At 42.1% G+C, this 144,179-nt stretch overlaps 1 protein-coding gene across 2 annotated transcripts; it reads right to left on the reverse strand.

Moving 5' to 3' along the window:
• Positions 1–11,021: 11,021 nt before the first annotated feature.
• Positions 11,022–118,791, reverse strand: MBOAT1 (membrane bound glycerophospholipid O-acyltransferase 1). 2 transcript variants are annotated; one of them, XM_007973581.3, is made up of 13 exons: positions 118,491–118,791; positions 62,263–62,408; positions 60,821–60,898; positions 55,371–55,466; positions 42,221–42,276; positions 39,758–39,812; positions 37,570–37,753; positions 35,466–35,658; positions 29,480–29,583; positions 26,313–26,377; positions 23,805–23,937; positions 20,745–20,896; positions 11,022–12,454 (listed from the first exon to the last, which is right to left on the reverse strand). In XM_007973581.3, exons 1-13 carry the CDS (start codon positions 118,587–118,589, stop codon positions 12,328–12,330), a joined length of 1,488 nt encoding a protein of 495 aa, XP_007971772.3. In that variant the 5' UTR covers positions 118,590–118,791; the 3' UTR covers positions 11,022–12,327. The 2 variants fall into 2 exon arrangements, with proteins under 2 accessions (XP_007971772.3, XP_072861786.1); XM_073005685.1 differs by lacking the exon at positions 118,491–118,791 and adding an exon at positions 106,406–106,590.
• Positions 118,792–144,179: the final 25,388 nt, after the last annotated feature.

Raw genomic sequence — 144,179 nt, forward strand, 5'->3', positions numbered from 1 at the left:
TGGCCCCAAGTGATCCGTCTGCCTCTGCCTCCCAAAGTGCTGGTACTACAGGTGTGAGGCACCGTGCCCTGCCAATATAATTCTTGAAATGAACTTGGGCAGTTTGGTGACGCCTGACCTAAATCCAAGGGGAAAGCCCACGGTTTCGATTCTGTTGCCATCACTCGCTGGAGGTGTGTCCATGGGAAACTCATTCAACTTCCTCAGGCCTCAGGTTCCTAATTTTAAAATGGATGGTAATATCTGGTTCCACTACCTTTGGATTGTTGGTTTGGGAAACAAAGGAGAGAATGTAAGATAAAAGGCTTTATAAATTGAATTACAAACAAAACGTGGGATGAAAAAGAGTGTCACCTCTTTTCACAAGGTTCTGAAACTAGTCTTGCAGTATTAGGAAAACTAATCACAAGAAAGAGAGAAAAAGAAGGAGGGAAGGAAAGAAGAATAGACTTGCCTAAAAGATAGGTTGTTTTAGAATATTTTCCCCCATGACGGTAAGACATAAACTCAATCTGTGAATTTTATCCAGGTCTCAGGTTTTGTTGAGAAACAAGTGATCTGGGAAGGAAGAACTAGAAAGAAAGATTAATTCACTGCATTGCTTGGCCTAGTAGCCATGGGCCAGAAGAGAACCTATGCCTACTTCACACTTCCGTGTGTGAACAAAGCATGTTATTTATTGTGCCTTCTAGCCACAGAGTGAAGACTTAAATATTTGCCACGATGTTTGTGCTTCTTTCTAAATTCAGAAACTTGCCTAAATGGCCAGACGCAGTGGCTCAGGCCTGTAATCCCAGCAGTTTGGGAGACTGAGGTGGGTGGATCACCTGAGGTCAGGAGTTCGAGACCACCCTGGCCAACATGGCAAAACTCTGTCTCTACTAAAAATACTGGTCGTGGTGGCACATTCCTGTAATCCCAGCTACTTGGGAGGCTGAGGCAGGAGAATCGCTTCAACCCCAGGAGGTGGAGGTTGCAGTGAGTCGAGATCACACCACTGCACTCCAGCATGGGCAACAGAGCAAGACTCTGTCCCCCGACCCCCCAACAAAAAAACAAAACAAAAAAAACAACAAAAAAGAAACTTGCCTAACTGCTCCAACCATAAACTGAAATGTCAGTGGTGGAAGATAACGTATAAAACACCTATATTTTCCTTTAAGTCATTCAGAACTTACTACCCAGGAAACAAAATACTTACTACAAAGTTATAGGCCAAAAAATAGGTGTTGAGAAGCTCACTACTGGAAACAAAGAGGTTCAGAAGAGTGTAAAGAAAAACATCAAATTATGGAATGTTAGAAACAGAAGCAACCTTGCTGGTCAGCTTATTTAATACCCACATTTTACAAACAGGAAACTTCATCTCCAAAAAACTTATATGGCCCCTTATCACAATGACCTGACTATTTCCACCATATCATCATTTGAGAATTCTGTCAACTTCATAACTCACGTTATGGTTTAACTCATTTAATCCCCACAGTTCTGAAGGGTAATTATAATTGCTAGTATTCCTCCTAAGAAGAAAAGTATTCAGAGCGGGTTGCTCACTTTTTTTTATGGTCACACACATGTAGAGGCAGAAATTTGCCTTAAATGAAGCTATTTTGCCTTCAGCATCTCTGCTGCCTTGAGTTTACACACCCTCCGGTGTGCTTTTTTCCTATAGTGGAGAGAGGACAGGGCAGGGAAACAATTATTTGACCCTATAGCAAAAGGATCATTAAAATCTGACCTTTACTCCAAAAGATTATCATGTACTATTCAAAAGAAACACCAGACAGTGACTCACACCTGTAATCCAGCACTTTGAGAGGCCGAGGTGGGCAGATCACGAGGTCAGGAGTTCAAGACCAGCCTGGCCAATACAGTGAAACCCCCATCTCTACTAAAAAATACAAAAATTAGCCAGGCGTGGTGGCACATGCCTGTAGTCCCAGCTACTCGGGAGGCTGAGGCAGAAGAATCGCTTGAACCCAGGAGGCGGAGGTTGCAGTGAGCCGAGATCATGCCACTGTACTCCTGTCTGGGTGACAGAGCAAGACTCTGTCTCCAAAAAAAAAAAAAAAAAAAACACCAGAGAGGTTAAAGTGGCAATTGCTAAGCATTCTAACCATTCAGAGTGTGAATGAATGAATGAACAAATGAATGCTTGACTTTCTAATTCAACATGGAAATCACCAGAAATTACCTCACATGGCCACAAGATGTCACTACTTCACACCACTTCAGAAAAACCACATTCCAAGTCAAGAATTTTAGATCCTTTGGATGGAGGGAATTTCTTGTTCATCATCGAGAAAGGCTTAGTTATTTTGCATGTGTTTTGGGACTGCTTCCTTGTTTTCTCTTAAATCTATCTACCTCAAGAGATACTGCAAAACGTAGACTTTAAATGAAGCCTGAGGCTGAATGCTCTAAAGCTGGGAAGCATTAATCAAGAAGTCAATCACTCACCTGTTTCCAGGGACTTCTCAGCAAAAAACAAAGGCAGGATTGACACTTTGACTACTCCGTTACCCTGCTCTGTTTGCAAAGCTTTCTCTCAGCACTTTCTTGTAATTCAACCTCTCTCACTGCTTCAGATTCACAAAAAAAACAGTGATTCAGCAACATCCAAAAGGCAGCACACTGGGGTTTTAAATAGTGCTTTCTTCTTGAAACGTTTGCCTCACACCTTCCTTACTGGGAATAAGGTTTAAATTACTGTAGGTAGTTTACGTAAGCTATTAATGCATTTAATTATTCATTTCAGGGCTGTCCTAGGCTTATTGGTATTTTTCTTTAAGTATCATTAGAATCCAGTTTGCAAATCATCATTTCAAGTTCTTACAAGTTTTTAAACACCAAAATGATGTTAACCAAGCTTGCTATTTCAACTTCAGCTATATTTAACATTGATAAAATAAAGTTCAAATTTATTTTGCGTGAAATAGTTTATTCATATGAGATCAACTGATGCTTGTAGATTGACTTTTAACAGTCCTAGAAAGTTTTGGAGTTTGATGTATTTTATTGGCATTCTCTATTAGATTCCCCTTCCTAACATTTCTTATTAGAATTGTTGATAAATAATCTTCATTAATTAGCAATTTAAGTTTGATGAGCCTGAGAAGGAAGGAAGCTTCATAAAAAGAAGCTGTTTGGTGGGTTTGGGGATCATTCAATGTTATAGGCCAAAAAAGCTGTTTTGCCTTAAAAGTTCATATTTCCTGAACAAATACATCCTACTTAGTAAGAGGCTAAACGAACAGTCACTTGCCAGGCTAAGGGTTAAATGGTTCAGAGAAGGAGGCCTCAATCTCCACATTGTGGTGAACTATACAATATGTAAAAGTAATTTGTTACTAGCAATAGTTTAAAGAGTTAAGGTTTGCAAGTGATTTACCACTTAAAATTAAATAAATTACCTAACTGCATTCAAGTGAACCCTCATTACAACTTCACTTGTTTTCATTCCTTGCTATGCTCATTAGAGCAGAAGAGAAAGAGATGGGAGATTTCATGGCATGGGGACATTCTCATCCTGTAAAGTTAAATGGAAAATTAAAATTCCGAACTCTATAGGAAGCATTAGACTTTTCTAAAGATAAATGCCGATACCAAAGAACAACCAGAAATATAAAACAACAAAATAAAACAAGCCTTCAACAGGAAAACTAGAAATAAAATGCCAACAGGGGCTGGGATTATAGATGCCTTATTCCTTTTCTGTATTTTCAAATTTTTCTAAAAGGAATATATTTTCTAAATAAAGTAGCAGAAACCAAATGCTCAACAATTAGGGGAATGCTTTTCAAAATTATGGCACATTTATTTACAGACTATTATGCAGCCATCAAAAACAACTTTTAGGAAGCTTCTGCAATAATATGAAGAAATGCTTATGATACGAAACATACGAAATGTTTGCAACAAGTTGAAAAGCTCGATGCAGGGCACAGAATTTCTCTGAAAGGCCACATAAGAAGATAACACTGGCTGTATCCAGAGGATGAAACCAAAGAGCTGAGGGCAGGCCTAGGAGGGAGAACTACATTTTTTTTTTTTTTTTTTTTTTTTTTTTTTGAGACGAGTCCCACTCTGTCACCCAAGCTGGAGTGCAGTGGCATGATCTCAGCTCACTGCAACCTCTGACTCCCAGGTTCAAGCAATTCTCCTGCCTCAGCCTGCTGAGTAGCTGGGATTATAGGTGTGCACCACCATGCCCGGCTAATTTTTGTATTTTTAGTAGAAATGGGGTTTCATCATGTTGGTCAGGCTGGTCTTGAACTCCTGACCTCGTTATCCGCCTACCTTGGCCTCCCAAAGTTCTGGGAGTACAGGCATGAGCCAATGCGCCCGGCCTGAGTAGTACATTTCTCTGTACATTTTTTTTCTCACTGATCCAATTGAGAAAACATAAGAGTCTGCTAATACGAAGTACTGATGAGAATGTGGACAAAGAAAAACTGTTACACATTTTGGCGAAAGAAAAAATGCATACAACCAGCTGGAGAACAAGAGCACCCGGGTAAGCTGAGAGTGCATTTCTTCACACTAAGATCCTGCAATGCCACTTCATGATGTCCACCCTGTCACCAGAGAAATACAAAAGAATGTTCACCGGCCAGGCGCAGTGGCTCATGCCTGTAATCCCAGCACTTTGGGAGGCTGAGGCGGGAGGATCACAAGGTCAGGAGATCGAGACCATCCTGGCTAACACAGTGAAACTTCGTCTCTCCTAAAAAATACAAAAATGTAGCTGGGCGTGGTGGCGGGCGCCTGTAGTCCCAGCTACTCGGGAGGCTGAGGCAGGAGAATGGCGTGAACCCAAGAGGTGGAGCTTGCAGTGAGCCAAGATTGCACCACTGCACTCCAGCCTGGGCGACAGAGCAAGACTCTGCCTCAAAAAAAAAGAATGTTCACCACAGCATGATTGACTACCACAGAAACAGCAAGAACCACTAACGGTCTGTATGGGTTGAACTGCATCCTTCCTGAAGTCCTAATCCCCAAGACTTCAGAATGTGAATGGATTTGGATACAAGGTCTCTGAAAAGGTAAATAAGTTAAAATGAGTTCATTAGGGTGGGCCTTAATCCAATATGACTGGAGACCTTATAAGAAGACGAGATGGTCAAGCATGGTGGCTCATGCCTGTAATCCTAGCACTTTGTGAGGCCAAGGTAGGCAGATCACCTAAGGTCAGGAGTTCAAGACCAGCCTGGCCAACATGGCGAAACCCTCTCTCTACTAAAATTACAAAAATTAGCTGGGCATGATAGCGAGCGCCTGTAAGCACAGCTCCCTGGAAGGCTGAGGCAAGAGAATCCCTTGAACCCAGGAGGCAGAGATTGCAGTGAGCCAAGATTGCACCACTTCACTGCAGCCTGGGCAACATAGCGAGACTCCATCTCAAAAAAAAAAAAAAGAGAAAAGAAAAAGGAGATTAGGACAAGACACACAGCGGGAAGACCATGGGAGGACACAGTGGGGAGACAGCAGCCACAAGCCAAGAGGAGAGGCCTCAAAAGAAACCAAACTTGCTGACACCTTGATCTCAGACTTCTAACCTCCAGAACCATGAGACAATATGCTTCTGTTGTTTAAGCCATGCGGCCTGTGGTACTTGGTTATGGCAGGGCTAGCCAGTTCATCGGGAGAAGCATAGATGAATACATTCTTGGTTATACAGACAATGAAACACTACATAGTCTCTAATGGAACCACTAACTACCAAAAGCTGTAAAAGATGAAAGTCCAGTATGGACTCCCAGGAAATAGAGAACTCTTAGGAACTTCGTTCCAACATGCTGGACTTACCCAACCCGAATCCTAGCCAGAGAGCTTGATGGAGCACCACAGTGAAGGGAAAGCCCGGATTTTAAGGGACTAGGAAATAGAGAGCCATTAGCTCATTTTTACTAGGGCCATTTCTAGTCCTGGTCAGTAAATGCAGGGGCCAGAACACCAAACTCAACCCACCTGTCCAAGACGGCCCCTTTTCATTATCCCAGAGAAAATCCTGCCGTGGCTAATGGAATTCATTTGTTCAACTAACATTGATCCAATACCCTTTTGAGTCAGAGCCTTGCCAGGTGTGAAGAAATGAGTTGTCAGGCACCTGGCAGTCTGGTTGGGGAAGGACAAATGACGCCAAGCTAATCACAACACAAGGTATTATTGGGGATCTATGAGCAGAAGCTAGAAGTGAGAAGGACTTCAGAGAGAAAATAGCATCTTGTACTGCACATTTTCTCTGTCTAAAAGGCCTTCTGCCCTTTTTGCTTTGGGAAGTGCCTATTCAAAAAATGTTGTTCTTTTAGGCAGCAGAACGTAAAGGTACAAAGGCGCCGAGTCACAAACTCTGGCTGCACATGGAACAGCTGCCCGCCTGAAAGGAGGGCCGGGAACCCAGGTTGGTGAGGGTGGAAGGGAAGGGCATGGGTTTTATGGTGTAGACAGCAGGAGCCGGCAGGAATTTTGATCAAGAGTGGCATCCTGAAGGGCTCACCAGGAAGAGTCCCAGGCAGCAGCGTGAAGGACTGGAGGGAAGAGGTTACCAGTGACCATGCAGAAAACTTGTACCAGCATCTGGTGGCTTTTCCAGGCCAGCGGACACAGAGACAGTTGCGACCTGGGACTGCAGCTGGAAATGCTGAAAGGTCATTTTGCCTGTCAAGCAGACAATAGACCGAAAGAAGGCCAAGGATGAATGGACGATTGATTGTAGCCAGCAACTGCTTAGACAGTGTAAATTTTAATGCCAAAAGTGCTTATCCCGTATGAATTTTCTTTGTTTGAGAACAAAAGGGGCCATTGGATCCTGAGGGCCATGTGGATACAGAAAGGCTTTTTTCTAGAAAATTGTTCCCAATCTGCCTCCACAGGTTGGATCAGCAGTGACAATAAAACTGTCTGTGAGGCTGCGTAAGATCGGAGGCCAACCCACACTCAGAGAGTGCAGACTTACAGGTCCCTAGGACACATCCGCCTCACCTGGACCATCATTTTCAGGCCTAAGGAGGGTGTTCTCATCTGAGAAAATGTCCCAGGAAAGACAGAGGGCTCCTCTGAGACCCACTGTGCTGGGTGTTTTTTAGAAAACGCATGTCTATTTGTGGGAAGTACACCCTAGTGGGTCAAGAGAAGGCGCTTCCACCCTCATCTCTGCTACAGAAGTGATCTCTGATGCCTGGGGCAAGACATTAAACCACCCACCCACCTTGAGCCTGTTTCCTCAAATGTAAGGAATAAAATGAAGCCAGTACTTCCCAAACCCGGCTGTACATCAGAATTTGTGGGAAACTCGTTAGGAATACTGATTCCCGGGCATGGCTTCGGACCGACTGAATCCAAGTATCTGGGGAGTGGGATCCAGGAGTCTGTTTGTAATCAAGTATCTGTGAAGGCATCTGTTACCTGCATATCCCTAAGGTCTACTGCTTTATAAGATGCCCTTGGATTTAGAAATTCAAATAACGGAGAACATAGCTCTATTCCCCAACTCCACGGCTAGTATTTTGTATTTCTGGAGATTGATTCTTGAGGGAGGCTTAGGTTACTGCTAGGCATATCTTAGTCTGTTCTCTTCTCTCCTCCCAATGCCAGCCTAAACTGGAAACAGGTTTTGTTCTCTTTTTAAAGATGAAATGTGTCTCTAGCTATGGTAGTAGAGGAGAACATTACCTAAGAGTCCAGGAATTCTCCACCTTCCTATTCTTAAAGATCTCCCTGACCAGGCCACCCGCTGGGAATTTCCTTTCTCCTCAGGCCCCAATTTTCTGCCATCTCTTTATTCCACTGAGTAGTCTCTGCCCAATTTCCCCAAAGTTTACGCACACCAGCTACTTAAAATCTAGGCCAAACTTTGCATATCTCAAAATGCATTAAAACAACCACGTTAAAAGGTCTTTTAGGAACACAAAGCAATCACAGATGTTCCAAAATACCTTCTTTTTGAAGTAAACAATCTAGCTAGGCTCTCACCTCCCCATTCCACCAGGATATAATCACCCTTAACCACTGGGAAGAAGGTTATGGTAACACGACCATTATCCCACGTTGATATCAATCACACCGTTCCCCTGAGAAAAGGGAATGGTGATCATCAGCAACTTAACAGCAAATCTATCTCCCCACTCCTTGCGTGTTTAGCAAGCTCCCCAAGCGACAAGGCCAGCTGGTCTGCGTAAGGAAACCACTAGACCAGGTGAGAGCTGGAGTTACTTCCAGCTTTAAAACTCCGTCTCTTTGAAAACGAACGTGCTCTGCACCAGGCGGTGAGATGGACTCTGGAGTCAGCCAAACCAGGATTCCAACCTCAGCTCCTCCACTAACTAGCTGGGTGACTGTCGGCAAGTTACTTGCTACTTGCTTTCCACATTTGCAAATGAGAATACTGCCAAGTTCACAGACTGTGTTAGGAATGCATGTGAAAGTAGCTGTCAATAACTGTTAGTTTTCTTTGTCTTAGCACAAAGTAAGTAGCGTCAGATAATTTTAGGGCATTAGACAAAGCTCATGTGGGCTGCACCTTCTCTAAGCAAATACCTTCCCTCTGAAGCTTCATGAAGTCTTTCACTGAGCCTGCAAACTTCACTAAAGGTCCCTCCGGAGGGGGACTGGCCACCCTACTACCCCTATGGGCAACCATGAGAGTTCAGTCTGCTCCATTGGGTAGCTACCGCATTGATTGGCATTGACATGTTGCAAGCTCAATACCCAGTTTCAGGACAAGGGCAAGTTTTACTTCACCTGGACATGAGGCTAGGCAGCAGTGATGCTGCTGTCCTGGGTAATTCTCAACACTGTAAAATGAGATCACTCTAAGAAAACAAGGATCAGGAAATAGATCACTTTATAACTTCTGAATGCTGGAATTCTCCTGGGCACTCCTACTGCGCACTCCTCTGGATCATGTCTTTCTGGGCATACTGTGAACTCTCCAAGAGCAGAGAATGGGGGTTTTCAGCATCTTTTACCTGCAGTGCCTCACAGAGTGCCAGGCCCACACCAGACATGACACATTTGATAAATAAGTGAATGCATTAATTAATGGATGGGTGGACCAGAGGGGTTCAGACTATGTAAACTGGCTGTCTGAGTGATTATATTACATAATGTGCTTTCAGAATTCCCCAAAAACACAAGCCTTTATTTCAGAAACTAATTCTGAAAAGCAGAAACGATGTTTCCCAGTGTAAAAGTGACTCAATCAAAACTGTCAAGTGCAATGATGCATTAAACTAATCCATTCAATCCCTCATTCATTCAACAAACACTTAGTGAATCTTCATTACAGGACAGGCACTATGCCAAATGCCAGAGACAAGAAGAGAAAAAACATGTGGTCCCTGGAGAAACCAGGCATCAATCACTTTCTTTAAGCTTCCTGTGTGGTTCCAATGTGCAGTGGGAGTTGAGAAGGACCACCTGGGAGCCTGCAGAGTAACGGAAGGACACACACCGCACCAGTTCTGGGGGCCACCTGACTCCTCTGTTCTTCCAGTTTTCTCCTCCTGCCTTTTTCTCTCTTAGACAGTCAGAATCTCAGACTGAATTATTTATTGCTTTTTGCAACCACTGAATAATATCTGAATAATATTCTTGCTCCATATAGTTACCTTCAAAGTATGAAAAAAAATAGAATATTTTAGATTTGGCTTTTTCAAAAACAAAACCAGAAAGTGTATTTATTTTCAACTGAAAACTCACAATCCAATAAGTATTTATTAAATGCATCTCATATTTAGGACAACTTGGAAATCTAAGGTAATAAAAACAGTCCCAACCTTCTGTCTAAATGTTGGTCCTCAATTGAAATCTTTTTCTATGGGTAAGTGGTTTTCAGAAGGAGGAGGATGCTAATCAGTCTTCTATGTGTTGTTCTTTTTATACAGAATAAAGCCTCATGTTTGTGTCCCAGAGCCTACCACCAAGTCTAACATATAGCATCCACAAGCTCAACTCCTAGAGGTTTGACTTCTCATTCCATAAGGAGTAATCAATTCTGGGCAGTCACTAGTGGGACCAATGGCCTCAGTTTGCCCAGGACTGAAGGCTTGAGAGAGTCCTTGGTAAGCTGGTCACTGAAGCAGACACCCCTCCTCTCATTACCAAGGGCAGGGCAGCTGGTCACTGAAGCAGACACCCCTCCTCTCATTACCAAGTTCTTCTTTCAGACATGAAGATACTTACATTACATACAGTGAAACCTGGTCATCAATCACATTGTAAATTCAAAGACTTCACTGTAATATGAATATTCTACATGTTCATATTATTACTACACACCAGTGGTAATATTTACCATTTTTGCTAGTTTATAAGATGCACATTTTTCTTGGTCTTGTACCTCAAGCTATTCCTGGTGGAGACAACCTCTGATAGATTTTAGGTACCTACAACCACTTCCCCTACCCACTATCTAAGAATCTTCCTGAGACAGGAAGCTTGTACCTCAAGCTATTCCTGGTGGAGACAAACTGATAGATTTTAGGTACCTACAGCCCCTTCCCCTACCCACTATCTAAGATTCTTCCTGAGATAGCAAAGTTGGGTTGCCCCAAGATTTCCTTGTTAAAGTAGGGTGAGACTCATGCACTAGCTCCGATCTACTACTTCTTAACTTTCACTATCCCAAATAAGGACTAGAGTTTGGGTTCTAGTACTCGCCCCCAGCACCAGGACTGTATGCATGCTTAAGAGGGACAGGCACATCACATTCACATTTCACTATCCTAAGAGAAGCACCAGTAGGACACCTTATGGAAAGACTCACAGCTGGTGGTCTTCATAGGACCATCTGGGACACAAATCTCAGCTCTACCACTAATGCTGTGATCTTACGGCAGTTGGCAAAAGTCTCTCTGATTCTCAGTACCCTCATCTGTGAAAGGGGGTAAAATCCCACCTGCAAAGTTGGGAATAAAGATCTGAAATTATACCAAAACACAAGACACCCAAGGGCCTGAAATATACAGTAAAACCTTAAGTTGGTGCACATTTGTTAAAACACACACACACACACAGGCTTCTGAACATCAAGTCTCTATTCACAGACAAAAAGCAATTCTTCCCATCAGAAACATTTCCTTTATATGGGAACATACTGTTTATTCAATAAGAAACTAATGTTTTATCATTGGATTTGAATAAATTTTCTCCTCCCAAGCAACCTGATTGAGAGTACACCATTGCAGCATATATTGTATTATTATCATCATTATTTTTCACAACATTTAATATCGTGTTTCCTTCTCTCACATAGAATATTACCCAATAGAAGTCTCCAAAAGGGGGCCATAGCACATTCGTAACAAAGATAGAAAAGACAAATTTCAACATCTGCTTTCCAATATGATGATTCAACTAGAACAAAGCTGAATTTCTCAGCCATGAAACTGAAAAAATGAAAATCAGCCCATGCGTACATCACGGCCAGCCACGATCATTAACACCTCCATGAAATGAGGGGAGAACAGAGAAACAACTGCTTCTTCTTACCAAACTTCTACATAACTTTAAATTACTTTTTAAAAATTTCCTAAAAGGCATTCTGCTGCCTCATAAACATTTGGGTGTTTCTCAAGGCCATCCCCGGGCAGGCAGGCGGCGCCTGTGAACTGGAAAACATTCGGGAAACAGCAACCCCTCTTCAGCTCCACGTACAGGAAACGTTCTGATTTTCAGTCTTGGCTCAGGTCAGAAGAAAAAGGGGAAAGGTTACATTCCTGGGAAAAAAAAAATGCAGCCTATTTGAGGGCATGTCTGACTTTCAGTCCATGCACTAGTCCTCTTGACTCGTAGAGTTTTCAGGGTCCTGAAACCATGATCCCTCCGCCTCCATGGTCCTCTGAGTGTAGTTATTATGTCTGCAAACCAGTAATGTCACAAGTCAAAGGATCTGGGGCTTCCCAGGGAACCACCATGTCTGAGTATATTCTGATTTGAGAAAACTGTGTCAAGTCTTCTCAGCACTCGCCTTCTAATTTTTGGAGCCAATGCCTGGGTTCCAGCATCCAGGTCACAGTAGCTGGAAATCATGCTGGAAGGGCAAAAAGCCAGCATCCCAGAATGGACTGTCTCTGTAGCTCTGGCACATTCTCCACACACTGCCGCACCACTCAAATGTCCTATAAAATATTAAAACCAATAACCTGGACATGGCTGATTTATCTGTACAAAAAGTCTTTATAAAAATACTCCCTGCACTTTAAAAAAGAACAAAATAAAGATGCATGTAAACATCGCCTCTAAGTCACCGGAGGAACCCTTGAGCCTTGTCATCTCATCTTTCGAACGTTCTGTAGTTCTGCTTGTCCGCTTCTCTTGGAGGTATCAATCTGTTTTTCTCTTATTGATAGAGTTCACAGTCTGAGGCCACCTTTGCATATGAGCTTGTGGTTTCATTGGCAGAAATAGTATTATCAGGAGACTTATGATGTGCAAATAAAAGTACATGGACCTGGGTATAAAAATACACAAAAATTATATTTGAAATAAGGATGTAGACGAGAAACATCACCTAATTACATCAACTACATTATGGCAAGTGAGAGCACCGCTTTTGGCAGTAGGAAACCTGTCTGCACTCAGGGTTCCCTTGATTCACTCCACAGATAACTCCCTGTGGTAGGTGAGTGGGTCACGGATAGACCGAAACCACAAAACTGGGCAGGGCAAACCAACTGACTCATCTGTGGATATATATGGTACCGTCCCATTGACATAACAGGCCAACCAAGAGAATTAACCCCACGACAGCTGGACACCCCCAATATTCAAAGTTTAAGGACTCCTAAGACCAAATTCAAACCCAGTATTGTCATATGATACTTAATGACATTTCAGCCAATGATGGACCACATTAATGATGACAGCCCCGTAAGATTATAACAGAACTGAAAAATTCCTATCACCTAGTGACGTCGTAGCCATTGCAACGTCATAGGCAACGCATTGCTCACGTGTTTGTGGTGATGCTGGTGTAAACAGTACTACGCTGCCTGTTGAATAAAAGTCTAGCACATACTATCACATACAATACATAGTACTTGATAATGACAATGAATGATTATGTAACTGGTTTATATATTTACAATACTATACTTTCCCTTGTTATTTTGGAGTATACTCCTTCTACTTATTAAGAAATAAAGTTAACTGTAAAACAGCCTCAAGCAGGTTCTTTAGGAGGGATTCTAAAGGCACTGTTATCACAGGAGATGACAGCTCCATGTGTGTTACTGCCTCTGAAGACCTCCCGCAATGAGACAAGATGTGGAGGTGGACCACAATGATACTGATGATCCTGATCTTGTGTAGCCTAGGCTGATGTGTGTTTGTGTCTTAATTTTTAACAAAAAAGGTTTCAAAAGTAAAAAAAAATAGAAAATAGTTTACAAAAAACATAAAGAAAAATGTTTGTACACCTGTACCATGTTTGTTGTTGTTGTTGTTTCGTTTTTTTGGTTGTTTTTGAGATGGAGTTTTGCTCTTGTTTGCCCACATTGGAGTGCAATAGCATGATCTCAGTTCACCACAATCTCCAACTCCCAGGTTCAAACGATTCTCCTGCCTCAGCCTCCCAAGTAGCTGGGACTACATGCGCCACCACGCCCGGCCAATTTTGTATTCTTAATAGAGACAGGGTTTCTCCATGTTGGTCAGGCTGGTTTCAAACTCCCAACCTCAGGTAATGCACCTACCTCGGCCTCCCAAACTGCTAGGATTGCAGGCATGAGCCACCATGCCCGGCCACCATGTTTGTTTTAACCAAGGTGTTTTATTACAAAAGAGTCTGTTTTTAAAACGTTTAAAGTTTATAAAGTTAAAAAAGTGACAGTAAGCTAAGGTTACTTCATTATTGAGGAAAAGTTTTCTTAATAAATTTAGTACAGACTAAGTATAAGGTGTTTCTAAAGTCTACAGTAGTGTACACTGATGTCCTAGGCCTTCACACTCACTCACCACTCACTGACTCACCCAGAGCAACTTCCAGTCCTGCAAGCTCCATTCATGGTAATACAGGTGTATCCTTTTTTATCTTTGCCAGATTTTTACTGTACCTTCTCTATGTTTAGATACACAAATACTTATCATTGTGTTTAAACTGCCTACAGTATTCAGTACGGTAACACACTGCACCAGTTTGCAGCCTATGAACAATAGGCTATCCCATATAACCTCAGTGTATAGTAGACTATACTACCTAGGTTTGTGCAGGTACACTCTATGCTGTTCAAACAATTAAATTGCCTAACGATGCATTTCGCAGAACATATCCCTGTCGGTAAGCAACATATGACTGTATCCTATTCCCTAAACACAATGCAACTAACACTTTAACACATTGCTCTACTCAAGTGTAAAAGGTTCTTCTTTTGTGTCTTATGAGCTAGAAGAATCCCGATTTTGAAAATCCAGTCCATAACCCTAAAAATAACTGTCATCTAAACTAATAAAAAAACAAGTTTTGCTTTTGATGTTTGTGGATTTCTATTGTGAAGTGTAGTATTCAGCAGTATGCACAACGTAGATATGCAATAAATATCGGGCATATCAATACGTGCAAGTAATTAGAAACAGCTGCATTGGCACAACTGTTCTAGATCCATTTGGAAAGGTTCAACTTATATTTTCCCTAATGCTTTTTGAAGAAAGGAAAATAACGCTGGGGAAGGAGGAAAGCATAATTGATTTATGCATCATTCCCCAACTTCTGTGATTATAAGGTCAGGCACATTAGAATCAGAAAACTCACATATGCCCCTAAACTTCTCCATCCTTTAGCAGGAGGAATGCCTCCTCGACAATATTCACAGAATAGTGAAGAGCTTGAACAGAGGCGAATATACACGCGTTCATTTATTCTTTCAATAAGCATTTACTGCTTAGGATATGCAAAACAATAAACTGGATCTACAAAAAGGCACCAGCCTCCACCCCTTCCCATGTGGGAATGGAAACAAGACAAGTACATGATTAACAGCTGTTTAACCAGGGAAGGGGTAAGCAGCCACAGCAAGTGATCACCTAATTTATTGTCTAAACCAAGACATTACTGAGAGTGGAAAAAGTGCTCCACAGATAAACACGGTGGTTTAACAGGTATAGACTGGGATTCTCATGGGCACACCTTAGCCACAGATAACTCCAGCTTTCAAAATCTGCACATCCAAAATATGTTATACTTTGTTCTTGAGCTTTGCCTTAATATTTCATATGTGGCCAAATCTACACTGGGACAATTATGTTAGGTAAAATCCAGCTACTTTGAGTATCAAGTGGAAAACACCTAGTGAGGTTTAGTAACCTCTTCTGACATTTCATATTTCTCTAAAATTTGAAGGAATATTTCATCTTTCTATTATAGAAAGACTAAACTAACATTTATTGATCATGTCAGGTACTGACCTAAGGACCCAGATGTAAAGATGAATTAGGCGGGGTTCCTGCTCTCAAAGAGTTTGCCATCTATGAAAGTTTCTATGCAAATTCTAATGTTCTGGCCAGGTGCAGTGGCTCAGGCCTGTAATCCCAGCACTTTGGAGGCCAAGGTGGGTAGAATGCTTGAGCCCAGGAGTTTGAGAACAGCCTGGGCAACATGGCAAAACCCCATCTCTACAAAAATAAAAAATATTAGGCAGGTACGGTGGCACATGACTGTAATCCCAGCTACTCAGGAGGCTGAGGTGGGAGGCTGAGGTGGGAGGATCACCTGAACCAGGAGGCAGAGGCGGAAGCAAGCTGAGATCGCAATCACGCCACTGCACTCCAGCCTCGGCAACAGAGGAGAACCCCAACTCAAAAAACAAAAAGAGAAACAAATTCTAACGTTATTACCCACTGAATTTAAGAAAGAGTTATCCAATTAAAGACAAAGTGATGTATGTGAATTTGCTTTTCAAAATGATTTCATAGAAAGGTTCTTTCATAATATATTTGAGTATTCACTTGGGCTCATTTACATTCACTTGGGCTCATAAAGAAGTTAGACTGAGCGCTCTGAGGCTGAGATCTGAAGCCACTCTCGACTGAACACTGACTAGACCTAACAATGAAGTACAAGTGAAATTTCAACGTTAAGCAATGAGGATCTACTGAGAAAAGGGTTTGCAAACATCTGTGGTTTACTGCTGGCTACTGAATTTAGCCAAAGGGGAGGAACAGATCTGGAACACAACCAGGCCTGCCTTCACTAAAAAACTATGCAATTTTCTTTCTTGTCCAAATTCAGGGATTTTCTTAAAAGATTATGAAAACACTGTTTGGGGTGTAATCAATCTGGAATAGCCGCTGGCAACATGTGGCTGTTAAAATTCTAATTAATTAAAATTCAATAAAATTGAAAATTCAGTTCCTCCGTACAACTAGCTGCATTTCAAATGCTCACTGGCCACACATGTTGGGTGGCCAGCATCTCAGACGGCACAGATGTAGAGTATTTCTGTCATCATAGAAACTACTTCTTCTTCTTCTTTTTTTTTTTTTTTGAGATGGAGTCTCACTCTGTCGCTCAGGTTGGAGTGCAGTGGTGTGATCTCAGCTCACTGCAATATCCACCTGCCGGGTTCAAGCAATTCTCCTGCCTCAGCCTCCTTAGTAGATGGGACTACAGGCACATGCCAACATGCCCGGCTAATTTTTTGTATAATTAGTAGAGACGAGATTTCACCATGCTGGCCAGGCTGGTCTCAAACTCCTGACCTCATGATCCGCCCGCCTTGGCCTCCCAAAGTGCTGGGATTACAGACGTGAGCCACCAGGCCCAGCCATCATAGAAACTTCTATTGGACAGAGCTGATCTAGACAGGAAACTTAAATTATATAAATAACTAGAAACCAGAAAATACACTAGGCTGGATCATTTAAAATAGGCCTACTTGACCCAAAAAATGTCAACTCCTGTTTCATCCTAAACAAAGATGTTTAAAAAAAAATATTCTGGGTTGTTTTTAAAAATAAGTGAAAAGCTACTTGATAATTTAATTCTGCCCTTTGAGTTCCTGCCTAAGCCCAGGAATTGTTGTTTTAGTTGGTTAAACGCAATATTGTCACTAACAAATCACTTATTATGATCCCCAAGCAGTAGTTTGTATCCAAAATAACTTCTCCTAAAGAAATTTTTAGTAACTCCATTACTGATATTGCTATTAAGGGAACGCTGAGTCTGAAACTCGGGTTCAACATTTAGCTGCTGTGTAAATTTTGTTACTCACCTTCTCTGAGCCTCTACTTCCTCATGTGATAAACAGGGACACTGATACCTACCCCCTGCTCTCCTCAGCTCAGCTCACCTCCCTCCACCTTGGATTCTATGTTCTGCCCACATTCACGTTTCCCTGGTCTTCAGTGCATGGAGCGTCATGCTACACTATGGGAGGCTACATGACAGGGCTTTTCCAGGCTATTTTCAAGTCTGGAGCACTGCCCACAATGCTCACACACACTGAGCCTGCTTCACTCCCACTGCACAACCTCCAGGACTGAGCTCAAAAAGATGTCCCCAGTGCCTAGGCTGAGGCAGATTCCTGTTACATACTCTCTTAAAACTCTATACCATTCACTAAAAGTACGATCTCAGCATGTATTTATACATTTGTCAATTACTACCTGTCTTTCTCATCAAGCTATCACCCCAGTGAGAGCAGAAATGATTTCTATATTTTGCTTTCCATTCTAACCCCAGATTCTAGCACAATGCCTAGCACACTATAGCTATTACATGATACTGAGTGGAATACAGGCGCTTCTGCTATAACATGATCAATCTATTCCTTAAAAATCTCTTATGAGGCAATATCAGGGGCTTAGAATACCAGGGCTTACAGGAAAAAAAAAAATCATGTTAGAAATACATAACTCAAAACCTAGGAGGACTCTGTAACAAAAACAGAGCTCTAAAGGAAACAATTTGGACAGCCCCTGCAGACAGTTCAATGGTGCCAAAGGCTGCTTCTGGGCATGTTAAAAATGCAGAAGACAAAAGGGCAAATGTTGGCTTGAGGGCACTGACAAATGGGAATGAAATTGGAGCTGGAAGCACGTGGGGCGGCCCTAGGTGGGCACAAGGAGGCAGAAGCAGTCAGAATGCCAGCTTGGGGGTGCGCCTCTCTGAGGAGGGAGTCCCAGTGAAGGGGGCTCCTGTTTGAGGTGTCATCAATCTGGAATAGCCGCTGGCAACACGCGACTGTTAAAATTCTAATTAATTACAATTCAATAAAATTGAAAATTCGGTTCCTCTGTGCCACTAGCTGCATTTCAAATGCTCAATGGCCACATATGTTGGGTTTCTCAGTTCCATTTTCTTCATCCAGGACTGAAATGACTCCTACCTCTCTAGTAGCTGAACTGATGGCTTCTTTTTGACAGAAGCTTATAATTCTCTTCCCACTCTTCTGACACCCCTTTGCATAGAAAAATTTGGGTATAAACCAGTACAGCTTCCATGTTATATTGACATAAGTTCTTATCACCTAACTAGAAGTATAAAAGCATATATTGTAACAGCATGGACGTCATTGATCAGTGCTGTATGGTTCCCTCAACCTTCTCTTTCTATAGCCTCAAATAAATCATCCCACTTATAGATACTTATACTGAGTAGTAAAAACTTCTTCAATCCCTTCATGACCCCTCCATCGGCTATAGGGAATTCCCAACTTAAGAAGAAGGTGTGTTTGCACTGTTTATTTCTTTTTTTTTAATTTTTTTTTATTTATTATTATTATTATACTTTAAGTTCTAGGGTACATGTGCATAATGTGCAGGTTTGTTACATATGGATACTTGTGCCATGTTGGTGTGCTGCACCCATCAACTCGTCAGCACCCATCAACTCGTCATTTACATCAGGTATAACTCCCAATGCAATCCCTCCCCCCTCCCCCCCTCCCCATGATAGGCCCCGGTGTGTGATGTTCCCCTTCCCGAGTCTAAGTGATCTCATTGTTCAGTTCCCACCTATGAGTGAGAACATGCGGTGTTTGGTTTTCTGTTCTTGTGATAGTTTGCTAAGAATGATGGTTTCCAGCTGCATCCATGTCCCTACAAAGGACACAAACTCATCCTTTTTTATAGCTGCATAGTATTCCATGGTGTATATGTGCCACATTTTCTTAATCCAGTCTGTCACTGATGGACATTTGGGTTGATTCCAAGTCTTTGCTATTGTGAATAGTGCCGCAATAAACATACATGTGCATGTGTCTTTATAGCAGCATGATTTATAATTCTTTGGGTATATACCCAGTAATGGGATGGCTGGGTCATATGGTACATCTAGTTCTAGATCCTTGAGGAATCGCCATACTGTTTTCCATAATGGTTGAACTAGTTTACAATCCCACCAACAGTGTAAAAGTGTTCCTATTTCTCCACATCCTCTCCAGCACCTGTTGTTTCCTGACTTTTTAATGATCGCCATTCTAACTGGTGTGAGATGGTATCTCATTGTGGTTTTGATTTGCATTTCTCTGATGGCCAGTGATGATGAGCATTTTTTCATGTGTCTGTTGGCTGTATGAATGTCTTCTTTGGCTGGAGTGCGGTGGCACAATCTCGGCTCACTACAAGCTCCGCCTCCCGGGTTCACACCATTCTCCTGCCTCAGCCTCCCGAGTAGCTGGGACTACAGGCGCCTGCCACCACGCCCAGCTAATTTTTCATATTTTTAGTAGAGACGGGGTTTCACCATGTTAGCCTGGATGGTCTCGATCTCCTGACCTCGTGATCTGCTCACCTCGGCCTCCCAAAGTGCTGGGATTACAGGCATGAGCCACCACACCCGGCCTCTAAGTCACCTTTTAAAAACTGATACGATGTTCCAAAATTAACCTAGAAAAGCCCGCGCAACTCATTAAATCATGCAAGATAGCATTTATTAGGTACAGATTATATGCCAGATACTGGCCTGAGTCCTCTGCACATTTACCTCATTAATTCTAACACCCAGCACTAACGATGGTGCTCTCAGGTGAATTGTCTTCTCAGCCTCATTTTCCAGTTGAGAAAACACAGGTAAAAGAGGTTAACAACTTGCCACAGGTCACACACCATCAGTTCACAAGAGCATGTGCTCAACCACTTCACAACCGTGGAGAAACACAACTCATTACACATAACTGTGCAAGAATGAAAGTCAGTAATTAGAGGCTTGCAGTTCACCTGGAGCACAGGTGTTTGATTATAAGGGTTGGTCTGTGGCGCGAGCCTCCTCCTCCTCCAGCCTCAATTCCACATACGCCCCTCCAACACATGCAACTGGCCGCATAAATCCCCCACCAGCCTCACCAGGGAGCCCCTCTGCACACCACTCGATCAGGCAATGCCAGCCTCAGCCGCACCCCAACTCCTGCCTCCATTTCTGTCCTGCTCTCAGACACCTCATAGTCCCCAATACAGCCTACCTCCCAATCCCCAGGAGGAAGAGCTAAGGGCAGCAGATTCACCCTCTGAGTTTTTTTTTTTAATCAGGGTCCATCCCTTCAAAATATACCGCCATGAGAGGGCCCCTGAGTGACATTCTGAATGGCTTAACGGATTCCTGTCAAAAGTGCTCGTATGTATTGGAATTTGTACACTGGCGTCTCCAGGACAGCCACTTCCTTTTAAAGCTTCTATGGACATTTCCTACACTGAAGCCCCCGTTAGAAGTGTTTAGGACTGCTTCATTCAATGTACTGCCTCCTAAGTCAAACACAGTGAAAATAGAGTCATTTACCAGATGGCAACTGAGAACAATGGAAACTTACCTGTATAAGCTGATGGTCGGTTCAACTGCCAACATCACGAAGGGCGCTACCGTGTAAGAGACAGCCAGCTGAGTGACGGCCCAGGTGCCTGCATCATACACAGCCTTGAGAGCTCCTGAAGAAAGGAAGTAATGTCTGTAGTTGTTCCTGACCTGCAAGCCAACACAGGCAACCGTAGTGAGGAGCGGGTAAAAAACAAATGACAACTTCCACTCTGCACATGCAGGTAGTATGCCACAGCAACACAGGCTACAGAAGACAACCAACATCTGAGTTGTATTCTCAGCTACAAATACCATCAGGACTCCTTGTTTTTATTTTTATTTATTTATTTATTTATTTTTAAGACAGAGTCTTGCTCTGTCACCCAGGCTGAAGTGCAACGATACAATCATAGCTAACTGCAGCTTCAAACTCCTGGGCTCAAATGATCCTCCCACCTCAGCCTCCCAAGTAGCTGAGACTGCAGGCACATGCCACCGTGCCCAGCTAGTTTTAAAAAAAAAAAAAATTGCAGAGATGTGGGTCTCGCTTTGCTGCCTAGGCTGGTCTTGAACGCCTGGGCTCAAGCAATCCTCCTGCCTCAGCCTCCCAAAGTGCTGGGATTACAGGCGTGAGCCACTGTGCCTGGCCAACTTTTCTTATTAAAATAATAATAATAATAATAATAATACGTGTTCACTATAGAAAAATTGTCAAACAACTAAGCAAACAAAAAAAAATTTTCTTTCTCTTTTAACACCTCCCAAAGGAAAGCATCACTTAAAAACTTGGCGCAGAGCCATCCAAGCTTTTTCTATTCATATGCATCCATGTTAATATTGTTACTGGCACCAATATAATTTCTAGCTCATTTTTTCATTTAGTAATATATCATACACTTTTTTCCGTGTCAGTAAATATTAATCTCTAATATAACTTTAAGTTAATCTGGAAGAGTTAGCTTGTCTTTCCATCCCATTTTGCTATTATAAACAATTCTGTGATGCATATCCTTGTAAATAAAGCTCTGCCCTGTTTCCTAGTTACTTCCTTCAGGTAATGATAACACAAATAATATTACTATTACTAATAATACAAGCAGCTACCATTTACTGAGTGCTTACTCTGTGCCAAGCCTGTGTTAATGCTTTGCATGACTCATCTCCGGTTGATTCTCCCATCAAGCTTAATATGTTAGCATCATGATTCTCATTTTACAGATAAACTGAGACTTAGGTAAAGAGATAATTCTTTGAAATGGAAAATGCTAGGTCAAAGGATACACTCCTTTGTAGGTCTTCTGACACATGTGACTAGATCTGGCTCTAGAAAGACCCCCAGTTTCCAGATTCAGGTCAAAGGCAGAGCTGGAAACAATGGCTGGGCGATAGGCAAGTCAGCCTCAAAAGAGAAGACGCATCAGTGCCCAAGGCTGCCTCTCAGCCCTAAGTTCCTCAGGACAGAGACCAGGGTCCATCCATCGAGCAATGCTGCACATTAGGTATGAGATTTTACTGGGTAACTTCTAGGGCCCAAAGACACTTCATGACTGTTGAGTTCAATCTCCTTCTAGACAAAATAAAAACACTGTTCTATCAACTCTCTCTTCTCTATCCCCTACATAATTTGTTTGCGAATAGTGTTTCCAGGCCATCCAAAAGAAAAGCTCTACACAAATCTGAGCCTTTACGCCAGTTGAGCTCATAGAGTAAAAGACACCTGAGGGAATAATCCTCTGGATATATTAGCAAACAGAATTCTGAGTTTTATTTCTTAATTTGGCCTGACCACTTGTTCTTTTCTTTTATAATCTAAATAGTTACATGAACAGGAGAGAAGAAAATGTCTCCCCTGTTTTCTATGTACAAATATGTATAATATGCACTTAATTTCAAAAGTATACTAGCCAGCATGAACAGTAATTCACTTTGTTCATATATATATATGTATAAAAATGAGAGGACCCAAATAAAAAATAAAATAGAAATTCAAATATATATATATTTATATATATATATTTATAAATATATATTCAAATATATATATATTTCAAATATATAAATATAAATTCAAATATATATATATTCCAGCACACCTGTGTCTGACTAAAACAAGAGACCCTCAGGGGAGGGACTCTTGTCTTGTTCACTGCAGTAGCCCAGCACCTAAATCACTGACTAGCACATAGTAGGGCTCCTGAAACCTTCACAGGATAAAATGAATTAAACGGTGAGTGGATAGCTATGTGGGGGTTCCTGAATTCACATCCAAAATATGGCTCAACCAATGTCAATAAAAACTCTTGGCATCAGAAATAAGGAGGGCCACAATCATAATCAAAGATTAAAATAAAATTAAATACAAAACTCCTGTATTTGGCAACGAAAGCACTGAACCACAATTACTTCTATGCATGCTTGTCTTCTTCTTGGAGGAAAGTTTTATTCTTTATTATCGTGCTGTACAACAAGCAAATTGCAGAACAATCTAGAGAAACTACAGGCTCCTGAAAAAACCTAGAGAAGCAAATTTACAAAATTCACAAACACAAACTAAGCTAACTGCGTTGGGCATGTGAACACATGAGGTTAGATTAATCTCCGACAGACTCACTTCCTGTGGCCGCTACCTCATTGACTGCTCAAGAGACTTTGTGAGTTATTTCTAGGCTCAGAGTAATGAAATGAGAAATTAAGCAAAGTATAAGCAAATTGAAGTCCTATGGTGCCTACGTTAATTAATCATCATCATCATCTGTACTTACTAGACTGTATATGTTCACAGACTTTAACAATTAAAAATGTTTTCATCTCTTAGGGTACTAAACATTGTCCCTACAATGCCTTTTGTTTCACAAACTACGAACATAAAATGGTTAACCATTTTTGTAATGATTCCAGATTCCTACATATTCAAGTATTTCTCTAACAGGAAGACTCTTGTATACTGGACTGATTTTTCAAAACATCGCTCCCATGTTCACATCCCACCCCCAACCCTACTTAGGACCCAACAGATAACAAACATGCAGGCATCAGATTGCTGAGGGGAAAGACCCTAGGCCTAAAGGATGCTTACCGCTCTAGCTGCTAATGTGACAAGAATTCCAGTTAAGAAGGTAAAATAGTATCCGGGGTAGACACCATGCCACAAAGCAGAGAGGATGAAGGTTAGCACCGTGGGGTACCAAGGAACCCGTTCATAGCACACGCTGCAAAGACAGGAAGGAACAAGACACAGGTGAAACATACCAGAAACTTCTAACTACAGCTGTTGTTTCTTGGATAAGACTATGCAGAAATCATTTGGTCCATTACTGATGCGATGCCTCCCTAACCGTCTTCAGGGACTTGCAGTGCAATCCAAGCAGCCTGGACTACCCTGATTTCCTTAAGCATTACCAGATAGGTAATTCACAGCTCAGCCTTTTGAAGGGATGTTATACATTTTTAATTTCCATAGACTAAATGATCTGGACCCATCACACTACATCTGTTACATCTGTTATAGGTCTGAGTGATCACTTTCCACCCAGCAGGAGTTCCTGCCTTACAGATGCTTACTCCACCAATGGCCTCATTTACTGGGGGTGCTTAGTAAGTGCCATTGTCAGTAACAATTTTGGAATCAGGGTCTTTAGAAATGAATATCCTTATTTAGTAAAAATTAATTTACCTTTCCCACCAGGCTCCTATGCCATCTAACCTAATCAGCACCATCACCCTATTCATCTCTTTTGGCAATGACTCCATTACAAAAGCAATATGTCGGTTATGTGACCTCTTCAGGTCTCCCAGTGTCTATCAGACTTCAATCCATGAATCTGCCTTAAAGAGTGATACTGTGACAATCTAGCAAATGTCAGCAAATACCCTGAAGGTTTTTGGCTTTCTGATTGTTTATTTGAAAAAAAAGCGATAGGGAATTTCCCCCCAAAACTCAGTCTATGAATTGCCAATGGCACTCTAAGGAAGCCACCACCTCATTTGCTAAATGAGAGGACCCAAATAAAAAATAAAATAGAAATTCAAACAGTTAACACCAACACAGCACTGTATGGGTGGTCAACAGCAACCAATTTAAACACAAACTAAGCATGATGGCTCCCTCTTCATAGGAAGAAAAAGAATGCATTTGGAGAGATGAACACAGGACTGAGAGCAGATTTGGACATTGGATGACTCAGCACATTGGGAGTACTCAGTATGTAGAAACAGAAGTTTATACTAAAATCATTTCAAAATTAATTAATAGCAATAATGTCGAGGCCAAAATTTCAAGATGACTATGTTCAGATCAATTGTCAGAAAATACTGCATGAGTTTACTTTGGAGGAATTACTACACACTCTGTCTCTTCTCTTACCCCAGTGTTTTGACCCATGAAAGATGCTGCTTATCAAAACAGTAGAATCTCCTTTAAAGCTTAATATTTTTACATACTCCCTGTATTAATTATGATAGGCCTATCACTAGGTAACAGAGCTTGCTGCTTCAAGGACGGCATATTATTATTTCTGTAGTAAATAACGTTTTTAATTTTGGAACATGTAGGAAAACAAAAGGATAGGGAAATATCAACAAAAATATAAATTTTAAAAGCATAAACATCTGGGATACCATAAAGCGTTTACTGCTAGGGGTGAACACTGCAGTCATCGGTGATTTGATGCAGGCATTAACCTTCCTTGACATCTGAGCAATAGACTCTCCCTCAAGGTAAGAGGCAGCACAGCAGAGAGGGCAAGAATCTAATTCTGGGCCGGGTGCGGTGGCTCCCGCCTGTAATCCCAGCACTTTGGGAGGCTGAGGCAAGTGGATCACCTGAGGTCAGGAGTTTGAGATCAGCCTAGCCCACATGGTGAAACCTCATCACTACTAAAAATACAAAAAATTTGCTAGGCTTGGTGGTGGACACCTGTAATCCCAGCTACTCGGGAGGCTGAGGCAGGAGAATCACTTGAACCCAGGAGGTAGAGGTTGCAGTGAGCCAAGATCGCACCATTGCACTCTAATTTGAGTGACAGAGTGAAACTCCTTCTCAAAAAAAAAAAAGAAAAAAGAAGAAGAAGAAGAGGAAGAAGAAGAATAAGGAGAAGGAAGAGAAGAAGAAGAAGAAGAAGAAGAAGAAGAAGAAGAAGAAGAAGAAGAAGAAGAAGAAGAAGAAGAAGAAGAAGAAGAAGAAGAAGAATCATCATCATCTAATTCTGAAAGCAGACCATTTGTACTTGTATCTGTCCCTTAGCTGGGTGACTTTGGGCAAGTGACATAACCTCTCTGGGTCTCACTTTTCCTCACCTGTAAAATGGGGGTAATGACTCACAACATCTCATGGGATTGATGGAGGATAAAACCAGGACCTGGTATACAGGAATGGCAGCATTCAGGGATATAAAATAAATATGCTACATTATGACCTTCTCAAATCACTGTATTTCTACTTTTTCATTTATGGGGCACAGATGTTAATACAAAACAAGAGTGTCAGATGACATTGCCACAGGCAGACTCCCACTGTTCAGCTACTGACTCCCCTCCAAACATATCCCAGTGCCCTAAGTAAGGAGGTCGTTTTTGTTTTTCTTACCGCTTTAGCCAAGTAGCTGTCTGAATATTCCAGTTTTCCAAGTACATTTTGAAACTTGTGGCAGTCTGGAAAGAAGAAAATAACACCTATCATTAACTTTAAAAATACCCCAAGTAATGGGAAGTTCTCCCCAGTTTCCCTGGCAGCAGGTTAGAGACGGTATTTCAATAGTGACTACTCACAGTCAAGAGCAAATCAGCTGTTCCTTCCTACACAGGACAATTTTCTGCTGTTTATAAGATCCACTTTGCAACTAAAACTTGGCTTGCAAGATCTCAATTTTTTTTCAAAATGTATTTTCAAATTACAGGAAAACTGAAGGAACGTTTTGTGGGTTTCCCTTCCACTCTGGTTAAAATTTTTTAAGCCATCTGAATTTTATAATTAAATATTCTAAAAAGGAATTTGCCCCAGGAAAAGTTTAATCATGGGAATTTGGTGCCTTTATGGAGACAGCTTAAATGTAATTGTCATCTTTTCACTGTGTAACCCTCTAAAACTAGGTCAGTCTTGTGCAGTTAACTCTATAGATAGCTACTCAGGTTCCAACATTTCCAGTTGTTTCTGGAATACTAAGAGATTTTATGCACGAAGGGATCAAAACACAGGAAAGGAAACAAATATCACCCAACTGGCAGTGACGCAAGCAAATCAACTACTGAGAAGGGACATCCCCACGATAACCCATTACCTGGGTTTTCTCTGTAGAAAAAACAAACAAACAAAAAAGGTCTTATCCAAGTCTAGTGATAAAAAGCACGATGCAGCTGGGCGTGGTATCTCATGCCTGTAATCCCAGCACTTTGGGAAGCCGAGGTGGGCGGATCCCCTGAGGTCAGGAGTTCAAGACCAGCCTGGCCAACATGGCAAAACCCCATCTCTACTACAAATACAAAAATTAGCTGGGCATGGTGGCGGGCACCCGTAACCCCAGCTACTCAGAAGGCTGAGGCAAGACAATTGCTTGAACCTGGGAGGCAGAGGTTGCAGTGAGCTGAGATCGCACCACCGCACTCCAGCCTGGGCGACAGAACAAGATGCCATCTCAAAAATAAATAAATAAATAAAATAATATAAAATAAAAAGCATGATGCAAACATACAAGGATCAGAATTCCTAAAGAAGGTAGAAAATCTAAGTGCCACTTTTTTCTGAAGTGTTTTCAACGATAAGAAAATCATATACAGGCCACACATTGGCCTAATGTAGTATGTCTGTAAGGGACAGAAGGAAGGAGGAAGGGAGAGAAAAGAGGGAGGAAGGAAGATAGATGGAAAATAGATCTTTTTATTGTGAGTTTTTATTTCAAAACCTCAAGGAGTTTTATTTATCTATTTCTTCTATGGCTAATAAAATGCTATAAGCCCAGCCTTGGGGTGTCTTAACTAATCAGACTTCCTTGTTTTTCTTTACCTCCTTATTCTATATCAAATGTATGATGACAATGTAAACTTTCTCCTTCTGGTTTTCTTTTATAAGAAATACATACTTCATGACTTAGCCCTTTACCCTGAAGACATGTCCACCGTGGAAGGATTCTGTGTTTTGGCGCACAGCTAGGGGGACTAGTAGGCAGCCGAAGGTCAAGGGGGACCACCCTAAAGGACATTTACCCAACAAAACTCCAAGGCAGCCAGTCCATGAGTTTTGAGGGAGAGAAGAATGTTAGTGAGAAAAAGTCGTAACACACTTGAACTCTCTCTGACATCATCTATGTAAAAAAGAGAAGCTTACGGATCACCTATACTGCTTTTCCAAAACTGAGATAGGTCATTCTGAAAGCTGGACCTTGTGCACTTACATTGTGGCCCATCGTGACCGGGGACTGCTTCTTGCCTCACGTGCAGCGACCAATAGTAAAAGCATTATTTGTTCATTCAGAACTGATGCTGGACCTTGGCCATGCTCTTACAGCATCTGCCAAGGTCTTCCACCCACAGGAGACCCCAGATCCTCTAGGACTATACAAAAATGAATGTTTTGCCCACAGTAGGCCCTCAATTAATATCTGTTGAATCTGATTGACCAGAGTAACCAAATAGCATGATGAGTTTAGGTTGAACATATGATGTAATTTACTTAGATAACAGTGGCATGCTTCTATTTCTTTCTGCTTGTCTGTCTTTTGAAGTAGCGCTGTCTCAATGCTAAAAAAAAAAAAAAGAAAAGTAAAAATATAATGCTCCCTATAAATTCCACCATGTTTTGTAGTTAAAATGCAGATCACTTTCCCTCTGGAGGCCATCCACATGCAAAAAGCCTCAGGCAAAAGATGTTGGGGGTTTCCCCCATGCCTCCTTCTGGCCTACTTTCCACCCAATGTGGGTGGCAGGTGGTCAGTTTCCATCTATCTCTGACTTCTTGCTCTATACACACAATCCCTCCCGACCAAACTCTGCAGTGGGCTCTGTCTGCCCTGTGGCAGGTGGAAAACCAAAACCAACAGCAAACATGAGTCACCTGGCTAGGAACCCAATGCTTCTGCATGTTGAGAATCACGCCCATTCAGCTAAAGGGGGGAAAGGGTCTGAGACTTGGCATTCCTGTCTAATCCAAGAGCTATCAATGCAAAGAAAACCCAGAATGATGTGGCCCCAAGGAGACCACCTCTGATAATGACAGCAGACCAAAAATTGTGGTGCAAGAATGAAGACAGAAAAACCACACTATTCTAGTGACCTAAAAGTTGTACATTATGACAATTCTTCTTAAAAGTGAATGCATTATAAATGCCTCCAAAGGGACCACACAGAATGTTTGCAATATTGAAATCAAAATACAGGAGCTTCCAGTCTGCATTCATCACTGAAATAGGTAGAAAGAGAAGAGAGAGCGATCACACATTGGGACCTTCTAGTTGAAAGAACAGGAATATAAACAACAAAAAGATTTTCCTGGCTCTTTTTCAGATGTTTTTGTGTCACTCTTCCTTGAACCATTAAAACTGTCAAGAAAGTAGATATCTTTAAAAAAAAAAAAAAAAAAAAAGAGAGAGAGAAAAACAATTCTGAGGTTCAAAATGTCCAGGAGGCTGCTGAGCCTGGCAATCCCCTGAGAGCAGCTTTTCTTCAGACACATGGATGAAGCATTGTGGGGATACGACACTCAAAGCAAACCATTTGCTTTCTTCACTATGGAAGTTGGACTTAAAAGCATCATATACTCACCTCAATTTTCCAGATGTTTAGGTTCGAAAGCAGATCCCAACAGAAATTCCCATTCTTATCCACTCCGCTGAACCCAAAGCCAGCTGCATTATTCACTGCATCAGCTATGGTTTTTAAAGTAACACATTAGGATATGGAACAAAAGTCACATGGCTGCTTTTAAAAGACACTAAATATCTGTCTAGCTTCAAGATGGAGAAATATGCAGTAGTGTCCTTGGAAAAGGAACCCCAAAATGTAAAGGATCTGCTAACATTCTGAAGCAGAAAAATATGTATTGGCTGTTTGGTAACCTTGAGTTTTAGGCATTCATTCCCCTGCATTTAGGGAACACCAGCTAAGGTAAGAAGAAAGCAGCTAGATGTCCGTAGAATGCAAAAATGAGAATAAACAAGAAACGAAGAACCAAAATGAATAAATAAACAGGAGAATTTAGTGACCAACTTGACAGGAGGGGAGAAAAGAAAGGAGGTAAAAATAGATCTGAGTTCAAATACAAAGACCAGAAGAAACAGGGGACCCAGAAGAGGTCTCAGAGCTGTCACTAAAGACAGCAGGGCATTACCTAAGAGGTAGTGCTAAATCAGGAGGAGAACCAGCTCCGCAAGAGCGATTGGAGCTCCGTCTGGACATGTTAAGCATGACCTGCCGGTAGTGTATCAGTTGGAGCTGCCGAGATGGGGTTAAAAAAAGTTTAGGTCCCAAGACAAAGGACAGAGCTAGAGGTGTGACTCTGGGGCCAGCTGCAATGGAGGCCATGTGTGGACAAAATCATCCAAGTCAGCCACCCATAAGTCCCTTTAAAACTCCTGTTTCCATCTTTATCTTATGTCACTGAACTATAAGAGAATGTCCTCCTGCTGGAATATCTCATCTCCATTCAATTCCTTAATGAACTCAACACACTTTTATTATGATGACCAAGAGTCTAATTATCTCTTTCTGCTTATTTAAAAATCTGTTAGAATATTTTCTAAGAAAAAACTAAAATGAACTAATCAAAATAATTAAGAGATAGCACTATGAAATCTTTTTTTTTTTTTTTTTTTTTTTTTTTGAGACGGAGTCTCGCTCTGTCACCCAGGCTGGGGTGCGGTGGCATGATCTCGGCTCACTGCAAGCTCTGCCTCCCGGGTTCACTCCATTCTCCTGCCTCAGCCTCCCGTGTAGCTGGGACTATAGGCGCCCGCCACTGCACTCGGCTAATTTTTTGTATTTTTAGTAGAGACGGGGTTTCACTGTGTTAGCCAGGATGGTCTCGATCTCCTGACCTCGTGATCTGCCCATCTCGGCCTCCAAAAGTGCTGGGATTACAGGCGTGAGCCACCGCGCCTGGCCAGCACTATGAAATCTTAGATCTGGAGATCTTAGAGAAATCTTTCTTTTTCTATAAAAGTCCAACTCTAGATGGCCTTCTGAAGAGCTGCCTTAAAGAAAAACAACCTGTCCTAAGTCTGTCTCATTTACATTTGGCAGAGATAATGATTTAACACTGCTTCTCTTATACTTGGCTTCACTGTAAGATGATCTGGTTTCTTTTAGAAGGAAGCATGAAAGAGACCAAGTCCTTCTATGTCATTCTCCCCTCGCCAACTGGATGGGAACCCAGTGGAGAAAAAAAGACAAACAAAGTGAGGGTGTGCCTGTAAGAAACTGATGGTTTTAAACGTGTGGGAACTAATTCGTGAGTGACAGAGATCAATGACACTAAGGGCCTTGAGGTCTGTGTTGAGAACTAAAACCAGAGCCAGGCTGACCGTCACTGGAACCAGTATAACCACTTCTAAATTCCTTCTTCCATCTCCAGCCTCATTTCTGGCACAGCTGGTTAGACCTAAGAGAAGAGAATAATGGAACTATCTTCTCTCTCTCTCTCTCTCTCTCTCTCTGTGTGTGTGTGTGTGTGTGTGTATGTGTGTGTGTGTATTTTCAGCGCTTATTATCTTTCCAGGACTCTATATAATAATTTACAGGCAGTTCCTTATTTAATCTTCATAATAGTATTGAGACAGAAGGTTAAGGATGGGCTCCAGGGGGAAATTGGACAGGTTTCTACCTCCACTTGGCAGCATACTACTACATGGGCCTGGGAGAAGAATCATCTAACTTCTAGAAACTTATTCCCTTGAGCATAAAATGGATATAATAATGGTACTCATTTTAAAGGGCTGTTGAAAGGATTAAACAAAATTAAATATGTGTGCAGTAGATAGCTCAGTGCTGGCCCAAGTTAACACTCAAGAAAGGTTAGCTCCTATTATTATTATTATGCTATTAAGGGGACTGAGGCTAGAGATATTAGGTAACCTTTAAGATCATGTAACCTCTGGGAGGTCAAAGCAGGCAGATCACCTGAGGTCAGCAGTTCGAGACTAGCCTGGCCAATATGGTGAAACCCCATCTCTACTAAAAATACAAAAATTAGCTGGGTGTGGTGGTGGGCACTTGTAATCCCAGCTACTCCAGAGGCTAAGGCAGGAGAATCGCTTGAACCCAGGACACAGAGGTGACAATGAGCCGAGATCGCGCCATTGCACTCCAGCTGGGCGACGAGAACAAAACTCCATCTCAAAAAAAAAAAAAAAAAAAAAAAAAAAATGTAATTTGTCAACAATGCCAGAATCTCAATCCTAGAACTTGATTCCACAACCTGAGTAGGTACGAGCCACCCTGAAAGAGGAAAATGGTGAAAGGTTCCCAAGTACTGACTCTCAGAACCACACTGAGCTGATGTTGGAATCCTGACTCCGCCTAGTGATCCCACAGTCATTTATCCAAGCCTGGTTTTTGTCTCAGAGCAGTGACAGGCTCTAAGTTCACCAGTCCAAAAGTGGTTTTACTTGTACTGTGCATGTCTCCAATCTATTATTACAGATAGATTAATTTGTATGCCCATCTGTTGGACTATGTGGTCCTCAGAAAACAGCCCAGACTAAAGTCTCACTAACTAGTACTAGCACTAAGTAGTAGGGGGAAAACAGCCAGGACCATACACTAAGTCCAAAAGAAATAGTTTGATTATTTGAATATAAACGGTATCTAGAGCTAGGCTAACACAGTGAAGCTCAGCGGAGATTCATCAAGAGGCCAGCTTTAAGGATTAAATTTATAATCATGTGCAATTAGTCCATCAATTATATGTAAATGGTGTTTTAAAGAGAGCTGGAGAAAACAATTATTCGGTTAAGCAGTTTAAATATTCCCTGATACACTATTCATTGCTTCTTTATTCATAAATAAGACAAAGGTTAATTTCCAACCAGCCCATGCAATCTAAACTGTAACAAACTTCAAATTGAGGCCATACAAATTAATGAAGTGTTTCTACTGAAGCTACCCCCAAAAAAAAAAGAAAGAAAAGGGAAGCATGGGGGGAGAAAAAGAGCTAAGTCCACATGGAAAGCTCTCCGCAGGAAGGGGTACCTCTCCACTGTACTCCAGATGTCCGGGGAACTCCCCAAAGGGTAGAAAGGTGCAGGTGCTCCCTGTTCCCATGACACTTCCCAGTCCAGGTCCCTCCTTGTCTCGGACTTTCCCTATGGAAAGGAATGGCCTTTCTTTCCTCCTGAGATCAGGAGCTGATTTAGTCCAGAAGCCAGCCCTTAAGCTCTGAGATACAGAAAATGGGAGCAGGAGGATAGGAAGAGAAAAGAGAAAAGGAAGGTGGATGAGGCAGCAGAAGATAGTAGGAGGGAATTATATATATTCTCTCTGTCTCTCTCAGTCCCCTACACACACACAGTCATTCAGATTAGAGGAAATTAAAACTATTAATTATTTAGCCAGCAACAGTGGCTCACCCCTGTAATCCCAGCACTTTGGGAGGCTGACGCGGGTGAATTACCTGAGGTCAGGAGTTCGAGACCAGCCTGGCCAACATGGTGAAACCCCATCTCTACTAAAAATACAAAAATCAGCTGGGCGTGGTGGTAGGCCTCTGTAATCCCAGCTACTTGGGAGGCTGAGGCAGGAGAATCGCTTGAACCCGGGAGGTGGAGGTTGCAGTGAGCCGAGACCGTACCATTGCACTCCAGCCTGGGTGACAAGAGCAAAACTCCATCTCAAAAAAAAAAAAAATTAACATAGAAAAAATAAGCTCAATGTTCTAAGTAGGGTTCTAACCGTAGCAGGTCTGATGCCTGCCCGCTACAGAAGTCACCATTTGTAACTGCAGAACAAGAAATACGATAAAAGACTACTGAACCTTCCCCAATGACTAGTCTGTATTCATCCTTTTCTCTTTATTCCTCCCACTAGGATGGCACTTGAAGAGTATTGCCTGGTGGTTGTATGTCTGTGTTCCCAACCATGCAGCAATCCTGAGGGAGAGTCAATGTCCTACCTTTCGATTCCTCCTAGCACAGAATCTGGTACTCAACAAAAACTCCTTGAATTAAATTGAAAGCGTACAGAAACAAAATTTCCCTCATTGTAAATTTTACAAAAGCTCTAAGTCAGATCTCTCCGGCTAAATGTTACATAAATACAGCATTGGACTGAACTTATGCAGGAACATTTTGGCCCTTAAAAATAATTTGGACTGGGGGAGGAAGGAATGGGGAGTTATTTTTTACTGGGTACAGAGTTTCTGTTGGGGTGATGAAAAAGATCTAGAGATAGACGGTGGTGATAGTGGCATAGTATTGTGAATGAACTTCATACTACTGAAGTGTACCCTCAAAAATGATTAAAATGGTAAATTTTACATGTATTTTGCCACAATGAAAAAAAATTTTTTTTTTTTTTGAGTCAGAGTCTTGCTCCATCACCCAGGCTGGAGTTCAGTGGCGTGATCTCAGCTTATAGCAACCTCCACCTCCCCGAGTCAAGCGATTCTCATGCCTCAGCCTCCTGAGTAGCTGAGATTACAGTACTTGGGATTATTCCACTAATTTTTTGTATTTTTAATAGAGATGGGGTTTTGCCATGTTGGGCAGGCTGGTCTTGAACTCCTGACCTGAAGTGATTTGCCAGCCTCAGCCTCCCAAAGTGCTGGGATAATAGTCATGAGCCATTAAACCGAGCCAAAAAATAATAATTTTTTAAAAAAGTAATTTGGTACCTGCAAACTTTAATTGAAACTTAAAACTTGAAGGATGAACTGAGAGGGAAGAGGAACTCAAGCGATTAAGTGCTACTCCCTCATTCGTGAGATGTGGGCTGAACCCTCGGAAATCAAGTTTAATAATCTATTTTATTTAATAAGCCAAGTCACTGCTCTCTGACATCAAGTGCAGGTCACCTGCAGCTAAGATGTCCAACTCCCATCCCTGAAAGGGTTCCAGTGTGATACAGACAGGGCCTCCATGCTTCATCAACACCCTTTCCCAGTCTCTAAGTACACTGACAGGTTTATAGCTCATGTTAGCAAAGCTTTATGCAACTGCACTCTAAAATTGTTTGAAAGGAAAGAGATAAAAGCTTAATATGAACCAAGTTATCCCACAGGAAAAAAAAAAAAGTGTGATAAAACCAAATGAAGTTGAACTTTCTACCAAAAAAAAAAAATCACTTGAAGTCAGCTTCTTTCTAAGACATAAAAACCTAACCAACAGTTCCTTAAAGAAGTGTAACCTAAATTAGCATATGTGTTGGTCAGATTAATTCAAGGTGCATCCTATATTATATAAAACCCAGAAAAATGACAAGAAAACCAAATCATTCCGGAATTTCCCCTCAACTTTCCACTGCTTTACATGGCCAGCTTTGATTGGTAGAAGGAGAAGCTTCCAAGTTTTGACATCTGTTAATAACATTCGGTTTAAATAACGGCCAGGATGTTTTTCTCCGTATCGTGGAGAACTGAGCTTATGGAGGGTGGGAGAGAGGAGTGCTATGTTGGAATGTTAAAACTGACCCTGGCTCCGCTGCCTCCCATTACATGTTGAGCTTCTTTGATTAACTGATCCAAAATGTCGTTCTGGCTAAGCCATCCAAGGAGTAGCGTTTTTCCCTCATTCATTTGCAGCTACTCCATCAAACTTACCTAAAGTCCATGCAAAGTAATACTTGGGCTTTGAGGCTTGCATGACAACATATAAGTAGCAGAGTCGAGCTGGAAAGCTTGCTTTATGGACAAACCAGTCATCCACAAGGCAGGTGACAGGAAAGGTCTTCGTGAGCGTCAAAAACAAAAGGAGAGACACCAAGGTGATGCCCAACTTGTGTATCACAGCTCCCTGAAAATGGGGAAAAATCAGTGTCACCGTGCAGAAGGCTCAGGTGTGAAGAAAACAGCTTTGGCATGGGCCTGCTAAGGATAACATTGCTCCAACAGCTGCTTGGCATTATTCCCCAGAAGGAGTGGCAACAGGCATTCTTTCTCATGAGATAAATCTGACAATGGAGATTAGGTGCTATATTTAGATACAGAACATGCCTCTGACACTTGAGGGTTGAATGTATCTAGACTGGAAGAAAATCTCCATCAGCATATTCAACGAACAAAATGCAAGTACTTATATTATCCAAAACACAAGAGAAATGGATAACAGGGTGGCAAGTTTCCATTGAGAAAAACGAAAAACGTTTGCACTTTTGCCTTCTATTCCTGTGACCAGCAGAGCCCAGGAAATGTCCTTGAGTCACCAGCAGAGAAGACAGAGGCTCAGGTATGAAGGATTCTGAGCAAGTAATTGAACACCTGGGCCAGCCAGGACATAGGCAGATAATGGGGAGCTCTAGACAGCCTTCCAGGATGGTTTAGAGGTAGCCTACTCTGGGTTAATTGTGTGCTGACTTTTTAATTCCTCTGGACAGAGTAACTTTGCCCAATTTTCCTGACATTTCAGGGAAAGTCCTTCAACATTCAACAGAACTCCAGTCTCTGACTTCATAAGAAAAAAAAAAAAAAAAAGACTTTTATTGGTAATAGGGGCATAGCAATAGCACCTCCCTCAGAGGGCACGTTGGGGTTTAAGTGAATGAGTGTTTGCAAGGTCCTGTGAACAGTGCCTGGATCCCAGTTAAGTGCTTAGCACGCCCAGCCACAATTACAGCTATATCACTGATAGCCCCGCTCATGGATCCCAGCCCTTTCCCAGCTGTATGTCTTGAACTAAAACGCAACCTCACCACTTCACCTTATCTGTGCACAGAAATGCAAGCGTTTCCTTGGAGAGTGGCAGAAAGACTCTCTGATGACATTATTTTATAAATAAAAGCGCAAGAAGCATGAAAACACTAAGGTGACAGATACTGCCTAGAAACATGGTCACTTTGGTGTCTCTCACAGCCATGGTGACTTCACTCCTAGATCGTTTTGGTAAAGCAGATGAACTTGAGATACTTGACCAGTCATAAGTGCTGAGAACCAAATGATGTCAAAAAACTCTAAAAACTCATACCTAATTAATAAATCCCTTACATTTTCAAATACTTAACTCATATTCTTTGCCAAGGCTTCAGCACTTTCAAAATATTTAACTCGAAATATCCTCATTTCCTTCCTTTCCCAATTTTCACCACTCCTTTCATTAATTACAAATGTCCCTTAAATACAGGATATTTGATCTGAATAAATTCAGCATATTTGTAAAGTTCAGTGAGTTATCCTAATATTGACTAATTTGAGATGGATCAGGTTAAATTTTAAAATATTATTTCAAAAAGTCATCTTAAATTCTCTCAAGGTCAATATAAGCAAGCTTTGGGCATGCCAAGGTAAAACTGGTTTCTCTTGCAGTAAGTGGGCTCTACAAGAAAAACACATTAATTCCAGTTCCGTGGTCCCCCCACGTTCTATGATATATTATCTTTTGGCTATACTTGAATTTCAACTCATAAAGGCAAAACACCCATAGTACTCAAACATGTTAACTTAACAGTGCTGGGCACATTGTATGCACTAAATATTGACTGATGAACTTATTGCTTTCATTTTCCTAGCCGATGAGCTTCTCAGTAAAATAAACACCCACTGCTCCAACATAGAACTGCTGCAAATAAGTAACTACACTGGTATTTTAAATAAATGAGAAAAGTTATTGGCCAAGCTTTCTGGTAAACTGTTTCGTTTCTTAATTAGAACCATTATTAGACAGAGTCAATCCTGGCAGCAAAACCCTATTCTCTAGACACTAAAAACTTACTGTGGGAGAAGGTTCTGGCAAACTGTGGAAACCTTTTTGCTTCCGGTTCACCTCCAGCAACTTCATGTGTATATGCTTCCCCTCAATGAAGGCTACGTAGTCCTTGAAATTGTTACAAGGACCAGCTATGACACTCATGAAATTGAGAAGGTAACTTAAGTATTCCAAAAAAGAGGGTTTCACTCTGTGAAAATAAAGTAAATAAATTGAAAAGTCTTCGGTCTTTGCTTTTTCTTCAGAATCTGTAAATAAGCAAACACAAATGTTATCTCTGTAGATTCGATATATGACATGACCTTTCCTTGTTTTGTTTCTATAAAGTCGGCCGAGGAGAAATCTTGTGGAAAGGAAAGGTTAAAGAAGCAGGTGGCTCACAGCAGGCGCAGAGCTCCATGCCGCCCTCTGCTGGCCAGATACAGCTGTAAGCACTCAGAGGTGGGCGAGGGCAAGTGCAACTCAGGCCGCGAAATGTCCTTTTCTCATCAACCTTCCCTGTCTACAGGACAAAACGAAGGTAATAAACACAAAGCAGGGCGGAGCCTGACCTAATGTTAGCTGATCGAGATGCTTCCAAATGGGAAAACTCCCTCCCGATTGCCAACATAAATACTAAACAAATGATGGGTGGAACCAGTTTCCACTGGAGGAGGCCACACAGAAGAACCGCAGTAGCAGCCTCTTGTCTGCTTTGGCAACCAGGCCTGAGTTCCTGAGCAACAGACCAGCGTAGTGGCAGGAAAAAAGTCTGTAGAGAACAGTTCTGTGTGGTGCTTTAATGGCATTTTGGAAGACCTGTTCTAGCAAGATAGAATAAAGGCTCCCTGAAATGCCATTGCTAACCAGTTACTGGAATTATCCCCTATAGCAGGGGTCCCCAACCCCTGAGGCCACTGGTATTGGTCTGTGGCCTGTTAGGAACTGGGCCAACAGCAGCAGGTGAGCGGCATGTGAGCAAACGAAGCTTCATCTGTATTTACAGCCTCTCCCCATCACTCACATTACCACCTGAGCTCCACCTAATGTCAGATCAGCAGTGGCATTAGATTCTCAGAGGAGTGCGAACCCTATGGTGAACCGTGCATGCCAGGGATGTAGGCTGCCACTCCTTATGAGAATCTAATGCCTGACGATCTGTCACTGTCCCCCATCACCCCCAGATTGGACCACCTCGTTGCAGGAAACAAGCTCAGGGATCCCACGGATTCTACATTATGGTGAGTTGTATAATTTTTTATTTCATTATATATCACAATGTAATAACAATATAAAGTGCACAATAAATGAAAGGCCCTCCTGAAACCATCCCCCCCACCACCACCTGCAACCCTGGGTCAGTGGAAAAACTGCTTTCCACTAAACTGATCCCAAACAGGTTGGGGACTGCTGCCCTATAGCATTTACACCCCCACTGTGCTTAGGAAAGGGCTGATTCATTAGAATCTTTCAAGAGTGCTCCACTGCTTCCAAGTCCCAATTCCTTAATGCAGGAATGAAGACGTCAACCTCCTCTACCACCTGGGACCTTCCTCACTTCTTCCAGTTGTCCCTGATTCTGTCTAGCAGGAACCCCCCGCCCCTCCACCATGGCTGCACCCGATGTGCTACCCCACATGCCATCTTTATTCTCAGATCAAAGTTATTCCCTCCCCTCCCACTTCTTCTCCAACACTCCCCCTTCCTACTTCACATCAACACTGGCAAAGCCAGCTGTAGCCCTCCTCCTGTATTTAACTCAGCTATACTCACCTCTCCTGCCCTACTTCCTATCTTTTTTCACAGTGGCATTTAATCATACTGACACTGATCATTCACTATTCTTTAGGACCCCCAAGACACATGCCCAATAAGAATACTTCTGGAGTAAACATAACCACCCCAGGGAAGGAGAGCCTTGCAGATGTACAGTTCTATTTACTCTTTGACCCAACAGATTCTACTTCTGAGACTCTATGCTATAGTTCTACCCTAACACATTTCAAAATGACCTAATACAAGGTTATTCATCACTTAATCATTTGTAAAAGTCAAAGACCGGTAACAATGCACATGTTCATCAATAGCAGATTCATAAAATAAATGATATTAAATCCATAGAACAGAATTAATGTGCAGGTATTTTTTAAATGAGGAAAATCTCTAGATACTGATATGCAAAGGGCTCGTTAATATATCATTACACTTCACTTACTTGATAGCAAGTCGATGTTGTTCAGCAGAAAGGTCTTCAGCTCTTCGACCTAATCCTATGAAAAAGAAAAGAATTTAGAAATAAGATGCTTGAAGTGAATTCGATGACAAATTATAAAAGGCTCTTATCAAAGTCATTTGAACCAAGTAATCTTTGTTTGCTTCATAAATCATAAAGAGTTCCTGTTTTCGTTTTTTTTTTAAATGCCCCGGACCAAAAGAGCTACCCATAAGTACATGTGTGAGAAGCAAAGTCTCTGTAGGTTCACATGGAGAGGGAAGGATTCAAAGTTTTCTCCTACTTAATCCGCACAGTATGACATGGACCCAGAGAACCCTTCCCATCTGGTACACCTGGGAGTTCCTTGCCACTTTGTATATGTCTTCCCTGATACATCAGAGAGAGCATCTTGCCTTTTACAGGCTGCCACAGCTTAAATACCTCCCTGGTTGCACTAGGTGCAGACACCTACTACCAGCTGAGAGCTTGGTTGTGGGACATAATGGAAAAAGAAACAGGAGACTTTCCTCTTCCAAAAAAAGGCCGGGGGAGCGGGGAATGTAATCTTGAGTGTGAGAAAATTACAAAGGAATTATCAACGTTTTCTTCTTTTTATCATTTGTTTGTATCAGAAAAACTCCCAACCAAGTCACATCTGTGCTTTCTGTGAAACGTACACATTAACATAGAGTCAAAGAAACTGAAGTATTATCTTAAAAGCAATATGTCAACTGTAAAACTGTATATTCAGCTAAGGCTGAGTACGGTCACCAACCATGAAGGCAATTCAAAACCATGCCTAAGAGGAGGTAGAGTATTTCTGGAATTTACTTGTTCCTCCCACACACGAGAAAAAAGAAAAAGGCAAGTAAACATTTTGCTGCATTTAAGGGATGTTCCAGGAAATATGGTAAACTGAGAATGCTTTAAAAAGTAAATTTAGGCAACAAGGCTGCTTAAAAAGTAAAAAAGAAGCAGTGTTTTTAAAAACTCATTTTTATAAGATCTCATCAAATAGTAATCTCTGGCAATCCTAGAAATTAAACTGATTTTAGCTATTGATTTCAGTTGCTAATGTCTATAATGTCCACTACCAAGGGGACTTTCCAACTGCAAGTAGAGTGACTAACTCACCCTGCTTTGCTCAGGACTCTCTGATTCTGGCACTGAAAGTCACATCTTCTGAAACCTTTTAGTACTGGGCAAACCAGGACGGTTGTTTACCCTAGAAAGACTCCATCCTTGGTATAAAACTACCCGGTTCTCTACAGAATGACTAAGTCACCAAGTATGAACTAGGGATACACTAGGTCAAATGAAATTATATCAGTTCACAAGCTTTAAGGAAAAATAAGGAAACTAGCTGTCAGAGATAAATTTCAACCTGTCAACATATATTTAAAAAAATGTTAACAGTCAAAAAGTGCTTGTTAGAGCAGTACAAATCCACAGAATATACTTTTACTAACTGTTCCTGGCCTCTCTAAAGCCCATATTGAAATCTTCCACCCAGCTGAAATAATCTTCCTCCCTTTCTTGGAACCCAGTCTGAACAAAGTAAATCACACTTTCTGGCCATTTTTAGGCGGTGCCTGAGTGAAGAAAATGTTCAGCTTTATACAAACAGAAGATTCTTCCTTTTCCCAGCTTTGTTGTTGTTGTCGTTGCTGTTGTTGTTGTTGTTGTTGTTGAGTCTCGCTCTGTCACCCAGGCTGGAGTGCAGTGGCGCGATCTCGGCTCACTGAAATCTCTGCCTCCTGGGTTCAAGTGATTCTCCTGCCTCAGCCTCCTAAGTAGCTGGGATTACATGTGGGTGGCACATGACACCACGCCTGGCTAATTTTTGTATTTTTAGTAGAGACAGGGTTTCATCACGTTGGTCAGGCTTGTCTCAAACTCCTGACCTCGTGATCCACCTACCTCGGCCTCCCAAAGTGTTGGGATTACAGGTGTGAGCCACCGTGCCTGGCCCTTTTCCCAGTTTTTTATAGGGAATTGTCATTAGATAATTTTCCAAGCCAAACAAACAAACGAAAACAAAAACAAAAACAACCTAGCATTTAAAAATGATTAACCAGCCAATACTATTTAATCTTTCATTAGCTTGCGAGCTTCTCAGAGATTAAACCAAAGGGAAAAGGATGTCACTTCTTTTCAACAGATTTGAAAACAAAGGGCAGAGAGTATCACAAATTAACTTAAAACATTGTAAGGATAAACAGAAAACACAGAGTTCTCAGTACAAATACGTCAGCAAATCTAGACTGCCGATTCCGCAGGAAAATGGTGAATCATGGCTGGAAAAGTGAAAGGCTATGATTGACGAGGCCTGGAAATTTTGAACAAGATAAAGCAAGATCTGCCAGCATTTGTCCAAACTTTGGACTGTGTACACAGTATAAAAAGATGAGCTCTGCATGTCAGGCTCACTCTGAGAACTAAAAGGACGGTTGCTATTCTCACCATCATGAACTTGGAATGCCAAGGTTGTGATCTTCTGAGTGACAATCATCAGAGGCCTGGAAGGAAGACAGAAAATAATTAAGATTGGCAAGAAGGCCATTGATGTGCTCTGGCTGTGCTTCCACCCAAATCTCATCTTGAATTGTAGTTCCCATAATTCCCACGTGTTGTGGGCGGGGCCCAGTGGGAGGTCATTGAATGATGGGAGCAGTTACCTCCATGCTGTTCTTGCGATACTAAGTGAGTTCTCGCAAGACCTGATGGTTTTATAAGGAGCTTCCCCTTCTCCCTTCACTCTGCAGTTCTCTTTGCTGCTGCCATGGGAAGAAAGCCATGTTTGCGTCTCCTTCCGCCATGATTGTTAAGTTTCCAGAGCCTCCCCAGCCATGAGGAACTGTGATTCAATTAAACCTCTTTCTTTATAAATTACCCAGTCTTGGGTATGTCTTATTAGCAGCGTGAGAACGGACTAATACAGCCATTGGAAAGAAACTTTTATTCTATTTCTCTGGGTGGTGGTTTTTTTCATCTCGAAGTTTATTAAATAAAATACAAAAATAATGAATTTGAAATAAACCATTTTTATTTCCCTTCGAAATCACTTTACATAGGTAGATATAACAACAGTGAATAACAAGCTCACATTAGACACTCTTGTGCCGTTACTTGGTGTGGCCCCTGGACCAGCACCATCAGCATGCCCAGGAGCTAGCTGGAAATGCGAACTCCATTCCAGAACTAGAAAATGAGAATCTGATTTTTTTTTAAACTCTGTTGCCCAGCGGGGAGTGCAGTGGCATAAACATGGCTCACTGTGGCCTCAACCTCCTGGGCCCAAGCAATCCTCCCACCTCAGCCTCCCAAACAGTTGGGATTACAGTTATGTACCATCGCACCTGGCTAATTTTTGTAATTTTTTGTAGAGACTGGGTCTTACTGTGTTGCCCAGTCTGGTCTCGAACGCGAGCTCAAGGGATCTTCCCACATGAGCCTCCGAAAGTGCTGGGATTACAGATGTGAGCAACCATGCCCACCTGAAAATCTGCATTTTAACAAGATTGCCAGGGAATTCACTCATTAAAATGTGAGAAGAGCTTGTTTGGAAGATACCTAATCCAGTGCACTGATGCCACCTGGATAGACAGATACACAGGCTCCTTCATCTAAAAGTGTTCTACTATGCTTTGTTCTATAAAAGGCAATTCTTCCATACACATGAAGTAGAAGACACATTTGTAAAATGCAGCTGCCTGTAAATAAACCATTTATTGGACAACAATAACACCAACTTTAATTTGGAAAAAGCCATCAAATAAAAACTTGCCTGAGAAGTGACATCGATGTCAACAAGGCTGCCAAGATATCTTAATGAGGGGAAAAGGAGTCTTTTTTAACAAATGGTATTGGGACAATGAGATGTATACAGGAAAGAACACAAAAATCAATTGAAAATGTATCAAAGACCTAGATCTAAGAGCTAAAACAAGAGAACCCTTAGAAGAAAACATAAGTATAAATCTTTGCGACCTCAGGTTAGCCACTGGTTTCCAAAAGCACAAACAATAAAAGAAAAAAATAGATTAAATGAATATCATTAGAATTTAAATGTTTGTGCTTCAAAGGACACATACCACCCAAGAAAGTGAAAAGATGTTTCATGGAATGCAAGAAAATATCTGCAAACCAGGTATCTGATAAGGGACTTTATTAGACTATATTAAAAAAAAAACTCTTACAACTCAATAATATAAACCACTTTTAGGCCACATCTGATGTTGTCAATGACACTCATCCACTTCTCTGTGAATCTATTTTCTTGTCTCATTACTCTCATCCTAATTCCCATTTTCCATCTCTTGAAAATAATGAAGATATATTGTAAACTATAAATATATGTAAATAAGATAAACTATTTTAAAGAAAGTACCAACAAATACCCTTTGAAATCTTACCACTATTACCCAAATTTATATCTTATTTGCAATATATTTACATCTTAAAGCCCAATGGCCAGTGTTCATTATTTGAAACAAAATTGCTAATGTTGTACACGAGGCTGAGAGAGGGAAAGAGAGCTTGGCTGTGAAAGAAGAGAAGGAAGGTCATTTGCTCCACCAGATCTGGTGAGGCAAGTGTAGCAAGATGTATTCACAGAAGACAGCCACTTACACCATGCTCTTTTACATTGAAAACAAAATTGCTCTCGTAGAAGCATGAGGTTTTGGTCCTAGTAATAAGGGCTACATTAAAGCTTTTTTAGACTAGACCGTAGCTCACCCTCCTGACAACAAGACTTCTGACCCATAACACGTAACAGATGACAAGGGCTATTTTTCTTGAAAGAGATTCACTCTAAGCATCACATTCAAGGTGGTTTCCAAACATGGCCTTCAAAGCACAAGAGGTTTCTTTCCAAAGCCTGTTTGTCTTATTTTGCTCTTTCCGAAAGACAAAAAAAAAACAAACAAACAAACCCTCCAGGAACCAGCCTTCCTTCTACAAAGCCCAGTGTGCCAACCATGCTATTTGCAAACCAAGTAAGTTCCTACGTTCAACTGATAAAGAGATAAGATATGTCATGGTATTAGCCTACCTTTCTGTCTCTGTAGAAAGAGAACATTTGTTTTCCTCTATATTGGCTTAGACCTAATGTATTCCGTGATTGGGTGGTACACGTTAAGCAAAACATTTAGTAGCCTGATATTCACATGCGCTGTGGCCATGAGAATGCACCTCTCAGATCTGGTTCTGTGCGAGTGAGCTGGCCCCATTGCTGCGATTTTACCCATGATCACACTGAGGCCATGCCTCCCTCGGGCTGCTCCCAGCTCTGACTGAGTGCAGCAGGGATACTTAGGCAGGCCCCTCCCTACAAACTGTGATTCTCATCTGTCCAGGAATTTTATCTCACTCAAGGACTCTCTACTGAATTTGCCAAAACTGTCTTAGAACTGCACTCCAATCCAGGACCTCTCTTCCTTCCTTTCCTTTTTCCTTCTCAGGCGTCAAACCTGCATTTCAATCTGTTGGCTTTTCCAGCCTCATCCATTTCCCTCTCCAATTTCCCTAGCAGGCATTTCACCAAACAAATCTCTTATATGCCTGTTTCCAGCTTGGCATCTGCTTTTCAGAGAACCCAGACTAATGCAGTACATAATACTGAATAGCTAGAGCAAAGTCAATAAATACTAATTATTCAATATAAAATCTGTACCATTGGGTCTATGTAAAAGCCATACTGTCATTCCTCAGAAAAGATGTTTTTATAGAAAAAAAATTAGAAGCTATGGGTCAAATGTTGTCACACATCATCTAGACCATACTTTCAACAATATATTGCTTCCATTTTAGATAGCTAAAGAAGTTAATTTAAATATTTAAATTTAACTAAAAAACAAATAAAAAGAAACAACTAAATAAAAGAAACAACTAAATAAAAAGAAACAACTCACATACTCACATGACAGTGAGTTTATAAAACACGATGAACTAGTAACTTGTAAAAATGCTGATCTAAAAGCAACTAAAAGGAAAAAGAGTTTAGAATCTTCCTACGTGCTTACTTTTGTGCAGTGCAAGGAAAAGCACCATACTGTCTTTCTCAAAACAAGTTCTCTCTGAATACTTTTTAATTTGATGAATTTATTTAAACTTACAGAGAGATCTGATATGAAAATTTACTTTGCCCAAGTTACTAAGACTCGAGAATCAAATCCTTAGAGTTACTGACTTAAGATAAAACTTAAGTCATCTATGTCATACTTCAATCAAATCATAAAACAATCCAGGACACATTTATTGATTTATTATTGGAATTCATGTTCTTTTTCTTTTTCTTTTTCTTTTTTCTTTTTTTTTTTTTTTTTTTTGCCAAAAAATACAAAACTCAGTACAGAAGAACATACTAAAAGCACAGGAAGGACAAAAAAAGGAGGAGATCCATAAATGGCTCGTTGATGCAGCCCAACAATTTCCTTAGGATTATGAGGCCTCCGAACTTGAGCTTTCCTCAGATTTTCACTTCTCCAACTTTGGATTTAAACACACTTGTCAATTATAGGATCCAAGGAAACCATCTGACCAGCCTGGAGTTGGACAGACTCCAGCATGGATGAAGTAAGGCTATTTTCCTTTTGTCCTATTAATTATTTTCATCATTTAAAAAAGCCAAAGAAAAATCTTATGTTTCTTCTCGAAACTAAGATAATTAGTCAAGACTAGAAAATGAAATATAATAGAATAGGAAAAATTAAGAGAAAACAAGTAGCTGAAGATATGTTTGAAGTAAAAAGGAAGCTAGAACAATGCCAGTGCCCCCCATTATTGCCTTCTGATACGGACTCCAGGCAATTCACTAGATGTGGTACCCATTCATTCATTCCCAACATCAACTTCTAACCAAAAATAACTTATCTTTAAAACATTAAACAAAATCTTAGATTTGAGCAATATTTCAATAAAACCTACCTATTTTACCTTAATCTTTGGACCTAAAGTGGTAGAGTTCTGATGTCCCAGTAAAGGTAGGATGGGACAATGAGATAACCCAGCCATTGGTTACTGGTGTCGGAAGAGCCAACCAATCACACATCTGGCTGGCCAGCATCAAGATGAACTGACATTCAAGACTCTGATATTGTCCTAACAGGTAATTTTAGAACCAAAAGGCTCTACTTCATATCTTTATTACTTCCTTTGCTTATAATAAAAATCCACTTGTGGTACTTAGATAGTAGAAAAGCAGGAAGTCAGGCAAGTAAGAAGTTTGGCAGGGTAAGAGAATACAAGTTCAACAAACTTCCACTCAACAGCAACCTAGACCTCTACTGCCATCTTGCACAACTCCAGTGGGTGCCAAGATACAATGAGACTTGTACAACCTGTAGCTCAAACCCAGTAGCAAGGGACAGAGAAAGCTCAAGCAGCATTTCTTCACCTCCCTATTGCTTCTGCCTCTCCTATACCCTCCCCACACTCCCTGAATGACTGCAGAGGAGGAGGATGATATTACAGCTTCAGTGAAATGCTCCCAATTCCTATCAATTATGCCAGCATGAAGGGAGAAAAGACGCAACTCCAGAAGTTGCAGCAAAGGAAGTACATAGTTCTACCGGGCTTGCTAGGGATGCAAATAAAGGCAGAGATCACTCCTCTGGACTCATTTCAGAGTTCACTGGTATCTATTCAGAACCATCCAGGGGTCAACTAGAGTAGGAAAGCTTTTACTCTTTTAATTTCTTCAAAAATTTAACTTCTATATTTTGGCACTCAACAGCAAAATCACCAATTCTCTATTTGAGCAAGAACTCATCGAATATACTTGGTATAACTTACATCTGCAGAACTGAATTCCAAGTGACTGCACTAGTTATGGAAAAGCTGGCAGCAGCATGAAAAAGAAGCCTGAAATAAACAAATCTTGAAATCTCTTTGCAAATATCCTCTTTTTTCCTTATTTTAGAACCCAATTATTTGAACTTACTGGCCAGGTCAGATGGAGTGACCAAGATGTCACAAACCAACAGAGCAAAACATTGTGCATGGAACAACAGGACAAATGATCTTCATCACTAGCAAGAGGTACAGGCAAGTAATATTTCTATTACACCCAGTTAAGGCAACTGCCAAACACAAATGGCAGTTTTTCCAATTCTGTTAGCTTCAGTGTACCATAACCTTTTAACACGCATGTAAATGCAAATATATTTAAATAAAATTTCAGGATTTTCTCTCATTATTATAGTAATATAAAACAGTAGAATGAGTATCAAAATCACCAATACTGTTTTTGCATTTTCAATATTTCCTTTCACTCTTTTTCTATATATGTCCACATTAAAAAGAAAAATGCAATCTTGGGACATGTATTTGTCTTGCGGTTTTTATAGTCTTTGAACATATCATTTTCAATGGAGGCATATTAGCACCATAATTTAATCATTCACCTCTTTTAGACCATTTAGGATGTTTCTGGTTTATCACCATTATTGACAACAGCTGAACATCTTTATGAACAAATTTTGATTTCCTTGTGGTAATTTAACTCCTAGGAATTTATCCTATCATAGGACATGAACTTTAAAAAAAAAAAAAATCTTGCTTGAAATGGATGGTGAAACTGCCTTCCAGAAGAGTTATGGCAGTTTACACTCCCCCTAGCAGGACATAAGAGTTCTCATCTCACAGTGTTTGCAACAACACGTGGGCAAATCAACCTGCCATCGTGATGGGAGAGCAATTATCTGCCTGAATCTGGCCTACCATGGCAAAAGGAAATAAGAGCTCTTGCTGGGGCCCTCCAAAGAAAACTCGATTTGCACCCTTCTGTGAGCAAAAAGGAAGAACCAGTTCGCTCTCACACACCTAAAAGGAACCAAGTACCAGCCTTATTACAAGCAATCATTGAGCTTCCCCCAGGAGAAAAGGAAGTACTCTAGTGCTTTTAACAGCCCACATTCACAGAGAAAACATACAGGACATTCACCACCACATGTATTAATATGAATTGTATCAGCAGCACCAATAAAAGTGTGTCTTGTTTGTTTCCCTTACCATTAATTCCAGTCCAGTCCATGAAAACTTGATTACTCTTAGAATGATAAATACAATTTCAAGTCCCAGAATAAGCTAAAGTACAAGTTTATGTGTTCTCCAAAATTACACACACAGACACACACACACACACACATATATATATATGTTTTTTGACACAAACACCTCATCTGATCCCATTCAATTCCTATCTGTGCCCTTATTCTGAAGGCATAATAAAGTATGCTAAATATTTAGATTTGCATGCATGCTCAAAAGAGAATGGCTATACATTAGGTTGCTTTAAAACACCAGGTTCAACTTCAAAATACTACTTTATCTCTTGACAAAATCCTAAACAAGATATTTCAACTGCAATAATAGAGTTAAATCAATTCCATTCTGATGAACTCGTGGTTTGCTTGCATGCCTGTAATGAGAATAAACACTGGTAAAGAACCTCTCTGATTGGCAATTTGTGATTTAAAACATTTTGTCAATTTCAGGTTGGTATGTACTCTCCATGGGTGTTAACTGACATTACCCAGGAAGAGGGATTTATGGTAGTGAGGCAGTGTGCCTTTATGGTGGTAGGGAAAAATAATGCTGCTTAATAATGATAAAAAGAAAAAAAGACAACATACCCTTCGAGAACTAGATAGTAGGGCCACTCAGTAATTAGAGAACTGAATCACGTGCAATTTTCAAGCAGATTTTTATTCTGTATTATTTCCCTAACAACAGTGTCCTTTCTAGTTCAAACATTTTGTAGTTTTGTGGGTAACATCAGAGATTTCTTAATACAAGGAGATCCAAAAAATGCCAGAGAATAAACAACTCTCGAGGACATTTATCAAGACTACGTGGCTGGAAGCGAGGTTGACAGGAACTGATTTCCATCCTCCTCTGGTGTCAGACCCCCAAATCCACAACATTCAGAAACACGTGACTGTTTTCCACAAATGCCCTTTATTTTTTTCCCTTTGGTAACTTCAGAACTCTGATTACACCCAAAATGATGTAGAAATTATTCAAGAGTTTATGGTTTTAATAAAACAAATGGAGATGTGACAAGAACAGCAAGAGATGCAGACGGTAGAGGCATCCTTATCCCGTACGATCAGGATCAGGGGATGGTTGTTAATTCATCAAAAGGTGGGGATCATAAAACAATGCGCATGAGCTTCCTAGGGCGGCTGTGAGAAATTACAAGCTGGGTGGCTTACAACCACAGAAATGCTTTCTCTCACAGTTCTTGAGGTTAAAAGTCCAAAATCAAGATATCTGCAGGACTGGTTCCTTCTGGAGGCACTGAGAGAGAATCTGCTCCATTCTCCTTCCTCGCTTCCGGTGGCTGACGGCGACCCTTGAGCCCCTGGGCTTGCAGCTGCAGTACTCCAGTGTTGGCCTCCGTCTTCACACGGCCGTCTTCCTCTATGCGTGTCTGTGAGTCTGTCCCTCATGGCTTTCTTACCAGGACATAGTCATACTGGATCTAGGGCCCACTCTAATCCAGTGTGCCCTCATCTGTTTGTTTTGTTTGTTTGTTTGTTTTGAGACCAGGTCTCACCCCGTCGCCCAGGCTGGAGTGCAGTGACGTGGTCTCGGCTCCCTACAACTTCCATCTCATGGGTTCAAGTGATTCCCCTGCCTCAGCCTCCCAAGTAGCTGGGGGACTACAGGCGTGTGCCACCACACCCCGCTAATTTTTGTATTTTTTTGCAGAGATGGGGTTTCACCATGTTGGCCAGGCTGGTGTCAATCTCCCAGTCTCCCAAAGTCCCAAAGTGCTGAGACGACAACTGTGAGCCATGGCCCAATGTGACCTCATCTTATCTTAACTAACTGCATCTCCAAAGATTATTTCCAAATAAGAACATATTCTGAGGTACTGGGTGGACATGAATTTTGGGATACTATTCAACCCAGTACACAATGATACACTCATATTTTAACCTTTTTTTTTTTTTTTCTGAGACAGGGTCTTGCTCTGTTGCCCAGGTGGAGTACAGTAGCATTATCACAGCTCACTGCAGCCTTGACCTCCTGGGCTCAAGCAATCCTTCTACCTCAGCCTCCTGAATAGCCAGGACTACAGGTACACACCACCACACCCAGCTGAGTGTTTAATTTTTTTGTAGACATGGGGTCTCACTATGTTGCCCAGGCTGGTCTCAAACTCCTGGACTCAAGTGATCCTCCCACCTCAGCCTACCAAAGTGCTGAGATTACAAGCATGAGCCACTGTGCCCAGCCTTAACTTTCTATACAAACTTAAACTATGTAACTAGACATTCATTCTGCAGTCTTTGCTCGCTTCTGTCTCCTATCACCGGGCCTGGTGATAGGACACCAGGGTTCCCCAGTCACTGCCTCCTGAATAATGAACTAAAGGAGCTTTCGACACAGGACCGAAGTGTTTCCTTGGAGTGCAGAGCTGCTGAAGGATGGCATCTCTCTCACACAAACCCCAGCCACTATCTCCAGAGTCATTCCCTCTAGCACAGGCTGAGAAGGTAAAAGAAAGTAAAGATGCTTGCAAAAGCCATCTGAGTGAAGAATCCTTCATGTTTATACTTCCTTCTCCCAACCCCCAATCCTTTCAGCATTCTCACTCACATTTAATTCAATGGCAATTATTTTTAATAGACTAAACTTATTTTGGTGGCTTTCCAAGAGACCCAACCTAGATTTAGAGAAACTATTCTCTCTCCTTTCACATTCATATATAATCAGCTTACATGTAAGTTGTGATGGTCAATTTTGTGTGTCAACTTGACTGGGCTCAGGGATGCTCAGATAGCTGGTAGAACATTGTTTCTTGGTGTGTCTATGAGGGTTTGCAAAAGAGATTAGCATTTGAATCCATGGACTGAGCAAGGAAGATCCACCCTTGTCAGTGTGGAAGACCATCATCCAGTCCTTAGAGGGCAGGAACAGAAAGGCGAAAGGAAGGACTCATTCTCTTTCTCCTTGAGCTGAGACATCATCTTCTCCTGCCCTCAGGTATCGGAGCTCCTGGTTTGCAGGCCTTTGGACTCTGGGACTTACACCGCTAGTTCTCAGGCCTTCAGCCTCAGACTGAAACATACCACCAGCTTTTCTGGATCTCTAGCTCACGGATGGCAGATGGTGGGACTTCTTGGCCTCCATAATCACATAAGCCAATTCCCATAATAAATCCCCTCACATAAAAATCCTATTGGTTCTGTGTCTCTAGAGAATCCTGATACTGATACATACATACAATGGCAATAAACAAGTTTGGGAATAAACACATAAAACGCTAGCTAAGTGTATGACACAATGGATGAGGGCCACCAGCTACAAACACTCTGTGCACCAGGGACAAGATATGACTGACAGGCAATAGTAGCACCAACCCTTCAGAGCCAGGCAAGAGACCTCCTGCTACCTGAGATCCAAATGCACAACTCTGGGGTGCAGGGAGCCAGGGGGAGGGAGGGGATGAGGACCAGGGAAGCTTTTTAAGGAAAGTGATCTTTGAGTTGAGTTTCTAAAAATAAAGTAAGAGATTTCCAGGTTAACAAAGATAGGAAGGGCTTTCTATCAGGGGAATGAGCAAGGCACAGGCACAGAGGCAGGAACTAACCCAGCGTGTGTGCAGACCACAAACTCTTCTGCATTGTACAGTGGGAGCAGATGGCAGGAGATGAAGACTTAGCAGGTCCAGAGCATCATCAGCTTTGTATTTTAGAACCTCATTCTCATTTTTTCTTTTCTTTTCTTTTTTTTTTTTTTTTTTGGACACAGTGTCTTGCTCTGTTGCCCAGGCTAGAGTGCAATGGCACAATCATAGCTCATTGCAGCCTCAATCTCTTGGGTTCAAGAGATTTTCCCACCTCTACTTCCTGAGTAGCTGGGACTACAGGCACGTACCACCACACCCAGCTAATTTGTTTTTTTGTTTTTTTGTTTTAATTTTTAGTAGAGATGTGGTCTCATTATGTTGCCCAGGCTGGTCTCAAACTCCTGAGCGCAAATGGTCCTCCTCCTCCTCTTGCTACCTTGGCATCTCAAAGTGCTGAGATGATAGGTGTGAGCCACTGTGCCTGGTCTAGAATCTCATTCTGATGAGTGTAGAGAGCAAAGACTGGAGAAGGACAGAAGGAAGGACAGCCAGTCAGGAAGGCGTTGTAGGCTTGGGGTGGTCCAGGGTGGTGGCAGTGGGCATGAAGGGCAGTGGGCAGATTCTAGTGATAGACAGGCTGTCGCACTGAGAGGACCTGGTGACACAAGGTCGCAGGTGGTAAAGGAAAGGCTCTCCCGTACCTCCACAGGCACCTGTCTTGAATTTCTGTGCTCTTGCAAAGCCCTCCCTTCTGCCTGGAATATCCTTCCTCCTGCCTAGAATCCACAGTGTCTCTGGAACCTGGCATTTACCTAACATATTGGCCACTCAAAAGTTGTCGCAGAAATGAATAGATGCTTCCTGCCTTAAAAAGAGAAGAAGATATATATGAGCCATAGGTATTAATGTCATTTCAGCCAGTCAGCGATTTTTATTTAATATCCCAACCAATATGGATGTTTAATAATGAGTCTCCTGGAAACCTTAAAGAAAAGAATAGTAAATACTAGAGTATTTAAAGCATTCATTTCTTGACCACCTATTAAGTGTCAATAACTTTTCTAACTTATAGAGGGGCTCTGGGGTGAAACCAAAAAGGTGGTTTGTTGATGGAATGCTATGGAGAGCTGCAATCCCCGTTTAGAGATTCCTTTTGCTACTACACCTGCCTGGCTATTTTGTTATCATTGTTGTCCCCATGTTTTCCGTATTTTACTAGCAAGGCATGTTGGGCTTTTTATTTCTTTTGTTTTCTGTTTTTTTAAGACAGGGTCTCGCTCTGCCACCCAGGCTGGAGTGCAGTGGCGTGATCTCAGCTCACTATAACCTCCGCCTCCCAGGTTAAAGTGATTCTCGTGCCTCAGTCTCCTGAGCAGCTGAGAGGAGGTGCCTGCCACGACATCCAGCTAATTTTTCTATTTTTAGTAGAGACAGGGTTTCACCATGTTGGTCAGGCTGGTCTCAAACTCCTGATCACCTCAAGTGATCCAGCCACCTCAGCTTCCCAAAGTGCTTGAATTACAGGCATGAGCCACCACGCCCGGCCTGCATATTGTTAAAAAACAAAGTCTGTGAATTTCTTTCTGAAAGACTGAGAAAGCACGCTCTACAATGTGGGGGAGAAGGCACACCACTGGAAGAAAAACAGGTAAAATCCCAGAGGCCTGAGGGTAAGAAGAACTTATGCATGAAAAACCAGTCTGAGACAAAACCATGGTCATAAAGATTTAAATGCAACAATCTCTGTCCCAAAACAACACTCTTTGCCTTCCTGAGCCCTTTCAAGGTGGGATAGTTGAGTTGCACAACTTGCAAAGTTAATGAGCCATGAGCAGTCACTCCCTCATTTCACTGCCTGGTCGCCAACAACTCACTGATGGAGGTACAGTCCAACCTGAGTGGGGAGCTTGAGTTCTCCCTGCCCTCAGGCTGCCTGCAGAGAACACAACCAAACTCCCAGAAAGTAATGTGGATAACAGATCATGCATCACCAGGAACAGCTCTGCTGTAATGTTCATTCCTCAAGATTCACAAACAGTTGTTCCTGAACTAACCTCAACAGGGCACAGAATTCTCAGTGTTCTATCCACAGTCTTTACCATGTGACCAATCGGAATGGGGTGGCCCAGCAGATTAAGACCATGGTGATAGACAAAATGTTTACAAATTATCCTTCTAGTTGCTGAAGGTCAAGGAGGCCTGGGGGCCGGGGCAAGGGCAGCCAGGAACACTCAAAGCGGTCAGGGTAGTAGGTATTTATCAGCTAGTATGAAAGAATTTCTATATTAACTAGTGAGAGATGAAAACCCTAACACAGGGATAGAAAACCAAATACTGCATGTTCTCACTTCTAAATGATGAGAATATGTGGATACATAGAAAGAACCACAGACACTGGAGCTTCTCAGGAGGTGGGGGATTGGTGGAACGAGAGGATCAGGAAGAATAACCAACAGGTACTAGGCTTAATACCTGGGTGATGAAATAATCTGTACAACAAACCCCCATGACACAGGTTTGCCTATGTAACAAACCTGCACAGGTACCCCTGAATTTTAAAAAAAAGAGTTTAAAAAAAGAGAGAGATGAAAACCACCCTTGAGTTCAGAACCTCAGAATAGGGGTTGACAAACTTTTTCTGTAAAGAACCAAATGGTAAATATTCTAGGCTTTGCAGGCCACGTGGTTTTGCACAACTACTCACCTCTGCCACTGTAGTGTAAAAGCAGTCATAGACAATACATAAATGAGTAAGTGCCTGGTTGTGTTCCACTGTAACTGTAAAAGACAGGCAGCAGGACAGATATGGCCCCCAGGCTATAGTTTGTGATTCCTGTCTTACAGCATAGCAGAGCTAATAGTCCTACCAATCAATCAAGTCTCAAGCCTCAATCTCATTAGCAGTATCTTACCAACTGATCTAACCAAGCACCAATGATTCTTTTGTGCATGCTTGATGTTTACAGACCCCAAGAGACCAAGTCAGAGTCAGCAGTCAAACCCCTCTCCCTAAAGTAAGATACTCACCCAGAAAAATCTGTAGTGAGAATTCCATAGTGGAAGATGTATATTCGGCTGATGTGGCATATTGTAAGATATCCCATGGCTACAAAAAAGGAATATCTGGAAGCAAAAACATAGATGATCAGGTTAATATGCATAGCAATAACGCAGTTAATGTTCCCCTCTTTCTCTCTTTCACCCTCCACATGCAATTGGTCTCAATGTCCTATCTGGTCCAGCGACATCCCAGTCCACCTTTCCACCCATTACTCTAGCTGAGCCCTTCATCTCTTCTCACCTGGACCACTACAGTGGCTGTCAGCCTTAGCTGCATAATGGAATGGAGCTTTGCAAACCACAGATCCCTGGGACCTGCTCCCAGCTACTCCTGTTTAATTCCTGCCACACCTGGCAGGCGTAATGGAAGTGCGCAGCCAGGGCTGGGAATCACTACCTGTAAGGTCTCACACTCAAGATTCTCCTCTTCACAGCCCTCACGTTTACATGATGATTTTTGTAAAGTACAAATCATCACCATACTGCTGGCCACTTCCTCTTTAAACACTTTATTCTCTTGGCTTCCATTCTCCTGTTTTCTTCCCACCTCTCTGGTTAATTCCTCCAAGGCTCCTTGCTCAGCTTTCCTTCCTCCACCTACCCCTCAAGTGTTGGCATTTCCAAGCTCAGCTTGGGAACCTACCCATCCATGCCTCAGGCTTCAATTACCACCTGCTCATGAGCGCCCCCTGGCTTCCTTCAGAGATATGTTCCTGACCACCTTATAGTATACACTAGCAATATACACACAAGCCACACAAACACATACATCCACATATAAGTATTGTCAAATGTGTAATTATAAATGTAGGTGATAAGCTGTGCAATGAATGTTTATGTCTCCCCAGAATTCCTATGTTTAAGTCTTAACCCTCAACATTAGGAGGTGGGTCCTTTGGGAGGTGACTAGGTTATGAGGGCAAAGCCTTCATAAATGGGATTAGCCCTCTTACAAAAGAGACTCCCGAGAGCGCTCACTCTTTGAGCTATGTGAGGATACAAGAAGACGGCAGTCTGTAACCCAGAAGAGAGTCCTCACCAGAACACGCTGGAACCCTGAACTCAGATTTCCAGCCTCCAGAACTGAGAACTATTAATACATTTCTGTTGTTTATAAGCCACCCACTCTACATACAGTACTTTGTTATAGCAGTCCCAGCTAAGACAATCTGATTAACACCCATCTCCTTGACCAACCTGTAAGCTCCATGAGGGCAAAGATGGTCACCTGTGCTTTGTTCACCATATCCACCTACTGTGTGTCAAACGAATAAACAACTATGTGACTGCTACTCTTCTTAAAAGTCTCCAGTGGATCCCACTATCTAGCGAAATTGCAACCCCTGAACACAGCATGCAAGCGCTTCACACGCTAAGCTCTACCTCGCCTTTCTGGACTCATCTCCAGCCATGCTCCATGTTTACCTTACTCTCAAATGACACTGCACTGCTCATGTTCCACAATGAAACTCTGTATTTTCAGGCAAGATGTCTTTCTGCATGCTCCTTCTTCTGCCTGCAATTCGCCTCTCCATCCAACAGTCTATCTGGAACCTGCCTAATTTTCAGATGAGGCTCAGCTCCAAAGTCACCTCTTCGATGTTCCTTGGCTTGGTCTTACTCCATGCATCCCACCACATCTCCTGTTCCCCACCCCCAGCACAATTCATTGCTCCACTGCCTGTATGTCTCTAGTACTACATGCTAACATACATAATTACAATATTAGAATTATTTATGTCGGTGTCTGTTTCCCCAACTCATTGTGACCTTGAACATCCCTACCCTTGACCTGACACGTGGGAGGGGTTCAGTTACTGTTAGTTGAAATGAACTGAAATGAATACATTACATATTTGAAGTGATTCAGGAGCCCATCAGATATAGACATAAATTCTGAAGGTATAACTTTTAAATATGTGCCATAAAACAGGGAAGAGGTGTATTCTGATATTAAATTATATTGAAATCACATATTCACATTAAAATAACTCATGAAGACTAGATCAGCCTAAGGAACAGTAAAGTAGGGATAATAAAAATTCATTTGGTAGCAAGGGATAGCCAGACTTTAAACAGTGTGAAGGAGTTCTGTAAACTCTAAATCACTATATAACTTTTAAGTGCTATTCACCATTATTTGCAAACGAAGTGGTTACTATGCAGAAAATATTTTTTCTCTACCGTGGGTTCATCCTAAACCACTTCCAAACCAGGAAGATGGTCAACAATGCAAATGACTAAGAGAAAATAACTCCCTTAGGAGCTGAAGCAGAAGTGGAATGGAGTTAGGCCTTGTCGCCTCCAGCAACTGTTCCCTTTCTCCAGCCAATTCATGAAGCTCAAGGCAGAAACACAAAGCTGACTCAAAAGATAGATTCTTCCAGAACCAATTCCAACGCAGCCATGCCTGCTGCTTCCCCTTTGTCCTCAACAGGAGTTAGACCTGTACCTTCCCCTGGCCCACAGGAGAAAGAAAGCAAGTTCAACTCAATTGTTGTAAGACCCCGCCTGAGGACGGCGCCAAGTGCTGAGTCCCAATACAACAAGGCAACGCATTCGTGCCCTGGCCAAACCTAAAACATCTAAGAAATCAAGAAGTGGTAGCAAGAACACGTATTCTACAGACTGACTGTAGATATAGTTTTGCTGTGTCCCCACCCAAATCTTATCTTAAATTTAGTTCCCAAATTCCCACGTGTTGTGGGAGGGACCCAATGGGAAGTAATTGAATCATGGGGACGAGTCTTTCCTATGCTGTTCTCGTGATAGTGAATAAGTCCCACAAGGTCTGATGGTTTTATAAAGGGGATTTCCCCTACACAAGTTCTCTCTTGCCTGCTGCCATGTAAGACATGCCTTTTGCCTTCCACCATGATTGTGAGGCCTCCCCAGCCACGTGGAACTGTGAGTCCACTAAACTACTTTTTCTATACAAATTACCCAGTCTCAGGTATGTCCTTATCAGCAGTGTGAAAACAGACAAATACACAGACCAGTATGAGCTCAAATCCCAGCACTGGCAGAAGTAATCCCTGGTGGGAGAAGTTGGCAAAGCAGTTATTCTAGGAAGGAGAGGTGTGGTAGAGATTGGCACATGAGGCCGGGTGCAGTGGCTCACAACTGTTATCCCAACACTTTGGGAGGCCAAGGCAGGCGCAAGTTCAAGACCAGCCTGACCAACATGGAGAAACCCTGTCTCTACTAAAAATACAAAATTAGCCAGGCATGGTGGTGCATGCCTATAATCCCAGCCTCTTGGGAGGATGAAGCACGAGAATCACTTGAACCCAGGAGGCAGAGGTTGCAGTGAGCCAAGATCGCACCATTGCACTCCAGCTTGGGCAACAAGAGTGAAACTCTGTCTCAAAAAAAAAAAAAAAAAAAAAGAGATTGGCACATCAGACACAGTGGTTACATGGGTGTGTTCACTTTGTGGAAATTCATCAAACTGTTTACTTATTTATCTCTCTGAGCTTTTGTCTCATCTCCAGGGGAAAAAAAATACTATATTCCATAGTGTTGTCCTAGAGTTAATGTATTTGAAATAATGAAATATTAAATAACAAATTAAATGATATGTTAGATAATAGTTTATATGTTAAAAATGAAATAAAGTATATTAAAAAGAGCTTGGCTTAAGACTTGGCACAAAGCATGGACTCCAGCATTGATAACTGCATCACCAAGTTCTCACGCTAGGCCCTCTGCCCCAGGAGACATAAGCCATGTTTCTGCTCCAGGTGGTTCACATAGGGCAAACTGATGCCTGTGACTTCTGCCCGAAACAGTGGCTTGGGAAGGAAACATGGGGGTATCCCTGAAACTTTCTAAACAAATGCTGTATAACAGTCCAGAAATGGCTTAGTTTTGGCCAGGCGTGGTGGCTTACGCTTATAATCCCAGCACTTCGGAAAGCCAAGGCAGGCAAATCACCTAAGGTCAGTTCAAGACCATCCTGGCCAACATGGTGAAACCCCGTCTCTACTAAAATTATAAAAATTAGCTGGGTGTAGTGGTGGGTGCCTGTAATCTCAGCTACTCGGGAGGCTGAGGCAGGAGGATAACTTGAACCGGGGAGGAAGAGGTTGCAGAAGAGCTGAGACCATGCTGTTGCACTACAGCCTGGGCAACAGAGTGAGGTTCCATCTCAAAAAAAACAGATTAGTTTCATATGGCAGCAAATACTAATCTTTCCCTCCTCTTCTCAGCCACGTAGCAGAACTCTTATCACTGATTCAGTGAAGCAAAGAGGAGAGCAATTCACACAGAATCATGACATCATGGTACTGAAGAGAACTTGCATTCAAACTGCTGCAAACCCAGCATTTTGCAGGTGGGAAACCTGACATATGTAGAAGCTGCGCGACCGGTCCAAATTCACACTGCTAGGAGGACCTTGATTTCCTGACTCTAGCCTAGAGCTCTTTCCATAAACAGGAAACAACGTTGAGACTTTTAAAAAATTTACATTGAGTTCATCCAAGGGGAATTGTGAAACAATTTCCACTTCAGCAATATTGGCAACCACAAGAGCAAACCAAGAGGAGCATCAGCCAGGCATGGTGGCTCACACCTGTAATCCCAGCACTTTGGGAGTCTGAGGTAGGCAGATCACGAGGTCAAGAGATCGAGACCATCCTGGCCAACATGGTGAAACCCCATCTCTACTAAAAATACAAAAATTAGTTAGGTGTGGTGGCGCGTGCCTGTGGTCCCAGCTACTCAGGAAGCTGAGGCAGGAAAATCACTTGCACCCGAGAGGCAGAGGTTGCAGTGAGCAGAAATTGCACCACTGCGCTCCAGCCTGGGCAACAGAGTGAGACTCTGTCTCAAAAAAAAAAAAAGGAGCATCTTGTGCTGGCCTCTTTCCTTCTTGGTCTGATGGCAGAGCCCCCTGCTACCACAATAATACCGTAGTGGCACCATCATACCCTGTCTGTAACTGGGTATGATGTATCTGTGACTCCGCCAAGGCCAGAGTATTCCATTCTTAGACACTGGAATGGAACTCTGTGAACCTGAACACAGTGAAACAGGCCCAATATGAAGCAACTGTGCATGTCAAGCTCCTGACCCTCTGAAAAGTGGACCACACCCCATCAGCATCACACAAGTGTGAGAAGAGCTGACAAGTTACAATGTGTAAGGAAGTTGGGAATGCGCTATACAGTTGCACCAACATTATTATTAATCATTTACTATGTAATTGCTTCCAAAACCAAGTTTTGGAAAAGCCAAGCCTTTTCATCTTCTAGTTAAAAAATAAAAGCTTTTATAATCATTTTGTCATCATATGAAACATTTCCAAAACCCATTCTTTCCAAATTAGAAAAATGGATTTCCTATTTCCTTTCTAGAAGATCACACACACACACACAAATCTCACCTTGCGTTGTTCATTCCCAGTATCTTACCTGTGAATATTGGATACACTGGCAGTGAGCATGATTGCATAGCACATTAACACCAGCACAAAAAGATGCACAGAGTACCTTTAAGACATAATAGGTAGGGGGAGGAGTGATGAATATATTTCATATTAACACACCTTTTGGTCACCCAAAATGTGAATCCATCACTATCCCCGCCAAAAACACAAATGATCAATGATCAGTAACTCGTGTTTATATGAGAGAAAATAAACCAAATATTTTTCTTCCATGTAATTAAGATGCTGTATCTTAAAATGACACAGGGAACTCATGACACAGTTTGCCAACTGCAGGGCTAATCATGTCAGGAATCCATAAATGGAATGCTTACACTTTTTTCACATATGCAATTGAGAGTCCAGAGAGATGGGTTCTTTCTTTAAGACTTCATTTTTTAAACTGGGCTTCCCCAGATACCAAGACTTCTACCTGGTGGCTGATTTAAAATACTCATCCTTTCTCAGATATTTGTTGAAGGAATAGGGGCAGAATTCTAGTATAGTACCCTGAACAAATGCACAAAATTCCTGACAGTGTACTTCTCAATATGTTGGTCTCCAAAGCTTCTTCCCTAACACCTTTCAGGGTATTTGCCCAACTTACTAGTAGAGGAAAGTACAACTGACCAGCTTTCCCTGTTAAAGAATGATTCGCATTCCCCCAAGATCTGCACCAAACACATTGTTCTACTCTGGTGAAATCCGGGACTTACGCTCATGTCTCTAGCAGTAATGCAAGAAGTACATCAACATCTACAATAGTTAGGAAAGGTTCCTTTTGGGAAAATTAAACTTTATAGCATCCCATTTACATGACTGGGAGGGATCTGTAGAAGTCTAATTTTAAGAAAAAAGGGGCTGGACACGGTGGCTCATGCCAGTAATCCTAACACTTTGGGAGGCCAAGGCGGGTGGATCACCTGAGCTCAGGAGTTTGTGACCAGCCTGGTAAACACGGTGAAACCCGTCTCTATTAAAAAATACGAAAAAAGATTACCTGGGCATGGTGGTGTGCACCTGTAATCCCAGCTACTCAGGAGGCTGAGGCAGGAGAATCACCTGAACCCAGGAGGTGGAGGTCACAGTGAGCTGAGAATGTGCCACTGCACTCCAGCCTGGGCCACAGACAGCGCAATTAAAAAACAAAAAATTAAATTGGAAAAAAAAAGAAAGAAAAAATGAACTATACTGACTTCCAATGGATGGTCAGTTTATTGGCTCTCATAGTAATTGGAGATTCCAGGTTCTTACAGTAAATGGAGATTGCGGCAATGTCCTCATTATCCTACTATAAGGTATTTACAATATAAAATTTTATAATACATATTTTATAATACCATCTATTTCTTGCTTTAGTGCAATTCCAAGAACATTGCCACAAAACATCCAAATGATCAAATTAGAACACATGAGACTCATACTTACCAGCCGAAACAAAAGATGACAAAATAGATGCCAAAAATGGTGGCAACTGCATGCCGGACATCAGAGCTGGTTGTACCAGGACGTAAGTAGATGCGAAACCAGAAGGCAGCAAACAGAGCAACAAGCTGGCATACCACAAAATTCACCTATGACAGGGGAAGAGAAAATGAAAATGTTTATTGTTTCACCTTTCTGTGAATTTGTTCTTGGTTTTTGCAGATTTCCAAATCAAGAGGCTTCTCAGATTTGGATTTGTTCTTTCTCCCCAATAGATTGTTTGGAAGAGGAAATGAATATAACAGAACAAGATAACTATACCCTCGTGTGGTATAAGATGCGACAAACCCGACAGTTTCTTCTCTAACCTTTAAGACTGGTCAAGGTTGCTTTCCCACCCACAAGCAGGGGGCTTCTCATGGAAACAGCCTAAGCTAACTGTGAGCTCTGTTTAGTGGGTCTTTTTTCTCACCCCCAGCAGGACCCTAAGACAAAGAAGGTATTAGATGCAAAGTTTGACGAAAGAGCTCCCTTATTTGGTACCTAGGAAATCAAATTGTTCTCCAAAGTGATCACCAGTTGCTTTCTGACTCTGCGAATGACTCACATTCCCTAATACTGGTACTAAACCCATTGTTCTACTCCGGCAAAATGCAGGACTTACAACAATGTCTCATTTTAAACCGGCATCCAATAAACAAGAGCTTTCCTCAAATTCAAGGTGTGACGCTGCAGACCTACAAATAGTGACACAGCCCTGCACTCAACGTCCAGTGCCAAGCCTGTCCAGTTATGCAGGGTAGACACCAAATTTCCTTAGAAAAATCTCAGTGGTCTACCTCTTGAGAATATTGTGCCTAAAAGAAAACAAAAAATTTACTGAAATCTATAGAAAAGGTCAGTCGATTTTTAAAAAGCAATAAGCAAACATGTACCTTTGCAATTTATATTTACCCAAAATCAAATTCCAAATACATTAAGTGGTTTAACCACTCATTAAAACTAGAAAAGTAACTTAAACTCTTCGAAATATTCAAAACTGAAACCTCAGTATGAATTCACTTTTAGAAGGCACTTCATTGAAAAGAGACCGAAGATGGAGACACAACTTCAGCATCAGCATTTCATGCTTCAATAAACTGCTGCTGATAACAAAACTCATTAGGGCTGAGCTGGGAGGTAGGGCTGGAGGGAGCAGAAATCAACTCCATTTGAGCTCATTTTGTTTGCCCAGTGGAAAACAATACTTTGGACCCTTTATGACTCATAGAAAATATTGCTTTCAGAAAATTTCTGTTCTGGTTTTTTAAAAGTTGATGGTTGACCGGATGCGGTGGCTCATCCCTGTAATCCCAGCACTTTGGGAGGCCGAGGCAGGCAGGTCACCTGAGGTCAGGAGTTTGAGACCAGACTGGCCAACATGGTGAAACCCTGTCTCTGCTAAAAATACAAAAATTAGCTGAGTTTGGGGGCGGGTGCCTGTAATCCCAGCTACTTGGGAGACTGAAGCAGGAGAATCGCTTGGACCCAGGAGGCAGAGGTTGCAGTGAGCTGAGGTTGTGCCACTGCACTCCAGCCTGGGCAACAGAGCAAGACTTCATCTCAAAATTTTTAAAAAACCAAATCAATAAATAAAATTAAAAATAAAATTTAAAAGTTGACCTTATTGAGTTTCACCTTTCCAAGAAAACCTGTTCTCACCACTGCCCACCTTCACTTTCTATCTTGAAAGATAGAGAAGTGACTTGTGAGCCTATCCTGCATGATTTGGTCATATCTTTTCATCTAGGCTGAATGAACAGCCAAGGAACACACACAAACAAAATGTATATAGAAAAAGAATCACCTTAGCAAGGTTCAAGACTCACATTCCCTAAGACTGGTACTAAACCCATTGTTCTACTCTAGCAAAATGCAGGACTTACATCAATGTCTCATTTTAAAGTGGCATCCAATAAACAAGAGCTTTCCTCAAATTCAAGGTGTGACACTGAAGATCTATAAATGGTGACACAGCCTTGCAATCAACATCCAATGGCAACCGGAAAGTCCAAAAGTTATAATAGATGACAGATCACATGTTCTTTCATTCTCACAGCCCAGCCTGCAACCACAGCAGAACTCAGGAAAGTGGCCACAGGGAAATTTCCTGCGTTCTTTTTGATTTGGCCAGAATTATTGAGCATGTACACATGAGGAATGATTTGGAGGATGGAGCATGGTTCTCAAGAGTGTAGTCCCCCAACCAACAGCATCCACGTCCCCTTGGAAACTTGTTAGAAATGCACATTCTTGGGGCCCACCCTGGCCCTACCAAATTAGACATTTCCTAGGCAGGATCCGACAATTTGTGTTCTAACCACCCCCAACACCCAGGTGACTCTGATACACACTCAAGTTTGAGAACCACAGGGATAGAAGAGAAAAAAGATATGTTCCCTGCTTTCGAGGATCTTATCATCTAACTAGGAAAACAACATAATTAACCTAAAACTAATTGTGAAATAACAGTAAGAGACTGTCTCTACCTTCCAATCAAGAAGAGAAGATTTACATGCTCTGGGCTTCGATTTCTTTATTTCTAAAATGTGTGCTTTGGGGGAATTGGTGTCTAACATCTCTTCCAGGTCTAATGGTCTCTGATTCTATATCTAACCTGTGTTTAAAAGAAAAAAATTAATTGGGAGGCCAGTAGGCTGAGATGGCTCTGGTGCCTTGGGTTCCCTCATAAGCAAGCCAAAACCTAATTCAGAGGGAATAGTCATAGCCCAGAAAAACAAGCTTGACCAATCAGAAACTACCAACTAAGCTCCAGCTAGAGGCTTCACCAATCAGAAACTACCTACTAAACTCTAACTAGAGACTTTACCAATCAGGTAAAGACTTTACCAAATAACCTCTAAGTAAGGGCTATCCACTTTAACTCATCAAATATTTTCTTGGGTTTTGCTTTTTTGAACACCTTATAAAAGTTTCCCCCAGTCCCTTTTGGTGGAGCCCAAAGTGTTTGCAGGCTGGTGTTGCCTGACTCATGAACCAACTGAATGTTCAAATAAATGCTTTAAAATTTTAACGTGCATAAGTTTATCTTTTTACACCAGAATCCTTTCCTTGACTGTTAATGGTAAATGCCTAAACTCAAGACTTCATCATGGATTAAAAGCTGCTCTCTACGTACAGACTCAACCTGCTCCACCACCCTCTCCCCAAGAGGGAATCCTGGATGGCCAGCAGGGTGCTCCACGGCAAACTGCTCTCAAGCAAAAGTAGAAACACACAACAGCACCACGTAGTTCTAGCAGGAGGGTTCTAGCAGATATAGGATTGCTTTGCAGTGACCATACGTGTACATCTTATCAGGTACAGGCTGAACCAGACTGAGATACCACTTCACAGCCATTAGTATGGCTATTACATATTTTTATAAACCAAACAGAAAATAGTAAGTATTCACAGAGATGTAAAAACATTTGAAACCATGTGCACTGTTAATGGGAATGCAAAATGGTGCAGTCAGTATGGAAGACAGCATGGAAGTTCTTTAATATGCTAAACATAGAATTACTGTATGATCCAGCAATCCCACTTCTAGGAATGAGCCATAAATAACTGAAAGCAGGGTTTTAAAGAGATATTTGTACCCACATATTCATAGCAACATCATCACAATAGCCAACAAGTGGAAGCTGCCCAAATCAATGGATGAATAAACAAAACGTGGTATACACATATAATGGACTATTCAGCCTTAAAACAGAAGGAAATTCTGATACATGCTACAACATGTATGAACTTTCAAGGCATTACGCTAAGTGAAGCAAGCCAATCACAAGGTACAAATATGGACAAGTATGCTTCCACTTACATGAGATTAACCTAGAGTACTCAAATTCAGAGATAGCCAGTAGAATGGTGGTTGCCAGATACTAGAGAAAGAAAGTAATGGAGTTATTGTTTAATGGGTATGGAGTTTCTGTTTTGCAAGATAAAAAGAATTCTAGAGATGGATGGTTGTGATGGTTATACAACAATGTAAACATACTCAATGCCGCTAAACTGTATGCTTAAAATGGCTAACATAGTAAATGTTATAGTTATGTTATGTACAGTTTGCCACAATTTTTTTTAAAAAGGTCCAGGCTGGAGTGTGATGTGAATTTGTGTTGGCTGACTCATATCTACACTCGTGGCTGGTGGAGAATATAACCATCTCTGCAGCCAAGTGCAGCTGACTCCTATCACAATTCATACAGGCACAGAGTTCAATTTTTGTTCCTTTCCTCTATAAAGTGTCAACAAAATCAGAGGCCTGATCTTTTAGATGTACATCCTGGAATTGTTTTGATTTGATGATACATGGGATCTGCTTCCAAATAATCTAATGGGATCTAATGGGAATGGGTGAATGGGATCAGTAGAGATCAATAGTTCTCAACTGAGGCGGATGTGCTCCCACCCGGACATTTCTGGTTGCCGTAACTAGAAGAAGGGGTGAGTGTACCAATGGCATCTAGAGATCAGCGATGTCGTTAAACATCCTAAAAGGAACAGCATAGCATCCCACAGCAAAAAAAATTTCCAGCCTAAAATGTCAGTAAGTGCCAAAGTTAAGAAACTCTGGTAGAACACTGTTAGATGAGCCAGATTGGGTATGAGTTGGAAATTGTTGAAGCTGAGTGTCGGGCACATGAAAGTTCATTCTACTAATCATTCCACTTTGATGTATGTTTGAAATTTTCCATAACAAAGCCTTTTTTTAAAAAAAAATTACAAAACTCTGGAAAGTAAATCACTGGCCTAAGATACAGATTTTAAACCCTGGTGATTCCAAGCACTTGAAACTGAAAAGTTCTTTTTATCCACATCAGAGACACACCTAAATCAGGGAAGTAATATACATAAGTTAAGAAACAAACTAAAACAAAAAATGGGATGTCTTAATAGGAAAAGAACCACCTTTTATGAAATGATCAAATATCCATTAAGCAATGAACCAAATCAGCCAGGCGCAGTGGCTCACGCCTGTCATCCCAGCACTTTGGGAGGCTGAGGCAAGTGGATCACGAGGTCAGGAGACTGAGACCATCCTTGCTAACATGGTGAAACCCCATCTATGCTAAAAATACAAAAACAAAATTAGCTGGGCGTGGTGGCAGGCACCTGTAGTCCCAGCTACTCAGGAGGTTGAGGCAGGAAAATGGCGTGGACCTGGGAGGCGGAGCTTGCAGTGAGCCAAGATCGCACCACTGCACTCTAGCCTGGGCGACAGAGCGAGATTCTGTCTCAAAAAAAAAAAAAGGAAAGAAATGAATCAAATCATAACAAATACAAGAGAAAAAGACCTGTCTTCAGTAATGATTAACTAATTGTGATCTCCCATCCTGTGACCAATACAAGAAGTGGTTATAAGCAAAAAGTCAACATAGAGTCAGGCTCGCTGGCTGCAAGATGTAGACCCACCACTTAGTGGAGAGTTACAAAAGCTCACTTTGTCTTGGTCCTCATCGATAAAAGGGAGGTAATAATAGTAGTTCTACTTCACAGGGTTGTTATAAGGTCTAAACAAGTCAAAAATGTAAGGTTACTTAAAACAGTTCCTTGCACTAATAAGCACTTGCTATTAATATTATTCTACATCTACTAAATTAACACTTGCATACATTGTGCACAAAATAAATGCATTAACTAGTAACTACTGTTAAGCTGTTAAGAACTTGCTTCTTGCCTTCTACCATCTCCTTTTCCACCCAACATTTAGACAGCAGTCTAAGTTTTCTGTGTCCTTTCTTCCACAGGGAGAGGCAATATAGCCTAGGACAAAGAATCAATCTCTGGGTTGCCAGCTCCTAAGCCAAGTTCTTTGGGTTTTTTGTTTTGATGTGTGTGGTTGTTTCATTTTGTTTTGCTTGTTCTGTTTTTGGAGACAGGGTCTCGCTCTGTCACCCAGGCTGGAGTACAGTGGTGTGATCTAGGCTCATTGCAGCCTCAACCTCCCACGCTCAAGCCATCCTACCACCTCAGGCTCCTGAATAGCTGGGACTATGGGTGTGTACCACCATGCCCAGCTAATTTTTCTTTTTAGTTTTGTAGACAGGTTTCACCATGTTGCCCCGGCTGGCCTTGAACTCCTGGGCTCAAGCAATCTGCCTACCTTGGCCTCCCATAGTGCTGGGATTACAGGCATAAGCCACTACACCTGGTCTCTAAGTCAAGTTTTATAAACCTGAAGTAGAGACAAATCTGAAAGTCAAATCAGTTTCCAGAAGTTAGGGGAAAATCATTTTTTCTTTTTAATTCCAAAAGTTTATCTTCATAAATCAAAGCAAAGCTGAAGAAATTAACACAGTTTCTACCATAATTATGGAGGGAAAGAAAGCCCTGAATGATGGAAGGGCTACTTTTCTGCACAAAAGGAGATAGCAAGCTTGGTCTATGGGCTGGAGGAGGGATGTCTCCAGTTTCAGTGGGGACAGAACGAGCCCTTAGTTACATGTGTGAAGGCTCACATGACACATGAACACAAAGGCACTGAAACCATATAAACTGATGGGCTCCCTCAAGAAGTCTGGGATGATGAAGGTATCCCAGTTGAAAAGACAGTTGCCTGGCTTCTCAGAGTGCAGCCAAGGGAGGTGGCCAGCCCTGCAGGGAAGTCCTGCTTCTGAGAGGATGAGTGGCTGTCAAGGTACACAGACCTGGGTACTTCACAGCCTCTCTCCCAGGCTCTGGGAACAACCGAGAGGCAGGATGAGAGCTGGCAGACCTGAGGAGGTCTTGAAGTTGGACAGAGGAGACCATCAAGTGTGAACCATCCACTTGGAGCCATAAAAGGAGCTGCAGGGAGCAGCAGATACAACAACAAGAGGCCAACGCCAGGACCACAAGGATGTGTTCTATCAGAGCAGAGGAGAGCCAGGCCCCAATAGCAGGACCAGCTGCCCTTGCCAAGGCCAGGAAGGACTGTAAACTCCTCAGGGCTTAGTTCCTCCCCAGGTGAAGGGGTGCGCAAGCCTTCAGTGTAACCAGTCCTACACTGGAATAGGTTGCCTAAAACTGCCCATGTAGCATGAAAGCTACATTAAATTTAGTTGGGAGAAACTTAAAAGTTACATTTGTAGCACCCTGTGTCTGTGGCTGTACATTTCAACCCCACTATTATTGCCCCTATGGGAAATATGCACAAAAATTCTGTATGAAAAATATTCATCTCAGCATGATTTCAAGTAGCAAAAGGAAGAAGGAATTTAAAAATTCAACAATTAGTAAAGGCACTGGTTAGCACAGGAAGCAAATAAAGGACGTGCCTTTCATCACTGTCCTTTTTTAGTGTAATACGGTAGTGTTTGCCATAAGCCATAACTTCTGACTGATTCTTGGAAATTCATTCATTGGGTAATAAAAAGCTAAATACTGAAAAAATATTGAGGCATTATTTGCAAGACAAAATGATGTAAAAGCAACCTAAATAGAGGACAACAGAAGGATAGTAATCAATGGTAAACCCATTCAATAGAAAAGTATGCCATCATTAAAAACAGGCATTATAGGCTGGGCACAATGACTCATGCCTACAATCCCAGCACTCTGGGAGGCTGAGGCGAGAGGATTGCTTGAGACCAGGAGTTTGAGACCAGCCTGAACAATACAGCAAGAACCCCATCCCTACAAAAAATAAAAAATAAAAAATTAGCTGGGCATGCTAGTGAAAGTCTGTAATCCTAGTTACTCAGGAGGCTGAGGCAGAAGGATTGCTTAAGCTTGTAGTTCAAGGTTATGGAGAGCTATGATTATGCCACTGCACTCCAGTCTGGACAACAGAGTGAGACCTTGTTTCTTTAATTTAAAAAATGGGCAGTTTATAAAGTACCTGCCATAAAATGAAAAACATTTGAGATAACTAATGAATAAGATAATATAAAAGTATATGTATATTTACAACTATGTAAAAAAGGTAGCATGTAGAAAATGGCAAAAATAATGTGTAAAATGGAATACGACTATTATATTAGGATGGCAGGAATCTAGGTGAATTTTTTTGTAAATTATTTTCATCATTTGGAAAGGTAAAATTACATGTAGAATTGCCCACACATTCCCTGCACAACCTACTCACACTCACGTACACAAACTGTGATACTCTAAGGAACTCATAATGCTTATGACTGGTATCCCCCCCAAAATCCTTATTTTAATACTACTTACTCTATCCTCAGCGTTGCAATTATTAGCACCTTATTTTAATACTACTTACTGTATCCTCAGCGTGGCAATTATTAGCACGTGCTACAAATAAAGTTTAGGGAGGAGTTGGGCATAAATGGAAGATGTTACACTGTAAAAAAAAAAAAAAATCTCATCTTAAAAAGACACTTTTTATAGACAGCAAAAGAAACAATGTATAACAGTTAGCAGTAACAAAAGTAACCGTCAAGAGTAAAAACGTGGGTGACCAAAGAAAATGAAAACATGAGCCAGCCTGCAGTGGCTCACGCCTGTAATCCCAGCACTTTGGGAGGCCAAGGCAGGCGGATCAGCTGAGGTCAGGAGTTTGAGACCAGCCTGGCCAACATGATGAAACTCTGTCTCTACTAAAAACACAAAAATTAGCCAGGCGTGGTGGCATGCACCTGTGATCCCAGCTACTCGGGAGGCTGAGGCAGGAGAATCGCTGGAACCTGGCAGACAGAGGTTGCAGTGAGGCAAGATCATATCACTGCACTCCAGCCTGGGTGACAGAGCAAGACTCTGGCGAAGAAAAGGAAGAAGGAGAAGGAGGAGGAGGAGGAGGAGGAAGAGGAGGAGGAGGAGAAGGAGAAGAAGGAGGAGAAGAAGAAGGAGAAGAAGGAGGAGAAGGAGGAGGAGAAGGAAGAGGAGAAGGAGGAGAAGAAGGAGGAGAAGGAGGAGGAGAAGGAAGAGGAGGAGGAGGAGAAGGAGGAGGAGAAGGAGGAGGAGGAGAAGGAGGAGAAGAAGAAGAGGAAGAGGAAGGAGGAGGAGGAGGAGAAGGAGGAGGAGAAGGAGGAGAAGAAGAAGAGGAAGAGGAAGGAGGAGAAGGAGGAGAAGAAGAAGAGGAAGACGAAGGAGGAGGAGGAGAAGGAGGAGGAGGAGAAGGAGGAGGAGGAGAAGGAGGAGGAGGAGAAGGAGGAGGAGGAGAAGGAGGAAGAGGAGAAGGAGGAGAAGGAGGAGAAGGAGGAGGAGAAGGAGGAGGAGGAGAAGGAGGAAGAGGAGAAGGAGGAGGAGAAGGAGGAGAAGGAGGAGAAGGAGGAGGAGGAGAAGGAGGAGGAGGAGAAGGAGGAGGAGGAGAAGGAGGAAGAGGAGAAGGAGGAGGAGAAGGAGGAGAAGGAGGAGGAGAAGGAGGAGGAGGAGAAGGAGGAAGAGGAGAAGGAGGAGGAGGAGAAGAGGAAGAGGAAGAAGAAGGAGAAGGAGGGAGGAGAAGGAGGAGGAGAAGGAGGAGGAGAAGGAGGAGAAGGAGGAGGAGAAGGAGGAGGAGGAGGAGGAGAAGGAGGAGAAGAAGAAGAGGAAGAGGAAGGAGGAGGAGAAGAAGAAGAGGAAGAGGAAGGAGGAGGAGGAGGAGAAGGAGAAAGAGGAGGAGGAGGAGGAGAGGAAGAAGAGGAAGAGGAAGGAGGAGGAGAAGGAGAAAGAGGAGAAGGAGAAAGAGGAGAAGGAGAAGGAGAAGAAGGAGAAGAAGGAGGAGGAGAAGGAGAAGGAGAAGAAGAAAATGAAAATATGTACCATGATTACTGTCCTAAAAACAACCACATTAACCAACAGAATAGGACAGAGAGTCCACAAATAAGCCCACACTTCCATGTCTGTCGATTTTTGACAAAGGTGTGAAGAACGCACAATGTGGAGAGGATGGTCTCTTCAATACACGGTGTCGGGAAAACTGTATGAGCACATACAGAAGAATGAAAATGGACTTTTATCTCATCCCTTATACAAGAATCAGCTCAAAATGGATTAAAGGCTGAAATGTAAGACCTGAAACTGTAAAACTGCTAGAAGAAAATATAGGGGGAAACTACATGACACTGGTCTGGGCAGTGATGACTTGGATTTAACCCCAAAAGCACAGGCAACAAAAGCAACAATAGGTCAATGAAAGCGCACCAAACTAAAAAAGCTTCTGTGCAACAAAGGAAAAAATTAACAGAGTAAAGAGACAACCCACAGATTGGGAGGAAATGTTTGCAAATCATAAAGGGCTCCTATTCAAAATATACAAAGAACTCCAACTGCTTAAGAACAAGAAAATAAATAATTCTAATTACCGATGGGCAAAGGATCTGAATAGACCTTTCTGAAAAGAAGACATACAAACGGCCAGCAGATATGCGCAGAAATGCTCAACATCTCTAATCATCAGAGACATGCACATTAAAACCACGAAGAGACATCACCTCACATGTGTTAGAATGACGATCATCAAAACAACGAGAGACAACAAGTGCTTGGAGGGCTTCTGGAGAAAAGGGAACGCTTGCACAGTGTCAGGAGAAATGGAAATCAGTACAGCCATTATGGAAAACGGTATGGACGTTGCTCCAAAAACTAAAACTAGAATTTGCCATAGGATCCAGCAATCACACTTCTGGGTATATGCCTGAAGAAACTGAAGTCAGTATGTTGAGGAAACATCTGCACTCCCATGCTTACTGCAACACTATAGCCTAGATATAGAAGCAACCTAAGTGCCGTCAAGGGATGAATGGATTTTTAAAATGTAGTCTAGATGCACAATGGAATACTATTCAGCCTTTAAAAAGCAGGAAGTTATGTCATTTGTGACAACATGATACGCCTAGAAGATATTGTGTTAAATGGCATAAGCCAGGCACAGAGGGACAAACACCGTAGGATCTTAAATATATGTGGAACCTAAAAATGTCGAAAAAGCAGCGAGTTTAACAGTGGTTACCAGAGCCTGGGGGTGGAAGGAAGTAGAGGAAGAAAGGGGAGATATTGATCAGTGGACACAAAGTTACTGTTTGAGGTGATAGGTTATGTGAATTAGCCTGATTCTATCCTTCCACAATATACACATGTATCAAAACATCACATTGTACCCTATAAACATATACATTGTCAATTAAAAATAAAATAAAACTTACAAAACATATGTATCATGATGTTCCTTAATAAACCCTTCACATTTAAAAGGAATATATACAAAGTTTACTTTTCTACTGGTCCACTCCCTCCAGAGCAGCAAATAAAGTGGCACTTTCATTCATGACATCCAGCAATGTGCTCTCAACAACTGAAGTATTGTGTGGGCCTTTATGCAAGAGGGGACAGTAGAGTGCAGCTATTTTGATCAGATTCTTACAGACAAGCAAGACTGACATAGCTCAGATTCAGCAAAAGCTCAATTTCCACAGCTCTTGCAAGATTTCAAAGTCACTGCAAGGAAATAAAACAATGCCCAAGTGTTTGACTTCTTATTTCATCAAACCACAATCAAACTATGTGCAAATTTTCAAACACAAGTCTTAAATCTATTCTAATGTGCTGCTAGAAAGACATTATTTGGGGATTTCTGTTCCATGGACTTCATACTCTTCCAACAAAACAACACACTTTGCCAGGAGTTAAAAACACCGCCTTTCTCCTAACCAAGAGATACAAACAGGCCATTTTTAACAAATAGCAAATATTAACGGTTTAAAAGTATTTCCCCTACTGCAGTGGTTTACCAGTGGCTCGCCAATGAGCAACAGGCAACTGTCCAGGCCTGGAATGTCCAGTGTAACAAACTAAAAAGATTCTGTACAACAAAGGAAAAATTTAACAGTGAAGAGACAACCTACAGATTGCAAGAAAATATTTGCAAATCATAAGGGGCTCATATTCAAAATATGCAAAGAACTCCAACTGCTTAATAACAAGAAAATAAACACTTGGCAACACTGCCTTATATGCTCCAAAGCAAAACCAATCAAGTTAAACAATTCCTTATTTAAGGGCAAGCCATACTTCCACCACGAAGAGTACTCTTTTACATTGCCCCCTACAAATAAATGTAGCTGGGAAAAAGTACTAAAAATGCTTTCCTTCCTGTACCACAGAACAAAAAGTGACTGTAGAATACCCTTGAGTTACTTTACACTTTCAAAGGGATCCTTTGTTACACTTTCATTCCACACTCCTCAGAAAGTTGGCAAGAAGCATTTTTAAATCTCTAAAGAGCCTTCTTTCTCCCAGTTTGTGGATAAGCAAATATTATTTAAGATTGATAATCAATGTACACAATTTATAGCCCAAAAGACGTCTAATTCAGGGGTCCCCAGCCCCCCAGCCACAGACCAGTACTGGTCCATGGCCTATTAGGAACCAGGCCACACAACAGAAGGTGAGTGGCAAGTGACCAAGAGAAGCTGCATCTGTATTTACACCATCCCCATCGTTTGCTAATTTACCACCTGAACTCCACCTCCTGTCAGATCAGCCGTGGCATTAGATTCTCAGGGGAGTGCAAACACTATGGTGAACCATGCATGCCAGGGATGTAGGCTGCACACTCCTTATGAGAATCTAATGCCTGACGATCTGTCACTATCTCCCATCACCCCAGATGGGACCATCTAGTTGTAGGAAAACAAGCTCAGGGCTTCCACTGATTCTACATCATGGTGAGTTGTATAATTATTTCATTATATATTACAATGTATTGAGAACAGACATCAAGTGCACAGTAAACATAATGAGCTTGAATAATTCTGAAACCATCCCCATCCCCCACCCCTACTCCATGGAAAAATTGTCTTCAACAAAACCAGTCCCTGGTGCCAAAAAGGTTAGGGACTGCTGCTCTAATTGAGATTTTGTCTAATCATCACAATAAATGCCATTTATCCAGTGCCTACTATGTGTTGGGCACAGTGATAAACCTTCCATAAATGACTCCATTGCAGCCTTCCCACACCTTAGGAAATAGCTCACTCCCACTTTATACTGGAGGAAAATGAAGAACAAAACAGTTAAGTGCACGGTGCAAGTCACAACGTCAGGGAGTGGTAGAGTCAGGGTTTCAAACGCAGCCTGAGTTCTCTCACGGTATATTCCCTTGCTTCACTTTTAACCCCCAACATTCTCCCCAGAAATAATATCACTCAGGGAGAATTGAGTAATGGCCTGTATTCATTTTCTAGGGCTGCCACCACAAAATATCAAAAACTAGAGGGCGGGGTGGGGGGCAAAAAACAACAGAAATTTATTTTCTCACAGTTCAGGAGGCTGGAATCTGAGATCGAGGGTGTCCGCAGGGTTGGTTTCTTCTGAGACCTCTGTCCTTGGCTCCAGATGGCCATCTTCTCCCTGTGTCTTCCCTCTGTGTGTGTCTGTGTCCTAATCTCTTCTTACAAGGATATCAGTCGTGTTGGATTAGGACCCACTGTAATGACTTTCTTCACTACTAAGTTATTAAGTAATAATGACTGCTTTGAAAGCCCTGTCTCAAATACAGCCACATTCTGGGGTACTTAGGGTTTAGGACTTCAACATTTAAATTTTGGGGGAACACATTTGACCCACAACACTGCCCAATAAAAATCCTCTACTCAAACCCATGGAATGAAATAGACTTCATTTTCTTTGCCCCTGTAGCTAGGAAGCAGGTAAGACTGAAAGCAAAGGCTGTGTGGGATGCTGGGAGCCTCAGAGCCTGCTATCTGCCTGGAGCTGCCTCAGCCACTATAAACAGTGCCAGAGAGGGTTCTCCCAGCTCCTGTGTGTGTCCGAAGCTTATTAACCTATAAGGGGTATAATGAATGGGCTTACACATGTTGAGAAAGTTCATTATCCTTTGACCTTTCTTTTAAACATACAAGTTTTAAAGCAATAATAATCAGCATTTATTAAACACATATTATGTGCCATGGTCTCCACAAATATTGGCTGTTATTCTGCATGCTTCATGTCTACTATCTCATTTAATCTTCTCGACAACTCTCAATATGCTACTGAGAAAACTCGCACAAAGTCAATGGCCCCAAAACCCTCAGCTGTAGGGCAGCTCCATTAGTCAAACTGAGAGGCTTAGGCTGCCTGCAGTGGCCTCTCAAGATCTCATTCTTGTACAAGGGAAGATTTGAATTAAACTGGTAGAGCTGAAAGTCCTTTCCAACAACTGTTCTTTGAGGCATGTATAAACTCTCTCTCTCTACAGTATAGTCATGAACCAAGCTTCTCTCCGTCAGCTCAGGGTATGTCCCCCATCCCTCTAGAATGGGATAATCCCTCTTTTAATGCTCAGAGAAAGAGTCCTTATACACTTGGTTAGAGATTAAATTGTACATGGAGACTTTTGGCTTACCTTATTCTGCAAATATCATGTCACATGGATTAGTTACGATTTAGAATGAAAGCCCTTTAAAAACTTACTCCAGTGGCTAAAAGGTGGAAAATGATTGTGCTGTCTCTTTAGGCTTCAAGGCAAGAAAAAACCCTGAAGTACATAGGTGATATCTACATATTTCAGCCTGCCTCCCATCCCATAAATCAAATCCTTATAATCCTTGGCCCAGCAGGCAGGGAAGACTGTAAAGAACTCAGGACCATTTAGGAGTCTTAAAAAACCCTGTCCACAAGCACGCTGTCAATCCCCTCCTCTGGAAATAAAACATTCCCATTAGAGTTAATGCCACTGTTAACCAGTTAAAAATGTTAATATTATTCATACTTTATTGTTAATAATATTAACATTGGCTAGCACTAATGTGCTGACTACCTCCCAGGAACTGTTTTCATTCCTTCTGCCTGTATAATTCCTTTTATCTTGACGACTCTCGATGTGCATTGAGGCTTCCATTCTACAGATACGGAAATTCAGTCATGGAGAGGTTAGAAAATGTACCCAAAATCATACACCCAGTCAGCCAGTCAGTGGTAACACTGGAATCTCATCTCAGGGAGTCTGGTTCTACTCAGGCACAACCTTCTTGCATGATTCAATATGTCACTTTCCAGATGAAGAAACTGGAGCCCCAAGACAGTACATGACCTGGCCTGGGTCACACAGCCTCTGAGCATCAGCGCTGAGACCAGAACTCAGGCATCCTGACTCCAGTCCAGCAGGCCTTCTGATGATTCCCCAGCAGCCCTGGAGGTGGGGAGGGAGTAAATTGGGGTGCAGGGAGTCAGTGGGGGCCCATCCAGGAATAAGAGCCTGAGTAAAGAACTCTGGGCCTCCACAGGGAGTGAGGGGCACACACTGCTGAAGGGACCCCACTGAATAAGGAGGTGGAATGTTAGGGGATGACTTTATAACCTTGACTGGGGCTGGGGATGTCAAGTTTTATACAGAGAGAGATCACCACCAACAACATGTATGTGTGCATGTGTCTGTATAATGTGTGTATACAATATATGCATATTTTTAATATTTGTGTATATATTACATATATAATATATACTTATATTTAATATAGAATAAATGTATATAAAATCTATATATAATATAAACATATATATTTAATAATATGTGTACATGTATATACACACACATACAAACACACCCCATATATATATGTAACCTGAAATTTCTCCTGTGGCTCAGGTCCACCCACCTGGGCCTGGAGTCACCTTCTTTCAGTCTGGTTCCATCGTGAAAAGTAACCTCAAATAAGAGACCACGACCACGTACAAGGTTAAGTGGGTATGTGGGATACTAACAACATCTACTCCACCAGATTGTGGTGGGCACCAAATGGAACGTGAAAGTACTATGAAAGTATTCTGTATAGTACTTTAAAAGAACTATAAAGCTTCCCAAGTATTAGATAGGCTCCAAAGTGGTAGCTAACTAGCAGGACCTCTCTAAGATAGCAGCTCTCAAAACTGGAATCAACCAAAGAGCTATTTTTTTTTTTTTTTTTGGAAAACTAAAATTTAAAATGACTGATTTTAGAATCCCAATCCAGATCAGAATGTGTTGGGGGGGAGGGGGCGGGGGTGGGGAGTAAGGCATCTTTTTAAAAAAATTTTTTTTTAAGTTCCAAGGCGATTTTAATATTCAGCCAGGGCTGAGATGTACAGCTTCAACTTCTGATGCCAACTGGGAAGAAAGAGGCAGTTTAACGAGTGTGTGTTAAGAGTACAGACATTCCCTGACTTATTCATGATGGTTCGATTTAACGATTTTTCTACTTTAAGATGGTGTGAAAGTGACTTGCATTCAGTAGAAACCGAACTTTGAGTACTCATACGACCATTCTGTTTTTCACTTTCAGTACAGAATTCAACGAATTATATGAGATACTCAACACTTCATTATAAGATAGCCTTTGTGATAGATTATTTTGCTCAACTGTAGCGTTCTGAGCATATTTTAGATAGGGTGGGCTAAGCTATGATGTGGATAGGTTAGGCATATTCAATGCATTTTTTATTTTTCTGGTATTTTCAATTTAGGATAGGTTTTTAAGGATGTAACTCCATCGTAGTTTGAGGAGCATCTGTAATTAAAGATTTAAATCAGGCATAAAATAGACAAGAGAGGCGAAGACTATTAGCAATTATCTGGTCCAAGCCCCTCATTTTGTGGGTAAGGAACAGAGGGGAAAGGTTACAGTGGCCAGATTCTCCTGACTCCGTGGTCCAATCAGCTTCCGCTTTATAAATGGATTCAACACTACATGTCCAACAACTGCAACATCTGTATTGCTTGATACATTTTTGAGAACTAGTCCACATGTACCGGCTGACAGACTACGACTGCATCTTGGCTCTCTAACATTCCCTTACCACTCCATACACTCCATACACCCTGCTCCATGAACCTGCAGAGGGGCTATGAGAAACGTCTGGCACACTGCGTACCCAACTCTACACAGAAGGCTTAAAAATAAATAGTGGGCTGGGTGCGGTGGCTCACACCTGTAATCCTAGCACTTTGGGAGGTCGAGGCTGGGTGGATCACTTGAGGTCAGGAGTTCAAGCCCAGCCTGGCCAATATGGTGAAACCCCATCTCTAGTAAAAATACAAAAATTAGCTGGGCGTGTTGGTACACACCTGTAATCCCAGCTACTTGGGAGGCTAAAGCAGGAGAGTCGCTTGCACCCAGGAGGCAGAGGTTGCAGTGAGCCAAGACTGTGCCAGTGCACTCCAGCCTGAGCAACAGAGCGAGACTCTGTTTCAGGGAAAAAAAAAAAAAAAAAAAAAAGAATAGGGAAACCAGTTTGGTTAGAATAGGTAAACTAAGCTAACTAACCCAACATCCTATATTCCGAAGATGGAATGAAACATATAAGAACTGCAGGTCCTTCTTCCAGGCATCTAGGAGAACTACATACAAATGAAGTCATAGAGTTCAGGCTAATTTCATTTTATTATAAAATTAATGAATGCTCATTTTTTAAAAAATGAACAATACAGAGAAGTACATGAAAGAAGCTCACAGATCCCTCATAATCCCAACCTTCTATACCTACTGTGCATCTCCCATTTTAGCAGATGAAGCATATACTTTAATACTGTTTTCTATGTTTACTTTCAAAATCCAAAAATATACCCATATGCATTGATTTCTCCTTTACTTTATCATAACCATGATGTAAAAACTACACTGTAACTTGTTTTTCAATCAGCAAAAGATGGACATCTTTCCAAGTCAACTCATACTGAGCTAGTTTGTACTTTTTAAAGCTGCATAATACTCCACACAGTATGGCAGGTGTGGTAAACTTTCCCCATGCCTTAGATTTTCATAGAGAGAGGGTGATATTTACTCCATTCCCTAGGAGGAAAAATGTGGAAGGAACACTTCCCCTTTTTCTCTGCCCTGACTCCCTCCCACTCTCCTCCCCAGGGAAGGAGGACTGACTGAATTAACCAGCTGCTAAATTGAGAAGAGGCACTGAGCAGGCCCAGCTCGGGCCTTTGAGGACTTCTCTCTTTGGGAGCCAGCCTGCCTTTAGACAAAGGTATTCTCCGTTCTGTGCTCCCTGCACAGAGTTGTGGCACATAATGTTGTCCTGCCCGCAGTGGTCCTGGAGTGTCTGCTCAGCAGCATCAGGAATTGGGTGGCCAAATCAGTGTCATTCAAGGATAAAGAAGTAGGAAAATTGCCAGGCGTGGTGCTATAATCCCAGCACTTTGGGAGGCCGAGGCAGGAGGATCGTTTGAGCTCAGGAGTTCAAGACCAGCCTGGGCAACAGAGTGTGACCTCATCTCTATGAAAAATTTTAAAAATTACCCAAACGTGGTGACTTGCACCTGTAGTCCTGCTACTTGAGAGGCTGAGGTGGGAGAATCACTTAAGCCCAGCAGATGAAGCCTGAAGTGAGCTGTGATGGTGCCACTGAACTCCAGCCTAGGCGACAGAGTGAGACCCTGTCATGAATGAAAGGAAAGGGAAAGGGAAAGGGAAGGAAAAGGAGGGAAAGGAAAGGAAAACAGAAAGAAAAGAAAGAGAAAACCCATCGTGGTCAATCAGTTTTATCATTAATGAAGATAATGATTTGATCTCCCCCTGTCTGTCTCTTGGGTCTTATTTCCAAACTGGTTCCACATCTAGGAGGAAAGCAGAGTGTTGTCTGTTAGTTGCCCGAAACTCCAATACTATGGATGTGACATAATTTACTCAACCTTTCTACAACTTCCAAGTTCTTTTCAGTTTTTTCGCTATTACAAATAGCACCATAAAAATTATTGTATCTATATCTTCGTGTACTGGTAAATTTATGTCTATAAAATAAATTCCTAGCTTGATCAAATAGTATATATTTTTTAATTGTATAAATACCACCAGATCACATTCTCCAAAAGTTAAAGCAATGTTTTACTTCCCCCCAATAACATATAAGAGTATGTTCTCCTCACCCTTGCCAGCATAGGGTGCTGTTAATCTGTTAAATTTTTTCAGTGAGATTGTGAAAGACTGATACTGCATTAATTTTAATTTGCATTTTCCTTACTGCTAATTGAATGCCTTTTCATTTATTATTGGCTTTGGCCAATGAGTGTACTACCCACTGAACTCACGTTCCTAAGTATTTGTTATAAAAAGGGTGGAGTTACCCAGATTAATTAGATGCACAGATTTTAATCAATGGTAATTGAGAATTAGTATAAAGTTAAAAGAACAAGCTTAGACTGCTTGAGATAAAGTCCCACCCTAACCCCCGAGTTGTACAACATTAGCCAAATTATTTAGCCTGTGTCCCCAATTCTTCTTCTATAAAATAGGAATCATGTAACTACTCTCACAGAATTAAGTGAGTTAATACATGTCAAGTGATTGCACAGTGCCTGTCACAACATTAACTGTACAATGCATGCTAGATATTATTAGTGTCTCTTTTGTTCCATCAAACTCTTTACCCAACACAGTGGCAAGGAGAAAAGCTCACAGACACTAATTAGAGTTGATGAATTTCCCTGCACATCCTCCAGCAGGAAGCATATAAGATGAAAAGACCTCCCCAGAAAGCCTACCTGGCCTACCAAATGCATAATAAGTTCCATCATAGTCAAAGAACTGATGCGTCCTAAATCTAAAAATGCAATTAGCCCATCTTCTTTCCCAAATGAGATTTGGGCTGTTAATTGTGCTTTAAAGAGGCCACATTCATTACTCATTTTTTAATCTCTTCATTATTTATTTTAAAATTCTTAGACATACACATTTGAAACAGTAAAAGTTAATCAAAAATATAAGCCCAAGCAGCATAAATCAATTATGCTCTAATACTATAGTGTCATGTTTCTTATTAAAAAGTAACTGAAATAGCCAGGCATAATGGCGCATGCCTGTAGTCTCAGCTACTCAGGAGAATCGCTTGAGCCTGGGAGTTAGAGGTTACAGTGAGCTGAGATCATGCCACTGTACTCCAGCCTGGGCCACAGAGCCAGATTCAAGAAAGACAGAAAGACAGAATGAAAGACAGAAAGAGAGAGAGAGAGAGAGAGAGAGAGAGAGAGAGAGAGGAAAAGGAAAGGAAAGGAAAGGAAAGGAAAGGAAAGGAAAGGAAAGGAAAGGAAAGGAAAGGAAAGGAAAGGAAAGGAAAGGAAAGGAAAAAGAAAAGAGGAGGTGAGGGGAGGGCAGGGAAGGGAGGGAGGGAGGGAGGGTGGAAGGAAAGAAGGAAGGAAGGAAGGAAGGAAGAGAGGGAGGGGAGAGGAGGGGAAGAGAAGGGAGGGGAGGGGAGGGAAGGAAGAGAGGAAAGGAGAGGAGAGGAGAGGAGAGGAGAGGAGAGTATTTGGTTGTTAAATATCCCTAAGGAGGCATTAAGCACAAATATCACCAGGGGTTTCCCAATGGGTAAAATAAAGAGGTAAATAAGGTTGTTTAAAGAGAGAGAGGAAAACAGATGAAACAGATTCCCAAGTAATGCCTTTTCCCAACAACCTATGCTGTCTCCTAAACAACAACAACAACAAAAACTGACTTGAAGAGTTATTTTCCTGGTGGACTTAGGTAAAACTTTTATCAGTCCAAAGTGATAAAAGCATTATCACTCCATAGCCATATATACTCTCCTATATACCAATAATACAACTTGCTATTTAAGATGCTGCCATGAGTAAGATCTCTGGAGACAATGGAAAAATGCAGAACCAGGGCTACATTTTCTTATGCAACACCCCAGGGTGTGACCAATTATCTCAGAGTGTGTTGTGAAATTCTCAAAAGTCTCAAAACAAAATTAATTTTAATTTGGTTTAATTTGAAAATAAAACACACTGCCATTTAGCTTTCCCCAAACAGAGATCTTATAGGGCAGGCTGGGATACAGCACAATTGTCCCGACTCCAAGAGTGGAGGGACCCAAAGTTTGGTGACCCTTGTGCAATGCGGGACTGACGAAATAGGAATATCTGTGATTCTGCCTGGTCCCTAGGAACTGAACTATTTTGAGCTTCTATTATGTAATCACCTTCTCCAAAATATGTGTGTATATTAAAAAGGAAACTCTGATGTGGACCAAGAGTCAAAGTAACTACAATTCTCTGTTCCAAAAGAAAAAGAAAAAATCTTATCCTACCCAACAGCAAACTAGACAACAGTTTTCAAAACTGGGAAACAAGTTACCAATTATAGGTTTTAAAAAACTTAATAATAAACAAGTTTTGCTGTGGTGCCTATTAATTCTCCCATCCTCCCATCTCTTGATAGTCATAGGAGGAAGGAAGGGGGAGGGATTTGTATCTTTCAAATTTAACCCCACAGAATCTCTAAAGTTATACTCCATTTTTAACCTCTCCTTTGTGCCATAAATGGCAACATATCCCTAACACGCCATAACTACTCCGGCCAAGTCACCAACTATCTCCTTGCCTGCAAAGTCAATGAATAATAGCCAATCTTGGCCTGCCATGATCTCTTGGCAGCCTCTGACACTGCACATTACTCTCTGCTCTTCCTTCTTGAGTCCCTGACACCACATTCCCATGGCTGTCTTCTCTTAGCTCTCTGACCAGGCTTATCCCTCTCCTTTGAGGGCGGTTCCCCTGTTGCCCACCCTTGCAATGATGGTGCCCTTCTAGGGGCCATCCCAGGCCAGTGTCTCTGCTAGGCCATGTTATATGCCAAAGTAACCTTTCTCGCTCCTATGCCTCCAAATACTATGCCTTCCAAATGTTGACCTCCAGCCCGGATGTCTCTCCTGAAGACACAGAATGCACCCTAAGCATACAGCCCAATGCCTACAGAAATCCTCACTTGGATAAACCATAGACACCTAAATTTCACTGTCCTTAACAGAGTTCATTCATCTTCCTCCTTGACTATTCCTCCTCCAGATCTCTTAGCTAACAGTGGGGTCATTCAACCAGCCAGCCGTTCAGGCCAGAAACTAGAGTTGTATCTCCCTCTCTAACACCCCATTAAACAGAATCAATCACCTCATATTATTTCTTTTGCCTCCTAAGTCTATCTTAAATCTATCCATTTCCCACCATATAGCTACCTTAATTCAGGCCACCATTCATTTCACCTGGACAACTCTAAAAGACAGCTATGCCTCTGACTTTGCACAACCCTCCTGCTCCTCCCCCTTAGTCCTTCTGATCTCAGCTTAGAAGTCACCTCCTCCAGGAAGCCCTCCCTTCTGCCCAAGTGCAAGATAGGTGGTCTGCTGCAGTGCTGCGGGAACACCCTCAGCTTCTGCAGTCACAGCACTTCTCACTCTGTATTGTAATGGCCTCTTTACCTGGGCAAAAAACTTCAAGAAGGCAGAAACTGTGTCTATCCTTTTCACCAATGCATTCAGAGTGCCTGGCATATATTAGGGTCTCAATATTCTCAATGAAGGAAGGAAGGAAGGAAGGAAGGAAGGAAGGAAGGAAGGAAGGAAGGAAGGAAGGAAGGAAGGAAGGAAGGAAAGAAATGCTCAGGAGCAAGGGAAATTCGTCAGCATGCCAGGGAAATTTTTTTTTTCTTTTTTGAGACAGAGTTTCACTCTGTCGCCCAGGCTGGAGTGCAGTGGCGCAATCTCCGCTCACTGAAAGCTCTGCCACCTCCCAGGTTCATGCCATTCTCCTGCCTCAGCCTCCCGAGAAGCTGGGACTACAGGCACCCGCCACCACGCCTGGCTAATTTTTTTGTATATTTAGTAGAGACGGGGTTTCACCGTGTTCGCCAGGATGGTCTCAATCTCCTGACCTTGTGATCCGCCCGCCTCGGCCTCCCAAAGTGCTGGGATTACAGGCATGAGCCACCGCACCTGGCGGGAAATTTTTTAAAGGTAGAAAAAGGAAAGATAGAGCAGAGAACAGGTAATAAAGGCCTCTAAAGACCGTACTTACTCTTTATTCTGTAGGAAATATAGTTTTAGTAACTTCCTGCTGGCAAGGATTTAAAAAAAGAAAAAAGAAATACAGTTTCAGGCCTCTACAAGACATTGAGAAAACCTTCACTGAAAGCCTGATGTGTAAGAATGGAATGTTTTAGAGCTATAGGTGACTTCAGTACAAGTGTTCCTTTCTAAGATATAGGTGTCATTTTAATATTAAAGTTACTTAGGCTGGGTGCAGTGGCTCATGCCTATAATTCCATCACTTTGGGAGGCCGAGGCAGAAGGATTGCTTGAGCCCAGGAGTTCAAGACCAGCCTGGGCAACATAGCATGATGCCATCTCTACAAAAAACTTAAAAAAAAATTATGAAATAATTAGCCAGATGTGGTGGTGCTCACCTGTAGTCCCAGCTACTTGGGAAACAGAGGCAAGAGGATCACTTGAGCCCAGAAGTTCAAGGCAGCAGTAAACTATGATCACACCACTATACTCTAGCCTAGGAGGCAGAGTGAGATTCTGTCTCTAAAAAAACAAAAACAAATAAGAAGAAGAAGAAAAAGAAAAGGAAAAGACAGAAGATAGTAAGTGTAATGTGACTGATAGAAACAACCGTAAAAAATTGATTCCTAGGGTCCAGGCGCGGTGGTGGCTCATGCTTTTAATCCCAGCACTTTGGGAGGCCAAGGTGGGTGGATCACGTGCTACCACGCCCAGCTAAGTTTTGTATTTTTAGTAGAGATGGGGGTTTCATCATGCTGGCCAGGCTGGTCTTGAACTCCTGACCTCAGGTGGCCCGCCCACCTCACCCTCCCAAAGTCCAAAGCATGGTGTGAGCCACTGCGCCCAGCCTACTATCAGTTTTTATTCCATTTCAAAGATTACAAAGAGGTCTAGCTTCATAATCATTCATTATAATTATGGTCAGAACTCCACAATTTTCACAGCTACTTCATACATACTAGAAGCACTAAACATTTCATAGTCATCTAACCTACCATTGAGAATGTCCTGCCTACAGTCAGTACCCTGAAGAAAACAGCACTAAAAGACCTCCCAGGGCGGTGTTTCAACAATTAAACATAGGCCAGAACTTTGTCACCTTTGCCAGTGCTTGGCCTTCAATCTGCAGTAAGGTACATTTTCTCCTGGTTCATTTTCTTAAGCAGCCAACAGATGGGTTTCGACCTATCTTGGGAATGACAACAAACATATCTATTTTAAAACCCACCAAGGTCCTCAGATATGGACAATAAAGTGAAGCACAGCGTCTGGGGTTGTTTGTTTGTTTTAATTTATTTTTATTTTTTGTAGAGATGCAGTCTTACTTTGTTGTCCAGGCCAGTCTTGAACTCCTGGGCTCAAGAGATCTTCCTGCCTCAGTCTCCCAAAATGCTGGGTTTACAGGGGTGGGCCACTGTGCCCGGACAAAGCACAGCATTCTGATTTCCCATAAAATGTGGCAAATGTTTCCAAGGCATTATCCTAAAATGTCTGCTTTCTCTGACACTTTTTTCTTTACTCACTTTTGTCTCTTTCCCCAAAGCTCAGCCTAACTGACACCACCTCTACAGCCTCACTTCCCTCTTTCCCTTTACTCTGAAGCCGATTCCCCTAAATTCCTCTTGGTAGAATGGATACCTGGGGAGACTCCCTGGCATTGAGTGTCACTCGCAAGATTCATGTCCCACCGGTACCTGAAAGGTTCTCAATGCTCTATTCTGACATTAAAGCTACTCTATCCCCATGTGGAAGGAGATGTACTTTGGTTTTCTGTGTAAACCCCTTAGCCCTATACAGTACACAATTAATTTTTTCAGTGGCATAAACTTAAAAAATCTACTACTTTGGAACCCCACTAAGCCAAGATGCAACTTCCTGTCTCCCACTGTGGTTGTTTTCTATTTCTGTTTTACATTTAAATTGGACCATTCCAAGTAGAAGCGGAAGTCACTTTCTGCTGCTACTAGTTAGTCCCCAGGGATATAAGTTCTGTGGGCAAGGGGGTTGCAATTAGGCAGAGGGGCACTCAGGAAAGTTGATAAAGTTGATAAATAAAGTTAATAAATAAAAATAAACCTTGTTGATAAATAAAAATAAAACATGTTGATTCAATGAATAATCCTCTAACCTGTCCCAAAGGACGCCACTTCCCTTCGGAGAATAGGCTAACCTTGCTATGGCCACCAAGTTCAAAGAAGATCTCATCCTTGCAATCCAAATGCTAATCCCTGGAACACACATGTTGGAAAAGCATCATAGAATTCTGGGAAGTAAATATTTCAAAATTAGTAGTTGTTGTTGTTCTAAACATGACAGTCCTTCCAGGTATACCTCAAGTACACCTGGAGTCAGAGTGAAGACATTCATTCCCTGATTCTGAACCAGCCACCACCTAGCTCTGGGACAAGCACACCATGGGATGTAATCATTGTCTTGTATGAATTGAACACCAGACAATTCATCTAGTCCCTCAGGGGCTAAGCTTTCTAGCTAGGAAAATTAGAAGATCATATTAATGATCCATAAGATTCTAACTCAAAAACTCCTATAAATGTGTTTAATGTTTTGTGTTTTTTTTTCTTTTTTTCAACTTTTAAGTTCAGGGATACATGTGCAGGATGTGCAGGTTTGTTACATAGGCAAACGTGTGCCATGGTGGTTTGCTGCACAGATTATCTTATCACCTAGGTACTAAGCCCAGCATTCATTATTCTTCCTGATGCTCTTCCTCTCCCCACCTCCACACCCCACAAATGTTGACTTTTATTCTGCATGTTTCAAGTCTACTATCTCATTTAATCTTCTCAGCAACCCTCAATGTGCTACTGAGAAAACTCCACACAAAGTTAATGGCCCCAAAACACTCAGCTGTAGGCAGCTCCATTAGTCAAACTGAGGTGCTTAGGCTGCATGCAGTTGCCTCTCAAGATCTCATTCTTGTGTGGGAGAAAATCTGAATTAAGCCCCATTGTGTGCTGTTCCCTCCGCCCCCACACCATGTGTCCACGTGTTCTCATCATTCAGCTCCCACTTATAAGTGAAAACATGCAATATTTGGTTTTCTGTTCCTGCATTAGTTTGCTGAGGATAATGGCTCGTAGCTCCATCCATGTCCCTGCAAAGGACATGATCTCATTCATTTTCACAGCTGCGTAGTATTCCATGGTGTATATGTACCACATTTTCTTTATCCAGTCTATCATTAATGGGCATTTAGGTTGATTCCATGTGTCTGTTATTGTGAATAGTGCTGCAATGAACATATCCATGCATGTATCTTTAAAATGACTTATATTCCTTTGAGGATAGACCCGGTAATGGGATTGCTGGGTCAAATGGTATTTTTGCTTCTAGGACTTTCAGGAATTACCACACTGTCTTCCACAATGGTTGAACTAACTTACACTCCTACCTACAGTGTACAAGTGCTCCTTTTTCTCCACAACCTTACCAGCATCTGTTGTTTTTTAACTTTTTAATAATAGCTATTCTGACTGGTATGAGACGGTATCTCATTGTGGTTTTGATGTGCATTTCTTGAAAGATCAATGATGTTGAGCTTTTTTTTCATATGTTTGTTGACCACATAATAGAAGCAGCAAGGCTATCCCACCAAACATCCACTCCTCCTCAAAGTTCAGCTCACCAGAACATACACAAGTGTCTAGTAGGTACTGGGAATTTGCCGGGGGTTGGATTAAAGAAATAAAACAACAGTACCTCCCCCACAAGAACTTACCCAGTAGACCTTCCCCTTGCCCAGAGAGCAGACACTTTCATGGGCTCTTTTCAACAAACTCTGACAGCTCTTGATGTCCTCCAACTTGCTCCTATTTCCCCCTAATTCCTTTTCCCAACCACTTCCACTCACTCTTGCCCTCATTACTTGCCATTTCCCCCTCCCTCAGCCCTGTTATTTTCCCTTATTGGCTCACCCCTGCCATCTCCCGAAGGCCTCCCCAGTGAGGACTCTGGGGCCCCTCAGACAGTTCGCTCACCCCTTTCTTGCTCCAATAAACACCACGGCTCTGCCTCACTCACATCCTACTGTCTGACCCTCATAGAATGAGCTGCTCTAGTTTTTGGCATTAAGTTCAAGACTTGTCCACACTTGATGAACCTGACAACAAAATCCCACTTTGAGCTGCCCTTACCCTCATGAGAATTGCTGGACTTTAAATACGAATTTCTGGCTTTTAAATTTGACACCATCTCTCCCTTTTGGCCACTTAGTAAATACCAATTACTTGATACTTCTGATGTTTTAAATTCAGAGACATACAATGTATCCATGGGCAAGTGCATTTAATTAAAACTTTCATTTAATAAATGGCATGTCTTATGTAAACTTGCAACATGTTTTCCAACTGGAGGCCTAGAAAGGCTTAATTAGAACTTAAAATTTAAGAATTAAAGAAAGCGAAATGACCAGGAACCAGTATGATTTAGCCTAATGAGACATATAATTAAAATAGAAATACTAGCAAACGATTACCTTGAGCCAATCAGTTTTAGGCAGTGCTAATAGCAAGTTAAAAATAGAAACAGGATGATTTCATCTTGCCTGCTTCTCAGCTGCCAAAGTACTTGCCTGTTGAGGGCATTTCCCGTCTTGTGGCTGCAGTGGGGAGAGATGAATTATGAATGACAATCTGGCCACAACTTCCACTGTTATAGTGACTCCCCCCTCCCCAGGCGCCACCCTAAGAGGAGGAACCCCAGGCCACCTCTGGATGGCCAGAGCATCTCAAAAAGGATAGAACCACCACAGGTGGAGGAGGAAACGCCACTCCCTGGCGCGCTTCACCTGCCCAGGGTGAGACCCTTCCTTTCTTAGATTTCTTTTCTTTCTCCTCCTATTACCATCTCCCTTCTGCCTTCTTCTTCCCCTCCCCCATCCACCCCCACTTGATTCTATTTTCTTCTGCTGGCCTTTGCGTCCATCTGTTTTCCTCTTTCTTGAACTCCAAAATGGATGGAAAGTAGTTACAGACTCATTCAATTAAATAAAAATTCCCAGAGAGCCTCTCTCTGAGTTCAGGGACTGTGCTACACCGTACTGTGCTTACAAAAATGGCAGAAGCTTTGCTATCCACCTTCTAAAGAAAGAAGTAAAACAAGCACAGCAGACCACTTACACATAAGGTGGCTTCAGTGCTCACACATGTGAAACACACACCCTGTGGGCATCCCAAGGGGAGGGTGCACGCCTGCATGAAGACCAGATGATGAGGGAGGGATCATTCTAAGTAGAGACTGTGTTTCCCAGTATACAGCACTATGAAAGGGCAGGGTATATATGTTTATAATTTAGTGCCTCTGAATAATGAATAATGAGAGATTATTTTACATCTATAGTAAATTTAAGGAAGGGCTACCAGCACACAGAACTTCTCATAGACAACACTATGGGATGCAAGAGCCTGGGCTCTGGAGTTGGAACAATTGTGGTTTAAATCCCCGCTCATCTACAGAGATCACAGGGTAACCTGCGTAGGTGCCTGGGTCACCCTGGATAAATTTCTCAAATTCCTTCGTTATAAAATAGGTGTCTAATGCCTATTTCCAGAGTTGTTAGGAGAATCTGAGTAATGCATGGAAAGTATTTGACATTGTCTTAGTCCGTTCAGGCTGCTATAACAAAATACCTTAGACTAGGTAATTTATAAACAACAGACATGTATTGCTCATGGATCTGGAGGTTGGGAAGTCCAAGAGCAAGCAGATTGGTGTCTGGATGAGGACCCATTCCTCATAAACGCCACCTTCTACGTGTCCTTACACAGCAGAAGGGCCAAACAAGCTCCCTCCAGTCTCTTATAAAAACACATTTCCCACTCCAAAGGCCTACCTCTTAATATTATTGCATTAGAAATTAGGTTTCAACATATGAATTTTGGAAGGACACAAACATTCAGACCATAGCAACATCTAACAGACTGCTAATCTTTCCTCCTGGGTCCACATAGAATTGAGGATGTCTCATTTTCAGAACACTTGGAAGAGACCTTCCTCTATTCTCTCCCTCAGTCTGTCCAAGGGAAAGGAATGAGTGACTCTGGGAGACCCTTTCTCCCAGGGGAACAATGTGTTGGGTCTGTTCTCTGGCCTGTTTCCTAAGCTGCCAGCCCACAGACTGCCCCTTGCCCCTTCCTCCTACCCTCAGTGAGCCAAACCCCTGTGATACTGTGCAGCTGCTCCAACCACAGCAAAGCATCATTCAGGTTGCAGGAGCTCCTCCCTTAACCCAGGTCCATACTGACACCTCCATTTTAGCTTTCTCCACATCAAAGTTGATATCTGGAACCCTGACTGGCACCTGTGTGTGTTTTCCGATTGATTGTCAACTCATAGGAGGGGGTGACAATGGAACTCTCAAACCCCAACCATTATTATAACTATGGGAGATGACAGGGAAGTTTTCACAGATAGACACAGTTTCAGAAAACACAATGGAAAGGATTGACAGTACATGCATAAAAAGAACAAGTAATATAAAGTGCTCTTCAGACAGTGAAGATCCCCTAGCCTGATCTCCCACTCCTCTCCAGAGAGGCCAACCTGTAGCCACAGAGAGCTCCCTGTCCTCTGCGTCACCTCCCCTTCATGACTCTCTCACTGAAGGCACCTGGCAGACTGCCCTGTCCTCCAGGCTGGAAAGTAACTAAAATAAACTGTAACATAATCCATGGTATGATCTACCTGGAAAAAAAAAAAAAATGTGTTTACAGAAAGGAGAAGTCTGCAAGGATTCTACTAAAACAAACCAAAAAAATAAGTTTACTAAGACTATGTGAGGATGTTCCCAGCCCTCTATAGGTGAGCAGGTGCCACAACCAGCTGAGCCAGGTACAGCCACACGACACACCTGGGTCCAGCTGACCAGCTTGGCTCAACCACCATGACTATAATGTCCACCCAGCTAACTCCCTTTGCTTCTGATTATACTTTGAATTTGCCAGGAAAGTCTCCTAGATAGGATATAAAAGCAATGGCTATCCAACATCAGTATTTTCATCCTGTTTATTAGCTGTATAAGTCAAAGGAAATGGATAAAATGGCATTCCGTCTGGTTGGCATCCATCTCTAAGCCCTGCCAAATGTAAGTTCACCAACAAAAAATCAGATCACTTAGCAAAGCTAAGGACAGTACACAGAACAGTTGTGACTGCACAAAAGTATTGCTGCTGGCAACACCCTGCCCAAAAGGCTTGCCAACCCCAAGATGTCATTGATACCTCTTTGTATTAGTCTGTTTTCACACTGCTGATAAAGACATACCCAGGACTGGGAAGACAAAGAGGCTGAATTGGACTTACGGCTCCACATGGCTGGGGAGGCCTCAGAATCATGGCAGGAGGCGAAAGGCACTTGTTACATCGTGGCAGCAAGAGAAAAATGAGGAAGAAGAAACAGTGGAAACCCCTGATAAACCCATCAGATCTCGTGAGACTTATTCACTATCATGATAATAGCATAGGAAAGACCGACCCCCATGATTCAATTACCTCCCCCTGGGTCCCTCACATAACACATGGGAATTCTGGGAAATACAATTCAAGTGGAGATTTGGTGGGGACACAGACAAACCATGTCACTCTTCCATTTAAATTTAACAGTATTTTAACAATGCATGGAGTCTTTGGACAGGAACTCAAAGCAAGAGGGGTAGGAAGAGGCAGGCACCTGCATCAGGCCCACCCATGAGGGGAGGGTATGTGGGGAACCCCCCAGATGCCAGTGCTGACGTGGAAGTCCAGCCTGGCTGGCAAAGCTAGTACCAAGGTTGGCAAAATCCCTCATCCCCATGCAGACGGAGTTGGTAAGGGGGGCCAGGTGGAGGACGGGACACTAAAGTAATGTCATGTCACAGCAGGTAGACAGAGAACAGAGGGTGATTATCTAGTGTGTAGCCCACACTGGAAGCCCACACTGGCAGACAGGTGGGCAAGGGATGGACAATGACCCTTGGAAGTGGATCCTAGTCACTAAGTCAAGGCTCAGGCTACGCCTCAATCCCTTGAAGGATGACAAGCCCCTGTGTGTCTATAAGCCCCAGATTTTGTGGTGAGCAATTAGCGTGTCCCTCCCCAACCATCCTCCACCAAATTGAACCATGAAGGACACAAATCCAGCTGTGCCTCTCCCAGGCTGAAAGCCCTTTATGTATACCCTCATTCTCTACAGAATGGAACCCTGCCATCATCTTATCATTCTCCCTCTACTCCCTACCTCCCTCCCCCTTTTAGGAAACCTTCCCCTCATCCTTACCCTCCTGTCCCCAACCCCTGAGCACACACACATGCTGGGCTAGTTGTCTGCCTTGAACTACCTCTGTACCACCTCTATACTACCTATGCATACCTAACATTATAACTGCTGTGTGTGTGTGTGTGTGTGTGTGTGTGTGTGTGTGTGTGTGTGTTCTAGCTAAATTTGAGTTCTCTGAAGACAAGAACAAGTTTTATTCATCTGTGTGAGGGCAGGCATAGTGGCTCACACCCATAATCCCAGCACTTTGGGAGGCTGAGGTGGGAGGATCGCTTGAAGCCTGGAGTTTGAGATTAGCCTGGGCAGCATAGTGAGATCCCACCTCTACAAAAAAAAAATTTTAATTAGCTGGGCACAGTGACACATGACTCAAGTCCCAGCTACTCAGGAGGCTGAGGTGGGAGGATTGCTTGAGTCTAGGAGTTTAAAGCTACAGTGAGCTCTTACATAGAATGGAGAAGAAACTGTTGCCTTGAACCAAGTGGACTAGCAAGTTCTTCCCTGGAGCTAGTGGGTCTCTGAATCCAGAGGGTCCCCAACAAGGCCAGCCTGAAATGCCGTCACTTTGGGGCAGAGTCCTGGGGGAGTCTTTGAAGAAGTAGCACATAGGGGAATATTTTATCAAAGGTACACCTGTGGCAATGTAAAGCGGTAAAAACTGTATCTGGGTCTGGGACTTAGGACCACTACATGAGAGAGAAAACACGTACTTCTGAAAGTAAATAAACTAACCAGAAATTCAGAGGAAAAACCACAGAGACTTGGGTCAGGCTCAATGATCAATTTCTAGTTAATTTAACAGGTTCTACACTCTGACATGGAGAAAGCAAAGCATAAGCTGTGGGCACCTGGGCCTTTGAGCTTTAAGCAAAACCTGCAGCCTATAAACATGGTTAATGAAACAAATTTACCAAGTTAGGTGGAAATGTTTATTGCAAAGTTAAACATATTGGGATAAAAATAACCTTTTATGTTTATTCTGTTAAAACATCTTTGACTACCATGACTTGCTCGTTCAGATATTAAAGTCCTCCCAAAGACATGAGACAGGATTCCTAAACTGCCTGGAATGTTTAAACGCTGACCAACAACTCCACTGGCACTAAACGAATTCAGATGTCTAGCCTCCATACTGTACCACATTTACTGATTCTGAAGGATGAGTAAAGTAGCAAGCATGCCATCTTGGAAAGAGCATGGGCTTTGGTGCCAATCAGTTTTGCCTTGGGCACATAAATCTAATCTTGAGTCTAGGTCTCATCTGCAAGTGAGGGAGGGAAAAGGATTATTATTAGGATAATTCTTAAAATTCCATACAAAATAAATACAACACATCCTGCACAAGCATCTAAATGGCCCCTCCACATGCAACTAATGCACACGGGGGGTGTTCATGGGAAGTGTGCCTCAGGGCAAATCTCTGCTGTGGTTTCAGAGAGTTCACCTTCTCCTTCCCACTTTCCCACTGAAAATAGTTTCAAATTCTAGTTTTACAAATTTAAAATCATTTACAAAACCAGAAAAGATTCAGCTAGCTCAATTTTCAACAAAGAAGAGAAGGAGGAAAAGAGCATCACACCAATAAGTGGTAGACCCCTGGATTCATTAATATGAAAGAATAAGTCAAAAAAAGAATAATGCCTATGGTCAGGTCAAGAAGGGAAGGAGGCCGGTGGTGCATACCTGTAATACCAGCACTTTGGGAGGCCAAGGCAGAAGGATCACTTGAGGCCAGGAGTTTGAGACCAGCCTGGGCAACAGGGTGAAACCCCATCTCCACAAAAAATACAAAAATTAGCTGGGTGTGATGGCACATGCCTGTAATCCCAGCTACGTGGGAGGCTGAGGCAGGAGGATTGCTTGACCCCAGGAGGTCAAGGCTGCAGTGAGCCAAGATTTCCCCACTGCACTAAGTGACAGGGCAAGACCTTGTCTCAAAAAAAGAGAGAGAAGAAGTGTAAGAGAGCGTAGGTTTTCTACCTACATTTAAAAGTAAAGTTATTGCACTATATGGATCATGTGTAAGAGGCAACCCTAGGAACTACAAGGGCACCTAACGAGAAGGATTAGAGGGTATTCAGAGATGCCTCAGTCTTTGTAGAGACAAGAAACTGCAGGCTAAGAATGCTAAATAACACAAAGCATACACACACAAAAGCTGGCTTGGCCTTAGAAATAGCAAGCTGCCTAATCATCATGGGAGACACAAAATTCCCACATGAGCAAAAATTTAGAACAAGTCCCTAAAGGAGTAAATGCTCAGACAAACCATACCATACACAGCATACTTACACCCTAGAAAATCCTGCTTCCTCCTAAAGACCCTCAGCATATCCCAGGTAGTTCTGTTACAGTCTCACCAATGCACCACAGTGTAGTAGTTTCTCATTCTGAGGTATTACCTGGAGTTCTTTGTCTCACGACCAAGAGAATTAAGGAGTGTGGACACAAAGGGTGAGGTTGGAGCGAAAGTTTAATAAGCGAAAGAAGAAAGCTCTCTGCCGCAGACAGAGGGCCCAGAAGAGGGTTGTCATTTTTACAGTTGAATGCAAAGCCTTCTATATGAAACTGATGAGGGCTGGGTGTCTCATTTGCATAAGGTGTGAATTTCTGGTAGCTCCATGCCATTCTCCTAATGCACATGCAGGCCCTTAGCTTGAGTTACTCCATATTGCTTTGTTCCCCTTACTGCACATGTAGGAGGGGATGGAAATTTCCATTGTGGGTATGTCTGGGCAAGTCACCTGTGTAGTTTTTCTTATCTGTGTGGCTGTGGGCATGTCTAAGGCAAGCCCCCTGTGCGAGTTCCCTTATCTGTGCCTGCACATTGTTCTTTTGTTTGAAAGAACTCAACTAAGGACCCATCCTAAATGCATGCCTGACCAGTTTCTTCCTTTCCCCCCTCACAGTTCTTGAGGGATAGATTCCTTCTTTATATTCCCTCAGAGTCTTGGAATTCTTAGAAAATTCCAACTAAGAAAGATCACAGACAGAGCCCAGGAACCCATGTGTTTAAGAGCTGCCCAGAAGATCCTGATGGTGATCACTGTTTTCAGAATCAGTGCTATAAACTATGGACATTTTGCACCCCTAAGAATGCCTTAGGTCCTTAGGACATTTTGAGACTCATCTACCATTTGATCATTTCCATCCACCTGGCTCCTTCTGAAGGATAAATTGGGATAAATTAATTTTAACATTTTCACTTATTCTTCAGTTGAATAAAAAACGTTTTGAAATACACACACATTGTGGAATGGCTTAATCGAGCTAACTGCCATATGTATTACCTCACACACATCATTTATTTGTGGTGAGAACACTTAAAATCTACTTTCTAAGTAATTTTGTTTTTAAGAGGCAGGGTCTCACTATGTTGCCCAGGCTGGAGTGCAGTGGCTATTCACAGGTGCGATCATAACACACTATAGCCTTGAGCTCCTGGGCCCAAGTGATCTTCCTGCTTCAGCTTCCCAAATAGCTGGGATTACAGGCATGTACCACTATACCCAAGTAGCAATTTTCAAGAATACAACACATTATTATTTTACCTATCATCACCATGTTGTACAATAGATCACTTGAACTTATTCTTCCTGTCTAGCTGAAATTTTATACCCTTTGAGGAACATCTCCCCACTCACCTTCCAAACCCCAGTTCCTGGTAACCATCACTCTACTCTCTGCTTCTGTGAGATCAACCTTTTAAGACTCCACTCCCTAGTGAGATCATATGGCATTTGTCTACCTGTGTCCCGTTTATTTCACTTAGCATAATGTCCCCCAGGTTCATCTATGTTGTACTAAAGGGCGGGATTTTCTTCTTTGTAAGGCTAAGTAGTATTCCACTATTTATATATTGCATTTCCTTCATTTACCTGCTGATGGACACTAACATTGATTCTATATCCTGGCTATAGTGAAAGCTCTAAGTTTTGTTTTTTGTTTTTCTTTTCTTTTCTACCTTTTTCAAGAGAGTCTCGCTCTGTTACCCAGGCTTCAGTGCCGTGACACAATCTCGGCTCACTGCAACCTCCACCTCCTGGGTTCAAGCAATTCTCCTGCCTCAGCCTCCCAAGTAGCTGGGACTACAGGCACCTGCCACCATGCCCAGCTAATTTTTGTATTTTTAGTAGAGATGGGTTTCCACTATGTTGGTCAGGCTGGTCTTGATCTCCTGACCTCATGATTCACCTGCCACAGCCTCCCAAAGTTCTGGGATTACAGGCATAAGCCACTGTACCTGGCCGCTCTAAGTTTTTCAATATGAAAATACTATGCTTGTTTAAAAAATATAAATGTAAAACTTAAAAAGTAAAAGTCTTCTCTACCCTCCCCAGTAAGCCAGGTGATTGAGAGTGTCACGGTCAACATAACCTCTGTCTTTATTTTAATGACTGCCATTTCAGAACTACATAGATAGGAAGATAAAGTATTTTTACGTTTTAAATTTAATGGGACATGAGGTCATAATACACACTACTCTACCACTTGTTCTTTTCACTCAGAATGATGAGTACTTTTCAATGTGACCTCATTTTTTATAATACTTGCATATAATTCCATAGCTTGAGTATACCATAATTAAATCTATTCCTCTACTGCTTCACATTTAGGAATCTTTCTATCTTTAAGTGCCACTGAGAAAGGCCACTGCTTAGACCACTTATTTGTCAATTAATACTAAAACAAGAACCGCTGTGGACTGGCAGCTAGATAAAAAGCAGAACTTCGGGCAGATAGGTAGGAATATCAGGCAGGCAGGAATTAGTTTCTGTCGATGGCGATCATTACCAGACAGCCTCTGCCTGACCACCACGAGGGACAGGGGACTCATCAACTCCAGCAGTGATCAAAATTGATTTACACAACTCTCATTAATAAGGAACTCTACTTTATGATGAGTTGAAACCTACCTTCCTAAAGTTTCCATCCATTGGGCTTAATTCTGCTAAGGACATAGAATAATTATTCTCCTCAAACTGCCAATAATTGCTATCATATCTGCTGTGGTTTGAATATGTCCCTCAGAAGTTCATGCATTGGAAACTTAATCCGTGATGCAACAGCGTATGAGGGCAGAATGGATTAATGTCATTACTGTAAAATCCAGGTTAGTTATCTCGAAAATAAGTTGCTATAAAGCAAGCCTAACCCCTGGTGCCTCTTTGTCTCACACACTCACTTCCACCTTCTAATTTCCACCCTAGGATGCCCCTTGTCAAAATGCTGGCACCATGCTCTTGAACTTCCCAGTCTCTAGAACTTTGAACCCAATAAACAGCTACTGTTTATAATTTACCCAGGCCATGGCATTGTGCTATAGCAGCAAGAAAACACTAAGACGATATTATATTGAAGGCTTTCTCTACCTTAACATCCCCACTTCCTCCAACAATGTCTTCTCATAAGAAATAGGTTCAAGGCCACACTTTCATGCTCACTTTCCTTCGGCTACACCTCAGTTTGCCAGTGTCCCTCCTAAAAGCTAACACCCAGATTTAAGCCACTGAACACCTGGGTGAGTGGTGACTTGACCAGCACAGAGTGGACCACTGTGGCCACCTTTATCACCTGCTGCAGATATAACAGCAAAATAAGTCCTCTGAGTCATTTTGCCACATTGGACAAGCCCAACAGGGCAATTACAGAGATGAGATAACCCATGTATTTAGCTCAATATAATAATATAGGAAGCACTCAATTTTAAAAGGCATATTTATAGCTTTTATAGCTATATTAGCACTATAACCAGAAGTTGAAGGTAGAAATACTCCCATATGATAGAACAAATATGGGTACCTGTGGCCTATACCTTTTCAGGAGTTATGCGTATTTTCCTTTACATTGGAAGAGACAGAAAGAAGTTATATCTTTTACATGTCCAACTAGTTGGGAAATAAGTAAACATTGTGGCTCGCATCTGTTTTAGAAAACAACTAATTCTTTTTTTTAATTCCCACAGATGAAGCACTCAAGTGGCTAAGAATACACCCAAACTAACAACCTCTCAGTCCACTGACAAGAACTAATGTTTACCTGATAAAAAGTCATTCCTTTGCAAGGTTCTTTCACACTTCCTGGGTACACTAAACTTATTTGCATTTCAGATTAGATTTCCACCCTCCCATTTTACAATAGTCAAAAATGTTTTTCTTTCCATCTGTCATCTACTTCTCACTTATTGCCTTCTTCTGCCTCATCTTTTCTGCCCTAAAGTAACAGAAGTTACTTTATCATCCCCTTGTTATCCTCCAAGTTGAGTCTCTTCTTTCTCTTCCAGCTACTAACTAAAAACCAAACTTTCCTTCCAAACACCACCCACGCCCTCCTCACCGCCCAGGCATCCTATCTATTCATTAAGAGAGTCCCAAGAACACATTTAAGTCCAAGACATTTCAGTGGAGTCTGACAATTGTCCAACTTAGACCATCAGAAATAAAGTCCTACAAGACAGAAAATGTCTATTTCTGACATTCAGTGCTGTAACAATGAAGCCTTTTCTCTACTGGCTTCAAAAATGTGATGGGGCTGACAATGGGAAATAACAGGAAACAAAAACGCCTATCTGTTGCCTAAAGAGTGCACTAAAACCTTTCCCACGCTTCCCCAACCTCATTTGATATTCATGACAACCCCTTCATGTAGGTATGATTAGCTCATTTTGCAGATAAGGAATCCGGCTCCAAAAGTTTAAATAGCTTGCCCAAGGTCACACGCCTAATAAATACTGGCTCCAGGCCTAGATCCCAGCTCTTCCTAGTCCTATGCCAGTGTTTTTCCCATTACCATAGCAAGGTGAGCTCACAGGACACACCTCAGGAGGAAATCCAAACATCGGTTACACAACCTGGATCTGAAGTTTTGTCTACTTTTGTTCAGCTGGTACACTACAATTTCTCAGAAGCAGATTTTTGCATGGATTCTTGTGACTTAGACAAGATATGCTTAGAATGATTCTATAATAAGAAGAGACTGAATCTGGTACCTGAGAGGCAGAATAGCATTTCCAAGGTCGGAACTTAATGAGAGGCTACCTTGGTGAGCAATGGTAAATGCATGAAGATTTTCATTTGGGTATGGCTCTGATGTTTGATGTTATGGGGAGATAAAAATATTTCCTTATTAAAAAACTATTCATTCATGAAAATTACCTGTGAGGAGCCTAAAGAGTCAAGAGGAACCAAAAATCCTTTACATATGAAGAGTATTGCTCGGGTATTTTGTAGAAACCGTCAACTGAGATTTGTCTGATGTTTTTCTCAGAGACAGGGGTTAAGGGTTATAGGTTTTTGCAAGGAAGACCACAGATATAAAGTGCCATTTTCACCACATCATATTAAGGGTAACACACTATCCACAGAGCTACCACTGTTGATGCTGACTTTGATCACTCAGCTGAGGTAGTGTCTGACAGGTTTCTCCACTGGAAAGTTATTCTCCCCACTCCCCTTTCCACACTGTACTCTGGAGGGAAGTCACTATGCACAGCTGACATTTAAGGAGTGGAGAGTTACATTCCACCATCTTAAGGGTGAGTGTCTACATAATTATGTGCAATTCTTCTGCAGGGAGATTTGTCCTTTTTCCTCTATATATTTGCCTATTCAATCATTTATTTATTTCAGTATGAACCCACAGATGTTTATTTTATACTTTGAATTACAACCCAAAATTTCTATAACCTATAGATTATAGATTTAGAGATCTATAATCTAACTTTTTTTTTTTTTTTTTTTTTTTAGGCAGGATCTGGCTCTGACACCCACATTGGAATCAGCAGTGGCTCAATCATGGCTTCACTGGAACCTCTGCCTCCTGGGCTCAAGGGATCCTCCCTCCATGGCCTCCTGAATAGCTGGGACCATAGGCATATGCCACCATGCCCGGCTAATTTTTACATTTTTTGTTGAGATGGGGTTTTGCTATGATGCCCAGGCTAGTCTCAAACTCCTGGGCACAAGTGATCTGCCTGTCTCGGCCTCCGAAAGTGCTAGGATTACAGGCGTGAGCCACTGTGCCAGCCTAGACTTCTCTATCTAATCTATACTTCTATAATCGAATGCTTCTTTATTTTGTTGCTCAGACTGTTGCAGCTTTGGCCACTGACGGCAGCTTCAGTTGGCTCCTATGTCCATTTGACATACTCTTATGACTTTTGGTTTTTCTGTTGGAATTCTTCCATACACTCTACCATACAGAATGTTCCAGGTTCATCTTGTATATATTCTGGTCCAGTGCTAGAATCAGGCATTTCTCCAAAAAGCCTGGATCCTTTTACTGGAAAATGGGCTTAGAAACCAAGATCCAGGCTTAAGTGTACTTGTTGCTAATGGTGTTGTCACCTTTTGTAAACCTCTCAGTTGACACAGAAAGAAATTGCGCACGCGTGTGTGTGTGCGCGTGCGTATGCATGCGCACAAATCCTTGAATATACACCGATCTATAAATATGTTTATATGTAACCATCTGTATCTATATTAAACTAAACATGAGTTCATACTGATACACTGATCATTTCATGCACAACCAAACTGTCAGAAAGTAAGAAGATTCCTCAGATGCCAGAAATGCAAGAAAAAACAAAAATCAGAGAGACAAGCACGCCTGGAGCTGGCATTTTTCCCTGGGGTATATACCCATCTACGTGGCCTAGAGTTTGGGCAAAGGAGACAAAGCAGGCTGAGAAGTGAGAGGTGGAAGGAACGAAGGTTGTACATAAAATTAAGATTTATCCAGAAGCCAGGACCCCTCCTAAATTCTGAAGGGAGACACCTCACAGGGATGAGGTCCTCCCCACAGAGGGAAACAGCAAATGTGTTCTTATTTGGGCTTTGTCTCTGGGTAGAGGGACAAAAAGTGCAAAGCCTCCCCTGAGAATGAGAGTTTGGGGGCCTAAATTCACATGCCCTGTGTGGTCAACAAAAATCCAAAGCAGCAAATGCATTTTAAGTGAGCCTGGATTGGGAATACCTCAGCTGCAGAAGCCTAAATTCTATCAAAAGGATTCCACTTTAAATCTGGTCTCAAAATATTTCCACAGATACTGCACAACAGAACATAAGCACCCAATCAAAAATCACCAAAGACCCTTGGAAATGTAAGAAGCCAGTCACAAAGACCACACACTGTACGATTCTATTTATATTAAATGTCCAGGAGAGGCAAACTGAGTGAGAGAAAGTAGATTAGTGATTTCCAGGGTTAAGGAAGAAGGGGGGATAGGGAGGTAGAATATGGGAAGAAAGGAGGACTACTAATGATCCAAGGTTCTTTTAGATGGGATGAAAATGTTCTAAAATTCAATACCATTGTCACAATCTTGTGAATATACTAAAAAACAGTGAACTGGACCAGGTGCAGTGGCTTACACCTGTAATCCCAGCAATTTGGGAGGCTGAGGCAGGCGGATCACCTGAGGTCAGGAGTTTGAGACCAGCCTGGCCAACATGATGAAACCACATCTCAACTAAAAAATACAAAAATTAACCAGGCATGATGGCACATGTCTGTAATCCCAGCTACTCAGGAGGCTGAGGCAGGAGAATCACTTGAACCCAGGAGGTGGAGGTTGCAGTGAGCTGAGAGAGCACCATTGCACTCCAGCCTGGACAACAAGAGCAAAACTCCATCCATCTAAAAAAGAAAAAAAAAGAACTGAACTGTACACTTTACATAGGGGAATTATAAGGTAAGGTAATGAGATCCCAGAATAGAAAGAAGACATTAATGGAAAAACTGGTGAAATTCAAGTCTGAAGTTTATTTAATGGTTATATGCTAATGTTGGTTTTGTAGTTTTGACAAATATACCACAGTCATGTAAGATGTTAACACTGGGGTAACTAGGGTAAGATGTATGTGAAACCTCTCCATACTATCTTTACAATTTTTTTTTTTTTTAAAGAGATGAGAGTCTCACTATGTTGCTTAGGCTGGTCTCAAACTCCTGAGCTCAAGGGATCCTCCTGCCTCAGCCTCCCATATAGCTGGGCTTACAAGCACATGCCTCCCGTGAAAGGAAAGTAAATTTCAGGACCCCCAAATCACTAAGCCAAAGGGAAGTCAAGCTGGGAACTGCATTAGGTAAACCTGCCTCCCATTTTATTCCTAAATAAGATAGCTACAAAGATAAAAAAGCTACAAACCAGCCTCACAATCTGCCCACAAGGAAATTCCTTGTGGACAAAGGACAAGCAGAACTCAAGGCCATCTCTCTGCCCATGTGACACAAATGCATATCCAATGGTTTCCTCTGCCCTATGGTTTCACTAAGCCAGACTAAGCAAAAGTGACTGTTCCTCTACGCTCCTCTCACATCTAAATTGTGTATTCAGTGAAAGGCTAATCAGAAACTCAAATGAATGCAACATTTGTCTTTTATCTACCTATGACCTGGAAGCCCCCTCCCCTGCTTCAAGTTGTCCCACCTTTTAGGACAGAACCAATGTACATCTTACACAAATTGATTGATGTCTCCTGTCTCCCTAAAATGTATAAAACCAAGTTGTACCCCGACTACTTTGGGCACATGTCATCAGGACCCCATGAGGCTGCGTCACAGGTGCGTCCTTAACCTTGGTAAAATCAACTTTCTAAATTGATTGAGACCTGTCTCAGATATTTTGGGTTCACACTCCACACCTGGCTATCTCTACAACTTTTCTTTAAATCTAAAAATATTACAAAATTAAAAGTTTATTTTTAAAAAATCACCTCTCTGGTCACAGTGGCTCACGCCTGTAATCCCAGCACTTTGGGAGTCCGAGGCAGGTAGAACACTTGAAGTCAGGAGTTTGAGACCAGCCTGGTCAACATGGTAAAACCCCATTTCTACTAAAAATACAAAAAAAATTAGCCAGGCCTGGTGGCAGGTGCCTGTAATCCCAGCTACTTGGGAGGCTGAGGCAGGAGAATCACGTGAACCTGGGAGGTAGAGGTTGCAGTGAGCAGAGATCACACCACTGCACTCCATCCTGGGCAACACAGCGAGACTCTGTCTCAAAAAACAACAAAAAAAAAAAAAAAGAGAGAGAGAGAGAAAGAAAAGAAAAGATCGCCTAAGAATGTGTTCCATCTAAATGAAGCAAATGGCAATCTTTTAAAATCCTGCATGTCACTTTTTGAAATGCCCATGAGACCCTTGGCACTTTCACTTGAGGTAAAGAAGGTTCATTGCAAAATAACAGAACAAAGGTGCTCTCTAAAGACCAACAAGTTCAAGACCCTCTTCAGGAAATGAGATGCATTAGTGGCCCACCCTATCTACGGTTGCCTAACTAGCATTTTGCAGTCTTCACTGATGGTCACTCTACCATCTTGTGACTTTTCTTAGTCAATTCACTGACATTTAAGTTCATTTCCTTTTGTTTAGCAATTTTCAGCCTAGTTGTTCTTGTAACAATTTTTCTTGCTCTTTTCTAACTTCTCCAGTTCTTCTAGAAACTTCGCAGCAGGGAACCAAATCTAGACACATATTACTCTAACAAACATTTGAAGGTTGCCAAGTATACAAGAGGTTTTTCAGCTCTCACAAAAAGTCATAAGCAGTCAATTTCTAAATTGTTTTATAGCCCACTAGCTTCCTCAGGATTCTCTCTGCAATTGCAACCAGCTAAGAGAAACAGCCATAATTCATCATTCATTGCTAATGTTAAATCAAGTTTATCCTAAAGTTGCCTCCTTACATATTTTAATTTCGACCTAAATGTTCTTCTGTACATCGTAAACTTTAACAAGTGGAGGTGTAAACAGACCATACCTACATACTAGTGTCAATCACCGAGTTTTGGCCAATCAAATGTATCCAAATATTCGAACCTTCTTCAAACAAGGCAAACGCCATCCTGTAATCAATCCAGCTGTTTCTGTACCTTACTTCCGTTTCCTGTACTTCACTTTCCTTTTTCTGTCCATAAATCTTCCACCACGTGGCCGTGCTGGAGTCTCACAGCCTACTCCGGCTTGGGAGGCTGCTTGATTTGGGAATCATCCATTGCTCAATTAACTCCTTTAAATTTAATTCGGCTAAAGTTTTTATTTTATCATTATGATGAAACAGAGCTCCACTGTCTATTTTGATGAAATGATTGTTTTAATATACAGCCTCACTTTGCCCTTCTTTTAAACTAACAAAACTGGTAATGAGATGAATATATTTTCTAAAGACACTCTAAATACTTCTGTAGACAGAAAAAAACCCATGTACATCAACTTAAGTTTTGCACCATAGTAAAACTAAATATGAAACCGGGTAAACTTTAACTCAACAAGAATGAAAGTACCAAAAAAAACTAAAAACAAAAACAAAAAAACATAGTCTTTTATTTCCTTTTTGTAAACTCTTTCCCAGTCTGCATACATGAATAAGAAAGAAGAAAACCCTCTTTTTGTCCTTCCTTCCACAATTTATATAAAGTGACTTTCTGAATTTAATTCTGTATAAATGTTGATTTCCCTCCTTTTTGTTAAATAACATGCAGGGCCCGGCGTGGTGGCTCATGACTGTAATCCCAGCACTTTGGGAGGCTGAAGCAGGCAGATCACGAGGTCAGGAGTTTGAGACCAGCCTGGCCAACATGGTGAAACCCTGTCTCTACTGAAAACACAAAAATTAGCCAGGTGTGGTGGCGGGCACCTATAATCCCAGCTACTTGGGAGGCTGAGGCAGGAGAATCTCGAAACCAAAGGGCAGAGGTTGCAGTGAGCCAAGATCATGCCACTGCACTCCAGCCTGGGCAACAGGGTGAGACTCTGTCTCAAAAAACATAAAATAATAAAATAATATGCAGGTAAGTTAACATTTATTGTTTGGAGACAATAGGCAATTATCTTTTACTAGAATGCAGAAAGGAGGCTATAAACACCTCAACATTCCTAATGGACAAAAAATAGAAGCTCTTTGCAACATCTTTCTGCCAGAGTATAGTTCACATGTTCCTAAAGCATCCTGGCCTTACTCTAGGTGAGGTAAAAGAAGATAGAAGATTCCAGAGCCCCAAAGGTCAACTCAGTTCACCCAACATGTGGTGAATTGCACACATTTCATTTGGAGAAACAAGAAAGCAAATTATACAGGTACAATCTTTTTAGCTAAGTCTACTAAAATTGGAAGAAAAAAAGTCTTGGTTTGTTGTCTTTACCTTCAAAACGTGTTCTTTTACAAGCTAAAACCAACCCTTTTGCACTAAGGTCGAAGGTCTTGAAATTCCAGAGCCAAACTGGTCTTAAAGAGCACTGTTTCCAGGAGATGGGGATATCAAGAATTCTGGAGAAGTCTACTGCCACCAGGCCAGTAGGAGGCAGAGTCATTTTTATCCCTAAGGCACAAGAGATAAGGGAATAGTTAATGTCCTTACGCCCATATCCCAAGTCACTTCTCTCCATTTAAGGGGACACTGGAAACAAATCCCAAGTCTTCTGCCTCCCCCAGCTCATTGCTCTTCCCCTCACAGGTCCCATTGTAAGTAGCACTCCAGGGTGTCCATATTCCTGGGAATGTGAGCAGAGGAGGCAGTGTCACCATGAAAGGACCCCTCTCTAACCCTCTCACTCCCCCAACACCACCATTTGCAGCATTTGCTAAAGGAGAAAGTGTAGGGTGACCAGTCCCCCACCAGGTTATTTAAGGGTGTATGTCCGCTGCTTGAACCTTGAAGGCTGGGCAGTCAGCCAAGGTCATGGTGCCCAGCCAAGGAGCAGGTGTCCCTGAGAACCCAAACATCCCAGAGAGTATCTGTGAACCTATCCAAAAAAAAAAAAAATACACAGTTGCATCACCAAACACAGGAGGTAAAGAGCCAGAAAATCATCTCAAAAGCAATTTAGACACAAGAGGTGATGAGGATCTCTAGAGTTGTCCTGCTGCCACCCAGGAGTGTCCCATATATAAGTCCTAATAAATTCATCTACTTGCCAAGTTGGACTTGTCTGAGTCATTCTTTGGTCTCTCAGCTCCTTCCCGGTTTGTGGGGGAGTTATAATTCCAGATTTTTCTCATAACACAAAACCATGACTGGAAGAACAGAAACAAAGCTTTCAGAAAAGGCAGAAAGGAAGTTCAAAAGTCACCAGAGCTCTATATATACAGACATGAATCAAGCCCTAAGAGACACTGTTAAGTTGAAAAGAAGAAAGGAAGAAAAGAAGGAATGGAGGGAAGGAGGAAGGGAGGGAGGGAACCATAGGCTATCACTTATGTCAGAAAATGAGACGAAAAGATTCTGGGCATATGTAGACACAGACTATCTCTGAAACCATGCAACTGAACCATGGAAATCTGGCCAGCTGGAAACAGGGGAAGCAGCGGTGAAAGAGACGGACCTTTCCTTATATCCCATTTTCTGCTTGTGACTTCAATAGTAAGTGCCTATACTACCTAATCGGAAAAGTGATTTTTTTTTTTTTTTGAGATGGAGTCTCACACTGTCATCCAGGCTGGAGTGCAGTGGCATGATCTCAGCTCACTGCAACCTCCGCCTCCTGGGTTCAAGCAATTCTCCTGCCTCAGCCTCCCGAGTAGCTGGGACTACAGGCATGCACCACCACACCCGGCTAATTTTTGTATTTTTAGTAGAGACGGGGTTTCACCACGTTGGCCAGGCTGGTCTCGAACTCCTGACCTCAAGTGATCCACCTGCCTTGGCCCCTCCAAGTGCTAGGATTACAGGCATGAGCCACCCTGCCCGGCCGGAAAAGTGATTTTTGTAAACTGTATCTGTATAAAATAAAAGCTTTTTAAAAATCAATAAAAAATAAAAATTTAAAAGAATGTGATAGATAAATAAAATGAAAACAGAGAGCAAAAAAGAATACCGGGGTAGGGGGTAGGGGAGTCTTAGGAACAAAGAAGTCTCAATCTAGTGACACTCACAGTTAAACCACTTCATGAAATTTCATGAAATGACTTTTGAGTTTAGTAACTTCCTGTAAGTCTTAGCAACCTTTTGCTGTGTACCTTTGCTGACTTATCTGTTTCAAGTCAGCCACAGAATGATGAATGAGACAAAGTTAAAAAATAAATAAATAAATAAATAACAGAATATTTTAAAATTTTAACTCCTTGTTTGAAATAAGAGTTTAGGACAACTTGAACACAAACTTTTCAAAGGTACCCTTGCCCTTCTCCAAATTACATTAGAACCTGAGTTCCCTGTTTTGTTTTTTTGTTTGTTTGTTTGTTTTTGGTAAATAAACCTGAGAATGGAATATTTATAATAAAATGGTAGTTTGCTGGAAATCCCCAGCAATATCAGCCCAGAAACCTTCATTAAACCCTTTAAGGTGATTGTGGACTTTCAAACCCATCTCTCAAATTAATCAGTTTTACTAATGCATAAAAGATTAACCACTGATAACTTTAAACAATTAAAAACAGAGCTCCACTAATAAAAGGAAGTTGATAAATGATTCACCAAGGCCTTTTTTCTTTTCTTTTCTTTTCTTTTTTTTTTTTGATAACTAAAAATCACAATGCAAATAGGTTAATGAATTAATCTTTTTGCAGATAGTTACATTTCTCAAGCCCAAAGAAATAGTTATCTTTTAATAAAGCACATTTTTAACCAGTACAAACTATTTGGAGTTACTTTTCCCACTGATGACTCTCTATCTTTGTGTTTGCATGGCGAAACTACTAGAAATTGTTATTAATGAGACTGCAATAAGTTATCCCTTTATCTTGTTTACTAAAAGAGCTGACTTAAAATAGAAAGCCTTTGAAAAGCACACAGTCACTGTTACTACGTGACACAGACTGAATTATTTATACAAGTCACTGGTACAAAAGATATTTCCAGATTTTATCTCTTTAGATATAATCTTTTAATGAAATTTTCCTTTATAAATGTAATTCCTAGCTGGGTATGGTAGCTTCCGCCTGTAATCCCAGCACTTTGGGAGGCTAAGGTAGGAGGATCACTTAAGCCCAGGAGTTCAAGACCAGCCTGGGCAACACAGCAAGACCCTGTCTCAATAAAAAATAAATATAAAACAAAAAAATGTAATTCCAAAGCCAAGCTACAGAATACTTGAGAGTATTTGACTATATGGCATCTTTTGTATGTATGACTTGACTTTAGTCTGCTAAAGGAAATTTCTACATGTTCACAGAAATCTGAAACAACTGGGCCAAAAAAAAATGATACTAATAGCTGCATTTATAACTGGAGGTGATGAGTATATGAACTGCACAGTATGCCATCTTTAAATAATCCAAGATAAACATTTCACTATCAGCAACTGAGCCATGAATTAATTTTCAAATTAGAAATTAGGCCCATTTAATCTGATATTCAGGTTCCAAATAATAAACAGGCCAAATTCAGTTGGTGAAAAGAACTGGCTCCCAATTTTATCTTAATTAAGTCATTCATTCCAATCCAAAAATGTAAATAAAATTCCATTTCAATTCAACAAACATGTATTTAGCTCCTATTTTGTCCTAAGCATACAAAGATGACAAAGATGCATCCTGGGTGGTGTTAAATAAAATTAATAAGGAACGATTGTTTTGGATCGAGCTCCTGCACTAGGCCCCACAGACCAGACCAAACCAGAATGGAGTCACTGGTACTAGGAGTTATATAAACAAACAACTTTACAATGGGCCCGTTTTCCAAAAACAAAAAACAAAAACCGGAGCTTCACAGCAACCAACAGAAAAGGGGCCCAGGCTACCTGAGCCAGTATAAGGAAGTCCCATCTTTTTTAACCTTATAAGGAAAGTAACTTTGCTTCTTATTCTTTGCTTCTGCTTTCTTGAGCCTTTTCTACCTGTAAAGTCCACCTCTTCAGCTCAGTTCAGCCTTGCCATTTTACAGATGGGATGCTGCCTGATTCATGAATCGCTAATAAAAGACAATCCGATGTTTAAATTCAATTTGTTGATATTTTCTTTTTGGATAATGATCCCTGCCCACAAAGAATGTGACTCTCTTCTCTTCCTCCCAGAATATTCTGACGGTCTCATCTGGCCCCTCTCCCCTCTAATTTCCCTCCTGCTTCTAAAGCAGCTGCTCCCAGGAAGTTCTCCCCCAGCACCGTCTCAGGACAGGCCCAGAGATGCCAAGGCCCCACGTCCTCCAGCAATGGTGTGTGCGTTGAGCACATGTATTTCAAGGCTTATAGGCAAACAGCAGTTTACCAAGTGTCTACATGTTTGTCTCATAGAAGGCACAGATAATTCACTAATCTCTGTATCTCCATTTAGCCCACTAGCACACAGCGCTCAATAAGTAACTAGGGCGAGAAGCCTCTCAGAGTCAGGCAGGACAGGAAGACCAATAAATATCGAAGACGTAAAGTGAAAGGCAGAGCAATGTAATATGGATAGAATGCTATGGAGAAACAGAGAAAGAAGTGGTCCATTTGGCCCTGGTGGGGAGGGAGAACTGGGTTGCAGAGGGAAAACAGGAGGAAAGGACTTTAGGGCCCAGCCTGAAAACAGGAATTGAGGACCAGGACGAGGAATAAACCTCCAAGGAGAAGGAAGTGTGTGTGTGCAGAGGCTGGAGGGTGTGAAAGACACACCGTGTTTGAGGGATAGGAAGTAAACAGTCCACTGTGGTGGAAGCACAGCACACAGGCAAAACGGTCCTGGGATGCAGTGCAGCAACCAGGAGCACAGCCTCCAGTGACAGACCTGAGTTCAAGTCCTGCCTCTGCCTCTGCCCAGCTACAAGCAAGTAACATAAGCCCTGGGGGCTGCTTCCTAACTTGAAATTTGGGGAACAGGCTGGGTGTGGTAGCTCATGACTATAATCCCCGCATTCTGGGAGGCTTAGGCAAGAGGATCATTTCAGACCAGGAGTTTAAGACCAGCCTGGGCAACATGGCAAGACCACATCTCTACAAAAAATACAAAAAAATTAGCCAGGGGGGGTGGTGTGCACCTTTAGTCCCAGCTACTTGGGAAACTGAGGCAGGAGGATTGCTTGAGCTCAAGAGTTTGAGACTGCAGGGTGCCATGATCAAGCCAGTGTACTTTAGCCTAGGCAACAGAGTGAGATCCCAACTCAGAAAGAAAAGAGAAAAGGAAGGAGAAAGAAGAAAAAAAAGAAAAAAAATTTGGGGAAAGAAGGAAGAAATTTGGGGAATAACTTTTAGTACTGTATTAACAGAGAGAATGCATGCAGAGCAGTGCTGGGAGCATAAGCATTCAATGTATGGAATTGTCAGCGTCCTTAAGCCAGACAGGTAAACTGAGGCCAAGTTGTGAAGAACCACCTCTTGTTCCATGACAGGAAGGGCTAAAGCTCCAGGACACACTAGGCCTCTGCTTCAAATGCCAGGGAATATATGGCCATACCTGTGATCTCTTTGTCCTCTCTTCAAGTTTTGTCAAATCTAGCCACCAGACTGTGACACCAGCCAGCAGTTTCTAGTAGGCCAGCCCACCTTCTGGACTTATCCGGAATCCTCCACCATGGAGATGGCCCATCCTCACACAGGCTCTGAGGGACAGTCCCCACCTCCACCAGCCATGTCCTCTGCAACTGTGTGGACCCGGGGGTTTATACTTCACCATCTTACCCCCAACACATCCACATTCAATGCCCTCAGGCTGCTTCCAAAAGGCCCCCCCAACCTGCCACCAGCAAGCTCTTCGGAACCACAAAGGAACTTTCCACCACATGAACGTGCAGCTCCAGGAAGGACTGCAAAGTTCAAAGTCAGTCACTGGACACCGCCTCATCAGGGTTCTGAGACCCTAGGGGGCCACCCTAGCTGCCTAGACCCCTCCCACACCTCTCCAACCCTCACTCGCGTTTTGCAAGAGCCACTTCTCAACTTGCATCCATGTGCTGCCCCTGACTTCCTTCTCCCCCTCCTCTGTGACTCATATTCCCACTCCCTTCCTTTCTACTGCTGACCTTCACAAAGCCCGCCCTCTGTTCTCATTTTACCACCATGACAGCAAAGCCAAGGTCAGAAGCAGCAGGTCAGGGCTTTCCCAGAACCCCCCATTGCTGCTTTGCACTGTTTTCTTTTTCTCTCTTCTTTTTCTTTTCTTTTTTTTTTTTTTTTTTTGAGATGGAGTCTTGCTCTGTCACCCAGGCTGGAGTACAGTGGCACAATCTTGGCTCACTGCAACTTCCCCATCCTGGGTTCAAGTGATTCTCCTGCCTCAGCCCCCTGAGTAGCTGGGACTGCAGGCATGCACCACCACACCTGGCTAATTTCTGAATTTTTAGTAAAGATGGGGTTTCACCATGTTGGCCAGGCTGGTCTCAAACTCCTGACCTCAGGTGATCTGGCCCCCCTCGGCCTCCCAAAGTGCTGGGATTACAGGCGTGAGCCACCAAGCCCAGCCGATTTGTACTATTTTCCTTCCACTATCCTCATAGGAAACCTTTCGTCCCTCCAGACTCCCCCACACTCCTAATGTTATGTGAGAAGATGCAGGCAGAGGTGCAGGCTGAGTGCATGACAGACAGCAGGCCAGGTCACACCCTCTCTGCTCCCTCTTCCTGCTTTCAGAATCTGCCCACCTCTGGTGACTCCTCCATATTCCTGGACACCTTAGGGACCTCATAGTCTTTTCCACCGCAGCTCCCCAAATTCACCTGGATACCGTCAATGTCAAGAAGGACAATCCGTCAAATACAAATACCCCATTTCCCCTGCTTGCTACACTGAACAGACTTTCACCCCGGTCGACCCACAGGAGCACACCCCGATTTTCATCATCACCCAGAAAGACTTCACTAGAAATCCTTTACTCGCATATCCCAGCCCTCCAGCTCTCTCACTTCCTCTGTACCTGCCCCTCCACGAACCACCATCTCAAGAAGTTTTCCTCTTCACTCATCACCACCAACCATTTGTCAGCATCTTTTAACATCCGAGCTTCTTAACTTCCCAACAACCCTTCTCTGAAAACTTCTGTTTCACTTTTGCTCCTGAAAGGAGCTGCTGAAAGAAAAAAAGCACATATTTGTGCATATTCATTGGTCTAAAAATGTATAATTGTCAGTAGGTTGATTGTATTCAGCGGCTCCTTCAACTGACCTTGTCAGTGCTTGCTCAATTTCCCTTAAATACTTCTCTAACCCTGCACTCATCCGCTTCCTCCTCCATCCCTACCTCCTTCAGTGAGGACCTTCCATACCCCTTCACAAAATGAAAATCTTTTCACAACTTAAACCCTGCAATATCCTCCCTTGACTATAGTAATGGCTCTCAAACTTTAGTTGGCATAAGAATCACTCGGGAAGTGCCCTCACACCCTGATATTCAAATTCAGCAGGATAGGGCGGGATCCCAGAAACACCCATGGCAGAAGATTCTGATGACAATCCATGCACCATATTTGAGGGGACCTGATTATCAGGCCAAATCCAGCCCACTGCCTGTTTCTGTGTGGCCTACATGCTACAAATGCATTTTACATTTTAAAGGGTTAAAAAAAAAAAAAATCTAAGGAAGAATATGTCAAGACTTGTGAAAATTACATGAAATTTAGACGTCAGGATCCATAAATAAAGTTGCATGGGAACTCAAGCCTTGACTACAAAGAGACTTTAAATTACTTTGGAATTAAGCTTACAAACCCAGCAAGATAACTAACAATATAAAGTCACATTTACCAAGCATTAAATGTAAACAGTAAATTCTACATGAATCCAGCATGTCCTGTGGGCATCCCTTCTCTATTCTACCACGGCACCATCTACAAACCTGTACAGCGCCTACACACGTCTGTGACCATATACAGCCTATACACTTACATTGGCCTTTTGTTTCCTCTAGAGTATATAAGCCCTTGTAGGATGGGGACATTGATTTTTTTTTTCATCCTTGTGTTTCTACCACATGGCCAGGTACCTGGCACTAACAGCATTAAATAAATATTTAATTGATTTAACAATGACTGGAATGTGAGCTGAGCTTTTAATGAAGGACAAGACTTAGATAAGAAGAGAACTGAAGGCTGGGCTTTGCAAGCATGGCCAAGGGAAGCAACCAGGACTGACAGCTCCAGATAGGTAAAGAAACTTTGTAGTCAGCCGGGTGCAGTGGCTCACGCCCATAATACCAGCACTTTGGGAGGCCGAGGTGGGTGGATCACAAGGTCAGGAGTTCGAGACCAGCCTGACCAAACATGGTGAAACCCCATCTCTAATAAAAATACAAAAATTAGCCAGGCATGGTGGGTGTGCTCCAGTAATCCCAGCTACTCCGGAGGCTGAGACAGGAGAATTGCGTGAACCTGGGAGGCGGAGCTTGCAGTGAGCCCAAGATGGCACCACTGTACTCCAGCCTGGGTGACAGAGCTAGACTCCATCAAAAAAAAGAAGGAAGGAAGGAAGGAAGGAAGGAAGGAAGGAAGGAAGGAAGGAAGGAAGGAAGGAAGGAAGGAAGGAAGGGAGGGAGGGAGGGAGGGAGGGAGGGAAAGAAGAAAGAAAGAAAGAGAGAAAGAGAGAAAGAGAAAGAAAGAAAGAAAGAAAGAAAGAAAGAAAGAAAGAAGAAAGAAAGAAAGAAAGAAAGAAAGAAAGAAAGAAAGAAAGAAAGAAAGAAAGAAAGAAAGAAAGAAAGAAAGAAAGAAAGAAAGAAAGAAAGAAAGAAAGAAAGAAAGAGAGAGAAAGAAAGAAATGTTGTAGTCATGGGCCCAGGTGAAATAATCAAACTTACTCCTGGTATCACCATTAGTATGGAGTGCCACGTCTTTAAATCTGGTCTTCATTCATTCAGACTTTTAAATGGTGACATAAGCTTACATTAATAATCCTAAACATTCGCTGTTTTAACCTCAAAATTATTTCCTGGATTCTTATCTCCTGGTCTATTTTCCCCTTGCCCCTTTTTCTGCTGATGCTAAATTGGGGGGGGGGGGGAACACCTCAGAGAGTCCTAGTGTAACCCTGAATTCATACTTCATGCACGCACACACACATAGTTTGGGGTCACCATCAGGTAAAATACCCCAAAAATGCTTTGGTGGTGGGCAGAATTTCCAACCACCAAACTGGAAGTTCCTTAAAGCCTGGAAAAACTTTCCATTTCAGCTTTCATATCTCCTAGGACATAACTGTGCACTACACAAAGTACTAACGTCAACATTATCCTCTGTTTTGGCAACTGAGTCAATCTTGCAAACCTTTAGTTTAAAGGCACATCAAGTTACACTCCACAACCAAAACAAAGCAGGGAGGACAGGAGCAGATGATTCCTTGATTCCCCCAAAATGGGAAAGAAAAGTGCTTGCTTATCCTAAGTGAAGGTTTTTATTGGAGTAATCTTACTAACTACCGTAGCTCTGTACTTGCTCACGGGCCCATCATTTAGAAATAAAGTTTTCAACAAGCTTATCTTTGAAGCACCTATAGAGGCCCACAAGTCATCATCCCATTTCCTGTATTCTGCATCTGAATTACTATGCTCTATCTGTCTCTAATTAAGGGAGATAATTTTACATTTCACATCTTTAGAAGGATGTCAGACTAATCAAAGTCCCTGGAAACAAAAACCATCGACTTTTCCTGAGTGGTAGTCCCAACCACAGACACGCTTTCCTATTTCAGGATGCCACAAAGTTAACAGAACAGATAAATGCAAGAATCAGATGAAAAAGAATGAACAAAGAGTTCTCCACATACAAAGCAGAATGCTTACCAGGTATTTCCATTTTTGCTGATGATAAACTACTTGACACAGGATCCAGAGGCTAAAGACATTCACAGGAGTGCAATCAATTGGGAATTAGGATGTTAAGACATTAGGAAAATGATTCAGTGTCCTTAAGAGGCATACAAAAAACCTATTTGAGTAACTTGAGATATTTATTTTATAATTTTGAGCATATCCCAGACCAATCAAAAGTCACTCTCTAATAGGACAGGAGCAAACACATATCAAGGCCTGCACTCTTATCCTCGGGTTACCCCCCAGATCTGGCTCCACCTTTATCCTGCCTGTCTTGTGCCATAGGAGGAGCCCCTGCAGGCTGAGGCCAGTAACTTTTGGGGGTCACTGTGAAGAGATGGAAAGGCTACAAGGTAGGAAGAAGGACTGAGGTTCTCTCTTATTCTTCACGACCTCCAAGCGGGTTCTGCTCTCACAAATGGCAGTGAAGTTCCTCCACTTTCCCTTCCAGCTGCCCCCTACTTCTGATCTCAGCACCTCAACATCCTTTGTTGATTCCCTTAACCTTGCCCATGCCCCTCTAAGTAATTCATTCAAGTTCATTCATGTCAGCCAATGGGGTTGGTTCCTGTTTCCAGCAAGCACCCTGTCTGATACAAGAACCTTCCTAATGTAAGGCATTTTACAACATATAAAATTTCTCAACCTCAAAATGTAGGTCTTATTGTCATCTCCCATTTTACACAAGGATGCTGAGGCTCCAAGAGGGTAGAGCACCAGCTGGCAGTCATGAAGGGAAGTTTGCTGGCAGAGCTGGAATTGCACCCAGGTCAGTCTGACATCTAAGCCCTTAAAAAGCCTTAAAAATGTGAAAGGGAAAAACACACAAAGCTTCCAAACTCGCAAGTCACAATGTAGCCTCCTTGGGCCTAAAACAAGCTACCTGGGGCACTGCCTTTTAAGTGCTTCTTCCACCAAAGGTCATCCAGACTCGCTCCTGCTGGAGGGTGGTCAGACTGACCCAAGAGCCAAGAGATCTCAGGTGCTCCTGGTCATGGCAAACATTTCTCCTTCGGTTTATCCCAGAAGTCCCTCCCTCCCTCCCAGTCTTAAACATCCATAAGGCTCTTTTGTTCCTTTTTATGAATTAAAACCAGAATTACCTTTATAGGAAAGTAGGCGGTGCAATTGCAAGACATTAAAAACATTATTCTAGCACCTCCCAGCCGTAACTTGCCACGGTCCTTTAGCCATACAAAAAAGCCTTCCTGGAGTCTTTCTAGCTATGTAGAAGAGCTTAGAAGAGAAAATGCAATCAAAATACCCTCTGATAGGGAGTGGAGAGGTGAGTACAAAACAAACTACCCTTAAGGAAATTCAGCTATGAGTTTTATTTAATTTCAGAACTAAAGAATTTGCTATTATGTCTGCCTCTGCCTGGGTCCCTGGGTCTATCTCATCCTCACCAGAAACTAAAGAGTAATTTACAAAAGCACAAATGCTTTGGCACCTGAAACCCTTCCCAAGTTCCTGACTTTCTCGATTTTGCGACTGATGAGAACACAATGGTCGCATCAGGTGGAGTTCTCAGTCAGGTCCTCAGAGTGAGCCAGGTATGAGGATGGCTCAGTAAACAGGACCCGAATAAGGCAAATGTCCAGGTTTCACTTTCTCATTGCTGAAGGGGTGTGCGGAAAGGGCAGCAGGTGTGCTCTTGTTAAAAGGAAAGGAAAAGGAGCACTGGTGAGAGGAAGGGGAAGAAAACCGGGCAAAAAGCATGAAACAAAACAGGAGCGCAGTGGGTCCTCCCCCCGCATGCCCTGCCCATTTCCATTTAAATCAACATTTACTGATTGGGTCACTACTAAGTATCCCGCAGACCTAGCCTGCAGCACCCGAAGAGACAAGGAAATGCGTAAGACGGGCTTCATCTTCAGGAAGGTTTCTTGCCAGGAATCGCTGTTGTTGCCATTTTTAATTTTAATGTTGTAGATAATTCCTGGACAGTTCAAGTAACTCTACTGGGGCCCCTCTCGTCCCACTAACCTGTCCTACTCAGAAGCTCCAGCCCCAGGCATATGATCCAACCGAACCCTGGGAAAACCGAAGTGTCCTTGTGTGTCCCGCATCACACATGGTACAAAGTAACTGTCACCCCTGAACAAGCCTCGCTGCAGAAGTCTAAAACCCAGGTTTTGCATTAAAAATCTATAGACTACAGTCTACAGATTAATCGCCCTTATTTTTTAAGTAGGGTCATCTAAGTTAAAAATAATAACGACTTGAGGACACTGATGAAAGAAACTCTGGTTTCATTTATCAGACTACTTCAGAACTTGAACTTGATTACAGGAAACGAGGCAATCCCAAACTTAAAGAAAAAAAATCTTTAAAAAAAAATAAAAAAAAAAAGTTCAGTCAGTCGAACTTGCCGCGCAGGCTGTACCAATATTTTTCACACAAGGAGAAAAACACTAACACCAACTCAAGAAGAAGAAAAAAAAAAAAAAAAAAAGCCAACTGTCTAGTGTGTGGCTGTAAAATTCGCCATGGAGGCGGAGGGACGGTGGATAACACTTTCGCCCGCCCCACGCCCGCGATCGCTGGGGAGCTGGGGTCGCTGCGCTCGCGGCCCACAGTTACCTGGTCCAGCGGGATGCCCAGGAGCTCGCTGAGCGGGTGCAGGCAGGTGGAGCCCGTGGTGCGGTAGGAGAGGCTGGACGGCTGCGGCTCTGCTGCCATCCTGCATCTTCGGGAGGTGGCTGCCCCGGTCCCAGCCCGCAACACCCCCTGCTCGGCGTCCTCCCGCCCGGGTGCTCGTGGGTGGTTGCCCCGAGGGGCGCACCGCCGCCTGGCTCGCGGGGGAGCGAACCGGAGACCGGGGGACACGAACCGGCGCAAACTCTCGGGGCGCAAACTTGGCGTTGGCGCTGGCGCTGCAGCCACGGGCGCCGTAGGAGGGCCGGGCCCAATGCGCCCCGCTTCCCGCTCCCTTCCTCTCCACGCCCATTGGCCCGGCCGCTCGGGACGGCCCCGAGAGGAGGGAAGGAGGGAGGAAAAGTGGGGACTCCGAGCCCGGCCCCCGAGCACCGCCCGGCCCGCCCAGCCCGGCCTGCACCGAGGCAGACCAGTAGAGGGAAAGCGACGCCAGCGGGCGCCGCCGCCTGGCCCTGCAGCTGGAGGCGGGACGCGCCTTTCCTCCTCCTGGGCTGACCGTCCTAGCCCCCCGCCAGACGCAAAGACCTCACCCAGCGGGCGCCTTCCACTACAGAGCACCACCCACCCCGCCCCACCCTGTTTTGGTTTCGTCGTCGCCGCCGCAGTCGAAGCGGCTGAGTGGCTGCGTTTCCCCTTCAAGCCCCAAAGGGTTCCTCTGCCAGTGGCTGGAAGCTCGAGAGACCCTGCGCTGCTAGAGAATGCCGCAGCCACCAGACTCCCTACTTCCTTTACCCTCCTCTGCGCTAGGCATAGTTTCCTACACCCTGATCTGACATGCTCGGTGTCACACAAGCAAATACAGGAGACTGCTAGCTTCGGGTCACTTCCGTCTCTGTGGAGTGAGAATTATTTCACCTCTATAAGAAACGGTGTTTACTGTTATACTGTGTTCATTCTGATAAGTCATTTGCATGCCGCAGGTCCTCAAAAAAGGTGCCTTGCTCCTTCTCTGCCCCCAGACACCCATGCATCACTGTGACTTGAAAAACTTTTCCAAGTTACTGCTAGGTTCTGAGAAACATAAAAATCTTGAAGCCTTTCCAGGAATGGCTAGCTGATGAAAAGGGGTTTCAGGAAGGCAGTATTCCAGGCTGCCGGGTAGAAAACGGAAGAAAGTGAGCTCACGTGGCCCCCAGGCTCCGCCGGGTAAACCCCTGGAGCATTCGCTCAGACAAGCAAAGACTTTCAGGGCAGACATTATCAATGTGGCCTCTGGCTTCAAATTAAACCGAAGGCCTTTCAGGCACTGACAACCACTTTCTCTCCAAGACTCAGGCCTCACTCTTGCCTTCTTCAGGAGTTTTATAACCTCCAAGACTCAGGCCTCACTCTTGCCTTCTTCATTTTTATCACCATTAAACTGCACAGAGCATTAAATTGCCAGGCCAGAGTTTCTCAAACTATGTCCCCTATGGAGGAGGCAAAAAAAAAAAAAGGCTGTACCACCACTCCCATAACCTAACCGAATGGAGATGTCACCACCAGATGACAATCTCTACCACTCACAAGCAAACCCACACTACAGACAGAAAGACAGACACACGCACACACGCACACAGGCATATACTCGAGGATCACTAGGCTAGATAGGTCCCTTTAATATCATATAGTCCTGGAAAATGACCAGCATTGGAGCAACATTGATCTTTTCTGGAGCTAGATGACAGCTGAAGTGAGACATATGAGAGCAGACGGGGCTTTGTTTTAAAAGAAAAAAAATTAACACTCAGATATGAGTTGCTGAAAAACAGAAGTAGGTCACTTTGGGAAGTATTTCTGGAGCAAGTGCCTCAAACCCTTTATAATTTTCACAAAGCTATGTCTTTCAGACTTCAAAGAATAGTCCTCACATAGGCTATATATGTATGTGTGTGTGTGTGCATAGGTGTGTATATATATTTATATATAAATATTTTAATTTATATATTTATAAATAAATGTATACATAAATATTTAATTTATATATAAATATTTTAATTTACATATATACATATGTATATATGTATATATAAAATATATACATATATTAGCCTTACACAGGTTTTCTTCTCTTCGACAAACACAGTTCATAACCTAGTCTAAATTTTTCTTTTACAAATGGCCAGGTGCAGTGGCTCAGGCCTGTAATCCCAACACTTTGGGAGGCCGAGGCAGGCAGGTCACCTGAGGTCAGGAGTTCAAGACCAGCCTGGCCAACATGGTGAAACCCCATCTCTACTAAAAACAAAAATTAGGCAGGTGTGGTGGCAGACATCTATAATCCCAACTACTTGGGAGGCTGAGGCAGGAGAATCGCCTGAATCCAGGGGACGGAGGTTGCAGTGAGCTCAGATTACGCCACTGCCCTCCAGTCTGGGTGACAGAGCGAGACTCCATCGAAAAGAAAATAAAAATAAAAATGTAGTAACTATGGTTAGAGCTTACAAACAAAATGGCACAGAACTTAATAGTTCTGTTCTATTGATACTGTAGTATAATTAATGCTTAAAAAAAACAAAAAAACAAAAAAACAAAAAAAAAAACTACTGTTGGAAAACCCAGAACCAAGACAGTAGCTCAGCTACACTACAGATGAATGAAACAGACTTTGAAGAAGTTGTTTACATGATGCTCAGATGTATAACAGCAGCACCATGGACACATTGCCCTCTTTTCCTTCATCAGTATCTCTATTGCCATCCTCTGTCAATCGTAGGTTCATAATAATTATTACATGTTAGATATCACTTTACAAAAGCTGTTTCATTTACCAGTGCTAATAATCCTGTGGTAGTTACAATAATCTATTTTATAGATGTGAAACCTGGGGTTAAGGGAGCTTAAGTAACTTGTTTGTATTTAGGGAAGTTAAGGGAAATGTGTCTGTCTGATTCCAAAGCCTGGGCTCTTTATTCATTAGGCATTGCCTCCTCTAAAACATAGCATTTTTCTCTTTATCAAGAGGCCGGCCCACACACCTGATACAGCTTTGTCATTTTTGTAGACAAGGCATTACATTTACTGTTCAAAATAAGATGCTAGGGGTGATGCCACAGACACGCTGTCTGTCTCTCCTGTTTTCTATTTGCAGTAGAGTGAGGCTTGATATCAAGGTCAGTTTTATAAATCTTCCTTATGGAGCCATACTCAGAATGTGACATTATCCAGGAGATCCACTGCATATCCTGAAGACTGGTCAAAAATTAAAGTCAGGCACAAAAAGACCTGAAAAAGATTCTAGCATATTGGGAAGGCTGCATGTTACCATGGACTAATAAAAACTCTTCAAATTGCCGTAGAGTCACTAGGCTTTGGCAGAGTGCCTAAGGAGTTCCTAAAGAAGTGAAGTATTTTGATTTTAAGTAGATAAACTCCATGCCATTCTATCATGGATATTCAGAGGCACTTTCCATACTTCCTACTTCACATACCAAATCAAATCAAACAACAAAACTGATAATCAAAGAACAAAACTTAATTAAATACATCCTCAAAGTTTACAAAAGTACAATCCCTCAAGGTGATAAAACTCTACTGATACCTTCAGTCTATATTCAATCAAAAACAATCACCAATAAAACTAAATTTAAGCCATCTGAAATGATATAACCCATGTAAAAAGAGAATTACCATTTTAATAATACTACTTATTAATGTAATGATACTATATATTCACAGAACATACTCAATTATCCCCTTTGATTCTCCCAACAACTCTATGAAGTTGGAAGGGCAGGTGTTATTTTCATTTGTATTATTATGTCATCTCAATTTTCATTCAAATGAATACTGTTTCTAATAAATTGTAGCTAGCTTATCCATCTAGTAAACAGCAAGTGTAGGGTTCAAACTTGGGTATTCTACTGTTCTTTTTAACTATACAGAAATATTTTTATTATACTTTTTATTATACTAAGAGTATAATACTATTTTCCTTCAGGAAAATAGCAGAAATTGTTGCCTACATAGGACATTAAACTCCAGGCTTAACATTTGAAAGCTGATCTGAAAGAATGGTCAAAATGGACCCATGATAGGTATCACCATTGTTTTTTGAGCAGTTTCTTTAAGCATCATCCACAAAACTTCAGGTAATTTATATTTTTCCATCAATGATCCATTTCTTCATGTTTTAGCTCAACTGATATGTGTTTGCTTGGAACCTGTATTGCAACCTGCCTACTTAACATATTTTCCAAGTGGGGATCACAGTTAAACATTGTACATGTGGCCGGGCGCGGTGGCTCAAGCCTGTAATCCCAGCACTTTGGGAGGCCGAGACGGGCGGATCACGAGGTCAGAAGATCGAGACCATCCTGGCTAACACGGTGAAACCCCGTCTCTACTAAAACTACAAAAAAACTAGCCGGGCGAGGTGGCGGGCGCCTGTAGTCCCAGCTACTCGGGAGGCTGAGGCAGGAGAATGGCATGAACCTGGGAGGCGGAGCTTGCAGTGAGCTGAGATCCGGCCACTGCACTCCAGCCTGGGCGACAGAGCAAGACTCCGTCTCAAAAAAAAAAAAAAAACATTGTACATGTTCAGAAAATGAAGAAACTGATATAACTGAACATCTGCCAGATTTAGCTATGTTATAGCATTTTTTGCCTAAGAATACTGTATTAAACCAGGAATTACAGGCGCAGTACAGGAATTACAACGCTGCAATTCTGATACTTCGGGAGGCCAAAGCAGGAAGGTGTCTTGAGGACAGGAGGCCAAGAACTCAGCCTTTAGAGTAAAACAACTGAGTATGAAAACCCAGTGCAGCCTTTTACTAGTTTGGGGACTTTGAGCAAATCAATGAACTTCAAGAAGCCCCAGCTTCCTCCTCTGTAACCTCCTCTGTAAAGTAGGAATAAGAATAATGATCCCTTGCAGCAGGTCTAAGAACTGAAGGAGACATTTTGTTCAAAAAACATAAAAGAACTGAAGCTTACCCTTTATGCACTAACGTTTTATTTTTGCCTTCGTTTTAGGGGCGGGAGATCTTTCTAAATTGCATTGTACCTGACCCTGAATACTAAAACAGAGTTAGTGATCTTACCTTAATCCTTACTGATGACTCAGGCATTATTGTGAACAGGAACCCATCCTGCAATACAGCAATGTCTTGAAGTCCACTGACACATCAAGAGTTTGTCTTTGCGACAGGGTGTGGTGGCTCACACCTGTAATCCTAACACTTTGGGAAGCTGAGGGGGGCGGATTGCCTGAGATCAGCAGTTTGAGACTAGCCTGATCAACATGGAGAAACCCCCATCTCTACTAAAAATACAAAAATTAGCCGGGCGTGGTGGCGCATGCCTGTAATCCCAGCTACTCGGGTGGCTGAGGTGGGAGAATCGCTGGAACCCAGGAGGCGGAGGTTGTGGTGAACCGAGACCGCACCATTGCACTCTAGCCTGGACAAAAAGAATGAAACTCTGTCTCAGAAAAAAAAAAAAAAAGAAGAAGAAGACTTTGTCTTTGCACTAAACTATGCCCAGAGAGGTACACTGGTATACTTTCTCAACTACTGTGTCTGTTTTCTAGTTTTTCCATCTCCCCTTCTGCTCTCATATTTCACTTGTTCCTACCTTGCCTGCTACTTTGGTTGTCCTGTGATTTGGGGAGCTCTATAAATTGCCGTAGAGTCACTCGGCTTTGGCAGAGTGCCTAAGGAGTTCCTAAAGAAGTGAAGTATTTTTATTTTAAGCAGATAAACTCCACGCCATTCTACCCTCCATGCCATTGTTTCAGAGGCACTTTCCATACTTCCTACTTCTTTGACTGTGTTCCACATAGTTACTGTTGCCAAAGAAGTGTCCTATGAATAACAAAGCGTGATTGAAGATAATGTTTGAGTGCAGAAAGACAGACAAAAACCTGTGCTACCCAGATTCCATGGTTGGCTACAGTAAGAAAAAAGAGCAAGCTGGGGCTTTGCCTAATGCCCTGGAGCCACTGGGTATTCCGAGATGCTTGGCCCCGCCCTCCCCGTCCTCTACCCTAACTACCTTGGGTGTTGTTGCTGAGGCCACTGCCACCTTAGGCTTCAGGGAGCTGCACAGTGTTAAACCCTCAACCCGAGACTTTATATTTGCCTTGGAGACGAATTGGAATCTCCCTCAACTCTTGTATTTTTCCTTTACTCTTCACTCTGTTCTGTGGCCCGCTTCCCAGGGCCAATGATAGTACCAAGCACAACAATGTTTTGGAATGAATGGGTGGATAGTTTCCTGGCAATCAATGCAGCCAGCTGAACTCATGACTGTCTCTTCTCTTCTCACTTAAGTCCTCATGACCCAGCTTGTTGTTCTGAGTCTGTGTGGGCTTCCGTCAGCACATTAGACTAGCCAGCCCTAAATGCTGAGTGTACAGTGAAATGTTATTTATAGCACTAAAGTAGGTATTTGCCCCTATTCATTAGGCTCTCTTCTTACACTCCTAATGTATAATTGCTGCAGTTTTCATTTCCTTTCTAAACACTTTCCCATCAGGATTGGTTGATCTCCTTGAGTATCCTGTAAAGTAAGTTTTGATATTCACAGAGATCACAAAAAAATCTACCAATAAGTACTCATGTCAGTTTCGAAGAAGGGGCCATCAAAATTAGCTGACCACAGGATTTGTTTTGTGTACATCCTTTAGAAGAAAGCTTCCCCAGATTACTGTTTGGGAAACAGTGCTTTTGCTTATGAAAATGGACTTGACGGTCAGCAAATATTTATTAAAAACTATTATTTATAAACACTGTTCTAGGTGCTTGGGATACACATCAATTAATAAACGAAATTGTTCCCTTCACAGAGCCTACACTCTGCCAGGGAAAGACATAAACAAAAACATTTAAAATAAAATTATGATGTTAGATGATGATAAGTGTGTAGAAAAACAGAAGAGCACAGCAGAGTAAATGCTGCAGCCCATATGCTGTAGTATTTAAGAAGGTGGTCAGGGTTGGCCTCATTGAGAAGGCCACATTTAATCAAAGACTGGAAGGAAGTAAAGGAGTTAACCAAATAGATTTCTAGGTAAAGAACATTCCAGAAAGAGGAACCATCTAGAGCAAAGGCCCTAAAACAGGAGCAGGCCTAGCAAAATGGAAAAACATTTGTCTGGCCAGTAAGGCTGGAGCAGAGTGACTGAGGAGACAGAGAAAGGAAATGAACCCAAGAGGTATGGGGAGGCAGCCCATGGGAGATTGGGGGCAACTGCAAATGCCTTGAGCTGTTCCTCTGATTGCTATGGGGAGTTATTGCTGGGATATGAGCTGAGGATTATATATTATATCTGGTTTATATATATATTTTAAATCACTGTGGCCACATGTTGAGAACAGACAGTAAGGAAGACAAAGAGTGAAGCAAGGAAACCAATTAAGAGGCTATTTCAGGACTCCAGACAAGAAACTGGAGTGGGAGGAGTGGGGATGGTAACAGGAAAGAAGGTGAGAAGTGATTAGCTTCTGGCTACAAATCTTGGATGATAATGTGTCTTGATTCATTTGGGCTGCTGTGACAAAATACCTTAGACTAGGTCAGTGAGGTGGCTCATGCCTATAATCCCGGCACTTTGGGAGGCTGAGGCGGGTGGATCACTTGAGGTCAGGAGTTCGAGACCAGCCTGGCCAACATGGTGAAACCCTGTCTCTACTAAAAATACAAAATTAGCTGGGTGTGGTGTTGGGCACCTATGATCCCAGCTACTTGGGAGGCTGAAGCCGGAGAATCACTTGAGCCTGAGAGGCACAGGTTGCAGTGAGCCAAGATCACACCACTGCACTCCAGCCTAGGCAACAGAATGAGACTCCATCTCAAAAAAGAAAAAATATATATCTTAACTAGGTAATTTATAAGCAGAAATTTGTTGTTCACAGTTCCGGGGCTGGAAAGTTCAAGATCAAGGTGCCAGCAGATTCAGTATCTAGTGAGGCATTGCTCTCAGCCTCAAAGAAGGCACCTTCTACCTGTGTCCCCACTTGTCAGGAGTGAACAAGTTCCCTTGGACCTCTTTTATTTTATTTTTTAATTTTTATTATTACTATTTTTTTTTTTTTTGAAACAGGGTCTCGATCTTTCACCCAGGCTGGAGTGCAGTGGCACGAGTTCAGCTCACTGCAACCTCTGCCTCCTGTGTTCAAGTGATTCTCCTGCCTCAGCCTCCTGAGCAGCTGGGATTACAGGCACCTGCCACCACACCTGGCTAATTTTTGTACTTTTTTTCTTTTCTTTTCTTTTCTTTTCTTTTCTTTTTTTTTTTTTTTTCTTTTTTTTTTTTTTTTTTGAGACGGAGTTTCCCTCTTGTTGCCCAGGCTGGAGTACAATGGCAAGATCTCAGCTCACCGCAACCTCTGTCTCCTGGGTTCAAGTGATTCTCCCTGCCTCAGCCTCCCGAGTAGCTGGGATCACAGGCATGCATCACCATGCCTGGCTAATTTTTGTATTTTTAGTAGAGACGGGGGTTTCTCCATGTTGGTCAGGCTGGTCTCAAACTCCTAACCTCAGGTGATCCGCCCCCTCGGCCTCCTAAAGTGCTGGGATTACAGGCGTGGGCCACCGTGCCCAGTCTCGGGCCTCTTTTATAAGGGCACTAATCTCACTCATGAGGCTGGAGCCCTTATGACCTAATCACCTCCCAAAAGCCCCATCTCTTAATAGTATGGTGTTGCAGATTATGTTTCAACGTAAGAATTTTGGAGGCACGCATTCAGACCAAAACATAATGACTATGTCCGACCACATTGGAATTATTGCCAAAAATAGAACTAACCCTACCCACTTTGGACTTCTTTTATTGCGTTTTCTTTTTTTCAACCCCTGCGTGTAGCATTCAAACCTTTATTGCTTAGAGTCTTTTATTGCAAGAGAAGGTGGGGGAGCCAACTTAATCACTTAAAAGCTTTTGAGCATTATACTTTATAAGTTATTTCTGTTAATATTAAACACAGTAAAGGAGAATTATCTCACTTTATACCTACCAATAATTCAAGACATTTTCCAGCATATTCATTTGCTAGCATCTTTGGTTAGCATATTTATTTATTAAGTTGAAGTTGACAAAGGCATATTTTGCATACTGCTTGTGCAGACACATATGTATCCTAGATCCCACCAAAGTCACTCTGTCTTGTGGAATTCAGATAAATTAACCTAAGCCTAAGATTGCATATTGTATGCAAAGTCCTATGCCAGCTGCAAGATTTTACCAATGCCTGGGCATTTCTCTCATCTAGACCCCTGTTCCCGGTGCTTCTGGGTCCTCACCTGCTTCTCTCTTTCCCACCACCCACATTTAGCATCTGTGTGTGACCATATACTGAAGATGTAAAAGGACCAGGGAATCCATGTTGCAGACATTTAAAAGCCTTAACATTCCTTATTGGATGTCACCATTTCTAGAAGATGCTTCAGCATCCCTTCTACCAGCAAATTTTGCACTTTCTCCTTTCTCTCTAGGTGCAGCCCCAGCTAGGTTCCTTGGTTACTCCCTCCCGCCCTATTCTTCTTCCCACTCCTCTCTGCTTTCCTGTATACCTGAATTCTTTCATGTTTAATTTAAAACTACTAACCTATCTCTTTGCCTACCAAGCTCCTTAAAATCCAGCCCCTAAAGGAGCTTATTGTTTTCCTCCATAAACAAGACAGTTCCGAGAGAAATTCTACTAGTTGTGAACATTTTACGTTTTCCTCCAACTCTCACACTGATGGAGTTCAGATCATATCCCAACATACAGCATCTTGGCATTTGAGAAAATGACAGAGGCAGAAGGTCACTCTCACTTTCCCTTCACCTTTCTTTGCTGAAGCGGGTCATAAAACCCTCGTTCAAGAGGTAAAACACCTCATTCAAGAGGTGCCCTCCCTGAACCTGGGAGAAGACACAGGGACACAGAGAGGAATCTGAACATGCGTGCCTTGCTAAGTTCCCCGAGTTTATTTCCATGAGATCAGATCCCCTTTGACCAATCATACTTCCACAGGACTATCCACTTCATCAAGTCTAAGCATAAAAACACACAGGTTTCCCTGTGTCTTTGGGTCTTTATTTCTTAAGGCTCCTGTGTCATGTATAACTTACATTAAATAAATGCAGATGCTTTTCTCCTGTTGATCTGTCTTTTGTTATAAATGCCTCAGCCATGAACCTAGTAATGAGTGAAGAAAATAAATCCTTCCTCCCCTACAACGCCTATAAACCCAAACTTCCTGGGCTACAGCATTCATGTGTGTAAAATAACACTGCCCCATGAACTTTGTAGATTTTTTTTTAGTGAGAGATATGTCGTATGTATAAGTGTAATAATATGTATAATTTAAATAAAAATACACTATTAGCTTAATAGATTTAGTAGATTTTTTAAAACTTTAGTGAGAGACATATCATATGTATAAGTATAATAATATATATAATTTAAACAAAAATAATCTATTAATATTTTATATATATATATTTTAGATGGAGTCTTGCTCTGTCGCCCAGGGAAGAGTGTAGTGTCGTGATCTGGGCTCACTGAAACCTCCACTTCCTGGGTCAAGCAATTCTCCTGTCTCAGCCTCCTGAGTAGCTGGGATTACAGGTGCTTGCCACCATGCCCAGCTAGTTTTTGTATTTTGTATTTTTAGTGGAGATGGGGTTTCACCATATTGGTCAGGCTGGTCTCAAACTCCTGACCTCAGGTGATCCACCCGCCTTGCCTCCCAAAGTTCTGTAATTACAGGCATGAGCCACTGTGCCCAGCCAATTATATATATACAATGATTTAAAATAGTCTAATGGTCTATTAGCCTGGTGTGGTGGCTCACACCTGTCCTCCCAGCTACTTGGAAAGCTGAGGCTGGAGGGTTGCTTGAGCCCAGGAGTTTGAGGCTTCAGTGAGCCAAGATCATGCCATTGCACTCCAGCCTGGGCAACAGACCAAGACCCTGTCTTAAAAAATAAATACATAAATACATACATACATACATACATACATACATACATACATACATACATAAAATTTTTTAAAGTCTAATAAAGCAGACACCCATTTTAAAAAGTAAAACAGCCCGGGTGCGGAGGCTCAAGCCTGTAATCCCAGCACTTTGGGAGGCCGAGACGGGCGGATCACGAGGTCAGGAGATCGAGACCATCCTGGCTAACCCGGTGAAACCCCGTCTCTACTAAAAAATGCAAAAAACTAGCCGGGCGTGGTGGCGGGCGCCTGTAGTCCCAGCTACTTGGGAGGCTGAGGCAGGAGAATGGCGTGAACCCGGGAGGCGGAGCTTGCAGTGAGCTGATCCGGCCACTGCCTCCAGCCTGGGCGACAGAGCGAGACTGCGTCTCAAAAAAAAAAAAAAAGAAGTAAAACATCAAAAATTCCATCCACAGTGTTTTTCAAGCTAAGCAAGCACCCCATCCTACCCCACCGCCCCTACTGCCCCACGTACGCAAGGACTTTCTGAGGGCACATAGGCACCAACCATTAAAATGGTTGCTGTTAGGAATCTACTAGGAATTATTAGATACCCCAATTCCATATATACTCTTTCCTGCAACCAATTTGCTTGACGACTCCTGAGTTCACAATAGCTCTCCTTATACTTGACCAACGCATTCACTGCAAATCTCACAAGGGAGCAGGGGCCCTGGGTGAGAACCGGCTCAGCTCCAGATGATCCCTCTCTCCTGAGAGATTAAGTAAAACCCCGTAAACCTACAGGACATTCTGTGTCTCCCATTTTATACATATTCCTGTAAAGGGTCAAGCATGGTTTTTAGAATTGAGTATTTGGGGCCCTGTTAAGATGTTCTGAATTCAGATGTATGACGGTGACAAGGACAAAGGTGTGGGGGATGACCATGAAAATGTTCACTTCTTCCTTCCCCAGCCCATTTTCAAAGAATGAAGAAGTGTCCTGGGAGAGCAAAACAAAAAGAGAAGGGGTAAGAAATACTCAGCACTAGACACTTGGGCTTTTATTTTCTGTATATTTAAATAGGAGGACTTCTTTTCAGCTATGCTTAATACTTTCTTAGGATGTGTCATTTACTGGAAATAAAAACATCTTGATCAGCTGAAACAGAAAGGGTGATTTGGGTTTTTTTCAATGTAACTGGAATATTTTTGGGAACTGCCAACATTTTCATGATAACTTTGGATAAAAATCCAAAGATAAAACTTGTATGGGATTTCTTTCAGCTTTGGTATGTGTTATTCAATGTAGTAATTAAAACTTATTTCAGCAATTAAGAAATGTTTTGTAATTAAAGTGATTTTTCATTTTATTTCGTCCTATAAAATGCTTACCATTTTCTATCTCCATGAATAAAACATTTTTAAATAAAGTAACTCCTAGTCCCTGCAGTTCTTGCCAGTATAAACTTTTGTCTTTGTTAAAACCATTTTCTTACCATTTTCTACCTCCTATGAATAAAAAATTTTAAAATAAGGTAACCCCTAGTCCTTGCAGTTCTCACCAGTATAAACATTTATCTTTGTTAAAACCATAGAAAAAGCAAAATCATTATTCTTCTCATCAAGAGATGTATTTCCACTAAATTTTACTTTTTATGTTTAATGATTATCAATATTTACAATGTTTTTAGGATTTTTGATAAAATGTATACTGATAATAACTATAAAGATAACTCAAAGAATTTTTTACCTTAGAGCTTTCTAACTTCAGGAAATGAGATAAATGTTAAGAATTACAATTATATGCATATTTTGTTTTGAATAAATATGATGGTGTTAACAGAAGACGTTCAACCATAAAATGTATTATATTAGGATAAAAGTCTATGGGGGAATAGACTAGAAATAGGATTCAAGTAGAGAAGAAGAATTACTTTTGTAATGCTAAAGAGCTTATTCATGAATGTTTTCCATTGTTGGATGGTAGTAGTATCAACTTATAGTTTTAGATTCCATAGGATACTCTTAAAAGAGATACAAAGTTATTTTAAAATTTATTTATTTATTTTTAGAGACAGGGTCTTGCTCTGTCACCCAGGCTGGAATTGCAGTGGCTTAATCATAGCTAACTGCAGGCTCGACTTCCTAGGCTCAAGCAACCCTGCCACCTCAGCCTCCTGAGTAGCTAGGACCACAGGTGCGCACCACCACAACTGGCTACTTTTTAAATTTTTTTGTAGAGATGGGGATCTCACTATATTGCCCAAGCTGGGCTCAAACTCCTGGGCTCAGACAATCCTCTTACCTCAGTGTTGGGATTTACAGGCATGAGCCACTGCATCCAGCCTATTTTATTTTTGAATGTCAATATTTGCAACATGCTAGAATTTACATTCTTTGCAACTACTGCCATTTATGATGAAAAATTTTAGATGTTGACTTTAAAATGTAGGAGCAAATACATAGTTTTTCAAAATTCTTTAAGGGAGAAGTGAACAAAATGTTTGAAAGCCGGCGCCTTTATAAAACCTTAGATGCCCCTTCTCACTGTGTCACCATCTCCCTAAAGCAAAAATGATTTGAATTTTGTGTTATTTACTTTCTTGTTTTTGTAGCTTTATCTCACACCTATATATCTCTAGGCATGTATTGTTAGGTTTATCTGTTTTGACTTTTGTATAACTCCTTTGTTACTTGTCGGTTTCTTTTTTCTTTTTACTCAATATTACATTTGTGAGAGTCATCCATGCACAGATATGTTAAAATAGCTTAATCATTTTCTGTACTGTATAATATACTTTTGAATAAACTATACCACAGCTGATTTAACAATTATTTGGTCAATTGACATTGAGTGGTTTCCAGATTTCTAGTTTTATTTTTCATTTTTCATTATTATTATTAGAGTCACAGTCTCACTCTGTCACCCAGGCTGGAATCATGGCTCACTGCAGCCTCAAACTCTGAGGCTCAAGCGATCCTCCCACCTCAGCCTCCTGTGTAGCTGGGACCATAGGTGCACACCACCACACCCAGCTGAGATTTTCAGTTTTAAAAAACAATGCTGTCATGAATATTCTTGACTCCTGGTAACCAAGTACAATAATTTTTCTGTAGTATATACTTGAGTGAATATTTCTGGGGAATGAGCTGAATGCACATTCAACATTACAAAATAAAGCCAAACTGTTTTCCAAAGTGATTGTACCAATTTAACCTACCTCTATCAGTGTGTCAGACTACAGACAGCCCAGATTCTCACTAACACTTGGTATTGTCAGTCTTTTTGATTCTTGCCAAACTGGAGAGGGTGAGGTGCTTTTTATTATTTTTTATTCGTATTAATGAAGGCAAACATCTCTTCATTTGTCTCTTAACCATTCATGTGTCTTCTTCTCTGAAATATGTATTTGTGCCTAGATTATTCTATAATTTTTATGTTTTGTCTATTTTCTTATTTTTCAGGTCTAGTGCAGTGTACCTGAAAAACAAAAATTGTATATATTCAAGGTGTACAACCTGATAATTTTTTCTTTTTTTCTTTTACTTTTAGTTTACATATAATACTTCTACATATTTATGGGATACAGAGTGGTATCTCCTTTCTTTCCCCACCTTCACTTCCAGTTTTCCCTATTTCTTTTTCTAAATTTAGTATTACTGTAGTACATTTGTTGCAATTGATGGACCAATATTGATTTTTTTTTTTTTTTTTTTTTTTTTTTTTTTGAGACAGAGTCTCATTCCGTCACCCAGGCTGGAGTGCGATGGCATGATCTCCATTCACTGCAACCTCTGCCTACAGGATTCAAGTGAGTCTCCTGCCTCAGCCTCCCGAGTAGCTAGGATTACAGGCACCCACCACCACGCCTGGCTAATTTTTGTATTTTTAGTAGAGACAGGGTTTCACCATATTGGCCAGCCTGGTCTCCAACTCCTGACTTTAAATGATTTATCTGCCTTAACCTCCCAAAGTGCTGGGATTACAGGCATGAGCCACCACGACTGGCCATGTGGTTTAGTTTTCTGTTTTTAGAGATGGAGCCTTGCTATGTTGCTCAGGCTGGACTCAAGTTCCTGGGCTCAAGCAATCCTCCTGCCTCAGCCTCCTGAGTAGCTGGGATTATAGATGCATGCTGGGGCACCCAGTTTCTCCATGTTTTACATGCCTAATAGCTTATTTATCCTAATAGCTTATTTATTTTTATTACAGAATAGTATTAATAGCAGAGATGCACCACAGTTCACCTATTGAAGGACATTTTGGTTTATCTGACAGTTAATTTAATGTGTCAACTTGATTAGGCTAAGGGATGCCCAGTTAGCTGGCAAAATATTAATTTCTGAGTGTGTCTGTAAGTGTGTTTCTGGGATAGATTAGCATTTGAATTGGCAGACTGAGCAAAGATTTCACTCACCAATGTAAGTGGGCATCCTCTAATCAGTTAAGGGCCCAAATAGAACAAAAGGGGAAAGGAAGGGCAAATTTGTTCTCTTTCATTGAACTGGGACATCCTCTTTCCTCTGCTCTCAGTCATCACCACTCCTGGTTCTTGGGCTTTTGGACTTGGACTGGGACCTATACCCTTGGCTTTCTGGTTCTCAGGCTTTTGAGGTTGGACTGGAACAACATCACTGATTTTTCTGAGCTCCCAGGTTGCAGTGGCAGACTGTGGGACTTTCTAGTCTCCATAAACATGTGAGCCATTCCTTCACAATAAATCTCTCTCTCTCTCTCTCTCTCTCTCTCTCTCTCTCTCTCTCCCCCCCCCCCCCCCCACCTGTCCATCCATCCTGTTGGTTCTGTTTCTCTGGAGAACCCTGACTGGTATAGTTGCCTAACATGTTTTTTGTTTTGTTTTGTTTTGAGACAGGGTCTCACTCTGTTACCCAGGCTGGAGTGCAGCGGCATGATCACAGCTCACTGTAGCCTCAACTTCCTGGGCTAGAGCAATTCTCCCACCTTAGTCTCATGAGTAACCGGTACTACAGGCAAACACCCCCACGCTCAGCTAATTTTTACTTTTTTTTTTTTTTTTTGTAGAGTCAGGGTGTTGCTATGTAGCCCAAGCTGGTTTCAAACTCCTGGGCTCAAGCAATCTGCCTGCCTCAGCCTCCCAGAGTGCTAGGATTGTAGGTGTGAGCCACCACACCCAGTGATAACATATTTTAAAGTTTGGTTTTATATTTAAGTGATTGTCTGATCTGGAATTAATTCTTGGGTATAATATGAGGTAGAGATCACATTTAATTTTTTTCCATATAGATAATCATTTTTCCCAGAACCTTTTTATTTTTTCTCCCCTTTTCCCCCCATGATCTACAATTCTGGTTTTGTCCTATATCAAGTTTATATTTATGCATTGATCTGTTTCTAAGCTTTCTATTTTTTTCCACTGTTTGTCTACCCTTAGCTTATATCCCAATGTCATAATGACTACACATGTGTTTTAAGTCTTGGTATCTGGTGGGACATGCTCTCTGACATAGTTCTTCAGGAGCATATTGACTGACCTGGGATGTTCCTCTTCCACATAAATTTTACAATCAGTTTGTTGATTTCATGAAAAACTCCATTGGGATTTTACTGAATCTATTTCTCAATTTGTGGAGAATCAAAATATTTTTGATAGTTCTCGCTCTTTTGCTCCATAAGTATAATATTTCTCTCCACTTATTCAAATCTTTTTTAAGATTTTGAATAAAGTTTTATAATTTTCTGCATAAATATCTTATAATTTTTATTAGATTTATTTCAGAACTTTACATTTTCTATTGCAATTATAAATGTTCTCCTTTTTTAAACGTTACCTGTTCTGCTTGTTGCAATTTACGTTCTTTTTTTTCTTTTTTGAGATAGGGTCTTACTGAGTCACCCAGGCTGGAGTGAGGTAGTGCAATCATTATCACACTGCAATCTCAAACTTCTGGGCTCAGGCAATCTTCCTACCTTAGCCTCTTGAGTAGCTAGAACTACAAGGGCCACACCATCAGGCCTGGCAAATTTTTAAAAAGTTTTTTGTAGAGATAGGGTCACGCTTTGTTGCCCAAGTTGTTCTTGAACTCCTGGCCTCAAGCGATCCTCCTACCTTGGCCTCCCAAAGTGCTGGGGTTACAGGTGTGAGCCACCACACTCAACCTAGACTGATATATTTCTTCTTCTTATCCTGTTAAACTGGCTAGGCCCTCTAATACTTTTATACAGAATTTGATAAGACATGGTCCTTCTTCTTGGAGTGCTTCATTGGGAGAAATAAACACATCAATATTGTTCAGTGTGACAGGTTACAGTAACAGTTTGTATAAGTTGTATGGAAACTAAGGCAATATTTAATTCCTCCTTAGAAAACAGGGATCAGGTCCTGCTATGTGCTTATCATTGTAGCTTAAAAGTACAAATTCACTGGGCGTGGTGGCTCACACCTGTAATCCCAGCACTCTGGGAGGCTGAGGCGGGCGGATCATGAGGTCAGGAGATCAAGACCATCCTGGCTAACATGGTGAAACCCCATCTCTACTAAAAATACAAAAATTAGCCTGGCTTGGTGGCGGGCGCCTGTAGTCCCAGCTATTTGGGAGGCTGAGGCAGGAGAATGGTGTGAGCCCGGGAGGCGGAGCTTGCAGTGAGCCAAGATGGCGCCACCGCACTCCAGCCTGGGCGAGGCAGAGAGACTCCGTCCCAAAAAAAAAAAAAAAAAAAAAAGTACAAATTAACATTTTACTAATTAAAGTCAGTTATATAAGCATTCACAATATTATTTATCTATTTATTTATTTATCTATCTATTTATTTGTTTATTTGCAAACAGAGTTTCGCTGTTATTGCCCGGGCTGGAGTGCAGTGGCCTGATCTCAGCTCGCTGCAACCTCTGCCTCCCGGGTTCACGCCATTCTCCTGCCTCTGCCTCCCGAGTAGCTGGGATTACAGGCATGCACCACCACACCTGGCTAATTTTGTATTTTTAGTAGAGATGGGGTTTCTCCATGTTGGTCAAGCTGCTCTCGAACTCCCAACCTCAGGTAATCCGCCCGCCTTGGCCTCCCAAAGTGCTGGGATTACAGGCATGAGCCACCGTACCCGACCACATTCACAATATCTTACAACAGAGGTAGAAAATTGCTTTTGAAATAAGAAGACAGATATAAAACCAATAATCGTTTTATTTAGTGAACATAAACCTATGAAGCTCTTACCCAACACTGTCCCAGGCCATACAGATACAATGTTGTGCAGACACTGTCCCTACTTTTGGTTATTAACTGGGTGAGGGTGGGGGTCTATTTAAAGACTGAAAAGTCTTTGTGTCAACTGGTTCTTCCAAGAAAATAACAAACATATGGCACTCATGTGTAAGCCATGACAGATAACTGTAGAAATACCATATTGGTTGAAACTTTTGCTCGTTATTGATTTAAAATCTGCCTTTCTGTCGGAGGTTGCAGTGAGCCAAGATCGCACCACTGCACCCCAGCCTGGGTGACAGAGCAAGACTCTGTCTCAAAAAATTAAAATAAAATAAAATAAAATAAAATCTGCCTTTCTGAAACTCTTAACGACTATTCCTAGTTCTGCCAAAGAAAAGAAAATGATGATATAAAATATATTTTCTTCCATTTGACAGTAATTAAAGTATGTGAAAGGCATTTTTTTCCTCTCTCTCTTCTAAGCCTTCGTTTTCCTTGGCTGAACCTCTATTTTTTCAAGAATGGAGCGATGTTAAATCCTATGCTCTCCTAGCCACCCTCCTCCTGAGAGCCCATTGTTCATCCCTGTCTCTCATGAAAACCATCCTTCAAAACTGAAAATTATCTCGCGAATGAGATATAACCAGTGCAGAGTAGATGGAAACTATCATCAGCTATTTGTGGAAGTTAAAAATATCCCTTTCAGACAGAAGTGACTTTCCATTGGTTCAGTTGGTTCCTCAGTGCAGAACTCAGACCTATCTTTATGTATTTCAGGAAATCAGATTTCAACTGCTACTGCAAGCCTTTTTCACACAAATAACTGTTAGACCATGTCTCCCAATCCTATACTTACCAATTAGTACTTACCCTTTAGAGTCATGTTTTCATTGTTTCTTTTTTTGAGATGGAGTCTTGCTCTATCGCCCAGGCTGGAGTGCAGTGGCACCATCTTGGCTCACTGTAAGCTCCGCCTCCCAGGTTCAAGCCATTCTCCTGCCTCAGCCTCCCAAGTAGCTGGGACTACAGGCGCCCACCACCTCGCCCGGCTACTTTTTTGTATTTTTAGTAGAGGTGGGATTTCACCGTGTTAGGCAGGATGGTCTCGATCTCCTGACCTCGTGATCCGCCTGCCTCGGTCTCCCAAAGTGCTGAGATTACAGATGTGAGCCACCGCGCCTGGCCCATTGTTTCTTTTAGTTGCAAATGACAGGAATCCCAATTCAAATATTCTTAGACAATTAAAAAAAAAAAAAAAAAAAAAAAAAAACCAGGAAGGAGATTTACTGGCTTTTACATAATCCAATCAGATAACTGGAAGTCCAAGGGCGTTTACCCTTCAGACACATCTCAGTGCAGGCCCTCAATGTTTTGAGGACTGGTCTTTTGACATCTGTTGGGTTTCCTTTCCTCTGTGAAGGCCCTGTGCTCAAGCAGTGCTCCCCTTAAGGTGGCAAGATGGCTGCCTGGAATTGGGAGTTAGTACCCTATCCTCTCAACAATTACAGTGATTCTGTCTTCCCAACAGAAATCCCAGAATGGGGTCTCATTGGCTCTGGGCGTGTCTCGTGACATCTCTGAACCAAGCAAGGGATGCACCTCTCTAATTGGCCGGGCCTGTACCATGTGCGCATCCATGGAGCTAGCAATTGAATTAACTCAACCCAATCTCAACCCAATCCTTTTAGACTGAAAGTGGGGGAAGGGTAGTTTCCTAAAAAAGGGAGAATGGTTAGCAGGCTTTGAATAAAAACAGATGTCTACTTCAGCTCTACATTTTGATTATATTAACCCCTGTTAACTATTTTTCTAATTCCCATTAGAAATGGGAATCCCATTTTCCTAATTCTAATGTCAGTGTCTTCAATAGCTCACTCTATGGTTTTGGTTAAATCATTTAACCTCTCTGAGTTAATTCACTCACTAAAATGAAGGAGAGGAGAGAAGAAAGTGAAATAATCCTAAAGCTCTTTTCACTCTCAATTCCCTCATTTTGTGATATATGTGTTAAGTGAGTGGAGGGAAACAAGATTTAAAATGTATTCTCAGTTGGAAGTAATGATCATATTAAAATTCCTGTGGCTATAGGATTTTTCAAGCGTGCTAGCTCCCTGGGAATCCGTAAATTAAATTCTAGAAATTGTCATTGAGTGCCTACAATCAATTAATTGGCAAGCACTCTTATAAATGGGAAAAGGCTCTTGGGAAGTATTCAAGAGAGGAATTCTGATTTCATAATTGCAAATGATCACCAAAAAAGAAAAGAAGATGGGGAGCTAAAGAAATAGTTTTAATTGCAGGCTCTATTAAACTCTGATTTTTCAAAAGATACTCAAGAAAGATAGGAGGGAGAAAAAAAAAAAAAGCAGAAGGGAAAAATGATATTGATGTATAAGAAATACCAGGAAGTCCACAGTTCAGAATAATTGGAGACATGCCTTGTGAGACATGACACAGTGTGTGAGAAAGACAAACAGAGGTTTGGATTCAGACAGAATTGCATGTACAGGTTGTCTCTGCACTTACTGTTTGCTGATTGCAGAAACCTGAGCAACCTACTAGCCCATCTGAGTCTGTTCTTCTTCTGTAAATGGATATACTGATATTACCTCAAGAGAATGGGATCACATAAAATTAAGCCCCTGGCACTAGAAAGTCACTCAACGGACTCTCCTTCTTTCTTCAGTAGGCCTGACCTTGTAAACATTTGTTTCAATGACTTGTCTAAAAATCATAGAGACATTCCCTTGATACCATAAATGATATGAAACTAAAGGGATAGGAATTATATTAGATAACAGTTGAAGTCCCAAAAGATCTTCTGTTACCAAGAGTCCTTCAGCCTTTGTGTTTTGAAACTCCTGTTTTGGAGATAAGGAGATCAAGTAACTTGCATGAATTCATACAAAGCAAATAAGTGCCAGCATGGAACTGTCAGACTCTGTTGGTTTCCTACAGCTGCTATAATAAATTACCACAAACCTAGTGGCTTAAAAACAGCACAAATGGGTTGGACGTGGCAGCTCATGCCTGTAATCCCAGCACTTTGGAAAGCCAAGGTGGGTGGATCACTTGAGGTCAGGAGTTCGAGACCAGCCTGGCCAATATGGTGAAACCCCGTCACTACTAAAAATACAAAAATTAGCCAGGCATGGTGGCATGTATCTGTAATCCCAGCTACTCAGGAGATTGAGGCAGGAGAGTCGCTTGAACCTGGGAGCTAGAGGTTGCAGTGAGCCAAGCTCATGCCAGTGTACTCCAGCCTGCGTGACAGAGTGAGTCGTGGTTTAAAAAACAAACAAAAAAAACACGAATGTATTGTCTCACAGTTCTGAGGTTCAGAAGTCCAACATGGGTTTCACTGGTTTAAAATCCAGATGTCAGCCGGGCTACATTCATTTCTGGAGGCTCTAGAGGAGAATCTATTTTCTTACCTTTCTAGCTTCTAGAAGCTGCCCACAGTCCGGGAGTCACAGCTCCCCTCTATCTTCAAAGCCAGCAGTAGCTGGTCGATTCTTTCTCATATCTCATCACTTTGACATTGACTCTTCTGCCTCTCCCTTCTTTTAGGGCCCCTCATGATTATATTAAGCGCACGTGGATAATATCCCTACTCTCAGATCAGCTGATTAACAGCATTCTATCTGCAACGTTAAATCCCCCCTGCCCAGGAACCTAACATATGAACAGGTTCTGGGAATGAGGACATGGACATCCTTGGGGTCCGTTATTCCACCTCCACAAATTTTAAAGCCTATGTTCTTTTCTTCATGTCATACTCCCCTCTCACTGTGTCTCTACCATCTTTTCCAATTCTAAATGAGTAAAAATCATGGTCCCTGCTCTTGAGGAGCTTCCAGAGAGGTTAGGGTGGTGAGACCAAGCTGAGTATAGTGGGGTGCTCAGTTCAGGTCTGTCAGTGAAAAGGCCTATGATGGAAACCACAGCTGTGCTCAGTTTACAAATTCCCTGGCTATGCAAACCTATTGCACATTTTAGTGCTATCATAGCTGTGGTCCTACGACAACTTGCTGTGTGGATACAGATAGAGTGGGTGTAGAACTAACTGATTTGGGGGTTGGGTTGAAGAAAGAAAGTGATGTCCTAGAGGCAGGGGGAGGAGGGGTTGGTGCTGAGGAGAAAGTGGCAGTAAGGTCCTGTGAGAGAGGCCAAGGGGCACTTTGGAGGGCAAAAGAGGCGGCCACAGAGGCGTCAGGAGAAGAACCATTTCTTAGTACTGACACCTCATGGTCAGACCAGAGCCTGGAACCCTCTTCATGAAGTTTCTGGCAAGAAGCATGCTTCTGGAAAGAAGCAATATTCAAAATGCTTCTGCTTCATCCCTTGTGAGGCAGCAAGTTTAGAAAAGGGGACTTCCGTAAAGACTAAAGCAATCGTTGAAATTCTTAATGATGTTATGAGAACCGTAAGGTGAGCACTTCGGGTGGTGGTGGTGGTGAGAGTAAAGAAGAGTTCCATGGTAGAGGAAACTATACAAAACGGGGTGGGGGTCTAAAAAGAGAACAGGCCAGGCGTGGTGGCTCACACCTGTAATCCCAGCACTTTGGATGGCCAAAGCAGGTGGATCACCTGACGTAAGGAGTTGGAGACAAGCCTGGCCAACGTGGCGAAACCCCATCTCTACTAAAACTACAAAAATTAGCCAGGCGTGGTGGCACACACCTGTAATCCCACCTACTCAGGAGGCTGAGGTGAAAGAATCGCTTGAACCCAGGAGGCCAAGATTGCAGTGAGCTGAGATAGCGCCATTGCACTTCAGCCTGGGTGACAGAGCAAGACTCCATCTCAAAAAATAAAAAAAGAGAATACAGACAACTGGGAGAGCCTGTTCCCAAGGCTCTTCCAGCCCTGGTTTGATGTTTTGCATCCCCAAGTCAGGAGTATTTTAAAAGCATCTTTATCATAGTGGTGCTCAGCTATTGCAGCATCAAAGCAGGCTCAGACACTGCCAGGATCAGAATCATATTGAGGTACTTGTTAAAAATGCAGACTTGGAAGGTGGTGGGGGTGGTCTTCATTGTCAGACCTTCCCAATCAGAATGTCTAGAGTTGGGGACCAGGAATCTTCATCTTAAACAAGATCCAAAAAAAAAAAAGAAGTTGAGAGCCAAGGTGGCACATTTTCTCCCCTGCTAGAGAGATCATTAAAAATAAATTAACACATCGTCATCAGGTGAAGATCAAGGAACTAGGGCAAGAGGAAGAAAACGTGAGAAAAAAAAAGATTTCTGTTTCTGTTTCCTGGTACTGTGACCACTGCAGACAGCAGCCTTGAGAACTGTAAATGTGGTTGCTAACAAACATTCTAGATTCCCTAAACTGTCTGCTTTCAGACTCAAAATTTTGTGCCACTGAATATTTGGTAAGCAACAGCTTACCAAGAAGATAGGGACAGGGCTGTATTTTGCTCCCTTAAACAATATTAATTGAATTATTATATCTTCTATAGCTATGGTAAGAATATGTATTCATTGTGGTGGGGAGAACTACCAACAGCATTTAAAGGGAGCATGTTCCCTCAAGCATGTATTTGCCTATTCACTGATGGCTGTTATAATTTTAGGCAAATTATGAGAAAAGTAACCACATGGATGCACACTGGACACAACTAAAATTTTTTTCAAACAATAAAAAAAGAATCAAAGCAGCAACAAATATGTAACTATGTCTGCCATTATTGATCTTATTCCAGATGGGCTTCTGGATGTGGTTCAAGGTTCAAATTCTATTGCTGAGTTAACCCACCTTTAAATAAGCTTTAAACACTCAACACTGTTTTTTTGTCACCCTCTGCATGGAGGAATACATGCTTTCACATTGCTAAATTGCACCACACCTACCTAGAGTATTTTACCACTAAAGGGTGTGGCCAAGGCTACACCTAAGTCTTGTGTGTGTTCAAGTTAAGTAAGAATTCTGTGGCTAGAGACCAATTCTTTTCATTTTTTTAATGTTTCACCAAAACTAGTTCAGCTACTTTTGTGAACCTAGGTACGGGCATTTAATGGAGACTGCTTTGCAAGGCTGGAGATAAATTGCTATTTCTCTCTCCTCCTTTCACTTCTTTAAATTTCATTTTCTTAAACGATCCCACCTATTCTTTAAACTTTCAACCCCTGAGTAATTTGCTCTCCAAGAGAAATTTTTGTTTAGGTGTGTCTTGCCATAAACCAAAGTTCACACCCTTGACTATTTGTCAGAATCACCTAGGGAGCTTTTAAAAAATACTGATGCCAGGGCAGTAGTCCAGACCAATTAAATAAAAATCTCCTGGGGTGATCCCCAGCAAGATATAGGCAAGCTTATTCTAAAAGGTATATGGAAACAGAAAGAACCTAGAATAGCTAAGATAGTTTTTGAAAAAGAATAAAGTAGAAAGAGTCACTCCAACTACTATTAAGGCTTATATAGTAATGGTAATCAAGACAGCATGGTACTAATGGAGGTTTAGATACATATGTGATCTGAGAGACTAAAATATCAACTAAGACAGACCCTAAGCTTAAGGAAACAAAAGTTACCTATGGGTTGAGGGTTCGGGGCCCAGCTGCTGTGGCAAATTTCTAAATTCCTACAGCTACAAGAAAAACCATACCCTGGCTAAACTACCTAACAATAGGAGCTACGAGATTGTATTACGGCCCAGACCACAGCAACTCTAATTAGACAGAGGACAGGCCTTACAAACATTATTTTCTGCAAAGTAACAGCACTCCTTATAGATGTTATGCACAAACTGTCTTTATGTCCTATAGTTCACCTTTAAAGTAAAGAGCCAAATTCCACTTCATTTTAATGCTAAGACCCCACCCCAAAGTGAACATGGATCTTATGTAACGTATATATTTTTCCATTGTGCATACACTTTGCTACCCTCACAAATATGTATAGCTTCCCCCCAAATTTGCTGAATATGTACGACTCTAATGTGTGATACAGGCCTCTTGAGGCGTACAACTCAACCCGTAGTACTTTCCTCTTCAAGGAGAGAGCAGCTTCGGCCCACATCGGAGACTGTTTCTGGTTTGCAAACCAATATCACCAATAAAGCTCTCCCTTCTACTATTCAGCCATCCTGGTGATCTTTCTGAGACGGGAGAGTTCTCTTGACCTCTTCTCAGGACTCAGGAAGTGGGTGGCTTGTTTACTTGGCCACTGAGCTCAATTCCTTACGGGACGGAGCACACAAGCTGATCGGTGTAGGAACCAGAAGGAATGCTGGAACCGACCAGTTGCTCCTCTCTGGCGGGAGCAGGCTCTGTGCAGGCCCTGCAGCAGCATCCAAGCATGTTACAATGCTCTTTTAGCTCTGCCATCCAGGAGGGGATGTCTGCAACTCCCAGAGCCCCAGAGGGGATGTGTTACAATCAGTGCTCTTTTAGCATTTTCCATCCACAGATGGCTAAGTGTTAACCACTTAGCCTTTGATAAGATAGCAAAGACTTTGTTAAGCCTTTGACACCCTGCCTTCTTGGTACCCAAGTTCTTGACTGGCTGGATCCAGGAAGAATCACGTCACACAAACAAGTTGAAGGGTGGTGAATGTGGAGGA

The sequence above is a fragment of the Chlorocebus sabaeus genome, chromosome 17, assembly GCF_047675955.1.
Source record: "Chlorocebus sabaeus isolate Y175 chromosome 17, mChlSab1.0.hap1, whole genome shotgun sequence".
Taxonomy (NCBI): Eukaryota; Metazoa; Chordata; class Mammalia; order Primates; family Cercopithecidae; genus Chlorocebus; species Chlorocebus sabaeus.

Bases quoted from the DNA above. Each gene is read 5' to 3' on its own strand.
- MBOAT1 (XM_007973581.3), bottom strand. From the start codon at position 118,589: ATGGCAGCAGAGCCGCAGCCGTCCAGCCTCTCCTACCGCACCACGGGC. The intron at 39,813-42,220 runs GTGAGAATAGCA...TCTTTTTCATAG, and splicing joins GGCATTCCAAGTTCATGATG to GATTAGGTCGAAGAGCTGAA. The intron at 29,584-35,465 runs GTAAGTTTGATG...TAAAAACCATAG, and splicing joins TTACTTTGCATGGACTTTAG to CTGATGCAGTGAATAATGCA.